At 40.1% G+C, this 140,663-nt stretch overlaps 4 protein-coding genes across 4 annotated transcripts; 2 read left to right on the top strand and 2 right to left on the bottom strand.

Annotated features, from left to right (window-relative positions):
• Positions 1-15,640: 15,640 nt before the first annotated feature.
• On the bottom strand, positions 15,641-22,119 carry PGLS (6-phosphogluconolactonase). Its single transcript, XM_063294006.1, has 5 exons — positions 21,693-22,119; positions 19,950-20,057; positions 18,935-19,036; positions 16,955-17,095; positions 15,641-16,172 (listed from the first exon to the last, which is right to left on the bottom strand). Exons 1-5 carry the CDS (start codon positions 21,993-21,995, stop codon positions 16,035-16,037), a joined length of 792 nt encoding a protein of 263 aa, XP_063150076.1. The 5' UTR covers positions 21,996-22,119; the 3' UTR covers positions 15,641-16,034.
• Positions 22,120-25,504: 3,385 nt separating this feature from the next.
• Positions 25,505-56,429, bottom strand: SLC27A1 (solute carrier family 27 member 1). Its single transcript, XM_063294005.1, has 13 exons — positions 56,306-56,429; positions 49,299-49,466; positions 42,966-43,360; positions 39,589-39,750; positions 39,118-39,187; positions 36,167-36,258; positions 35,925-36,034; positions 33,234-33,443; positions 31,971-32,097; positions 30,152-30,289; positions 29,322-29,486; positions 27,565-27,711; positions 25,505-26,314 (listed from the first exon to the last, which is right to left on the bottom strand). Exons 2-13 carry the CDS (start codon positions 49,463-49,465, stop codon positions 26,157-26,159), a joined length of 1,941 nt encoding a protein of 646 aa, XP_063150075.1. The 5' UTR covers position 49,466; positions 56,306-56,429; the 3' UTR covers positions 25,505-26,156.
• A 5,932-nt stretch (positions 56,430-62,361) lies between these two features.
• On the top strand, positions 62,362-68,447 carry NXNL1 (nucleoredoxin like 1). Its single transcript, XM_063296608.1, has 2 exons — positions 62,362-62,762; positions 68,119-68,447. Exons 1-2 carry the CDS (start codon positions 62,437-62,439, stop codon positions 68,411-68,413), a joined length of 621 nt encoding a protein of 206 aa, XP_063152678.1. The 5' UTR covers positions 62,362-62,436; the 3' UTR covers positions 68,414-68,447.
• A 4,136-nt stretch (positions 68,448-72,583) lies between these two features.
• On the top strand, positions 72,584-132,201 carry GMIP (GEM interacting protein). The gene is made up of 22 exons (XM_063292971.1): positions 72,584-72,821; positions 75,519-75,656; positions 94,890-94,983; positions 97,584-97,659; positions 103,372-103,435; positions 104,797-104,922; positions 105,253-105,317; positions 107,410-107,520; positions 107,817-107,897; positions 110,454-110,630; positions 113,029-113,166; positions 113,487-113,677; positions 116,428-116,552; positions 117,343-117,429; positions 119,368-119,460; positions 120,789-120,949; positions 122,766-122,954; positions 123,876-124,013; positions 125,552-125,742; positions 128,919-129,180; positions 129,869-129,992; positions 131,134-132,201. The coding sequence occupies exons 1-22, from the start codon at positions 72,584-72,586 to the stop codon at positions 131,523-131,525; spliced, it is 3,261 nt and encodes a 1,086-aa protein (XP_063149041.1). The 3' UTR covers positions 131,526-132,201.
• The last annotated feature ends 8,462 nt before the right edge of the window (positions 132,202-140,663 follow it).

The raw sequence follows: 140,663 nt of genomic DNA, 5'->3' as shown, positions 1-140,663 counted from the left end.
CCCCAACCCAGAAATAACGTTCATGGCTTATCTGCAGGAGGATGGCCCACTAATAGTGCCTCAAGGATGGGAAGGCACAGTGTTGTCCTCAACTCACCCCAGCTCATCATGATGCATTGATTTCGTTGTTTATTAGATCCTTTTAGTCTGGGCTGTCTGTCTGATTTAACGTTTTTAGCTGTTTTAAAGTTTTTTACCCCATCCAGAGTCCATTGGAGTCAGGCGGCCAATACTGTAAAGATTATGATGATGGTGGTGGTGATGATCATGGCAACCTCGGCCTGTTTTGTCTTGTTCCGCACTGACAGCTGCCTTTTCAAACGTCTGCCAGTACAATGGTGCAATGCAGTCTACCTGCTGCGTTTCACTTCCTTGCAGGGCTATGGCATGCTAGGGTGCCCCCTCCCCTCTGGCCACCGCCCTCCACAGCCATTTCATCCTGGGCTTCTGGACCAGTGAAATGAAGGCGTTTTCTTTTTAACAAGCCTGCAGTGGAACCTGAAAGACTGAGCCTTTTGAAAAAAGGTTCACTGAGGGAACAGTGAAAGGATGGGGCTTTCTTCCTTTCCCTCCCCTTAAAAAAAAACAGTTGAAATGGACAAGAGTTCTGCCAATTTCCCATCCGAACCCAAGCAACAAGTAATGTTAAAACTGTGGTGCCTGCCTGCCTTCTCTTTTTACTGGTCCAGACAAGTGCCAGGTATGAGGGGGACTTCAAAGGCCTATCAGCACCATGTTCCTCAAAGATCTGCGTCTAGAAAGAAAAGAGACGGGGGCTTGCTTTCCCAGCACAAATGGGTGGGGTAGAGAGATGCAGGGGAATCCATCTATCAGTCAGAGGCTAATTCAACATCTCTCAGTCAGCTTCACTGGATGGCTACGGCCCTAGTGTTTTGAGAAATGGAGAGAAACTTCTGTCCATTTCCTCACTGTCCACACTTTTTTCTCCCTCCCTGTTCATTTTCTCCATGTCATGCAGAGTTTTGCGCACTTGATCACAGTTACTTGTTTTCTAAGAAAGAACCCCTGGTTTAGGCCTAATGATGAATCCTGACATTGTGTGCAAAACAGGTCTCTAGAAGTTCTACAAGCCATTACTGAAATAAATCATGGTTTAGAGCATCTTGTAAAGCCTTTCTTTAGGTCCTTCTCAATCCAGAACATTTAACTAGCTTCATAAAAATTCAAAGCGGAAGTTGGTCTGTTTCAGAGAAGCGCCACTTCAGTTTGGATATCTCTTCAAATCAGCCTGATTTGGTTCGGCATTAGGCTGAATCTGATTTATACACTTGTTGTTCTACCTGGTCCAATACTGTCTTCTCTGATTAATGAAAGCTGTCCACATTTCAGGAAGAAAATGGTCTTTTTTTTTCCTCAACTGATCCCTTTGCCTGGAAATGTCAAGGATAAATCTGGGATCCATTGCATATAAAGAGAGGCTGCATCACTGTGATGATGCATTAATTCACAGTTAATATATCTTTGTTCATGTTGGACTGGTTAAGATAGGATACTTAACTACTCTACAGATGATCCCCGTGTCCAAGAATTGTTTGAATTCTGCAAACACGCTAATAGGTTTTGCCTCCAAGTCTGGAATCTGGAGAAGTATTCCACTGCTTTAAAACCTGGATGTCAGCAGCCTTGCAAAAGTAACTGAAGATATACAGGATGAATTATTTGAAACTGACGGTCTGCAAGTGTGGGACCTGAGTTTTGGAGAGTTTAAGATTTCTTCTTGGTTGTAAAATCTTTTAATTAAACTTTTTTCAATTTCCTGCAACATCTGTCTTGTTAGGAACTGTCAACTGGACATTTACACCCCCTTGATTCATTTCTTGGAATTATTTGATGGCAGAAAGTACAGCTGCAACCAACATCCCATAATAAACCCCACCCCAGTTAACCAGGTAGGTAGCAAAGCCATTGAATAAGATGTTATGAGCCAAACAAAATCACAGTCGACCCATTTGAACATCTGGAGTTGCATCAGAACAAATTTGAGCTCCAAGCACACTTTCTTCCAGTACATTCATAACAATTTTCTTATTCAGTACCTAGAACAATTTCCTAGTTACACAAATCAAAATGCTGTCCAGTCCAGTGCCTGTTTTTTTAAAGTTTAAAAACTCGAAAGTACTTTGACATATAGCCAACAATTTGTCTTCAGTTATCTTATATATGTGAAAAGCTTGCTCAGAGGGAAACTATACTCTTAATACTTTGTCCTTTCCATGTTTAATTAAAAATAAATGCCACACAATTTAAAGTTGCTCTTAAGTGCTACAGTCTTTACTCAGTAGTACACCCAATGCATTTACTAGGAATTATTGGGAAGTAAATATTAATCATATTACCACCAAAAGTGTTGCTGTCACAGCAATATTAGTATTTTAATCATGATTGCAGTTGATGCTTTCATGTATGGTTTATATGAACTGATTTTAATTGGCAACTGTACTTTGCCCTTAGGATAACTCAGAGGGACTTTCTCCTAGTCCTCTTCATAGAACAGACGGTCTACTCAGAAGTCCCATTGAATTTAGTAAGGCTTACACCCAAGTAACTGTGTATAGCGCAGCCAACGCAGAGCAAACCTATCCAAATGTATTCAAAAGTGCATTCCACACAGTTCAGTGAAATTTCATCCTCAGTAATTATGTTTAGGGTTGCAATCTTATTTCCAACTATATAATGATTTGAAAGCATATCCACATTTTAGCATAATTAGTTACAGAGAACAACGCACAACTGGAGTTGAATTTGGGATTGGGAAGAACACAGGCATTTAGCGGGTGAAAATTCCTGTCTGTTTTTTAACATGAATAAAAGGTGGTGGGGAGAACTCACAGTTGCTATGGCCTGTAGGCTCATCCCATCATCATTCAGTCCCACCAGAAAAAAAGAATACTCATACTCTTTAATTTTAATAACTGGGGAAAATATCAGGATAGACATAATAGATGCATCTTGCAGAAACATGGGGCATTACCTTAGCCATCCTTGAGGAATCAAAGCTGGTTCCTTCCCCAGTTGTTGGGAGAGATTTCAGCCTCCCAAACAATGTGATGTAAAAGAGTGGACAATCAACTGCTTTCTCCTGTTCCAGATACGTTGATTACAACTTACAGAATTGGCATCACTTGAGTCAGAATGCCATACAGATGAATAAACTTACACACAGTGTGCCATTGTATGATGATGCAAATTATGTAATTTCTGACATTTTATTTATTTTTATTTATTATTCGAATTTAATGACTGCCCATCTCCCCCAAAAGAGGGACTCTGGGTGGTGATTATGCAAACGATGTAAGTTGCAGTGGAAATGCTGTCCCTTGTATGTAAAGTCTGTGGCGCTGAGATTCAGTAAGTCATGCTTTCAATTAAAGAGTGTTTAACGTAGCTTGAATGTATATTGCAAAGGCAATGGTGTTAAGTTGCACAATGCATTTCCTAAGAGTTAAAAACTGATGCATCACTCCTGCATTAAAAGGCAGAAGAGAAAAGCAGCACAAGAAGGAGAGGGAAGAAGGAATAAACTTCCAGGCCACCCTACCATTAGGCAGAGTGAGGCAACTGACTTACTGTAGGTGGCAGATGCTGGAAGTGGTAGACATCTCCCCTCATTCTCCCTGAATATGGTAGGTCACCCGGCTTGGTGCCTCCAATCAACTATGTAGTCCTAGGACTAATGTTGGAATGAAATATAACTGACCGTGTGGTTCAGATACATTTATGTATATGAAATTATGAGGAGGGTATTATCTGCCTCTTTGCTTTGAACAGCAAAATGTCTTGGGTTTAGCTCTGTGAAAACTCCTTGTTTTGATGAAAAAAGATTGTTTGATGGGGGGGAGCTTCATGTATTTAATGTATAATCTGTTCTGAGGCACTGTGCTGTATATAGTCAGACAATTCAATTTGACAAAATGTATTTTGAAAAGTTGATACCATCTTACAGAATAACTATGATTTTATGTTCAACCAAAAGAACCAGTGGTTTCTATTTTTGAATTGGCATGAGGCTATTGCAAGCAGAGAAGAAGCTTTAGCAATGTTTATGGGCGGGAAAGGCAGCATAAGTTCAGATAAGGCCAGTAATCCTTGGTGAGAGACAAAAGGTAAGAACACAGTAAGGTTCCTGTTTCCATCTGCAAAATGTTGGACCATCTTTGCTCATGCACTTTGCACTTCCAATTAGAAATCAAGCTTCTTCCAAAGGCATCTTTTCCAGGAAGATTTTGGCTCAGTAGCTCTCGTGCTTTTTCTAACCAGTTAAGTCCTAGCTGAATTCATTCTTGGCATAATATTATGGTTGAACAAAAATATGTTGAGGTCAGTTCCCATATATAACAAATTAGTAAATCTGTAGGCTGGACTTCAGACAATTCTGACTTGCCCATTTAGCAATATTTTTATGCTGATTTTTAACCATAATGATTCTTGCACTGTAATCAAATCAGATTTATAGACAGATAATATTGGCATGCTAATTATGGATGGCTTAGTTTTTTGGCATAGAGAAGCCTTCTCCAGCTTGAGGCCCTTCAGATACATTAGAGAAGAACACGCCTTGGCACTGGAGAAGTCATTTCCTTAACATCTTCCTGCTCAAGGAAAAACAGCCCTGAAGCAAAATAAATGAATCTCTTTCTTAAGTCATCTGTTTGGGGAACAGGTATCAAATAAACTTTTGCTGATGCACAACTACTGTGGATCCTACAGCTGCTCTTCCTCCACCAAAGGAACAAAGAAGGTCCTTGATATCCTTCAGAATGCTGTTTCCAATAATTTTGAACACTCTGGGCAAATGGTATCACTGTTATCTCATTCCCATTACTACCATCTAACTTGGCACCCTCCAGATGGGTTCAGCTGGGAACTGGTTGGATCTCTGGGACTTTGGACTCCAGAGTGGAGCAGGTTGGAGAAGGCTGATACAGGTAGTTCCTGAGGGAGAAGAACCAAGGAGCAACTACCCTCAGCCAAACCAACTGAAGGAAGCTTACCTTTTTCTGACGCAGTCAAATGTTGATGGATGTTAAGAGAGATCAGTACCATCACAATGGAGAGGACTGCTCACAGCTCAGGGGAAAAGCATGCATTGCATGGACACATTGCTGAGGTGAGTTTCAGTCTCCTTTGAGATTGGGACTTTGGAGAGATGCCAGGCTGGTCCAGTAGTTTGAACATACTGAGAGCCTCATATTTTCCTACTCAACAGAGGCTCACATACTTGAATCCTGCACCTTATAAAAATAAATATCCCTAACTAGATATCAGGTGAAGGGAATCTAGTGCTCTCCTGTACATAAACATTTTCTTTATTTAAATGTCCCCCTCACTATCATCAGAGAGCATTTTATTCCAAGAGCTCCCAGCTATAATTTCAGAAGGCAGCTAATCCACATGCCCGTTTGCCACCTTCTTGGCCATTTGTGAGGAGCGGGCTTTAGTTGGACTCCAATTATTCCAGACTGGCCTTTTACAATTAGAAATGTCATCCTTCCAAATTGATACATGATGCCATGAGGTACAAACATGTTTTTACAATGGTGTGACACGAATCAAAATTCCCGGAAGACAGCTGGCTGGCTTTCCTGCAAAAGAAAACCTTTTACACACTAACCATTAAAAAGAATATAATTTTGTGGGCTTCACAGAAGTAAACCCTAAACATGCATATTTATAATTTTTCAGCTTTTATGAATGTGCCAAAACTATTGGTACCTGATAATTCATAAGATAAGAGATTATTATTTTCTATAAGTGCCTGAGGCCAAGGTCCAACTTCTGTCAGCTAACAGTCATACTTTCCTTTATTATATCCGTTTCTATGCCTAGGGTAACTTCAGCAACTCAACCTCCACATTCCTTAATATTATTACTATGATTAAGAAATTATATCCCATTTTTAAAAACAGTACCCAAGAGCCCAACACAACAAATAAATAATGAAAAGCAATTTACCAACAACCAAACAACAACAGGTGAGAAGCAATAACTTACTCATTATAATAATTTGTATTAATTATTAGTACTTCATAAGGACTAGAAACATATAGTCTACATCAAACCAAAACAGGTGCCAAACTGTAGAGTGTGCTTGAGAATATGAACAAGCTTGCCGCTTTAATGACATTCTGAGGTGTTTTGGAGATGTGCATTTTGCTGCATATTTTCAAACGACAAGTTCCAAAACAGAAAATCTTTTCAGACATTTTTTTTAAGTGGGGTTTGGATTAGCTGTAAGGGAATATTTGCCAAGATCCTGGAATGATGCTACAGCTGTTTTTTGTCACTTACACCAAATCCAATTAGCATTAAATGGAATTTATTAATAATTCAATTAATAAATTAGCAACAAATGGAATTGAATGAATTAGGTATGATTTAAAAGGGGGATGGGTAAAGATAAAAAGGGATCTATAATCCAAAGTGTTTAGCAAATATGGATCTACTAATGGAAAAAAATTAAACTAAATAAAAATCAACAAAGGCTGCTGGTGCCAAATCACAGCAAAGTGTACAGCAAGATGATGTAGGGTAACTCAACAGGGTCACCTGGTGGCCACTGGTGGAAACAAACAATTAGAAACTATTAGATTAGAGGGGACAACCTGTAATATGTTTTAAGGAAAACAGCTTTTTGATAAAATGGTCCAGCTTTTAATAAAGGCATTTTTTTGATAAAGTAATTAGACAGTTTTACCTAGCAAAAAATCAAGGGGAGTCTGGTAGCACATTTTCTGACTTAACATGTTCTTAAAAAGCCTAAGATTTTGGGAGCTGCAGCTCACTTCACCAGATGCATAAGTGGCTAGAATGATGTAGGGCTTAAACTGAGGTGGGGACAAAAGGGGGAGAAGGAAGGGGAAGGTATGTTGCTTATGTGGTATGTTGCTTATGTGGATATAGGTTACCTGTGAGATGTATTACAAGTACCGTATCAGTGAAAAATTGTAACATGTCAAAAACCTGTTGTGTTTCTTGAGATCTTCTAAGATTGCCTGACATCTTTTGATGTATTAGTGAAGTCAACAATTCCTCATTCAATGATGCTAATAAGTCCTATTTTTCCAAAACAGCCATTCTGAGATCTGTTGTAGAGTGTCCTGGGAGGTTGAAATGCTCCGATAATATTTTGTCCTTGTTTTGAGTCCTGATCTCAAACGTGTTCATTAATCCTTTTGTGCAAAGGTTGTCCTCTTTGTCCCACACAGAATCCAGGGGGGCATTGCTGGGAGATTGTCATGAGTAATGATGGCGAGCAGGAAGGGGCTCCCATCCAGGCTGTAAAGCGCATGCGTAGTACTGAGGAATTAAGCAGCCATTCAAAGAGACACAGATCAGGCCCGCCTTAGCTTTTGGGGTTTATATGTCTGGGTTTTTCCCACGCTTATTCAGTTTGTTAGGATTCTGTTTATGTAGCAGTAATAAACACTAGAGAACTACTCCTCGTCTCAGTGTGATACTCACTGTTAGGACAGAGATGATGGCATATATCATATTAGAGAACGAGCAGGTGTGAAGGCACCTCTAGTCTTGTGTGTGTACTCAATGGGGCCTGTGATGATGCTGTTGATATAGATTGTGGGGGGGGGCAAAGTAGAAATGTGGGTTTGTTGCTGGGTCTGGTTCCCATGTTGCCATTATTGTCCTGTTGTTGCTTGTGAGAATCTGCTTCAGATTGGGTGGTTGTCTGCATACTAGCAGGGGGCTGTCATCTAGTGCCTGAGAAAGTGCAGCATCATTGTCCAGTATGGGATTGTAGCTTATTAATCGTGTTTGATTTGAGCTGTGAGCTGTAGGTGACAACCAGTGGTGTTCTGTTCTTGTGTTTCTGTGGTCTCTCTCTTAATAGGGCCTCCCTGGGAATTGATTTGATTTGTCAATTGATCTTGACAGGTGAGTAGTGTTGGGATTTCTTTGTTTTTGCCCAGACAAGCCATTAGTTACCATGGTAATTGAGTACTTCCTTAAGTATCGGCAGGGTGAAGAGGTCAAATTTAATTGTCCTCAGTTTGGGTGTTAAAAGCTGCATTGCCTGGGGGAGGAACCTTGCCTGGACTTGTTTAGTTTCAGTTTCCTTCTTTCTACACAGCCTCCTCCTGTCCTCTCTGAGCGTGTGTGTGAATGCACAGCTTGTAAAATATGTTTTTGTGCTTTCTGTAAATACATTTATTTTTATAGAAATGCCTGGCGTGTGATTTTTCTGATCTCTTGGGCCAAACGCTTTCCAGCATTCTGCCACAAGTAGTTCAGTCTCCAGAATGCCTGGCTTAATTCTATCAGTTGAGCATCTTTGAAGTGGATCAGAACAAATGCAGTTGTAGTATAGATGATAGATTTGGTGGTGGGTTTTCGGTGGAAGTGGGAAGCATGTAAATATGCATGGCAATCTATAGGTTTCCTGTATACTGTGGCATTATGTGTCCATGGTGTAGTTTTACAGTGACATCAAGGAAGTGGACTTTTTCTGTAGATAGGTCTACTCTGAGGCTGATGGTGGAGTAGAAGTTTTTGAAGTCATGATGGAATTATTAATTAATTATTAAGATAAATTAAAATTAATCTTATGAGAGATTAATTTATACGGGTCCAAATGATGAAAATGTTGTTTACCTGGGTGTTGTAATGGTATGTGGGAATAACCATGGGAGACAGGAGGAAGAGCGGCAGACTAGAAAACCATAATGCAAAAGGGGTGTGGGAAGCATCTCAGAAGGGCCCCTCCCTAGTTTCCTGGAAAGTAAAAGTAAAGGAAGGAAGAAATGCCTTCAGGCCTGCTGTCATGTTCACCGTTTCAATGTGCATTGTACATCGTAACGTTTCGCATGTCAAGTTAAGTTGCTGATGCGTGTTCTGTCTGGGAGGGGTCTGTGAACTCCTTCTGCTGGGTTTGTTATCTGTCTTCAGGGGAATGGAATGTGTTTGGGTTATCTACTGTGTTCAAGGTTTTCTTCCCAGGAGATCAGCAGAACTCGTTACCAGCACCTGGGGTGGGGAATTTGAAACGGTTGGGCAGGGGAGGGATTACGTTTGTACCGAGGGTTTTTAGTTTGTATTTGGCGTGCTTTTGCTCATTCTCAGCTTTCTCTGTATTTGCATACTATTCTTTAATAAACTAGATATTCTTAAGCTCTTGCTTGTGAGTCTGAGTCTGTTAGGATAGGCAATCATAAATTCTGTTATTGTAACCTTACAATAAAGGTAGTGTTAGTACTCATGGTTTGTGCTTCTTGTCTGGACTACCTCAAAGGGCTGACATCTAATTAATAAAGATACATGACCACTGAAGACAACATATACTGCTACTTTCAACATCTATTTGCTGTATTTTTAGATTTAGCATAATATTTCAATGTATGGAAAAACTGCCTATACTGTACTTTGATATATGGTGAATGCCTCATTGCTCAATAAATGTATATATTTTGGAAAGTTAGATGTATTGTTACTTTAAGGAGACCTACTTATATTTTACTCTTCACAACGTATCATTTTGCATTTTGAGTAAAGAGTATTAGTTTACCTTCTTTCTTTCTGGTGTTTTAGCACTCTAGGGAAGATTTGGTAAAAATACAGCACTGGTTTGAATTCAGGTAAAGGGTTTACATGAAATAAAAGCTAACCATTTTACAAACACAAAACAAGAGGAACAAAGTCCATTGCCCTGAATGATGTGAACGTTCAAGATTCTTTCTCAAGCAGCATGTGTCCCCCCCCCCCTTGAAATATCTTGCCCAGCAAGCCTTGGGACTGATCGATACACCTGCTGATAGCACTGCCAAACCAGGATGGATTAATCCCATAAATGATGGCAGGAAATGATCAACAGACCTCACTCCTTCCACTGTTGGGCTCTGCTTTGAAAATTAAATTGAGGGAACAGATATCTTAGTGGGCTCCCCCTTTCTCCGTGGAAGTTTTCCTTGAGCTTGTGTTTTACAGAATGGCATACTAGTTCTTAATACAGAAGTTCTCACTAGCCAAGTTAGACAGCAAGAGTTTCTGGCAATACAATGGCATCCAATTCTCGGATCAGAATCAAGGGACTTGGCAATTCCAATCACCAAGGTGTGTTGAGGAAAACCTGGAAAAAAGTGGTTAATTCAGCTGTTTTGGGGAGAGTTGGTGGACTGGGTTATTTTGAGGATGGAATTTTAGATTGTACGCCACACAGAGTCATTTTGAGATGGCAGAAATTTTGTAACACAAAATCAATAATAATTTAGAAGAACTAAGAAGTAGTCATCTTTTTTTAATAATGTCCCATCCCTGAACATTTAGTAATATTATGGGCCTCTGTAACATGACAATCTAACTTATAAAGAGCAGGATGCTGTTACAGACACGGGACAAAGTGAGTCTCTTGAGTTTTTTGTTTTGTTTTGCTTTCTGGCCGTTTGGTACTTCTAGAGTAGTCAAATTTTTTGAAAATCAGGTTGTCTTCCTAGAATAACCCCAACTGTGTCAAATAATGGCCATGATTGGTTATTCTGTGGGGAAAGGCATTCTCATTTGTCTCATATCTTTCAATAAAATCACTCACAAGGAAAATAGGTTCTGGTGCTGAACCTTAATTCAATATATCCCTTCTTATCAAGAAAGAAGTGTGGAGTGTGGATGTTCCTAAAAGCCAGTGTTAAGGTGTACTGAGGAAATTTTGGCCCTGCTCTCAAGCACCGTGATGGGATTCACACACCATACAAAGCCAATTTTCTTTTAATTATTGATCAGCCATAGTGGCCTGGTTTGGACAAAACACTAAACCATCATAGTCATGCATGACACTAATCCAAAAATAAACCACAATATGGTTTAGCACATGGGGTGAGCCAGGTGAGCGACCATCACATTGCCTCGATTGCACTTTTCACTTGATCTTTAAAGATTGGCATCTGCACACTTCTCCCCAGTGTTCTAGCTCACAGAAATAAGAATGCACATCCAGCTCACCCTATTTTTCTTATGGTTTTTCAGCTTTTTTTCCTCCTGCCCCATCATGTTTCTGGACCTTCCCTTCCTGTTACATTGCTTTTGAAATTATGTATCTGGGCTGCTAAAATGCCAGTGACCATGAGGTGGCAGCAGTGGATTAGGATTTTCTGTGTCTCTGCTGCTGGCCCAGATATGGTAGCCCTGAGAAGACTTGGCTTTTGTAAACTTCATCTCCCATTCTGCTGTTGGTCCTTTGTGGGATTACAAAGGAAGCTGAGGAGGCTACCATGCAAATTTACCCCGAGCAATATGATGTAAAAGATAGATCCTTGGGAATACATGGATGTCAACAATTGGCTATTGTAAATATTTACATGAGGTCATATATTAAGATCTAAGATTTTTTTCATTTTCCAGTCTAGTATTTTCTGGGGTCTCCTGTTCAAGCACTAACCAGGCGCACCTTTCCTGGTTTTTTGAGATCAGTGGAGGTATGCTAGATGTTGCCGTGGAATATATAATTATCATGTTCTTTATATTTTAGCCTAGTATGTTCTGCAGCTCAGGGCCACAACTAGGGTCTGTGTCACCTGGGGTAAACATGGATTCCATGCCCTTTCTGCCCCCACAGTGCTTATTTTGGTGCCCCCCACAGCGCGGCACCCAGAGCACATGCCCTGCTTGCCCCCCCCCCCCCCCCCCGCCCTCCCAGTTGTGGCCCTGGTGCAGTTCCACCATGGACTATATAGCCTCTCTATCTGATGGGGATTATAGACTAAAATATGCTTGGTAAGCTCGTGACTGCCTGGACTTGTTATATGCACCCTATGTGGCTTATTTCACTTGGCTATGAGAATCCAGGAAGTTGGATTAACTCAGTAAACCATGCTCGTAGTTCTGCTTACAGTTTGTAAGACCTAGATTTAAACAAATAGCTCTGTTAATCCACTGGCTCAGAAGCACTTTCCTGACAGAAGTGGAAAGCTGAGGTTGTCTCTATCAGGGTTTATCAAACTTTTTCAGGCAGAAGAACCTGTTTGGTTTGTTTTTTTAAAAATCTCAGAACACCTGATCTAGAGATAGAAAATTGGCTGCATTTGAATGACCTTTTTTTTTTTGGCCCTTAGTCTCTCTAATGGAATCCCATCAAGTTCCTGTAGAACTCTGGGGTCCTGTGGAACATTGTCTGAAAAACCCTGCTCTAGATGTTAGACAAAGCCTCCATCATCCTTGGCCATTTGCTCAGCTGCTTCAGGTGGAAGTTGGAATCCAGTATTATGTAAAGGGCTGTAGATATCTGACCACTAGGAGGAAGTGGATAATGTTATAATATAGTTTAATCATTGGGTGGCACTGGACAAAATTGTCTCTGGGTTTGAGTCAGGCTCTTCTGTTCTGGTTTTAGACAGGCAAAAAATTTCCTGTATTGCTTTCTGTCTCAAGTTATCTTTTAGGTCTTCCTGGACAGTGTAGACACCATCTGGCCTTTCTGGTGAGATTGCTGTGAGGAGCAGTTCGGCAAAATCTGAAAGCCACAGATATATATCTTCCTTTATACCTGCAGAGTATTGAATATTTTGCTCTATACACAAAAGTAAACATAGCTATTTTAAATCTGAAACTCTAGACTACTCTGCACCATAAAAAAAGTATGAATCTGTATAAACCAAGGGGGGAAAAGACCAATTGTATCCTGGTTCTTCTTCATCAGCCAAACAGTTTGTTCTGCAAACTTGTCTAGGAGATCTAATAAGCTTTTAAGTACCAGAGAGGGAATGGCTTCTGAAAATTGGACTGAAAGCACCAGCCAATTTGGCTAAAAAAAGACTAAGGCAGGCTTGTGCTAACAATTTGGAAAGACTGAACAAGATTTGATGTGGTTTCTCCCAGGAGAATTTAGGCTGCCTGTCTCAGAGTAGCAAGTAAAAGCTTCATCCAAGGCTGAAGAACACAGAATACAAATTGGGTGCTGCTTTATTTCTGCCTAGTGATTTTTTTCCTGTATCTTTTCCCCTTAATAGGCAACATTTCCTATTATGTTATTTTAATGATACAAAATCCTCCTTTTCATAGGAAAAATTAGAATAGCCACAATAAGCACAGAGCAAAAATACAGTAATGCAAGCTCTTAACAGAATTACTCACCTACAAAGGAAGGTGTTAGTTGCATCTCTGTATGAGTTAATCTTCTCATCATGCTTCTAGCATCTCAAATAGCACACCCAGATAAAGGATGTTTGCTTTTCAAAAGAAATTCATTGTTTATTTAATTTACTCAAAGCATCTGAATCTCATTCTTCATCCAAAAAAAAACAACGTCTTGGACAAGTCTGTTAGTTACACAGACAAAACATACCTTTGACCAAGTCTTCATATCCAAAATGTGTTTGAAATAATCAAAGCTAGGATCTAATTGTGCATAGATTACATTTGTTTTCTGTGGCACTTTAACTTTTACTTTTGTGGGGGGGGGGGATTAGCTCCTGCTAGAACTGTATCACTCTTTACATCAAGGATAGGATAACTGTGGTCCTCCAGAGGCTGTTGAACCACAAATCCCAGCAGCCCCTGCTAGCATAACCACTGGTGAAAGATACTGGGAATTTGTTCAGTAACATTTGCAGGGTCTTAAATTTTCACCCCTGCTTTGTGTTCCCCTGTGAAATATTCATCACTTTCATATTCCAACCTTATGCAGCTTATGGCCTCGTTGTCCTTTCTCCTCACCACAATCCAATGAGGTAGATTTGACTGAGGGATTGGCCCAAGACAACCAGTTTCATGTTGACTGGGGTTTTGAACCTAAGTCTCTAGGTATAATAGAACATTTAACTTCTATCTTTTAATGCCTGGATGAGGTATACGCTGCTCCATTTTACCTGACATTTGTTGGGCCTGTGTGACCTTCTGTGCCATGAAGCAAACACATCGCCATTTCATTTCCCCATTACTGTGTCGTGTAAACAAGCAGCCATTTGGGTCTTACACAAATCAGAGGTTCTAACCTACAAGTCTGGGAAAGATTGACAGTGCATTTCTGCAGCCTTCCAGAGTCCCTAGAATATGCAAGCTTTCCATCACAACGAAAGACATTTCACCAGCAACAAATAGTTGGACTGTGCTTTTTGTGTAAACCCCCTGCATGTATAAAAATGCAGGCACTGAACTAGATGGTACTTATTAATTTTCCATTACTCAACTGCTACTGAAGTACAAATACATTCAATTCCATAGACCAATTAAAACAATATTCCCAGAAGCTGCTCGCTGTCTTCATGCATTCTTCCTAGACTAATTAATTCCTCTTGTTCACTAGGCAGCTAATAAAAAACACTGGTTTCCATGCTTTCTAAAGCCAGCCATCAACGAAGAGCAACCAAGCAAAGCTCCTCAGAAACATTTTAGGAAGCACTACAACAGGGACTTACAATGGGCCAAATCTAGGACAGCTTTTAGTGGACCAGCCTTCCCTATTCAAGTATCTTCCAAATATGCTGGACCTGATCTTTCCTAGTTAACAGCCTGGGAATTGTGGGATTTGGCCCAACAAATTTAAGGGTGCTAGGTGTGAGTCCTAGTGGTCTTTCTTCACCCCCTTTATCCACTGCCTGCCACCCTGTGCCCATGATTCCCTGGGATCTTTGTGTGTCAGGGACAGTGTCTCAAAGATTGGGCCACCGTGTAACATCTGGACAACCACCAGGTACCAAAAAAGATGTTGCAGCCTACAAAATATGGTATGGTAGCTACATGGATGTGTCCATAAAATAATCAGGACCTGAGCTCAGTCTGAGGGAATCTTTACCTTTACTTTAAACAGGACTTGGCTGAAGCACAGCTGATATAAAGAGCACCTGGGAAGCATATGGAAGACTTAGGTGTGACTGACAGTGTTCAGTAGAAGGAAACAGGCAAGCTTACACGTATGCTGAAGTTATTAGACACAGGACAGTATGACACAGGGCAGTTTATTCCAAATCTCAGCTTTTTAAAAAATCAAATTACTCCTTATATAATTTGGAGTAGAATATAACTGAAAGTGCACAAGCAACCTAGAGAAGCATCTGAGCAGGACTTCTGGAATGTAGAAGCAGGATGTCCATGTCCTTCATTGTATCTTCAAGCAATCAAAGCAAATGAAGCAAAAAAGCCGAAACACATTGGCTTAAGCAAATTTAAGCAAAATTGAATACATTTGCAAAGGTCTAAGACATCAATTGTGTTGACCTTTCCAACATATTCTTGAGATCCAAAGGCCTATTACCCTTGTCACTTAGAAGAATGCAGAACAAAAGTTAAATTCAGCTTTACACACCCTGCCCACATCCTTATCATTTCTTTCTCCAAGCCCTTTCCAGCCAAAATCAATCCCACTTGCCCGCAAAATAGGCAATGGCTGAGAACCATGTGATTTCCATCAGCATGGCTTTCCCAAACTGGCACCCCCCTGATATGTTAAAGTACAATTGTCATGATTCTCAATCATCATTCAGATTACATGGAAATGGAAGCGGTGGTCTAACGCATGAGGACATGGGTCAGGGAATATGCTAATATGCTGAGTGTTAAACCTCTACTGACTCAACATCATAAAGTTAATCTGCCATGGCAGATACACCCAGAAAATAGAATAGGCCTCACTGCTCCCAATACTTAATAGTTAAAAAAAAATCACACAGAGAAGAGGAAGACATTGTGCCAGCACTGAGTGAATTTAATTTACACCTTTAATTGTGCATTCATTGTACACCACATTAGACCATTCACATGATAAAGACTGTAACCAACTCTCTTGATACCTAGTAGCTGGACCCAAGCATTTCCCATGTCACACTTTGTCCTAGTTAAGCAATAATCATATTTGTTACACCGTGCTCCACAAACTTACACTTCTTAAAATGTAAAAAAATTCAGGGGAGGGAAAGGAGGAGAAAAAGAAAAGAAAGACAGTGTTAGTTCAGTGCTGCTCCTGAGCGCTACGACCAGACGTGGAGACCGTGACCTGGAATGTTAATGGGTCGGGCTCTACCCACACCCCGTACTTGCTGGACTTCTCCCAACCTGGAAGGTTGCAAGACATGAAGCTCCTACAAGATGGAATGCTTCTCAAAGGGAATTGTCAACTCCTTTGCAGCTGGCTCATCCAGGAACCAGTAAAGCTTCCCAGTATGTGGCTGGACAAGGGCAGCCGGCAGTGGGTTTTCCTCGTTGCCTTCCAAAATACGCTGTGGTGGGAACCAAGAATGTCAGGCTGTCATACTTTCAAAGTCTACACTTTGCACGTGGTATTCAAAATGCTGATATAGGCATCACATTTTAAATTGTGAGCCACCCAGGGTCATTTTGGAGTCAAGCAGTGTCTAAATCTAACAAAACAGATACATAAATAAAACTTTTCCTACCCCCCACCCCATTCCTTGCTAGGAGACACAGAGCACAGTCACAGGTGAGCTACTGCCAAGGGAAGAACTTTACTCTTCCTTGGAAAATCCTAAAGTAGAAGGAAGGAGATTCCCAGCCATCATTAAAAAGCTAATGTGTGCACTGGACAAAGCCACAACTGGATTCTGAAGTAAATCAGTTGGATTTCTCAGTGTCTTAGCCCAGTATAACTAATCACTCTCCAGCTCAGCCAGCCAGGGAGGAAAGAACAAAACCTTTCCAAGAAACTTTTCTGAACAGAGCTGAAAAACAGGAGCAGCAGTCTCTGGCCCATAAGCTATATGTACTACCAGCATCTTCTCTGCAACCCCTAGAATTCCCTTACTTTGTACCACCAAAATTTGGGGGCAAAATTTGGAAATTTGATGGCATGACTTCGTTGTTGTTTAAGGAGGGGGATGTCTGAAATAATAAAGGAAAAGTACATGAAGGTTTAAGGGGCTTACAAATTTTACTCCCTTGCAAAAAACACTCTTCCAAAAGGCTGAATATTTTGCCTCACCCCTCTGATGACATCACGGCCATATCCCCCACAGCACTCAAAAGCCCTTCCAAAGGAAAGTACCTTTATCACTGCAGCCTTGTTGTCCCCAGTGGCAACAAACACCACACTCCTCGCTGCATTCAGCACAGGCAAAGTCAGTGTGATCCGCTCTGAGGGGGGCTTTGGGGAATCGCTAATGGCAGCCACAATCTTCTCCCGCTCCTGTCACAGGAAAGTAAATACGGACCATAATGAAAGAAGGGAAAGATAGATCTTGGAAGTAACATGGCCCAGAGCTATGTTTATTCCGTCTTTATCCATTGGTGCTCTCTTGATGTATTGGCACTACAACTCCCAGAACCTGCAGGCCAATGCATGAGGACAGCATTAGGTTAGTGACAGCTAAACCCAAAGAACCAAACAGCGAACTGACAAGAAACTTGTCAATTCACATCTTCTGTTTGGGCAAATGCAAACAGAGCACAGCATTCCCCAAGTCTTAAAAAGAAGAGAGCAAACTATCTTACAGGGTGCAGAGTGTTCAGACTTAATCACCTCTTGGAATGTTTCTGTCCCAAATGGAGTCCTCAGCAGAGAACAAGCTCTGTTTGCCTAATAGGTCTTCCCATCCTTTGAGGAGATTTTCCCACACAATACATGTATATATTAACAAACACTAACAAGGTTTAAGGAATTGAATTGTTTAACCAATTAATGCTTTAACTGTTAGGGGTCAGTCTCAACTGTAGCTGGTATACTGGTTACCTGCACCCTCATATACTATTGGAAGCTATTTCACTTTTACTGTGTTACCATAATATATATGGATGGATGGATGGATGGATGGATGGATGGAGTTCCCCCTTCTAAAAATCATACAGTCTCCTTTGTTAATTTGCCAGATCACCACTTTCTTCATAGGCACTTAAATTGAAGCTGATATAAGGTAGTTAATGTAATCTAATTTATAAATCACTCAGAGGATTGAACGTTAAGGGGTCCATCTCTAAATGGGTCAACACCACATATTCTCAAGTTTCCACCTCAGTAGAGTCTAAAGAGTTGCTCAGATCAGCTGAAGAAAGGGTCAGAGGAAGCTTCAAAAGTTATAGGAACAGATGATACATGATCAGGAGGAAAGGAAGTTTTTATTAATACCCACAAGAGAAGCCTATCCATGTCTGTTTCAAAAATCTGGATGGCTTCCCCAGTGGCTGGAGATTCTACTTGTCACCAGACCAAAGGGGTTACTTCCACCTTTGAACCATCTGTGAAAGAAATCAATTGTGCTTATTTTCACAAGGTTTTACATTTTGCCATTTATTATTTTCTTGGTGGTTCCAGTTAGTAATAGGCCTCACTATGCTGTGGACAGGCAACTCTTTGGGTCTAGCGGGCACACCTAGAATTTGAACACTAAGTTGTAGGACCTCCCTCAAAATAGTCATCATGGCAGGAGGCCTTGCCTAGTCACAAACTAGCTGCTCTGGGAGATGTGGCCAGTGGCATAGCACCTGTTTAATAGAAAGGAAATTGAGGAAGGTGCTCTCTTCTACCCTGGCCTTCCAGGATGTTCTCTGGCATTTTTGTCCTACTGTTGCTGTTATGGGGATGGGAATTTGACTAAGGCTGGCAGAGACAAAGTTGACTCCCCTATCTCCCCCAGGCAGATCAATCATACTGACAGCCAGGCTGATATTTCACAGTAGCCGCTGGGGATTAGCTCTGGCTCTAGACTTCTTTAGAATGCAGGAGTCGCAGAATTAAGGATAGCTCTTGTTCTCAACATACATTTGCCCAATTAATTATTTCCTGCTGCTGCCCAAGGAAAATCTATTTCAATACCCTGGTTAACACATCACTTTTTAAAAGGATAATCTGTCACAAGTAAATGATAGTAGACCTTAATCTGATTACTCTGAGCTTCCTCAGAATAGCCAGCAGGATTCTGCTCCTTCAACCCCCAACAGCCATGACTCCATCTAACAGGATTACACACATGTTTTCTACTCAAGCAGCAGCAGAAAAAAAATTCACCTACAGCTCCTCTCTTTGGCTCACCTGTAGTAGGGGATGATCTGGAAAAAGAGAGCAGGTATGTCCATCTGGTCCTACTCCTAAAATCAAGAGGTCAAACACGGGCATATCTTCACCCTGGAAGGCCTGCGGGACAGAAACACAACTGAGGATTGAAATACCACGTTCACTTCCCTACTTATTCAACTTTTATAGTGCCACTTGGTGTACACTTATTAAAGGAGTTTTCAAAGAAAAATATATTAGCAAGAACATAAACATGGGGATAACTGCCCCCAAAAAGCACAATTATAATCTAGAAAAATAACAATGTCTTTGCCTGGTATCGCAAAGCACTAATATATGAATCAGGTGGTATTTTTGTGTTAAAAGTTTCCATGATCTAGTTATTGTGAATTTTAATCCTTTAGAAGAATACATTTTCCCACAATCAGTTTTGGTACTGTAGTTATCCTGAACTTGATCTGCGATTTCAAGCATTTAGAGGAAGTATTCCTATTTGCATTGGTTAACTAGTCCAAGGGGTCTTTATCTGATTGAAGAAGACGGGTTAGCTTTCTATATCACATCATCATAGATGTTGCAGGATTACAGTTTTAGGAATTCAGAGCTAAAAAGCTAACCAGAGCACAGTAGAAGTGTTGTAATAACTTCATGCAGCATACTTCCACTTTAATCTACTTTGTTCAACTTGCCACTATAACTGTTTAGCCTGCCCAAGGCCTCTAAAAGGACATCAGCTAGAAACTTACAATGAGCAGGCCTTTTACAGGTCTGGGCTAAACACTGTGTCACGAACCTAAATTCAAAGTTAGTAGCTCATCAACTTTTCGTCAAACATCCAGGAACTTTTATCAGTACTGAATGGCAAAACAGCAGATCAGATCAAGAGGAGCTACTAAGAACAGGGAGTTCTTGGGAAGAATTCTCAGTGAGGATTTAATTTCACTTCCAAACACTGTGCCTTACTTTCAAGTTACTAACACCTTACAAGAAAATCTGTCTCTGGCAAATAAAAATACACCAACTCCCAGCATACCTTTTTCAGTTTTTCAGCATAATCTGCTGCTGCCTCTTCTACTGGTAGTGAAGGGTTGATAACAACTATTTGGTCATCAGGTATAGCAATTTTAGAAAGGAGGTATGTCTGAAATAAACAAAACACAAATCATATTACAGAATAACAAAAATAACTGATCAGGCTTACTTATGATATTTTCGCTGTCCTTTCACACAAAAAACAGGTTGGACCTAATATAAGTCTCTCACAGAAAGGAGAGGCTGCTGTCTCAAGAGGGGAATTCCACTGGTACAAATGGGGGGAATAGAAGGCAATCTATTCCATTCTGCTGCTACCCCTCAAGAACCTCCCTAGTGGACAGAAGAGCCCTTTAAGAATGGGAAAAGAATGTTGCTGGGGAAGGATGGAATAGGTAGGGGCTACATCTCCATCCACTGCTGGGAGCACTCAGTGCAATCTTACTCAGAGACTGTTTCCTCTGGCAAAATAAAAGCAGGATCAAACCCTATGAAATCATCATCTGACATGTACCTCTTCCTATTTCATTTCCTTTTTTTTCAGTATAATTGTCAGCCTCATGAAACCTGAGTCTGATTTCTTTTTTCCTCCAGCCTGTAAGTGCCATGTTTCTCACGGGTGTGATATAAATAAGAAAATAAATTAAACACCCCACAAATGACCCTTCCCCCACTACTCTATCTCCATGCTAGCATGTCTTTCCTTGTGTAACTGTCATCTTCCATGTGGCAATTAAAGATGTACGACTCCTACCAAGGAAAAAAAACATGTAACTTTGTAATGGTCATCTACTCCTACACAGAGCTCAGGGAACCATCATTTACACCTGGAGTACTGGACAAGGCAAATCTTCCAGAATCTGGGAGTTTCTCTGTCTGCAAATGATTTAGACCAACAGTCAGATTAATACAGAATGGAACTGATTTCATACTTTTCCACAAAAGTAGGCAGAAGGTAGCCTAGCACACCAGCAGTCCATTGACCAATATTTTTGGCAGTCAATTGAATCTCCACTGACTATCTCACAAAAGACTCTATGCTAGTTAGATTGGAGCCAGACTCTGGATGTGCATATTTTTAACATGAGCATCCATACACCAAACTGCTATAGCTTAAATAGGTATTTCTGCTATGCAAATTTAAAACCCGTCAGCAAACCATAGAGATCCTAGTTACAAAGGAGAAGTTGCCCAGGCAGACAGACGGAAATCAGCCCATCCAAAAATATTAAGCAACAAGCTGCAGACACTTGTTTTCTAATACAGATTCACAGGCAGCAGATTACAGCTCCATGCATGGCTTGCGTATTAGGGTTTGTATCGACAGGGACTGATATTGCATCAATCTCCTCGAGATTTTTGTACTGAAAGGCAGGAAATACATTTACAGTAAGGATGGTTGGGGGGGGCGGAGGTCGCATATAGGATGCTGAACAAAGGAGATCTCAGCCTGGTTCTGCAAGGCGTTTGCAGTACCAAGGGAAAATAGTTATTTTTTATTGGTAAAGCACCGTGGACAGGTATTCCTGTTAAATCGCGGTCCGCAGGGACTGTGGGTGAAAAAAGAACGATAACGCTTAAAGCAGCAGCCCATCCCTGCAGCCTCAGGTTTACCGACATCAACCGAGGGAGTCCACGCCCAACCTTCCTGCTTGGCGAAAGTCGCCAAGGAAACACGCCCCCAGGGATCAGACCCACCACCCACCCCGCATTTAGGCCCCACTCGCCCCTCCTCGAGAGACACCTTGTAGGCGCCGTAGTTGCTCTCCGGGTCGTTCAGCGGGACCCGCCGCTCGTCCACGAAAGCCAGGAGCCACCGGGCAGGGCAGGCAGCGGCCGCGGGTAGCTCCTGGGCCAAGATCCGCACTAGGCTTCCACCTGACAGGCCCAGGGAGAAGCGCCCACCCGGCCCGGACTGAGCTTCCCGCTGGGCCACCAGCTGGGCCAGCGCCGAGCCCAGCTCCTGCGGAGAAGGGAAGACCGAGATTTGGTGGGGGGGCGACGCTGCAGCGGCCGGGCCGCGCCGTGGCACCGAAGAGCCGGGCATGGCGAGTGAGGTGAGGAAGCAGCTGAGAGGAGGAACGAAAAAACCCGGCAGCGAAGCCGAGAGGGACCCATGGTGAGAAGGTGAGCAAGCCCGGGCGGAAGCGACAGCAGTCGTCAACGGCACCCGGGCGGAAGAAAAGGAAGCTCTCTTCGTAGGGAGAGGAGTTAAAGGGCACAAGCGGCGGAAACATATGCAAGAAGCCACCGGAAGACGGTGAAGCCAGCTTCCCCCCTGTATTTATTGGTATGCGGAATTTTGTACTGCGAAGGGAACACGAAAATAGAACTTACTGTGGATTAAAAGTACATCCTTTCTCATGGATGTATTAGGAAATGAAAAAGTGGACTAAGGTTGGGGCCATACTGGAATTTCTTTGATTTTGTCTCCATTAGAGGTCTAATATGGAATGAGATGAAAGGCAAAGACTGACATTTATTTCTTACATTTATATACGCCTTGTTTCCAGGAGCACAAGGTGGCATAGTTAAGACTCCCTCCCTCTGCTTTCCTTTTTTTAAAATAGCAATTGTATTAAAAATTACAACTACAACGATAAAAAACTAATACAAACTAAAAGAAAAAAAAGAAAAAATAGGTGCAGAAAAGAAAAAGTAAATAAAAATGGCCTTTAACTCAGAGACTGCCTGAATTAGGTATTAGAAGCTCTTCATTAGGAACAATTTATCATGACAAGAAACATTAGAGTATGATTTTAAGGCTCTGGTAGAATTTTCTGTATCTTCTGAAATTTATCACATTTAGTGTGTTGTTAAAGCTTAGCTTCTGTCATCTGTTTATGGTTCAGGATATTGGTGAAATCCAGAAAATTGGGTTGGGTATGGTTAAACGCATGGGTAAAAGGGCAGTGTATAGAGCCTGTGTTTGAAGCAGCAGCTCCACAATAACAGCCTCATCAGGCAGTACAGCAAATCCAGGCTGACTGATCAGAAGCTCACATGTTAAGTGAAGGAAAGCATTCACTTCTGAACAAGCAAGCTCAGCTTACTGCAAACCCGCTCATACTGAGGTGAAATGCAGACCACCTGTACTATTTTCTGGTACTTTTTGTTTAGTTTAATACCTTCCCACCCAGTTAACAAACTCCAGAGACTTGATATTGCTGTGCTACTCAGATTGAATAGGGAACATGTAAATACCCTGAAGAAAAGCAAGTTGTCCCTAAGCAAGGCAGATACATTTTGGAGAAACACTATGCTGAGAAGCATGGGAGAGAAGAAGAGTTTTAAAATTATACAGTTCTACAAAGGTTTTGTAAGTTTCAAGTTACAGAGAATCCTGTATATAAGCATAACACTGGGGTGGGCAACTAGCAACTCCTCTGTTCTTGTGGCCCTCAGAACCCCCTCTGGCCAGGATTGCTGAAAACTGTTAAGTGTGGTTCTGGCCGCCTACTTTGGTATATTCAACAAGCTTTTTCGTTTTTTTTTCACCCACACAGATTCACCTCATTACCAATTTCAGTCATCTCCCCCAACTGAGTTTATATTGCCACCTCTTTGCTCTTAAGACAAGCACCTTTTGGGGGGAGGGATTTATGGTCTCTAAGGCATTGTAAATTAATTGTGCTCCGTTAGAACCAGACTGACAAACTAATTGAGATTAATGAGACTGAGCTGCTCAGAAAAATGCAACATCATTTCAATAAAATCAGTCTCTTGAGGGAAGACTAGAAGAGACATGCTTACTGGGCAAAAAGACTACAGAAAATCCAGTTTGACTGGAGAGTGGCATGTTTTGCAAAAGTACGGTTTGCATTACAGTCATGTCTATTTTAATTTGGAAGCAAGGCTTGTTGATTCCAAGGAAGTTTACTTCCAAGAACTGGAAGCTATTTAGCTGCCAGTCAAAAGCTTCTGAAGTAGATGTGAAGTCTAACCTCGAAGTTGCGATGTTTGCTTTGTGTCAATCCATTATAGGAGTTCTATTTCTTACAACAAAAGGTTAAGTCAGAGCTGGACATTTGGCCCTTGGAATTGCAACTCCCAGCATCCCTCACCATGGATTGTGCTGGCTAGAAAACAGGAGAAGTTGAGGGTGCAACAATATCTGGAGGGCTACATATTGCCCATCCCTGTATTAATGAGCTATGGTACAGGCTGAGGTAAATCCTTCAGCAAATTATATTTTTATGCAGACTAGGGAGATACAAGAACTATGTAGAGTGGTGACTTTTAGAAAATGAAGTGATAAACACACTGAACATTTTCATTAAGAGAGTAACCAAGTATGCATGTAACTCAAAAAGAAACTAAGACGTTCTTAGATTCTTTATTCTTTATTCTTACAGGTTTTTTCTCAAATCAATATTATTTTGACAATTGTGACTCCAATAAAAAAGGTAGCATTGCTTCAAAAAAATTAAGTTAGACAATGCATGATTTTCTTCAAGGAGCGAAATTAGTTTTGTTTTTTAAACAAACCTTTTCCTCCAGATGAAATTCAGTTAGCTGTAGGTATGTTTGTTTATCCAAGAACTAATATATCTTATGTTTATAACAAAATGGTTAACTTGTGTCAACTTGTCTCTGAAGAGAAGTTAGAAAAGGCACGTTCTGGGTCTAATAATTAAAAAAGGGAAACAGATCACTCCCCTTAATTAACAATTTCTGAACTGTTAACTAACATTTGCCTGGCTAGTAAAATACTTTGTGTACTCAGCAGTACAAAATAACATTGTTCTGTACATGTCTTTGTAAAATACTCTTAGATCAAATTCAATTCCTGCCAAAAAAAAGAGAAAAAAATCCTCAAGGAAAATTATTTTGATCTTAAGCAATTCAGGGTACCTGAAACATTTCATTCACAAGAATATCTTAGGCTAGAAGTATGTACATTGGCAGCAGTATATTTCCATCCGTATCACTGTGATCCCAAGATTTACAGCATCTTTGAACAGACAGGCAGTCAATATTCACAGCAGTCCATTTGTATCGTCTTTGTATAATTTTTTACTGCCATCTACCAAAATGGCACTAATGAAAAGAAGCGAAGTCAGGAATGTCCAAATCAGATATTGCTGGAAGATCACTATGAGAAATGTGTTGCAAGGCGTCTTTGATGAGCTGACATGCTTCCTATGTTGATCACAAGAAATAAGCAAGACCAAAGACTGAACAGCATCACAGATCCACTTGTTTCAGGGTTTAACAGAACCATTTTTCAAGATTCTGGATCAGCCAAAAAATTGTTTACAAGATCCCATCTGTGGCCTAAAAACTGCCATGTGTGTCATGATGTTTTAAAGTAGATTAACAGAATAAAGATCAATTATTTTTCCAGATGGGTGTAGTATGTAACAGCCAATTGGGATCCTATAAGTAAGTGGAATTTGAAGTACCACAATAGCCTTCTTTAAAAAGAGAGTTAAAAGAACATTTCAAGAAGAGTTTCCTAACCAACTTATTTACATTATTTATTTTTATTTATATATATATATATATATATATATATATATATATATATATATATATAATAATAAAAGGGTGTGTGTGTGTGTACATACATACACACACCTTTTTAAATAATAACACTGTTATTTCATCTTATTAGTCCTGTTTCTGTTTTTCCATTCAAGGCCAAGTTTCTACAGATAAACTTTGTTGCATTTTGACAGACAGTTCCTTAAAGCTACAAATAAAGCTACAAAGGGACAATGGAAGGAACTCTAAATTTGTGAGTTAGGAACCTGTAAAGTCTAAAGCAATTGAAGGCTTTATCCCAAACAATTATTCTCTGCTTTAACACACTGAAACATAACCAAGTAATACAGAAGAAAGTAATTTGATCAGCACTGCTGTTAACAGGTTTAGTTACCCCTGATATACTGAGGGCTTTGAAAATGTAATAATGCAGATCAGAAACCCTTCCAGTTTTCATATGGAATTCCCTAACACAATGGTTATAAGGAAGAAAGGGCCTTTCTAAAAATCGAACAATATAAAAAGAGCTATTCTCTTTGCTCTGGAAATGGTTAATGTGCTTTTTTTTTAAAAAGGGGGGGGAACCATCTTGTTCTCACACCATAGAGGGGTTTTTCTCTGTGCATATTAAAACCTTGCTTTGCTTATTTATTCAAGTCTATTTCTCTACCAAAACAAGACCTTTCAACATCAGGCTCTTTGAGTGGTCTCATCGATGAAATCAAAGAGACATTTTTCCAGCTTGGATCCTCTCAAAAACACACTCATCTACTGGTAGGTACTTGCCAAGTTTTATATCCAAAAAGTATAACTGATCTGACGTCTGGTGTGGGTTGTAGCCTTCTCTTTGTAAACGGGTCTTCTGAATTTTGAAAGTGCCTATTGGAAAAAGCAAGAAAATGGAAATAGATCGCAGGCAATTGCAAGCAAAAGGCAAGGCAAGGAATAGCACTTAGGAGTTCAAAGAATGATCAGATTGGAGGTGTTTTACTTTGAAAAACAGGGCAATATGTTATCAAAACTCATCACTGTAAATTCTAATCACAATCACTGCAACTGAAAAACACTGGTTTGGATTATGGAACAGGCACATAACCAGACTTGCAAAGAAGCTGGTGTATACTTGGTTGGGAAACTTGATCTCATACATACAAATATTTCACTTCTTTAATGCTTATCTTAAAAAAAAAACCTGTCTGCTTATAGAAAGTTACCTTAGCAAAGAAAGGAAGGGAACACCTCCTGTCATACTTGTTTAGGCTGCACAAAGTATTTGTGAGAAACTGGGAGGATAACTTAAATCTCACTGATGGACCTCCTCTTCCAAGGGATCCCCAATAAAAGAGAACTATGATATGCTGCCGTCAGAGTCTGCCTAGCTGAGGAGTTCTTTGCTTTCCTCCCTTCATCCCAGCTCTCTCACAACAGAAAGGAAAGTGCTTTGGATCTTCTTGGCGAAAGCCCAGAACAACAAACCTTGTGCCAGTTCACAATCACAAGAGGTAACTCTGTAGTTGCATGATCTGCCATGTGGAGAAGATTTTACAATTCCTTGAAAAAACAAGCTAAATCTCTGAGTTTACTAGGAAAAGGGGAATACAGGAAAATGACATTCACATAGGGAGAGAATAGCTACATCTATTCTTGAATGTCAGTGCATGTTCAGTATTCACTGCAGATCAGACAATTGCAGAGGGATCATCTGGACCTCCTGCCTGAATGTTGTTAGGCTGACCCTCCTTTTTTCCTCCACCACTCTAGAGCACCACCTTCAGTTTCAAAGACTGTAGAAGGTAATTAAAAGGCAGCCTCATTCTGGGGCCTATTGCTTTGTCCAATCAAGGAAAATGCTCCATCTCTGATGTCACCGGACTAGCTAGCAAAGCAGGAAATCGTCTAGCTTTGAACCCATGTTTTCAACTTCCTTCAAAGTTTATTTCAAAGATGAGTATAGAGCAAACGAATTAACAAACTGTTTAGAAGTAGAAGTAGAAGATCAGACATAAAACACATGCTAAAAGCTAATAACAGTGGTAATAATATTCCATATTATCCTTTTAGTGTGTGTTTTATATCCAAACCTGCTCCTTTACTTCTAAACTTAGGCACCTTTTATCTGTTTGTGTTACCTGTGGTGTCGACCTGTGGAAGAAATCGGAGGAAGATAGGCCGTGCATATGGAGGTAGTACTTTCTGCATCTCCAAAAACAGAGAGTTAGGATTCAGTTTTGCCTTTGGGTCAGCAATAGCTGCCATTCCAGCCTTGCCTTCCACTCCTGAAATTTAAAAAGGAAGCAAGCAAAATTATATCAAATCAAATCTTTATTACGGTCATAGGCCAGCATAAAGCAAAATTATAAAGAAAGTCCATTCTAATATGTACATTTTAACAAAGAAGCCATTGGCAGCTAGCTAATCCACAGCTGGAGATCCAGTCCTGATGTGCTCCCCATCTCCACAGCAAAAGAGGGGCAAAAGAGCCTAGATGCAGAGAATAAGCACTGGAGGAACCTTGTTTTCCTTGTCTCAGTAACTCTCCTCCAGTTGTCAGTGGACATGTGATTGCAACAGGAAGACTCCTTTGGCTAACAGCATCCAGCCATTGCAGCAACCACATACCAGATGGCCTCAACAAGCTACAAATACTTATTGCAACTTGTTTCTTCACCCTCCTTTTCCTACCTCCCTTCCCTTTTGTGTTTTCTAACCTAGGTTCTTAACTGGTAAAGATCTGGGTTTTCCTTCCATTTGTGCATGGTACTTGCACCCCATTAGCACTGTGCACTAACATTTAATTAACATAAGTGAGACTTAGTGGCTAGAAAGTGGGATAAATCTATTATAAACTATAGGTATATAAAATGTAGAGGATCAGGCAACAGCTGATTAACATTTGGAACTCATTTTCTAACTGAAAGCAAAATTAATAGCCTGCTTGTAAGTAAGCAACCACACCCAACTACATCAAATAACTCACCTTAGCTGTCCCCTGTCATACATTCTCCATGTGGAAGACTGAAGCAGCTATAACAAAACAAAACCCCTGTGCTGCTTTTTGCTCTAAGACCAAAAGCTATTCGTTCAAACAGGTGAGCTAAGACAGAGAAGGCTCCCAAAGGAGCAACAGGTGCTGGTGACACAGCAAAATAAAGCACCTTGCTATTAAAAAGAAGAGGTTCAATTTCTCATTCTGCTAATGGTCATTTTTGCCTGTTTTACATCTGCTCAGACAGCTGCTTCTGCTCCAGTTTCAGAATGAACACCACTGAAGAATAACTGGACTTCCTGTAATACATCTGTCATCATGACAGTTTGTACCATGTTCATATGTGTATAAAAATCTTGTCTCTCTACTATTCTACTGCAACTACTCTACTGCTCAAGAGAAGATTTTACTCAGCCTTAGGTTTCCCTTGACGTAAAGTCCAGTCGTGTCCGACTCTAGGGGGCGGTGCTCATCTCCGTTTCTAAGCCTTAGAGCCGGCGTCCGTAGACGTTTTCCGGGTCACGTGGCCAGCATGACGACACGGAACGCCGTTACCTTCCCGCCGAAGCGGTACCTATTGATCTACTCACATTTGCATGCTTTCGAACTGCTAGGTGAGCAGGAGCTGGGACTAGCAACGGGAGCTCACCCCGCCGCGCGGTTTTGAACCGCCGACCTTCCGATCGGCAGCTCAGCGGTTTAACCCTCAGTGCCACCACGTCCCATTACTCAGCCTTAACATCCATGTAAATTAATGGCTTTTAGGTGTATCTTTTGAGTTGCCCTTCTATTGTGTCACCATGTTATACCTCCAATCCCAACAGCATCAACTGATTTTGAACTTGACAGACCTGCTTGCTGATTCAGGTTGCACTCCCGTGCTTTTAAATTCTAAATTACCTGGTACTTCCACCCCATAAACTGCCACGTCTGTCTTGCTGAGAATATGGCTGAGGATTCCCTCAACCTCTGTGGTGGAGACGTTCTCCCCACGCCAACGGAATGTATCCCCACTGCGGTCTTTGAAGTACATATAGCCAAGCTCATCCATCACAAGGACATCTCCTGCAGAACAGGATTTCAGGACGTTATCAAAAAGCCTTCACCTCCACCAAACTGTATCTTCTGGTTGGGAGTTCAGCAAATGAGGACTATAAGCATATTGTTTCCCAAGTACCAATAGAACAGATGGATCAAGAACAAACATGCAAAACATAAGGAGAGAAAGATCATCCATCCCATGCATAAACTCTCAAGAATCATGGACAGACCTAAACCCAGAGACTCCTTGTAGAAGGACAACAACTATCCACACTGGAAACTAATTCTATTCAGCCCAAAACAGAGCAAAAGCAATAATGTTGATAATTAAGCTTAGGCAATAAATGTGTGTTTTATTTGCACTGCATTGTGCTTTTAAGCCATTGTCAACTCTGGTTGATAAAAAAAATCAAGTTTTAAGTAAAATTAAGTAAAGAAACAATGTTGGGAGGATATCTGTGCTTACAAAGTACTGCTTCCTAAGGGCTTTTTATTCAAGAAATCCAGGTTCAGACACTACTTCTTGCTAAATTCTACCACACGGCTATGCTCAAGGAAGAATTTCAAATATTTGAACCTGTCTTTAGTTTCTAAGGAACCTAGAGCAGGATTATCCATTTACTACAGTCAAAATCACAAAATTATCCTTCTAGGACACAAATGGACCAAGACAACTGCATGAAGAATACCTGAGAGATAAGCCTGATCTCCTTTCTGGAAGACATTATACGCTATTTTCTTGTTAGTTGCATTCTCATTGACGTAGCCATCAAATCTCCGCAAGGGGTCTTCCTGATTTATCCTGCCCACAAGAAGTCCAGGTTCTCCTAAATGAAGGCAGAAAAATTCCACAAGGAAAAACAATTAACATCTTCTGTGTTACAGCAGTTGTGGATCCTGGATGGATTTGGTATGTGTACTATCATCTCGGCATGACATTTCAACAAAAGATTGAGACACAAATATTACTATTTACTACCTTTCATCCAGCAGTTCTGTAAGTGACCTGGTCAAGATTCCTATCGAATATTCATTCCATTTAAATTTTGTCTCTTACTATCCTAACACATCTTTTAAGAGTTTTCCAGAGCAATACTCTCGCTAAAAATTGCAGGTTTTAAATCAATGCTGAATTTTTAAAAGTGCATTCTCCATATAAAATGTTATTTGATTCCATTGTAAAATAGGAAAATCAGAAAGGATTATGTATTTGTATTTTCAAACCCATTCTCTCTTAAATATATATTTCAAAATGTGTCTTACCTAAAAATACATTCTTTTATAATGGTTGCCTTTTGAGCTGGCAAAAAACCAAAACAAAACCTAAAAAGAAAATTATATTCTGAACCTCAATCAGTCATGGAGATTCAGATCAGGATCATCTGCTACAAAATTCTTGAATATCTGTAACCTGAAAACCAAGGTACAAATGGCAATTTATATAATATGTCATTAGCTAGTTGTCTGCTACAGCTGAATAGCTGGCAATGTGTCATAACCTTTCGTTTAGTATTTTTCTTAATTCAGTTGCTGTGCATCACTTTTCCACATGATACAGTATTCTATCCATTTAGCCTTTCTTTTTTAGGCCACTCTTAAAGATTTCCTTTTTGGTTTTTCTTTTCTTTCAAATATCAGTGATCAACTTTGTTCTTTCACAAGGTTCCATGTCACCTGCTCTATTTCATTTATGTATTTGTTCACCTACTTATATGCCATCTTCCTATTGTTAGGTTGTGGGGGTAGTTTTAAAACATGCTTAAACCATGTTCATGGTGAATGGGCAAGGCTTGTACTTTAGAATAATGCTTCAGCATCTCCCCTCTTAAAAAGGGAGGGGAGATGCTGTAGATGCCATTCTACAGATAGTCCTCGCTTAACAAACACTTGTTCAGGAACCATTCAATGTTACGATAGTGCTGAATAAGTGGCACTTATGACTGGTGCTCATAGTTGTGACAGTTGCAGAGTCCCCGCAGTCATGATCTGGGTGCTTGGCGACTGGCTTGCAATTACAATGTCGCAACGTCCCACAATCACCTGATCGCCATTTGTGACCTTCACTGCTAGCTTCCGACAAGCAAAGTCAGTGGGGAAGCTGGCAGGAGGTCGCAAATGGTGACCATGTGACAGCGCACTTAACAAGGGTACGGGATTTGCTTAACAAGTGCAAACAGAAATGCAGGAGCTGCCTCATTAAGCAGCATGGTCACATGATGTCACGCTTTACGACCACATTGCTTAGTGCCTGAAATTCCAATGTCAATTACCGTTGATAACCAAGGACTACTTGTATTTGCATTCTAGCCTAAGAAGTAGATCAATGAGTAGCCTTTCCAATCCTGGAAGTTCTCCTGCCCTTGATTAATTTGGGCAACAGACCCAAAAACTAACAATATATCCAGGTCAGATATACTCCTGCAGCACAATGAAGAGAATTGGCATTATATAGGAAACTCTGTTCTCCAAATTACAATTAAGGCATAAAGCATTCTCAGACTTATTTACCTGGTTGGCAGGAGATACAGAGCCCATTTGTGCCACGTATCAGCTCCATGGTATCCTCATTAACTTTCACCAAGCGGATAGGATACACATTTGGCAAAATCCGGCTATTGAAGCCACAAGCCCCTACCTGCCAAGAGTCAAAACAAAACTTAAAAGGAAAGGAGGCCCTCAAAGTGTTGCATAAATTTATCTACATAGGTTATTAACTGCTAGGAAAATACCCTGTGAATTTCCAAGCTCTACAGAATGGTGAGGTGTCACTTGAGGGAAACAAGCAAACTAAAAGGAAAGTGAAGAACAAGGAAAAGAAGTTAGCCTGCTCAGGCTCCTGGCAATTTGTATTTAGAATCCAGGAAGGGGATGCAAATTTGAGGACAGCAGAACAACACAAAATTCAAAACAGCAAATCTTGTCCTCCTTGTGTTATACAGGGATGTTTGGGAAAGGGAAAAAAGGATACTTTGTTTTCCATTTTCTATGTACCAATAACACACACAGGCTAAACTATCTAGTGCTACATAGTACAGCAGAGGAAAGCCTTGAGGCCTGGCATGAGAAAAAAAATGGTCTCCATGGTTCCTGGGCTCCTAATCAGGAACATTCCTCTTCGGCAGTGTTTCTCAGCCTTGGCAACTTTCAAATGTGTGGAGTTCAATTCCCAGAATTCCCCAGGGAATTATGGAACTTGAAGTCCACACATCTGAAAGTTGCCAAGGTTGAGAAACACTGCTCTTAAGGGATGGAATATATTGCAATATGTGACTGCAGCCCCAGTTTTTGCAGTCTGCAAATTAAACATAAACACTGATAAAAGCCTGCAGTACTTCAATCAGCATTAAAAAGAGAGAGAGAGAGAGAGAGAGAGAGAATGCTATTAGCCCTGAACTGGCAACAAGCAGTACAGGGTAGTAATAGGTAAACCTGTCAAGAGTCGACAAATTGTTGTCATATCTACAGCAATAGTGACCTTCTCTGTGAAGGGATTTTCCTACTAATCCAATCACTTCTTCAGTGACTTAATAAATCCAGTTGTCCCTTCATATAGTCACAGCGCTGTAGTGCCTGACATCCAGCCAAGAACTCTAAAAGGGCAGGCTCTCTAGTTGCAGATAGGTAGCTATGCAAAAAATGGTACATTCCCAGGCTGCAAAAGTCAACCTGAGGAAGCCCATATGCTACAGATTCTCTGAATCTTACATGAAGATAAGAGTTTGGTCAAAAAATGAATTATCCAAATTATAGAAAGACAGACTCTCCATTTACCTTTCCATCTAGATTAGCAATGCTACAGTTACACTCGGTAGCCCCGTAGAACTCCCCAATCTGTTTAATCTGGAACCGCTGCGTGAAGTCTTCCCAAATGGTGGGCCTCAAGCCATTTCCAATAGCCAGCCGCACCTGGTGCTGCATTTCTGCCTCCCGCACTGGTTGGTTCAGCAGATACCTACAAATCTCCCCAATGTATTGGATGATCTTTGGAAAGCAAGAAAAATACAATTTGAAAGAGTAACCTGGCAAAGCCCTGAGGAAATTGGATAATAATGCAACATATTCAAGGTACATTGCATCTTGATCCAATTTGCTTAAGGCAACATTTTCCTGGCTTAAAATGAAAAAGTAATTGAGTTTGCAAAATGCAATCTGACAGCCTTATTCTGCTTAATAGAGCTGAAGTATATAATTAGAGTATTTAGAAAAATATAAAATGTGATTAATCAGAAACAGCAATCTGTTTAGAAAAGTGTTAATGAAGTATTTGCAACCCATAGACTGAAACCACTGTCTTAGAAACAGGAGAGAAACCTTTTTCTGAGACAGAATTTGTTGATACGTCAGTGCATCATTTAAACAAATATTTTCTTTTTCCAAATTAAAGTTCTGTTCATACAGTACATAGATAACTAATGAAAAATAACATGGTTAATCATGGAATCATAAAAAAATTAGTACTATACTGCTAAACATTCACTTGAATACATCAAGGTTTGCGTTCTCCATCTGAAACCCACAACAATATAATCACAAGCTGATTGGGGTGCTGGGAAGACTTTTTAAAAAATGCTTTTTACTGTTTTTACTGTTTTATTACAGTCTGTGGGCTGCCCAGGGTTATGCTGCATAAGATGGGCAGCTATACAACTCTTTTAAATAAATAAATAAACATACACAAGTTAGCTGAACTATAAAAAGTATTACTAGCCCTGTCTTCCTACAACTGGCAATACAGTGTGGGACCCCAGCAGATGGCAGACTCCCAACTCTCCCAAATGGCAAGAAATGCTTCCGGCCTCTTACTTAAAGGCAATCTTTAACACCACATCAGACAAAGGAAACTGCTCATGAACTCTTTAATATAAGCCTCCTTTATTTACTGGACTATTGGCAAAAAAGCATGCATGGTATTGTAGCCTTAATTTTGGCAATTCACAGAGAGAGTAAAGGCCCAGTGCTAAAGTACTAGAGTTACCATTAGTTCTTGTTTCAAGCCTCAAAGCGCAGGAAAGGAGAAGTCCGTCTGGCGCCCTGAAGAGTGGCATGCAAGATACTGAGAGGGAGCAGATTGACTTTATCTCTGTACTACTAAAACTCTCCTGTCTGTTTGTCTGCAATCTTTAACTGGGCAAAACTGTGTGTCACAGGCCAACAATTTTTGAACCAAGGTACCTCAAACAGGCTAACTTACAGAATGCATCCAAAATCTGGAACCCATGGTTCCCGTGGAATTGAAATTTGGCAAATTTTATAAAACATTTTATGACATAAAAATTATCATAAAACATTTTTAATACAAAATGTCATAAAACATTTCCTGTGGTCAACTCCTGATGCTTGACTGTGCTATACAGTTCAATATGAATGACATGGGCTATTTGCAAGGCAGATACATCTCTAAATATCTCCCTGAATTTTTAAGAACATTTCCACTGAAGACAGTACATTAGAAGCTCTGCCACTGTTGAAGGCACTGAGGAATCTGGTAGGGAAATATCTCTGAAATGATGACCTAGTGGGTCACAGGTTGTCTAGTCACTTCTTAAGCCCGTGTTATCTAAAATGGCCACACTTGCACAAGGAGGGTTCAGAAAATCAAGGGATTCCATATTGGAATCTTCCTTTGCAAAGAAGATTGTAAGCTCCCAGCAAGTCTGCAGATTGAAGTGCACTACCAAAACAACAAAAAAGCTTAATGGCATCGAGCCAGGAAAGGTAGGTAAAACTCAGTTCATCTCCACTCCAGAAAGTGAAGAGGCGATCTGAGCTCTGTGAGGTCAGTGGCAGTCTGAGATGCCGGTTGATCTGATCTAACTCTGCCATTGAGACATCCTGGACTGGCCATTAACTTGCTTTTGCAGCAGCTGCTTTTAATATATAGATTTAACAGCATTTAAATGATTCCTGGTTATGCCTCAATTCCAATTTATGCAGATATCTGTGCAAGAAAACTGACAGCAACAATCCATGTGATTTAATGGTTCAATAGTGATTGCCTTCCGTGACTGCTATTGCTTCTAGTCTTTCTAAATCTGGTTGAGACACCAGTTGGCAAGAAGCTGGGAAAATGTTGCTTTTTGGGGTATCCCTACTAAAGTGTTTTGTTGAATCGAAAGCTAAATATGAAGCAGCGATGAGCTTTCAAGCTGAATGGCCATGGTCTAGTTTTCTTTTGCCCTGACATTTCACCAGCACCTCTGGCTGGTCAGGGCTAAAGAAAACTAAACCACAGCCCTTCAGCCTGAAAGCTCATCGCTGCTTTATTGATGCCAGCGGTGAAAGTCTACACCAGTATATTGTAAGCAAGGTAATTTCTCGATTTGCCCTCATCCCATTACCACTGCCTCTTTATTTTTCTTTTTAATGCATAGCTGTCTTGCCAAGTAGCCTTCCCCAAGTTGCACTGGCTCCCCCCTACTACTAATTGTGGGGCCTACAAGCAGAGTTCAGGACTCTCCTTACTGTACACTTGTATTTCACACAGTCATCCCAGAAGCGACTGGCAGAAAATTTCTTCCTAATCACTACCGTCAGACCATGAATCACACACTGGCCAACACCCATGATATTCCCTAAGAGACAGAAAGAGAAAGACAGTCAGCAGGGTAGGCTTGCCAGGAATCCTGGGGAACAATAGCAGAGTGCCCCTGGTAATGCCTGAGCCAACCTCCATCCTAAAACATGCGGCCACAATGCCAGCCTACCTGCTGAGTGGTACAGTGGTAGACAGTTATAGATTATGTCATGAGGGGTCATTCTGTAGGCATAATAACCAAAAGCAGCAATTCGGTAATATCTGCAGTGAAAGGAAAAACAGGTATCAATGTAAGCCATAGAGTTCCACCTAATTGCTACGATAACACAAAGATTTGTGAAAATATTTCTAGGATCAAAGGACAGTTTCAGTTTGGAGAAAACCAATGATACAAGTGCTGGCATGCAATACAACTGTACACAGAATGGTCCATTGGCACCTAGATTGCATGGACCCAGATTGCCTGAGGAACCATCTTGTCCCAATCACATCAACCCATCCCACCCGGTCCAGCAGGAAGGGCATATTACGGACCCCGTCAGCTACAGAATTTTGATTGGTGGGGTCAAGGAGAGCCTTTTCTGACATTGCCCCCACCCTGTGGAGCATCTTGCCCCCTGAGGTGAGGATGGCCCCCACTCTTCTGGTCTTCCAGAAGAGCATCAAGACCTGGCTCTGCCAACTAGCCTGGGGATCCAAGAGTCATGGGCAGCCCTGGGGTGATTGGTGGTTTGAAAATGCTCTCTCTGCCATTTAGTTTTCCTCTTTTATCTTCTATCTTCTGTATTTTTTGTATTTTTACAATGATTTTTATGACTTTTTATCTGTAAGCTGCCCAGAGTCTCTTTCATAGTGAGATGGGAGGTATACAAATTTAATAACTAAATAAATGCCTGAATTGTGAGCACGTGACTGCAGGGGTGCTGGGATGGCCGCAACTTTGAGGACCGGGCATAAGTACCACTCGTTCAGCACCATCGTAACTTTGAATGGTTGCTGAATGAGTGGTCGTTAACTGAGGGCTACCTGTACACTCAATGACTTTACATGGAGACCATGGGAAGATTATTTTAGGCCTCCTGGTCCAAACTGATTGTGGGAGGTAGAGGGAAAAAGTTTTTTTTAAGTACCCTTTTTGAATAGGTAAAATTCTCAAATTATTATTTAGTTAAGTCTTCTAGGTCTTTGTCACTTTAATTCTTCATCTACTTATTTGCTACTATTGTTCAATTAGTCCTTTAGAGCTTATCTGTTTCTCTCTGGGTAAAGAAATACAGACCACAGCCAGATCTTGTGAACAGAACAAGGTCTCTATTAAGCTTCTTTCCCAATGCCTACAGTGCAACCACGGCTCTTCCCTGCATCCTCCAGTGTCCCCCACCATGAGTGAAGTATTACATTTATATTTTGCTTTCCTTCAGGAGCTCATAGCTGCATATTAGGGCTATGCATGCTTCAAAAATGATTAGGAAAATTAGATCTTGTATGAACATGGCATCTCTACTATCCATTAAAGGTCTTCCTCCTTTTTTAGGCTTTTGCAGTTGATTCAAGGAGTCTGTTCATTATTATGACTCTCAATGCAGCCACACCAATTTTTTAAGTCTGTGCAGAAGCCCAGGGAAGAAAAAAGGGGAGGGGCTGCAGCATTAATGAATAGCAGAGAGGTGATGTGCTCATGCTTATGTGAGGTTTAAAATATTCCTTTAAAATCATTTTTGAAGTATGCACTGACCTGCTGAATTTATGATCCTTGTCATTTGTTTTATCCTCTTAAAAACCTGTGAAGTAGATTAGACTAAGAAACAGCAATTCTCCCAATGAGTTCATAATTAAGTGGGGATTTGAATCTGGGTCCCCTAGAAGTAATCTAATGCTCTAACCGCTACACTGATTACTTTTGAGGTCAGAGTCCTGATGAACAGTATCTGCTGCAAAGAGGTTATTTAGAGGGGAACTATCAGCCCCATTAGGTAGGCCAGGGCAGGAAGTGAATTTCACAGGAAAGCTAAAACCATCTTTACTGAGATAGGCTATAACAACAGACTCTTGCAAGTCTGATTGTGCTGTACCTCCTCCCTCTTCTTATATTCCAGTGAATCAGGGAGCATCTGCCTGAGCCACTTCCAAATATTAACTTGCTTCAAACGCTGTTGCTTAGATAACAGTTCTTGCATGTTTCCATCAAGGCCACCTTCCTTACTCTTGACAGAAACAAAATCGTAGTACCAGGGGTGTCTTTAAGTGTGTGTGTGTGTGTGTTTGTGTCTGCATGCAAAAGGGCAAGATGGCAGGTATGGCCATGCAATCAAAGCTCTTCCCCTTTGTACATATGTACAACGTCAGTGCATGTACAAAGGGGCAAGGCTTCAATCACAGGGTTCTGTCCATCATCTTGATCTTTTGCCTCTCCCCTTCCCTGCAGTGCCCTTGCTTGGTGCTGAACTTCCTACGTTCTTTGTATGATAAAATGCAGTGGGAGAGAGTTTACTGAAGATCTCTATACGATTAGCCATAGTGTGCAATCTCATATAAAGAGGAAGGGAGGAGATGCTGCAAATACAGCAAGTCCCCGGTTTAAGAATGTCCCGGTTTACGGATGACTCCTAATTAAGAACGGACTGCCATAAAGACAATTATATTAAAACTTTGAGTTAAGTACAATGTTTTGGGTTAAATACACAATACTACTTTGTGTATTATCATGTTTAAGATGTTTTAGTGTATTTGGAAGGGTTTCTTAAGTGTTTTATGTGCATAGAAAGGTAAAATATATACTATATACTAAGACAAACATTTGACTAACTGATGCTAAATAATTGTTCTGACTTACATACAAATTCGACTTAGGAATGGAACTTGTTCTTAAACCAGGGACCTGCTGTACTTCCAATTATCTTTTTACACATCCTTGGGGGAACAGACCAAACATAAGTTGGGCAGTGAATCCCTCTCTCTCTTGCAAGAAACAAAAGAGGAGATAGCATGTCTTCCTCCTATAGGACAAGTGCCCACACTCCAGTGCCTCCTTCATTTGTGCACATAATATAAATCTCCAGAAATAAAAATATTAAATATTGACAGGTAACAATCAAGGCCAGGTACACTGATGTTCCTCACCTACTGTGCACCACAATGGCAGCTTTTGGCATTCCAGTTGTTCCAGAGGTGTAGATGTAGAACAGCCGATCTAGGAAGACAGCACAGCAGTGAGGCATGAGTTTGAGCTCAGCTTCTCTTTGTTATTTCTACTTGGCAAGCTACCCATCTCAGGGAGACAGCTGCTTCAAATGCAGACCACAGACCCAAAAGCAAAGAGGTTAGCAAATCCCCACCGCAATAGCTCACAGCCCAGGTTTTCAGAGCCTGTTTGAACCAAGTACACAGCCCTAAGGGTGCAAATTTTTTACCTCCACTTCTCTATGGAACTAGGCCAGGACAATCAGTAACATGAATCCAGAGGAAAGGTCACATAAAAACCTCTCCCTGCAGCACACCTCACCACAAGGAGTGGGGAAAGGAACTGCCAACATCCTTCTAGGCCCGTTCTCTTTTCACCAGAGAAAGGCATGTGTTTGCAAGGAAACATACCATCTAATCCCTTGGTTGAAACATGAGTCGGAGGAGATTTCGATGTCTGAGCCAGCAGAGGATCCAAGTGTTTAGTATCTGGAGGGCTGGATTCAGGTCTAAAATCTCCAGAACAGAACCTGGCCATATTTTTTCCCAGGATGCCATTCACTTCAGAGATTGCTGCAACACAAAATCAGCCCTTATTATCAATACTTTAAAAGAGCCAGTACCCACTTCTAGAAATGAAAAAAAATAACAATATTCAATAAAACAATTATTTTAAATCAGATGGTTCATATTTTAAGGCTAATGTGTATATCTTTACAGAATTATATCTTGTACTGGTCAGTGACTGTAATAAAATTGAACTGAACTAATAACAATATTCAAATTATGCTAACTATGCTTGCAAATTACATCCTCTCCTACAATACCTTGCCAACATACCAAACACTGCCATATCCTGAAGAATTTTGTCTTTTTAAAAATGGAGTATTCTTGCTACTCTTTTCCAGTATGGATGCAAACTGTCTGTTTTTGAAAAACAGAAATTACAACTACTTCTATTTTTCCACATGCAGATTAATGTAGCAGTTCTCTATATGGCTAATATTATATAAGAGTATTAAATTTAATAGTTCTGTTTTAGCTACTATTTCTATTGTAAACTTATTTATATTAAGCATCACTTTTTAAATATAAACTTCTTAACATAATATAACATAATAGGGACGCGGTGGCGCTGCGGGTTAAACCGCTGAGCTGTCGATCGGAAGGTCGGCGGTTCGAAACCGCGCGGCGGGGTGAGCTCCCGTTGCTCGTCCCAGCTTCTGCACACCAAGCAGTTCGAAAACATGCAAATGTGAGTAGATTAATTGGTACCGCTTCGGCGGGAAGGTAACGGCGTTCCGTGAGTCATGCTGGCCACATGACCCGGAAGTGTCCTATGGACAACGCCGGCTCCAAGGCTTTGAAACAGAGATGAGCACCGCCCCCTAGAGTCGGACACGACTGGACTTTACGTCAAGGGAAACCTTTACCTTTACCTTTAACATAATATGGTATCAACAATAAAACCTGAAACAATGCTGTATAAAAGGACTTTATCTTATTGATGTGCCACACTACAGGCTACATATTTACCTGTTTTTTAACTAGCATAAAGGAAACCTTTGGAAAAGGACAGCCAACCCTACTTCATAGAAGCAGGCCATAGATTCGGAAAGTCATATGCCTAAATGGAATGTTAATAATTGCTACTAATCACAAAAGTAGTAAGAGTTATCTACTTCTCAAATATATAACAAAGGGCATCTGGCAACTTTTCCCTATCTTGAAGGATTAGAGGTACAGGTCCCATTTATCACAATGACATCAGATTTCTCATACTGAAAATCTTACAAGCAAATAAATATATTAATAATATAGGGTGTTTATGTGTGCTGGGAGAGGCAGCTTAGTGTATTGGTTAAGGCATCGGGCTAGAAACCAGGGGGCTGTGAGTTCTAGTCCTGCCTTAGGTACAAAGCCAGCTTGGGCCAGTTACTCTCTCTCTCAGCCCTGGACAGGAGGCAAGGGCAAATCACTTCTGAAATAATGCCAAAAAAAAAAACCCTGAAGGGACTTATCCAGGCAGTTGCTAGGAGTCAAGACTGACTTGAAGGAACAGGCTTCCGGTGGGGAATGGTGGACTCAACAGCTGTGTCCACTGGCTAAGCAAATGGAGCTGACAACACAGCAACTTTTTTCGGGCTCAGGCAGGTTTTCCTGAAGCCCAGAAACGTTCTCCAGATAAAGGAGAACGCCTGAAATCATCCCATTTGTCCTCCTGACGGCTGCTTGTAGCCAGAAGATCGCCAACAGCATTTTGTGTTTGACTGGTAAGAGCTTTTAGCTGGGAGGTGGGGCCATCAACATTTTCTAAGCTACGCTGTAGCTCTAACGGGACACAAAGACCAGCCACCCCATTTCTAAACCGCCAATTTATATATCTATATATATTTTAAGTATGCATTCCCTAAGAGAGGCTTTCTACAGCAAGGAGAAGCGGGTTCTCTTGGTGCTTATCGTTACTTTTGGGATTACTTTTTAAAAATTCTTTTTTCAGTTTTGGACTTTGTTTTCCTTCCAAATGTAAAGGAGGATTGAGAGTAACAATTGTTTTCCTGTTATTTTTGTATTAAATTTGAAGATATTTTCCTACACGTCGGCTAATTTGAACCTTCAGCTTTCTCTTTCTACTTTCCCTTGGGAACTGTCCGCTTATCTCACTTTCGCTTGTGTAAATACATTTCAGAACTTTTTCATATCTTTGACTTTCGCTGGTTAAGCTCCTAGAGGGTCCAGTAATCTACTGCATGAGACATGGAAGATTTTAAACAGATTTTTTCTGACTTCCACCCAGATTTTAAACAGATATCTTCTGACTTCTACCAAGCTTTTATGCAAGATATTTAGGACATCGTGGAAAATATCTAAAATGTGCCATCAGGGTGGGGATGTGGTGGATGAAATCGAGGAATTCAACAGTGATAGAAATGTTTCTTCTAAGAGTGAGATTGGGATTTCTATTGAGATGCTGGATGAAGATTGGATAGTAGAGTTGGAGAAATTTAAGGGAGAGATCTGCAAACAAGTGAAATTGAGTTCCTGGTGGAATGCCATGAAAAAGAAGGGGTCATTATGTATGGGAGATTTTTTGAGAAGCAGCTGGAATTTTTGAGGGGTCCAGTTGGACTGTTTGATTTTTCCAAGAGAAAAGCTCTGTGCATGTTGTGGGGATATGTAAATGCTCTGGTTTATTTTGGGTTAAGGGTTAAATAATGTTTATCTGGTTTGCTTTAAGGGTTTGATTGATGTTAACTATTAAGTATAATGGCAGACAATTTATGTGTTTTTCAATTTGATTTTTATTATAGACAGAAATGTATAGAATAGTAGTAGGAAGGAAATAATTAAATATGTATTATCTTTTGGGGGGGAAGTTGTTTAGGAGGTCTATATGATTTTTTTTTAATATAAGGGGGAGGAGTAACTGTACTTAGTGATTTTTATTTTGTGCTAAAGTGGAAAGTGGAAAATATATAAAAATAATGTGGTTTTGGTGACCTGGCTCCCAATTGCTTCATTTTGGGCATCATTCACACAGAGTAATGGAGAATTTCTCCCCTTTCTTGTGCTATATCCATGAGCATGTCAGCATTGCTTGAAATGAATATTTCATGATTAATTCCCCAATTCAATCTTATGACAAATACAAAGAGGTAGTTCAGTTTGGCAAACAGGCATTTCCTCTGAAGAAATTAATTTTGTTCTCCTCACAACACTAAAGTTTCAACACAAGGATGAAAGTAGTGGTGGTTAGTAGGTCAAACCCAAATCTATACATATCATACCTGCTGATAGCTCCCCACCAAAGATGATGGCTTTTGCCCCTGAGGTTTTCACACAGTAAGTCAGTGAGTCAAGACGCAAGTTGAAGTTGATGAGAGCTGCCTCAATACCCACTTTGGCCATCCCTAACCAGAAGCCCACAAACTCTGGTCGGCTCTCCATAAAGATAGCTATTACATCACCCGCACGAAAGCCCTGCTGGTAAAAGAAATTGGCCACAGAGTTGGAATATTCATCCAATCGCCGGAATGTCCATTTGTCATCAGTAGCTTCATAAATCAAGGCCACTTTGTCTGGATGTTTGCAGACCACCTTCTGGAATATCTTGGGGACATTACTTTTGGCTTTTCTGTGACGATACAGTTCATATTTGACCTGTATAAGCACCGACAGTCCCCTGAAAAAGGGATAAGGAAGTCTTAATTATTATAGCACAGAACTTAGTATTTTCATTCTGACGAATGGATGCAATGCATGAGACATCTGCTTGGTCAGATCCTCATCCATCCTGACAAAGAATTCGATTTTATATAATTATGTCAACACGTCTTGTACTATACCTGGTCTACAATCACATTCATGCCAAAGGAATTACAATGATGTATCTAGGCAATCCCCAAAAAGAACTGTCTATGAATTTTAGGTAAAGATGCACAATTCTTGTTTTACCCAATTTATTCTAGTTTTATTTTACTTCACCAACTTTGAAAGGGGAAAAGGAGCTCCACAGCCTATCCAAACACTGATTTAGTCATCTATTATTACACATTCAAACATATTATGGCAATCAAAAGGACTCAAAACTAGCTTTTAAGAAGGGAAATCAAGATGTTCAGGACGTGACACCAAATTCACATTCCTCAAATCAAATCAAGCTCATTTCTGAATGAATGGATAGATTAATCACTGTGTTTTGAAGATATTTCCTGATGAAGTCAGGGGTTTAAAACAAAAGAATGCTAATTGCTTGCTGTCTGGGAAGACCTTTCCTGTGATGAAACAGAATGCCTGTCACAATTAGAAAGGTAGCACCCTACAAATAGGTGGACAGGAGGGAGCAGAAGCAGGTTTGTTAATTAATTAATTTATTTCAATTTATATAGCCCCCCATCTCACATTTGTGACTCTGGGCAGCTTCCAAGTAAAACATAAACAATGCCAAAAAACAAACAAAAAATAAAACAAGCATACAAACTGAACAAAACATTAAAACAATTAAAAACCATACAATACAATCACCAGGAGGGCACAGTAATTCAGGAACCAGACAACCACTTTATGGGCTCCACACCACTCTCTGATCCCCAGGCCAGATAGAAAAGCCATGACTTCAGGCCCTTCCGGAAGGCCATCAAGATCGGGCCAGCCTGACCTCAGGGGGAATGATATTCCATAGGGCAGGTACCATGGCAGAAGAGGCCCTGGGTCACATCAGATTACACTCTCTAGTGGACTGAACCTGCAACAAGCCTCTTCTGCTGGACCTGATGGGGCAGGTAGATGTCACTGGGGAGAGGCAAACAACCCAGCCAAAGGCCATGTAGGGCTGAAGGTTGAAACCACTTTAATTTTTGAATCTGAGAAAGAAATATAGGGAGAATCTTGTTTTAGCAGATGAAACTGAGTTAGCTGAAATAGTTATTATTTTGGTGGGGGGCAAAGCACAGACAGCAGCTATACTATCTGTTTAGAGGAGCACATCTGCTTTCACTATATTCTATTTATATACTTGTAAACAAAACACATAAGGACAACATAAAGTCTCTGAAGTTCTCTCGTCTAACGGAATTTAAATTCCAAACACTGCCACTGGAACCACTCTCAAAATACATGACATAAATAGACAGTCAAACATGTATGAGTAGCCAGATTTATCTCTGTTTATATACAGTAGCTCTGTACAGAACTAAGGATAGGGATAAAATAGTTCTTACATTAAGAACTCACTCCACAGCCTGTCTATCTCTTTCCTTCTCATAAGTACAACTCAGAGCTGTTTACATATAAAACCAAGGAGTGAAAAAAAGAAGAATCCAACACATTTCATTTGCATACTTCAGTCTGAATTCATGGTTTTAAGCATTGCATTCAAGACTATTTTCAACAATGAATAGCTCAGTGATACAAAGAAAACATAACTAAAAAAGGAGACTTAGGCTGTTTGTGAGAATAAGAAATGTGACAAAAGGGTATTAAGTGAAATGAATTGCACAGAGCAAGCATCTGGGCTTGTTTTCTTATTTTTAAAAAAAATCCACCTGCAACAATGAACTTGGATTTTTAGAAAATGTTTTCACCAGAGTGTGTATAAACTCAGGATATGAGAATTAGTTAGCCATTTAAACCTGTGTGTACATCAACTTTGTGCCTGCAACCAGCCAATTATTGGGGTTGCCAGGTAAACTATGAGCTCAGCATGCCATTACAAGCCACCAATGCTACACGTAGAAAAATCAGTAACTGGCAGATATTATTAGCCCCACTCTTTCTACTTGTTCCAGCCAACCTCATTTAGCTCTGTTCCCTCTCACTTGTACCTACGACTCTATTTACTAATCAAACAAAAGATATGAAATACAACAGAGGAAATTAATTCAGAGTACCCTTCACCCCAAATTGAGTAAGATCTCAGATTCAAACCCTTGTAAACATGGCTGGTAAAGCTTGTTGCCTGGAAGCTGTGGAGTTGTCACTTGTCAAAGAAGACAATTCTTTATCATATGGACCATGACCTCATTTGGTATAAGGCCATTTCAGATGTTCCTATAGGACTGAAACATATACATGGTATAACTTTGAACAAATGGAAGTAAATCATATTATAACCAACACAACATCCACTTCTAAACATCAAGCAGTCTGCGCACACCCCTTGACTGTATTTCAAGTATCTATAAATACCTTATGGTGATACTCCTTTATCAGATCTATTGCACTGCACAAAAAGATTCATATGTAATCCTCAGTTGACAGATCACAGAAAATCTTATTTGCCTGTTTACATTTTGTATTTATTTTGATGGATGTGAAAGACCAATCAGAATGAGAACATGGTGCAATTCAAATGCTATATTTTCAGTGTTGACAGAATTTGGAAATTTTACCTATTCACAGAAAGATCCAGGAGCTAGTCCTTGAGCTTTCAGGGTTAAATGAAACTGTAATTTTATACACTGTTCTGTCAGCTTCATGGACAGTGTTAGGGTAAGCAGACATGACTTGGTGCAAATCAGTATAATTTCAACAGCAATCAGGAAAGCCGTAAGTATGTAGCCTCCAGGAAAAGCAAACAGCCCACTCCTAGCGATCTGATCTCAGGAAAATTGCTCACACAGCTCAATCAATCCTACTTCCAAGTAAATGTGCCTAAGTCTGCAGCCAAAAGTGTGATGTGCAGTGTAATCCTATCCTTATTTAAAGCCTCCCGAGAGTCAAACCTGACCCCTGCTGACCTCATGGACAAAACCATGTCATTTTCCTGATAGTAATTTGGAAATGCTTTGCCACTGACTTCTTCCAGAGTAGTTTTTCAACTTTCTACCCTAGTCCTGGAATTCCCTGATAGTCTCCCATCCAAGCATTCGCCGGGGTCAGTCCTGCTAAGCTTCCAAGCCCAGATAAAGTCAGCTCAGTGCTTCTGCCTGTTGAGATAGTCATCAACAGACACATAGAGGTAAACAACATTTACATACCATTCAAAAGAGACAATAGAAAAGCCAAAAGACCAGTACACTCCCTTGCCAGCAATCAACATGTAGATATGCAAAAATCAACACTAGGATTAACACCAGATGAACCATCAAACAGCACAATACATCCTAATCAAGGAACTATTAACTCAGTCAATCAACCCAGCAGCAAACAACAGCCCAACCAAAGAACTCCCAAGGAGAGAACAACACCCCCACCAACACAGGCAGGGCAAACCACGGTGTATAAACTGAGAGCAAGGCCCTCTCCCTGTTTGCACTGAAGATGTTGCCTAGTCTGGCAATGAAACGTCTGCAGGAAAACAACAAGGCTCAGAGAGCACCAAGGACTCCATAGTCATGCTTACTGGGCTTACTGCTTTGGAAACATACTTCGGGCTAAATATTTATCTAGATCCCAACTGCTGATTTTAAAGAGAACTTAATCTCCTATAACTTGGCATCCAGGAAATGTTGAATAGTTCCCCCATAACTTGATTAGGAAAAGCTGGGAAATCGTTTAGCTAAATTGTCAAGCAAAGGGAATTCATTTTTCTGCTTTTTAAATAGCAATTTCTCTTGAAATCAAACAGCATGATTCATTTTAACGAATTTTAAATTTAAATTTAATTTAATTTAAATTTTAAAACCCATTTGAGAACAATATCATGAAAACTGTCACAAGGTCAAGACGATGACCAGCTGTACTGCACTTAACACATTTCTTTTCCTCAAATGCAGGGTAATAATGGAAACAGTCCTTTTCTTATTGATTGAAGAAGAGCATGGAAGATTCGACCAGTAGAGATAAATGACCTCTTTAAAAAATTATACATTCCTCCTGACTCTGAATGTCCTAATCAGGAGCTTAGGCAGATGAGGAAAGAGAGACTGGTTTAGTAATAGGCTCTCTCGGCATTCTGCCCAGCAAGGCTGGCCTATCATAGTGGCCCCAAGCTCTGCCAGGAAGGAAACAGAGGAGCCTTTTCAGGAATGAATTGCCCTTTCCACATTCTTAAGAGGCGCTTTATTCTCTGCTGTTATTTCTCCCTTGCCATGCAACTAGAAGGAAGTAAAGATCCAGAGGGCACTGACAGTCACTATAACAAGCGAAGCAGCCTTTATGAGTGCAGCAGCCCTAAATCCTTTTAACAAGAAAGGGACCCTGAGGGGACAGGCAAAAATTAGATGCCGAATTCAGTTACAGAGCAAGTGGAAAGCGAAGTGTTACAGATAGGAAAGATGTGGCGAAGCCCCAATTCAAAAAAGCCATCTGTGTAGAAATAGTGAGAAACCAATTAAGTAACATATAGAGTTTAGACACATAGATTTCATGTCCTAGGCATAAACTATTGCCAAATAGTAAAATCCGCTCCCATCCTGACACAGGCATACATTTTCTGCAACATATAAATGAGGATTTATATAGCTTTATTAGATTTATATATAGCTGTAGCATTATTTATATATAGCTGTAGTATTGTTTCCTTCAATTTTCTTTCTTTCTTTCTTGATTGTATAGTTTTAGTAAATAACATTATTACTTCACTATTGTTTATTTTTGGTGTTATGTAAATATATTGAGAGCTCTTGCACCGAAGTCAACTTCCTTGTATGTCTAATCGTACTTGGCCAATGAAGCGTTCTGTCTTCTATCTATTCTCTGTCACTGGCTCAGCATGAACTCCACCTTATGAATGGTTACATGCTTCTTCCACTGTACACAAACAGAAAAACCAAAGGAAGAAGCAGCTGGGGGGGGGGGTTGTCTGCTTATCCTTTTCTTTATGTTTTTCCCTTCCAGAAAGAAAGCAGCTTGAGAACGGTGAATTTAAACAAGACCTCGCTCACATATCACACTAAGCTGTAATGCAGTTTACTTGATTCATGTTAGTATATTGCATCAACCCAGCATACATAATTTATTCAATAAACCATGACTATGCAAACCATGGCTTAATACAATGTGTGAATCCCATCCTAAACATGCCTCCTGCCCTTCAACCTTCAGTGGGTGCTTTTCCTTTGAAAAAAAATGAAAGACAATTAATCATAATAGGTATGGTCTGGGGATTGGCATATTATTAATACTATTTATATTCCTTAAATGTGTGTTTCGACACCAGCCATCCTGAGTTCTCAAGAAGAGCATTTCTCTTTAAGATGTACAGTATAGAAACATTACAGTATTTGGCTTCCGGAACAGGCTAGCAAATCCTTCACAGGCTGTTTTCTTACCCATTTATATACATATGAGATTTAATAAACAGAAAAAATGACTTGGAATACTAGCATTCCCAGCCTTCTTCTACTTAACATTAGCAACAAAGTCTATTTACTATAAGCATCCATTTCTATGGATGGAGTTAAGAAATTCCACATTTGGGAGGGCAGTTGGGAAGAGAAGGCCAAATGTGTGTAGTGTAGTATTTCTAAAGCGTAGTTATCAGGGCTCTTGGTCAGGGGAGAATTCACATCCTCTTCCCATGAAAGGACTGAGGCTTATACAGATTTATTATCTGGGGCAACAAACATACTTCTCAGTCACTTGCTGAGATGGGCGGCTGTAGAAATCAAATAAATAAATAAATATTTTGATGAAAACAACAATCATGATATTACAGCACAAGAAGAAATTGTACTTACAGTAGATCTCTCAAGGCTGTCTTAAAGATGATGCGGAGAAAGGTCCACCCACCACTGCCAATATAAATGCCCAAAGCAGCTGCAATACTCCATGTCCAGGACACACCAAAGAACCGCATGAGGCCAAATGAGCCAAGGGAAGCAGTACAAACCCCAATTGTGCGCATTCTGGAGAAAGAGATAAGCTTCATGTAAGCTGCTAGGGTAATTTAATTGTAAAAACATTTAAAATAAACAGAAGATGATCCCAGGGAGATAGGGGAACTGGCATGTAATATAGATGGGACAAAGGTGAAAGGAGCAAATGATAGTGGCAGGCTAAGCTACTGATTCATTTGTTTGTTTTATATTCCACTTCCCTCTAGGATCTCAGAGCAGCAGGTCTCTAATACTCTTTCCTCCAATTTTATCGTAACAATGATCCTATCAGAGGAGTTGGGCTGAGAGATAATAACCAGCTCAAAGTCACCCACTGAACTTCCATGGCTGAGTGGAGACCTGAATCTGGCCTTAGTCCAGCATCCTCATCATATACCACATGGTTTCTTTATCAGAGAGAACAAAAACTACACTAATACCAAAATAAATTCAGACAGACTTTTCCAGGGAAAGTCACACTACTGTAATGTACTAAGATTGTAGTTCCCATTCAGGATTGTCCAGAACGCTTAAATGACGCTGTCCATTGTACTTTTTCAAAAATTGAATCATAGTTATTTAATGCTCCAGTGTCTTGAGGCAGGCACTGTGCATGATCTTCTATGTGCCTGCCACAACTTCGGGAAATATCTCTTCCTCCCCACCTTTAGTGTAATACTGTTACGTATTTCATGTTTATGTAACTGTGTAAAGAAAGGTTTGTGGTAACAAAACATGAGTTTTCAAGGAGATAGGAATAGAAAACAGTAATGTTGTCTACAGTAATATCGCTCGGGGTGGGAGAGGTAATAACTCGTCTTGGGGGTGGCTAGCGCCATAGATCTTTCCCACCGAATAAGAACGTTGCCCCTTGGGTTTGGTATTTATTTTATTTTTATTTATTGGTGTATTTATTGTAATCTATATTTTATGATTTTAATCTTGGTTTTATTGTAAACTGCCCAGAGTCCCCCTTTCTTGGGGGAGATGGGCAGTAATAGAAATTTGAAGAATGAACAAATAAATAAGAATAAATACGGTACGGAAATAGGAACAATGTGAGAAAAGGTTATAAGGACACAGGCAACAGGATGGAAGAAGGTGGAAGTAGTCCAATCTTTTCCTGAAATCAGTATTCTCCTACTCTTTCCTACTTTTCTTAACTGAAGTCAGAGGCCAAATGTCTCATGTATTTTCAAACACTTTTCCGATCACATAGGGAAGCACTCATCTTTCCTTTGCTGCAGGGTTGGCTAGTGTAAGGCTTGCAAGGTCTATTTCATTGTTTTCCAATTGCAGATATATGCAAAATAATGCTCAGTTTGTCATATATATGCTGAAGGTTAAGGAACAAATACAACTGAGTACATGCTCAGCACAGAAATTTATGATCTACCCACAAATGCTTTCAAGCAGAAGTCCACTCCTATTTTTTCCAAGCACTGTTTTTCAGCAATCTAGTCTGGATGGAAAACACTTTTTAGTGGCAACGGTCACTAAGAGTTCAGCTCTACTCAAAAAAGTAATTACTTTTTTCATCATTAAACAACTCAGAAATACTAGCCACTCAACTGCAAATTATCCAGAAACCAATCAGTATAACTTCTTGACCATCCTTAAATTTTAATAACTAAATCTTTACAATGTCTCTGAAGTCACACAGTCTGACTTTGATTATACTCCCTAGTTTCAGAGTAATATGCAACAGAGGGGCTAGACAAGCAGCAATAGAACTGAGATGATTATCTGCCTCACAGAAAATCTCAAAACCAAATAGTCTAACAAATGTGATCAAAATGCTGGTTTTAACATTCAAACCCTAAAAGAAAGTAGAGCCTATTTTATTTAAAGGAATGCTGAGATCATCAAGGGAGTTATTCTTCCACACAGGCTCCCATTTTGTGATCAGACAGATAACTGGATAAACAACAGTCTTTACAGCCATGACTTTCTGTGAAATCCCTGTTGAGACAAGTCTTTTGACGAATAATTTACAGTATGATCCTATTTGTTCTATGCAAAAGGAAGTTCCACTGAAATAAGTATTTACTCCCAGGTAACTGAGTAAAGAATTAGAGCCAGACACTTCTATTTAGACAAGTTGGCTACTGTTGTTTAATGCAAAACCCCTTGTTAAACTGCTAGGAAGGAAATGCATTTTTAAATAAAAGAAAATACATCCTGTAAGCCAAATCAGCAGAACTACATTAGATAATTACAGTTGTATCACACAGTAAATACTAAGAAATGATATCAAAACTAGCAAGAGTAGATTATCTGGTGCCTCCCAGTTACAAATACAGTAAAACTGATCCAGCATGGCCAATCAGCATGGATGTGGGGACTGGGATGGCACCCATTTGGCCTACTAATGAGAAGTATATTATTCTGCTGAGATGTTTCCTGCTGCTTCCAAAACATTTAACTAGGCAAAAAGAGACACTGGCAAAACTTGGGCCAATAAACCAGGTGAGTACAAATCTTATTAACCTGTATCCTTGAATGAATGTTGAGATTGTGGCATATTTTGCCACAGTAGCCAAAGAAATTACCTGGGGGCAAATACAGTAAAGATCAAAGTAAGTCAGAAAGTTAACTTAGAATTTTTAAAGCAACATGTAAATATAGTTTAATACAATTCTTTATTAGATTTTTGTTATAGAAAAAAAATATAAAGTTTATCAATTTTATAAATATATAGAGTTTATTAATATTTATTTAATTACAAGTTTTGTAAAGCATCCCAATTGGAAGACACTGGGCAATATACACGTAGTCCTTGTTTAGCAACCACAATTGGGACAGGCAATTCCGCTGTTAAGCAAAGCGATCACTAAGTGAAACCGTGACCGTGCTTAGGATCTCACTTCAGCTTTCCTTTGCTTTCCAGACCTCCAAAGGTCGTAAATGTGAGGATTGGCTGCAAAGTTACTTTTTCCTCACCGTTGTAACTGCGAATGGTTGCTGTATAAGGCAGTCTCTAAACAAGGACTACTTGTATAACAAAGCAGCCACATAAAAAGCAGCACCATAAAAGTACTCAACCCTCCAACATGAATGTCCATCAACATGTAATTAGGGTTAAAAGAATAATGGAACAAATTTGTTTTAACTATTTATGAAATGCCAAGAAGGAAGATGCTGCAAAGACCTCTGAGGGAAATGAAAGCAAAACAATGGGGGCCACAATGGAAAATTCCTGCCATCTATTTCTCACACAGGTGGGGACTCTCAGTAGGCTTTCTCAAAATGTTTGAACCAGCTGTGCAAATTCAATCCTGGTAAGGTGGTCCATGACATATCCAGGTACTATGCTATCCAAGACCTTGTAGGTGATACTCAGGACTTCTGAGCTGGACCTGGAAGCCTACTGGTAATCAGTGCAGGAATGTCAAGGTAGGTGTTGCCAGCAGTTGATTTGCCAGTTCTGGTCCAGTTGTAGCTTCTGGGTCATCCCCAAAACTGCCCCATGTGGAGCACACTATGGTAATCCAACTGTGATCAAGATCTGTGTTACTGTTCCTAGAACATCCTGGTCCACATTGGGCCATAAGTGGTGCACCAGACAAAGTTGGGCAAAGGCTCTCCTGGCCACAACATCCACCAGCTATTTGTGAGGCTGTGAGTCTAGAAGTCCCCCTAGAAGTCCCCCTATCATCTCCTCTAGGAGAACACAACCCCATCAAGAGTAATTACTGCTGTTATCAGATTGCACAGATGTTTACTGACATATAGCAACTCAATTCTTATAGGGTTTACTCTGAGCTTATTTCACCATATCCAATGTGTGCTGTGGTTAAAAAAAATCCAAAATTTCAGCTTCCTTTTTATAATCTTAACTATGAACCTTCAACTTCTCAGAAGGATGACAGCAGAATGGAATAATGTTTCAAATATTCAGATATGAGGTCTTGGAAAGGTGTTAAATAAATTTTCAAAGAACAAGAAATAGTGCAAGTGACCTATACAACTCCCCATAACTTACCATTATTCCACGACTTCCCCTGAAGTCCATTCTTAAATTCAGTTTCTTTGCCACTCTAATTCTTACCATATAAAACATCAATCTTGAAAGAAAAAAAACTATAAACAAATGTGTACGTTTTATGAAATGTATTCTGCAAATATCAAGTGGAACCCTAATGGAAGTCTAAAAGACTTGTACAATTTGCATAAAGCTATATCTGCTTTCTTATCCTCCATTCCTTCTGAGATATTGCTATATTTTGAGAAATTAGCCCACCTTAGCTGATCTCAAAAAAGCTGGAGATCAAGCAGCAATAAAGAGTGTTCATCAATGGCTCCTCACTAATCTGAAAAGAAGTAACAAATGGAATAACACAATGTCCTGCCCTAGGCCCAGTACTGACCTTTATAGATAATCTGAACAAAGGAGGAAAATGGATGTTCATTAATTCTGCAAAACAACTCAAAGTAGGTAGGGGAGTTCTGTATTTAGTCAGAGTCAGTTGTGCAGATACATGATTGCTGACATCTTCCATGACAGCAGAAGCTGTGAAAAAGATCTGGGCCATTTAGTAGAACACAACTAAACAGTAGCACCTATAAAGTACAGTGATTAAAATGCTACTTTGATCCTGGATTACTTAGAGTAAGTATGCATTAAAATTGCAGTAAAGGGTTCCATTCAATTCTGCTTTGGTTAAACTTTACCTGGGGTACTGCGTGTAGTTGCGGAGGCTCTAATTTTAAGGCGAATACTGACAAATTGGAACATGTCTAGTGCAAAATAACAAAAATTGTTTGAGTTCTTTGAGGAAAGGTTAAAGGAGACTGTTCTATGAGGAAAGTACATGTAACTGCAAAAAAAAAATAAATAGGAGACATGATATTTATCTCTAAATCAGCCTTTCTCAACCTTCTGACCCTGGAGGAACCCTTGAAATATTTTTCAGGCCTTGGGGAACCCCTGCACGTTCAGGCTCAAATATAGGCCAGAAGTTACAAAATTATTATATTCGTTTCACGGGTAGGCCTATATATATGCATTAACAGTGTTCTTAAACTGGAAATAAAGAATTAAACTTACCTCTTTAATGTGAAGTTGCCTGAATTTGAAATAATTTTTTAAATAAATCGTGATCTCCCAGGGAACTCCTAGTGACCTCTTGCAGAACCCTAGGGTGCCATGGAACCCTGGCTGAGAAACCCCGTTCTAAATACTGGTTTCCAATGACAAGGAAAAGTACAGTATTTAGATTTTCTGCTCAAACAAGCTTTCAGATCATGGAGCAAGCTGCATTATGGGAGGTGAACCCCTTGGTTGAAAATTTAAAGAAGAAGCTGGAGAAACATGTAACAAATTGCATCTACTGCATCAGATGATAAGATATGACATTTGGCGATGGAAATATAGAGCTTCCATATTCAGACGCAGCATTCCTATAAATAACAGATGACTGAGCCAAAGACAACTGTTATCTTAGTACACTGCTCATAACATCTCAGAAGAATTTGTCCAAACAGAATGCTAGATCAGATTGGACTTCAGTTCAGTACAATGATTTTCTACTATTTGTAAGAAAACATTAAAGTCACTTCTACATTCATCTAGGATCTTGCTAGCTCTGGCAATAAAAAACAAGGATCAGGTTCATGCCTCTATTTCCCAAATAGGCAAATTTCTGCCAGTAAAGTTTACAGCAAACCGTATTGCAATTCTGATATATTATACTAGGAAACAAACCAAGTTGAAACAGGGACATTTTCTACTAAATACCTTTGAAACAGCCAAGCAATGTACTATGTTACTTGGGGCAGAATCAAACAAGCACAGATATATATAATCTATTGAAAGAGATGTACATCTACCTGAAAAAAAACTAGTCCTGCCAAGATGGTGAACAGCTCTAAAAAAATATCAACAGCTAGATTTCTAATCCAAATATTAGACAAAAATATTACCTCAGATTTAAACTGGCCCCTTTGAATTACAACACAAAGAGCAGGCAGAGTCTCCAAAAGCTTGTTATATATGTCACCATTTTAGTCTGTTAAACTAATGAGTTTAACATCTCGTGGTTCAGTATCATCGGCATAGCAAGACCCTCCCCTTATTTTGCTCATTTAATGTAAAAAATCTCAGGACATTATTTTTCTGCCCTATGGGCCAAGGTGATTGCCGCTCATCAATACCTTTCCCTGAGGCAATATTCTCAAGGCTGTACCCATCTTAAATTCAGTAGCTGCAGAACACTGTTCTTTTCAAGCAATTTAGTATTTTTATTTAGTATGCATTTACATCTAAATACAGGACAAAACCTATTTTCCTGCCACAACAGCCCAGTGAGGTCGACTAGGCTGAAAGCGATTGGCCCCAATGCCCACCCCACCCCCAGTGAGCTTCCATAGTTGAGGGAGGACTAGAATCTTGGTCTCCTTGCTCCTAATCAAGACTTTTACCCCCCAACCACCAGACCCTCAAGGGGAAGGTGAATAAACATCAATGGTTTCCTAAGTTATCCAATTAACCAGGGAAAAAGCACCCCTCAGCCTGGTCTACTTCTATCACTAAATACGACCACAAGAATGTTATTGTGTGTTGATCCTTTCTTTCTGACAATGAAGACGGCTAGCCGACTGACACACAACTAGGATCGTTCCGGTATCTTTGCCAGCAGCCCCCTCGTCTTTGGCGCCAAACTGGGCACAAGTTTCCATCACCACCCCATGCCCCCGGTTCCGTTGCCAGGGTAACGTTCCAATTCCCCGCTCCCCTCTCGTCGCCAAGGTATTGCGACGCTTCTTCTTCTCCATCTCGCGGCCAGCCACTCGTTCTCAGGTGGCACCGCCTACTCCCGTCAATTTTCCTCCATCCCCGTCGCCAGGGCAATCCCCTCATTCCATACCTCGCGCCTACAGCCTTCACCCTTGAGCTTCCTACACCTTCCTTCACCTTCACCAGACTGCCTCTCCTATCACTGTTGCCACAAGTGCCTCCTTCGAGGCGCTGGGGGAGGAGCCCGCAAGGAAAACCCCGCCTCCCATCATAGAGTTGCAACACGGTTGTCGCAAGAACTGTCTACAATAGAGAGGACGAAGGGCAGAAGACAGAGCCGAAAGAGCACTGAAGCTTTATGGGAAAGCCCGTGCTTGCAAGGCCCAGTGACCATGGCAACAAAGCTCACCCCCCATCGCAACGGAGTCAGGCGTTGATATTCAGTCACCTACGTCTTCTTTTATGACATCAGAAAGGGAAGGGTTGTTCCGTATCATCTTTCCAAGATTTCAAACCCCCGTATTCTCCGATCGCGCACTTTTCGCGGATCAGCTTCTCATGTCATTTTTTTTTTTTAGGTACAGTACTGAATTCAAAAGGAGCCTGGTAGCGGCTTTTCACACTAACAAATTTTATTGCAGCTCACTTCATCAGGTGCAATGGAGCGGGTAGACTGATATGGATTTGGGGTGAGGCGGAGCGGGGAGAGAGAAAAGAGGTGAATTCAGTTATCCGGATGCAGGTTACATGAGATGCAGTTACTAGTACCTTATCTACAGTATTAACAACTGTAATGTGTTAAAGACCCATTGGGCTTGCTGAGATCTGAGATTGCCTGAAACCTTTTGATATACGTGACTTCGGCAACCTCTTGGTGTTAGTCCCGTTTTTCCAAAACAGTTACTTTGAGGTCCGCTGTACTTTAGATGCAGTGACCATACATCCTTTATTATAAAGGACAGTCCTTCATTTCCAAAAACTCATTTTTGTCCTTTATTTTGGTCATTTAACTTTTACCATAAAAATGGTACCATTTAATGCACAGTCTTTCAGTTCATGTCAAAAATACGGAAATTGAATTGTCTTTTTAACATAAATTTACATATACTGATTGGTTTTAGATATTTTTATTAGAATATGCATTTTTGTAAAAATTTTCTTCTGCTTTGAATTTCCCTTTGTAAAGCAAAGTTATAAACATAAACAATTTTTTTATCCTTATGAACCCCTTTCAGATTTCCCCCTTTTTCAGATTTGTCCTTTATTTTTTCCCCAAAACTATGGTCACTGTAACTGTAGAGTACCCTGGGATACTAGTTTGACTTTGTTTTGAGTCCTGATGTCAAATTTGTATCCATTAATTCTTTTGTGCAAACTTGATCCTGTTCTACAGTACATAGAATCCAGAAGGTTATTGCTGACAGATAATGGCATATATCACATTAGAGGAAGAACATGTGAAAGTGCCTCTATTCTTGTGCATGTACTTGTATCTTTAATACTGCTGATGTTGTGATAGACAGAAAGGGTGCTACCAGACCCCTCCTGTTTTTTTGCCACTAACACTTTTCTCCTCAAATCATAGTTTAAGGTAAATTGACTAGCTATCTATAAGTAGGAACCAAATGCACTATTACTGCTAGAAGTTCTAATTAGAACTGGAAATACTGTAGCTAAAACTCCAGGCTTCCTGCCCAACTTCATCTACATCTGCTGAGTTAGGTAGGGTTGTACTCAGCTTAAGTCAAGGGTCCATAGGACTGCAAGTAATATCTTGAGATTTTGTTTGTTTATTGATCTGTTTTTTGCAGTAATTATTTTGTGATTAGAAAAGACAGATGTCTGATGCAAGTTTTTGCCATTACTACCTCTCTCTCTCTCTCTCTCTCTCCTTTTTTTTGTCATTTGTTACACTAGAATTCAAGAGATTGCCCATTTTTATCCTCAATGCAACATTATGAGGTAGATATGGTTGAGTGATACAGATTTCTTCACTGATTAAGCAAAGCCTTGATTATGTAATTACCATCAGTGTAGCACTAAAGATGCTTGATTATTCATATCTAGGATTGTCAAATCTCTCTAACATTTCAAAATCAAGAAATGACATAGCCTTCTGCTATGACATAGGTACACAAACATTTTGGGCCAAGTAGAATCTGTCAAACCAGATCAAAGTGAAAAATAGTAAACTTTCCATACTTACCTTAAGCCCCACCGATTTTTTTTCTAAGTTGATTCACCTTCGGTTCATCATTTTTCAATTTACCTAATTTGAAAATGATTAACTTTAATGTTAATGTGTTTATCAAAAATTGGCAATAGCTGAGAAGGGTCTGGGGAACATAAAAGAATTAGGGACAGATTACTATAGGCCAGTTTTGTGTCTGTTGAATGGATGTTCCTCAGCTGTCATATTGCATAAGCATATAACTCTGGCTATAGTACATTGTATTTTGAAAGACTTGTGATGGTTTGCAATATGAGCAAGTCCTCTAAATAAAGAGTATTTTGGAGAGGCATTTATTTTCACGAGAATGTGCATATTTCTTTGAGAGTATATTTACTTTACAGCAATGTTTTCTTCAGAACAGCTGCAAATCCTTGAAAGAACACAATGTTCAGGTTATCTTTGTTTTCTAGCTAGAATACAAAGAATTTGTGACATTCCAGTGACCTTTACTCTACTTCCATTTCAGAAGTACTCCTGATTCCTATTAGTGTTTCTCAGACTCTATCGTTATAGGATTCATTAACTGTTAAGGAGAGATTTTTCCCAGTCTTACATTATTAAATGAACAAAGAGCTACACTATCCTCTTTGTAGTTCAGGACTGTAAAAAAAAACAACTCCTAGCTGTAATTTACTGATTATGATAACCCCCACTGTTAAATGCAACCAAGGAGCTTAAAAATAAATTCATTCATTTTTATGTCATGCCCCCACGTACAGGGTTTTACATGACTTCCACTATCACCTTCTTGGGGCAGGGGGGATTTTCTATTTTTACACAATGTATATTCTGTGTGGTATTTTCAGTTACATTGATCTCCAGGAGGCACCACATGACCAGTGTCATCCTGTTGGGACATGTCAGACACGGGTAATAATAACAGTAACAATATATTAAACTTGAACGCTGCCTGACTCTCAATGAGTCTGGGCAGCTCACAACAGTCAGACAAGGAAAGTATAGTAAAATCAATAAAAGATAAAAGATAAAACATGGCAAGCTCGATGAAGTGAGGGGTCTCACTCGCCCTCACCAAAGGCCTAGGTGAACAGCCAGGTTTTCACAGCTCTTCTAAACAACAGCAGAGTAGAGGCCATCCGGATCTCAGGGGGAACGTCAGAGGAATCTCAGAGGGCAGGCGCTGCTACAAAGAAGGCAAGGTTTGAGGTCCCAATACATGACATTGTTTAATCAAAGGAACCCAGAGTGTGCCAACCCTGCAGGATCGAATGAGCTGGGAAGATGCTATGGGAGACAGGTAGCCCCTCAAGTAACCAGGCCCTATGCCATGTAGGGCTTTATAGGTAACAATCAGCACCTTTTTGGGAGAATGTTTTAATTGTTGGTTTTATTGTACGCCGTCCAGAGTCACTTTGTGAGAGATGGGGGGCCATATAAATTTGATAAATAAAAAAATAACCATCATTTATTAAATTAACAGAATAAAGTTTCAACAAGATGTTGAACAAACTATAATAGCTAGATTCACATCACATGCTAAGCCAAAACCACAATATGGCACAGCACGATATTTAAACTCTGTCTTTGCCTCATTGTATGTTAGAACAACATATGAACAACAATGTCTGCAGCAGGGGTCAAAATCTGCTAGATGGCAGGCATAGCATCCCAATCCGAGCCCCACCATTTTTATACATGGGTCATTGACCACCCATGCAAAGGGGCAAGGATTGGAACCTGATGCTGCGCCCCTCATTCTCCACCCCCCCTCCCGCGCCATGAACACTCCTGAACAGCAAACACATATTGTATTTGTCTGGTATTTCATAATCCTGTGTCTGATATTACATCCATGAAGGCCAATCCTGCAAAATTATGTTGTTAAAATGCAACGTCACAGTAGTGGTCAGCTTAAAGGCCCAAATCCCTGGTGAGCTTGGAACCTAGATTCCTATTTTCTTGCTTATGAGCCTATCTATTAAAATAATAATTGGAGGCTATTTTAGGTACCTCACGTGTAAATGGAAATTTATTAGAGAATTGTTTATTTGTTTGTTCATTTTAATCAACTTATCTACTACCTCAGTCACAACTGCAATTCTAGGCAGCTTACATAATACAGATAATTAGAATTAAAACAAAAAAGGAAAACAAATCAAATAATAAAATTGCTAAAACCTACCTCAGAGAAATAACAAGGCCTGTTACACGCCATAAAACTCATAATTTATTTTTTAAAAGTAGGGTCACAAACCACCCTACCCCAGATTCTTCTCTTTGGTTATTCTGCCTAGTGGGATAGGAGCATTTCCTTTTCTCTTTGATGTTCTTCTGGATCAGTTTTCTAACCTTTGTAAAAGCTAATTTTCTTATTATTATCAGGGACTACAAATATAAGCTGTGTATGTGAATCTGACACAGCTTGTATTTTTACTCCCTGATTGTGTAGTTTTATATGCTGTTTCATCTCTTACCCTGTTTTTATATTGCTATCATTTTGAAAAACAACACTCAATGAATGCTTGTTGCTTTTTATATAAAGGAAAGAAGAAATATTTTCAATTGATAAATTGACTCAATTGTGCAGCAGGTTGCCAGTGTTAAGAATAAAAGTGCTAAAGGAGAGTACAATGGTATGAATCATTGTCCCATAATCTGTTAGCATGATAAAGAGATTTACAACAAGCAAAATGCACTGGTCATATTCTTTCCACATGGCTACTGTAAGAAGATTAAAGTACTGGCTATTTCTTCTATTAATAGGTAGGGAGGTAGATCCAGTAAGAAAGGTTATTAGCATCAGCCATGAATTAAAGTCTAGGAACAAAGTACTGCCTTTTAGACTGTGAAGGATCTTCCAAGTGATCTGAAGACCTGACAACAGCGTGCTACCTTCTCAACAGTGAAGTGACTTTGAGGTGAGAGATAATCAAACTAAATTAAAGCAGGAATGCCTTGTTAATTTTTGCAGAGGAATTTCATTCTTCCTGGCAAGTTTAAGAAACATTTAGAGCCAGTTTGGTCTAGTGGTTAAGGTGCTGGGCTAGAAACCAGGAGGGTGTGAGTTCTAGTCCCGCCTTAGGCCTGAAAGCCGGCTGGGTGACCTTGGGCCAGTCCCTCCCTCTCAGCCCAACTCACCTCACAGGGTTGTTGTGGGGAAAAGAGGAGAAGGAAGAAGTACTAGCTATGTTTGCCACCTTGAGTTATTTATAAAAAAAATAAAGGCAGGATAAAAATTAAATGAATAAATGAATAAATTTAAGATCCATTTAAAGGTGTAGATATTTGTTTCTCCTATTAGCCAGATGTGATGATTTTCAGTGACCTGCCTGTATAGTACTAGCCAAGCCACCCCCTCTTTGGCTACTACCACATAATGGCTTCTGATAGGGACATTTATAATAATTTACTATTCTTGGCCCAACCATCCTAGTTACTGTAAGAGGTAGGCTGTGGCAACAAGAAAAAGAGAGTGGTGCTGAGATTTGAATCTGGGTTTCTCTTCAGTGCCCTTTTCATTGTGCTTCCTTTCGGGGTTAGACTCTGGGGAAATGTACCTGTTCTATCCATTTAGCTGAATCAGGCAGCAGATTTCCAAGGGGATAGAACAAACTACAGTACCCCTTTTCTTTTTAACCGCTGAGCAGGTAAAAGATTAGCAGAGCAGGAAATAGGTTGGGCTGTTTTTTTCTCCTATGATGCCTTTTTTTTTTTTAAACGACCAGATAATTTTTTAACGCAAGGCACCATTTAAAAAGCAAGGCTGCCTCTTTGTGCAGTGGGGCAGTCTGCTGTTTTGTGCCCCCCCTCCCCATATAGACAAGGGTAAAGCCTGTAGATAGCGAAAAGGCTTGTGGTTGATTAATATACAGTATGTGTTTTCAGATTTGTCATTCTGCTTTCTGAGCCTTTAGTGCGGGAGATGGGATATAAGCTAGTAAATAAACGATGGGGAAAATAATGGAATAATATTGCCTTTCTTTTTCCTTTTCAGTGCTAATCTGGGGCAGAGCCCCTTATTCACTACCTGAAAATGGTTCTTTACACACAGTAGCCCTCTTGTGGCCATGGCTGCCCTCTTCATCCACAAGAGCCTTGTTGTGAACAACAAGGACAACGATGAGCTGGAGCTGGAGCGTGAGCTCACCCGAACATTAGAGAACAAAGTAATGCTCCTCTATTTTGGCTCTGGTGAATGTCCTCGATGCCAAGAGTTTGCGCCCATCCTGAAAGAATTTTTTGTGAAACTCACGGACGAGTTTTACGTGGAGCGAGCATCTCAGCTAGTCCTCATTTATGTGTCACTGGACAAAACAGAGGAAAAGCAGGACAAGTTTCTGAAGACCATGCCAAAGAGATGGCTGTTTTTACCTTTCCAAGATGAGTTCAAGAAGTAAGGATCGGAGAGTTTAGCTAGGACAATGCCAGTATTCAGGCTGGGCTCACAAGCTTATTAAGCCACAATGTGGTTTGTTTGGCTTTGGTTCAGCCACTGTGGTCTATAATCTGCAGTTTATAACTAGCATGATTTTATTTATTTATTTTATTTGTCACATTTTTATCACTGCCCATCTCCCCCACGCAGGGGACCCTGGGCGGTTCAGTTGTTTGTCAGTCAACAATTGTGGTGTGAACCCAGCTCTAGAAGAATTAAGCATATTTAATGGGCATAGTTCATTGACAACTACTCAATCGCTGTAGATATGCCAGCAACTTCTGGGGATATTTGCATGTAATGATATTTATCTTCTTGCTTAAAAATCCTGCTCTGTGTGTGTTTTAAGAAAAAGTTAAAGACCCAAGAGTTAGACTCATCAGGATTAATTTAACTGTGGTTTGTCAAATGTCATAATGCCTGGGTTCAAACATTAACCTTAGCCAAAATGGCAGTTCAGCTTAGCAATATATACACCTAGCCAAGAAAGGATGTTGGAGATTATCTAGCCCAGCTTCTGGCTTAGTATGCAACTACATAGTATTAGACAAGTGACTACAGTGTTCAGCCTCTGCTGAAGTTCCTCCAGCAAAAAGAACTGACAAGAGCAGGCCAAGTCTCTACCTTACCCACCAATTTCTGGAAAGAGTTACTAATGTTTTTTAAAAGACAGGTGGTACATTGGTAGGATTAAATTAAATTGGATTTAAATTCAACGGGCTGTTTTAACAAAATGGGAGGGGGGAGAGTAATAATTCTTGCTCTTCACTGTTGTTGCGAACTAAACCATGAAAGCGATATTTAGCATCATCAAACATACAGTATATGAGCTAGGAGCATGTATGATTAAATGGCTTTTTAAAAATATTAATTAAGGAAGGCTAAATGGATACAGAAGTAGATAACATGGTGCTCTCCAGATCTTTTGGACTACAGTTTGTTTGTTTGTTTATTTGTTGTTTACTTATTTAGCACATTTATGTAGCTGCCCATCTCACAAAGACGTGACTCTGGGTGGTGTACAAACATAGCAACAGTTAAAAATTACATAACAATTTAAAAACAGCCAAACATAAATAAACGTTTAAAAAACCCAAGATTGCAGGAGAACAACAGCCATGGGACCAAATAAAACCACCTTGCAGGCTCCCCAAGGCTGATGGGAAAACTTGGTTTTAAGGGCCTTCCGGAAGGTTAACAGAGATGGAGCTAACCTCATTTTGTCAATGCAGCTTTACAATAAAGTAGAATTAGCTCATCTTGTGATTCCTATCTGGTTTACCCCACAAGGCCGACATCAATCTTGCAAGTCTGTCCCACCCACTATCCAGTTGCGGGCTATGCTGTCTCTTACCTGACTGTTCCCTTGGCAGCATCTCTTTGCCCAGTCTCCCAAGGTCTTTCCCACATACCATTACAGGGAGGTTGCTATGCAGCAGGGAGACTGGTACAGAAGCAACAGTCCCAACTGATCCCTAGAGCCCAACTTAAGGAATAGGGTCTCACATCCAGCAACTTGTGGAGCAGTGCCCCTGAGAGCCATAAGAGACTCCCAGATGACAACCACCCCCACCCCTGCCATGGAGTTTCAGCTGATGCCACACCTGAAACCCGGCTGGGCACATTTCCAAGAACCCCCCCTCTGGACTCAGCCAGATCTTGGTAATGCACACCAGGTCAATCCGCTCATCTGTTTCCCCAGACCCTTGCCATTGACCATGCCCACTCAGATTGACAGCAGTTGAAGTCCAGACCTTGGTAGAACCTCTACCTTCTGGATCAGAGATTTCAAAAGTAGGAATAAAACTGCTGAAGAAACCAGAAAGCTGCAGAGCATTTGTTAGATTTCCCCCATTTGATTAAATTGTTCCTTTTTTGTGTGTGCAATGAACTATTTGGGCATCAGCATGTAATTCTGTATTGGGCTGCAGCCTGAAAAGTAATTATTTTTTTCCTTAATATACTCATTTACCACAAGGAGATTACCTATCATAGTGATAACTAAGAGCAATGATTTCTATCAACATGAGTTTGTCTGCACTTGCTTCATCTACGCTGATTAAAGAAGAGAGAACACCTAATTCCATTTTGTTTTTCATGGAAACAAATATTGGTAAATGGAAGCAGACAATTCATTTCCTAAAACTGCAGTACTATACTTGTGTTTATATACAAGTACTTCTTTGACCTTATTGGGATTTCTCCTCCATAGACAGCTTTGTAAGAGAGCTGAAGATTGTATGGCGAACACATACTTATCTATCATACACATTATAATTTCTTTGCCTCCAGAATTGCTTTTGGTACACTGAGTGCTCTTCAATATACGTCATCAGTCTCAGAGGTGATGAAGAAGCCCTATTCAGTGAAGTACCCTGACCGATTCCAGATTTTGAAACCCTAAGAATAAAAAGGCAGTACGTCTAGAAGCCGAGATTCACTTGGAACTGACTTCCAGCTGTGCTGGTCTTATGGAGATGATTGGTGCTCAGTCTTGTCCAGTTATCAGGCTACGTTTGATCCAGTGACTCCCAAGGAAATGGTCAGGGCCCTGGGACTGTGAGCTCTGTTACCTTAGATCCATGTCCTTCCTGACTGGTCAAGACCTCCCAAGAGGTCACATGCAGCTGGGTCCAAGCAGTGGTGAATGCTTCCTTGTGGGAGAGGGAGATCCCACCTGTCTTCGGTGGTTCTCCTTCCTCTGAGGATGGTTCCAGGTGGGGGTGGGGGTGGGAGGTTCCAGACCTAGCCTTTGCTTCATAGTGTGCAACGGAGCTCAACTCTTTCCTGCTCCTATTTAACATGAAACTGCATTAGGTCATCTGTCAGCACAGGGTTAAGAGAGTTAAGAGATTTATCTCTGCCTTGGGCCGTCCAAGTGATGCTGTCAAGGTGCTATCTCAGTGCTTGGAGGCTGTGTGGGTCTGGATTAGGAAGAACCAGCTTCAGTTGAACCCTGACAAGACTCAGTGGCTGTGGGTTTTAGGGTCCCCCATATCTAACTATTTTGATTATTAACTCTGGATAGGGTAACATTCCCTCTGGCAGAGTTGGTACTCAATCTGTGAGTTGTCCTGGACTCACAACTTCTGCTTGAGGAGCATGTGGCAGCCATATCCAGGAGGCCTTTCCACAGTTCCATCTTGTGAGTCATTTGTGTCCATTCCTAGATAGGGAGCCACTGCTTGTGGTAACTCATGCTTTAGTTACCTCCCAGTTGAATTATTGCAATGTGCTCCATATAGGGCTACAGTTGAAGAGCATTTGCAAAATTCAGCTGGCCCAAAATGCAGTGCTACATGCAGTATTGGGCACACCGTGATGGGCACATGTAACACTGCTGCTACAGGAGCTGCACTGGCTTCCACTGGGCTTCTGGGGGCAATTCAAGGTGATGGTTGTCACCTTTAAGCCCTACTTGGTTTGGGACCAGGTTACTTGTGGGACCATCTATCTCTTACGGTTTCTGACCATCCCACTAGATCAAGCAGACTGGCGTGCTCTGGATCCCATCAGTGAAGCATTGTCACCTGGTGTGCCCCAAGAAACGTGCCATCTCTGTCATGGTGCCTATCTTGTGGAACAGTCTCCCCCCTGAAATACAGATAGCCCCAACTGCTGGCCTTCAAGAAGCTGTGTAGAACTGGCTCTTCCCCCAGGCATAGGGGCCAGGATGTTTGTGGAGTTCTGGTATGGATGTCATTTATCTGAAGAACTGGTAATGTGATTTTTAGGGGCCCCAACCCAGTTTCTTTTAATGGATCTGAATGGTTGGTTTTTATTTCTGTTTGCCACCCAGAGTTCCTTAGGTGGGTGGACAGCTATCTACACTTAATTACCAGACAAGCTCAGAGCTGTTGGTATAGAAGCACATTAGGCAACCTTGAGAAGGAACCATATTCTGGATTGTGGCTATAATGACACACCAGGAAGGGGTGTCAGCAGTCTCTAGCTGACACTCCTTTGTTATACAACATTGCTCAGCTGGAGCCTAGCTGTTGCTGAATCAAGACCTTCATGCTGGATCTTTCCAACTGCTAATCTGAATGTTTTACCTTCACCCTCTTGGTAAAGCAGGATTTAATCTACATGGCAGGGTTAGTAGGAACAGGACAGCATAATGCTGAAAACAGCATCTCTGTGCTAAGTTTTCTGGGCCATAATATAATAATAGCATATTTTGCATTTCCCTGTCTCTGCTCTACATTGTTGCTGGAAGCAGGAAAATTAATTATATGATGATGTCACAGTGCTAAGTAAAGAGACCTAACCTGTTATTGGAGAAAGGGAAAGAAATTTACACAGAAATGCTTTAGGGAAGGATCCAAGGGTGAGCTGGGCCCTAATACTTACTAAATTTGGGGAGATTATCAGAGTTAATCTCTGTTAAAGATATTGTTTGATAAAGTTTAATGTTGAGACCTTGGAAGAGGGCAAGGGAAATGCAAAGAGGAGACCCAAAGACCCAAAGGGTCTACTCACAGCAGCCTGGAGGCATTAATCATTTTTCTCTCTCTAAACCCATTTATTTTCAGCAGAGCAAGAAAAAAAAGATGAAAGAACCAGGATGTCTGTTGAAAAAAAAAGGTGAAAGGTCCCCTGTGCAAGCACCAAATCATGTCTGACCCTTTGGGGGGACGCTGCTTTCGCGATGTTTTCTTGGCAGACTGTAGCGGGGTGGTTTGCCATTGCCTTCCCCAGTGGTCACCTTCCCCAGCAAGCAAGCCTATACACGAACCTCATGTGGCGCAGAGTGGTAGGCGGCAGCATTGCAACTGAAACTCTCCCCACGACCCAAGTTCGATCCCAGCAGAAGCTGGATTCTCAGGTAGCCGGCTCAGGTCGACTCAGCCTTCCATCCTTCTGAGGTTGGTAAAATGAGCACCCAGCTTGCTTGCTGGGGAAAGTGACCACTGGGGAAGGCAATGGCAAACCACCCTGCTATAGTCTGCCAAGAAAACATCGGGAAAGAGGCGTCCCCCCAAAGGGTCAGACGTGACTCGGTGCTTGCACAGGAGACCTTTCACCTTTCATGTCTTTGTTAGACTACCAATAGAGACTTTTCTTACCCTTCCCTCAAGTGCAAGTGGAAAACCCCTTAATAAATCAGCAGCACAGCTTTGGGGCTTCCGTATGTTGGTGATAAGATCCAATTATTTTATCTGAGTATAACTAAAAAAAAATGAGTAATTGTGAAACATCAAAATAGTTTTAGATCTGTGATACCTCCTCCTATGAAGGTCCCAGTCTGTTCTCATCACCCTCCAGTTCAGAACTTTTGGACCTCACTCTTTCTTTCTGCAACATTTCCTAGGGAGCTGGCATTAAGATTTTCAGTGACACGTCCCCCTGTGGTGGTAGTTTTGAAGCCGAATGGTGAAGTCGTTGCCCCCAATGCTGTGGAAGAAATCAAGCAGCAGGGCACAGCTTGCTTCAAGAACTGGCAGGAGGCAGCTGATTTGGTGGACAGGAACTTCCTCCTGGCTCAGGACTTTGAGGATTTGACCCTGAGAAGTATCACTGATCCCTTTCGGCGGTTCAAGTACAAACTGGCAAAGAACAAAAGGAAATTGAGAAGCAAAGATGGTGATGAGGATGGAATCTCCTGATGGGACATTTCTTCCTTTTGGAACTTGGGGTTGGTGAACTTGAGTCTTCCCAAGCCATCGCCTATGAAGAGGCATATGTGTCCCCTAGTCATCTACAACCACGCCACCCAAATTATTAATTGCACATATATTTTGAATTTTGAAAATCCAAAATCTTTTTTTCTAAAACAAACATCTAGAACCTGTAGCTATGAAATTATTAAGTATATATGTCGCATTTATTGTAATTGGAACCCGGGGCAAATGTATGTCATAATGCACGCAATGTGTATGATAGGGCTGTGCACACTTTGAAAATAATTCAGAAGTGCTTCAGATCTCACATGCACACAATACTTCCTGGCTACTCATTAAAGCAACCCCTCTTTCTTCAGGCTTTATCATGAGCTGGGAAAAAAAGACTGTCTATTTGAAAGGGTGAAATTATTAAAGCTAATGTGACCTTTAAAGAAACCACAACTTTTTTTTTCATGCTTTAGGCAGAAGCCTGAAGAAGAGGAGATGTTTTCATGAATAGCAGAGGGGCTATGTTCATGCTTGCCTCAGATCCAAATCACTTCTTCCAAATACAGTAATTTTAGAAGCATGCATAGCTCCTAGGAGACCATCAGGGCTGCGTTGAGCTCTTTTCCTGGAATAACAACAGAAACATGCAAGATAAAAGTGAAAATGGCTTTGCTTGAACCCCTACCATAACACTTTCCATGCAGATCTGCCTTCTTGTAGAATCCACCAACGTTTTATTGTCTGCAATATCTTATTTAATTATAGTTGGGGAGAAACGCTTTCTCTACATCTCTCAGCATTTCTTTGGGCTTTCTGGCACACATCGTCTACCTCCTTGCCGAGGGCCAATGAAGAGTTCCTTAGGTGATTCTTCCAGGTAAGCAATTCTTCTTGGCCAGGCTGCCACCAATTCTTTTAGTAGGAGAGGATGTTTTTCTCCCTGGCCGAACCAGGAAGTCTCTGTGTGTTTTAACTCTCAGGTTTGAAGTGACTATCTAAAATCTGATAGCTTGCCTTGCCAGGGGGTGCCACTTAAGGGACTAGCCCTGCAATGGCCAATACAGTCAAGCATACAAAGGTGTTTTAATAGAATAAACCCAAATACACAAAGCCTAATGTGATGACCTACTACCATCCTTTCTCTACAGTCATCTCTCTTACCTTTCTTTCACAGGAACTCTTGATTAAAGGAGAAACTTCCCACTTTTTCTTTTAGTCACCAGCAGCCACTCCCAACTTCCAAATAACTCTTTCTCCTAAATGCCAACATCCTTTCCTAGGGACCTGATGAAGGCAGGGAATTTTAACTCTATAGTACAGCCAGCCCATACAACGATGCTACTAAATTTTTGATCACTGAAAATCCAACAGCTGTAGGGAGAGACTGATTGTACATTTTACTTTATCTGAAACTAGAAACCATCCCAAGCAGGGGTAGACAGAATTTGGATTGGAGAAGTAAAAATAGAACAGTATTGTTTGTTAATAAGCAGAAACTTTAAAAAATAACTTACATAATAAAATTAGTTATGTGACCTTTGGAATAATTAGTGGGTATTGCTTTTTTAAAGAAGTTTAATGAGTGGCAGTTGAGACAACATATGCCACACATTTTTATCAGACTCTTTAGAGAACATATAACCAGGATTAGTTACAATTTCCCTGTTCTAGGAGATGAAATTCAGGGGTTGAAACATTAACTCATATGGTTTGGGTTTGTCCTGTTATTGCTAAATTTTGATCTGAAACTCATAGTACTGTCAAACTAAGTCTAAGTCAAGAATTTATGCTTTTTTTCCCTAGCTATATTCCTAATAACTGAGATTTATTGAGGCATCAAGAATTATTGGTAATACATCATCATTATGAAAACCTACAAGTATTATTTTGTCTAACTTGCTACATTGGATTATATGTTTCTAATTAGTATGGGTCCTGTTGTTTTCCCCAGTGTGGGTGTCCAGTAATCCTGTTGTTTGATTAAATTAAAAAATAGAATTAAGAAAAATAATGTTGCTTAATTTCTTGTAGTTCTTTCTATGGTGATATATTTTCATGCAATAGTTAAAACTTTTTTCTTTTTTTAGATCTAATATTACATTATGTGTTTGTAGATATTATCTTCCTAACTTAAATCACGTCGCACTGAATTATCTGAAATCTGTTGAAATTGATACTAGGTTCTTTTTTTCTTTTAAATTTAATTAAAAAAGGAAGAAAGGGAAAAAAACTTTACCTGCTGGTTTTTGCATATTGGACTTCTGTCCCAAGAACAAGAACAAACTGGACTTTTACTTTTGTTTTCATCTTTTCCCAGGCTAGTTAAGAAGCATTTTGTTTTCTTTTCTGATATAAATCTTTTCCTTCCTTGTTAGATTATTTACAAATAAAAGGCCTCTGTTCCTGACTTTTGAATAGCAGCTTAATCTTGCAAATTAGACACATATAGCACAGTATTTAGGAGGTTGAATGCTGTATTAGAAATCTGCTTATTTGGATTTAAATTCAAACAATGAATTCACCATGTGGCCTTAGCCCAGCTCCCATTCTAAGGAGTCTCAACCCCAACCAGCATATGGCATCCTGGGTCTACTTTACAGGGCCGGTATTTGGATTACAGCAACATAATTAAATATGCAGCACTTTGGACATCCAAAGACAGTTGTCCTCTTAGTTGAAAGAGCTGCTCCACCTCAGTATATATTGCCTTAGTCTTACAAGAGCCCTGCAAGGCAGGGACAGGCAATCTTGTTAGCTTTGAGGGCCATGGCAGCTGTCAGATCAGGGGCCACAGAATGTGTGCACTTTCAGACAATACGCATGCACGAACATTCATTGCATGTAGAAACACACATCGGGGTTACCCATCTCTACCTTGCAATAAGTCAGTATTATCTCCATTTTGAGGAAGTGGGGAGAGTCCTAAGATAAGTTTGCTTAGTGCCACCTTCCTGATCATGGCACCTTCCAGCTGTTTGGGGCTTCAATTCTCACCATCCTTGAAGGTATCCTGTTAGAAAAAGCTCTCATTATTCATGGTCCTGGAAAGATATGAATGGAGACTTCCCCTGTTCATATTTTAGTTTTTTAACCATTTCCCTTTTTTTCCCCTCCCACATTAAATTTCTGCAGTTTAGCCTGCAGGCTCAAGAACATTTTAAAAAACGCAGACAGGGTCTTTTCCCATTCAACTGTGACTCCCATTTGGGAAAGTTCTTCTTCCACCTGTGGCCTTTGAACCACACCCTGAAAACTTTTCCTAGGGATTCAGGTAGGAAGTGGTTAATAAGAGAGAGTAAAGTAGGAGGGTGATTTCCTTTTACACAGGACAGAGAAACTGTGGGAAGAAGCCTCTGATTTCATCACTCCCGCAAAAGGAATGTGGAAAATCCGCACTGCCTGTCATTCTTGTGTGTGTAACCCAAATGGCTCATCCATTCCCCACTGATAGGGGATGTGTCCTGGCACTTCCGCATCTAGTTCTCCGGTAAGATTGAGACTAAGATTGGCAGGCTGCAGCTGGACATGTTCTGATCTCTTAAGGCATAGTGTTTCAAAGAGAAAGTGAGCAGGAGATTCAGTTTTTAGGGAAGATGAGGCATCCTTCTCCAGACTTAATGTCACAAGCCAGGGAATATTTTAGTTCAATAACTGTTGTGGGAACTGTGTGAAGAAGTTTCCTCTCTTTTCGAGGAACCATATTGTTCTCTCTACAGAAAATGCAAGGCTTGCTTTGGAGCTGGGATGGTATTTCACAGAACGGTCAAGCTGGACATTTCATTGGAAGCCATCTTGTTCATCTTCTTATAGTGGTGAGAGATTGAGGATATCCATTCCTCGACCCATCTAGATCGCCGCCTTCCTAAACGTCACTTGAATTATGAAGGTGCTTCAGCTGCCCTTGGTGGACTCTGACTTATCGGAGGAATTGTTAGGTTTTTGTAAAACTACAGAAACCTCTCTCTCTGGAAACTGAGGATAATGTGCCAAGGAAAAGTAGGCTGAAAACCTGGAGGCTTGGGAAGTGATTGGGTTCATGTGCTGCATGAGGTTCTGGAGCTGGTAGGATACTCCAGTAAAGAACAGAATAGAGAATTTGCTAGCATTGAGGAACAGCAGTGGTGAATATAATCTCTGACCACAGTCTGAGGACTGAATGCGAGTATGGATAACAATGACCTCAGCTGCCTTTGCAAAGGCATGCCATCAGCATTGGACGTTCAGTCCTTAGCCAATAATCCAGAGCTCCTGAGTGCTATTTGGGCTTCTGTACAGATATCTGCCACTGCAAAAGGCCTTGGTGGTAGTAAACTCTGCTCTAACAGGCTGCTTCAAGTCACCAAGTACCTAAGAGACCTAGATGAAAAATTCCAGTGTTTCCGGGAACTTTTACAGCAAGATGGTAAGTACCGGAAGCATTTTATTTATTGGTGTGCGTTTTGTGGATTTCATTTTGCACATCCCCTGGGAGCTCAGAGAAAACTATTACCCCATAAGAACCCCATGATGAAGGCCGCCAGTTTAATCGCTTATTTCAGATTTTGCATTTGTTTACACCACAGTTCTCTTCAGTTTCCAGAAGTTCATTTTTTCCCAAAAGATATATTTAAATATTTTTCTCTCTCTCAAATATATATTTGAATGCAAATTGCAAATACTTTTCAGCTTGCAACGTTTGGAGAGGTGGTGGATAGCCTGACTCTCATTGCCTGAGCAGATTATTTACATAAAATTCCAAAGAAGCTTGTTTATTATTCCCAAAATCTAGCACTGTAGCCACTGCCCTCGTATGAAAGTTGTGTTTCGGTATAACATAATTCCAAATCAGAAGCCTTATATGTTTATGAAAACACAGGAAAGATGTAAGACGTAGGAATTACTTGTCTGTAATTACATGTAATTAATTGTTTTATGTGTATAGCTGTCTTGTTTCTGAGTTAAATAAAGACTCTTAAGTTATCCCATTAAAACAGAATGAGGTTAAGAGCTAAACACTTAATGACCACAAGCCTAGTGAAACCAATGGTCTTAAATGCGCTTAATTTTGTATTGGACATAGCCAATACTCTCTGAATTGCTGGCCTATAATACAATAATCCCCTTTCATATTTTTTACAGATTTTCATATTTCAGATATTCTTGTTTCTCTGTAATAAACAAAAAGACTGTGGAGAAGATTTTTCTGACCTCGCTTTTTTGTGTGTCAATTATAGTGCTGATTTTTCTAAGGCATTTGGGAGGGATTCTTGGCTAACAAGTGGAGTAAAGGTGGATTGATGCAGAATTCTGCATCTCCTCTCTGAAAATTTAAAGTTGATGTGAGGACAGTGTGGAGCTCTAGGGCTGAAGAGTTTACTGCATCATGAATGAGGCATGTTATTTGCACAAATGTAAAGCACATGAGAAAAGATCACCAGATGGCGCCCAGCAACCAAAAACTGCTCCTGACCATTTTTCAGTGCCTCCCCTGTCCAGTTCTACTTCTTAACCTCTAAGTGATCCAGCATCTAATCCATCCCTTTTTGGTTGGTAAGGTAAACACTAGTAGTATTTTAAATAACAGCCAAAATGAACTTTCATAGTATATTGATTTCACTGAAGGTTTTGTTTTAATCCTGGCAAAGGTCAAGTAGAAGCTATGTTAAAGAATCAAGGGGGAAAAAAAGAATTTCTTTGATGGTTCTGTCAAAAACTTTCAGTGATAATGCAAAAATGGATCAAGTGAAAAGTAAATTATGTGAAATGGATTATCATCAATTTCAAGTATTTATTTATTTATTTATTTTCTATCCCGCCTTTATTATTTTTATAAATAACTCAAGACGGTGAACATACCTAATACTCCTTCCTCCTCCTATTTTCCCCACAACAACAACCCTGTGAGGTGGGTTGGGCTGAGAGAGAGGGACTGGCCCAAGGTCACCCAGCCGGCTTTCATGCCTCAGGCAGGACTAGAACTCTCAGTCTCCTGGTTTCTAGCCTGTTGCCTTTACCACTAGACCAATCATATATATGTCCAATACAGATTATATGTAAAACACAGATACAGACAATACAGAATATCATTGATCCTTTGTTACAAAATAAGGTGATATCTTAAATCAGAAAGAGGTTAAACTAGTGCCCTCCAGAAGCTTTGGACTAAAACCACCAACCCCTTGTCAGGCAGAAGCTGATGGGTACTGAAGTCCAAGAATCCAGAAGTCACCAAGTTATCAATCCCTGCCTTAAATAGCATAAAGTTCAGATTCAATATCTTGATATCATTTCATTGAGGGCAAAGCAATTTATTTTGGAAAAAAAATGAAGTGCACAATTCCACATTTTTAAGCTATACTTTGGCACTTAATTGTAATACAGAATTGGTAGATGGCAGAGGGGTGCTGAACTCTTCACCGGGCCTATTATTCTCCCTCAGAAATAACCTGAGACCATTTTTGTTCAGTGTATCTCCCAACAAGGCTTCAAAAATCAGAACTGAGCCTGACTTGGCAGGAGGTAAGAGGGACTTAGCCAGAGGATGCACAAGTAAATATCTGTAGGTTTTGAATCAGTGGAGGTTCCAGTCTTCCAACGTGATGATTCCCTTCTGCAAATATATCCTTCATTGCTTCCTCATGTTATCTTGGCAAACTCACATTAGAAATGGGTGTTTGCTAAGATAATGTGTCATTTTAGACATATACATAGGATCTGAGGCATAGAACACAATATCCTGCCTACTCTCATCCCAAAAGACAGTGGCTTGAGAATTGCAAGCAATAATGCATACATACTGTTACTCTGCCAAATGTTCTGTATTGTTATTGTTACCATTGACAGCCAGTTTGGTCTAGTGGTTAAAGCACCAGGGTAGAAGCCAGGAGACCGTGAGTTCTAGTTCTGCCTTAGGTATGAATTCAACTGGGTGGCCTTGGGCCAGTCTCTCTCTCTCAGCCCTAGGAAGAAGAAGGCAAGGGCAAACCACTTCTGAAAATGTTGCCAAGGAAAATGCAGGGACCAGTCCAAGCAGTTGCAGGAGTCAACACTGATTCGAAGGCACAAAATAAAAGTTATGATGATAATGATTTAATTATTATTATTATGGTTATTATTACAGGAGGCATACTTTCAGGCCCTGCTGAAAATAAACTGGCTGAATTGCTCCAGTCTGTCTCCTGCTTTCTCAGCAAGTATCCAGTTTTGAATACTCACACCAGCCAGCCAGCCATAGCCTCTCTTATCACATGTGTAAATGGTAAATTTCTAAGTTTAAATTCTCTCAAGGCTTCATTAACAACAATGGCAACCAAAGTTAAGATAATCCTTCCTTGAATCAGGTTCTCTCTGGACTTATTAGACCACCACCCACATCAGTCTGTATCAGGATGTCTAACATGCTGGGGAGCATATATACATGCCATCATGCTTTCCCCTTTGGAGATAGGCAAAGATAGCCAACTGCAGAAAAGGAGTTGGGAAAAGTAAGCAAAATACACATCAGAAGAAAAAAAGGAAAAGGAAATACCACTGGATGGGTCCTTAGATATTGAACTCTGCCACCCATCATGGCTTGGGTCAATCAGTGCTTTCATATAATGCTATTTTTTTAGTAAGATAGTGAAGGAATAGACTAGGCTGCCAGCTTTAGCCACACCTGTGCTACATGCAGCATTTCCTGCTGACTGTAAGGGCACATTACTGGTCACTTGGGATACATTTTGGCCAACCACAGGCCAGTTTTACCTCCAACATACTTACACTATTCTATGCAAGCTAGGATTTCTAATCAACCAGCCACCTTGTAAGCCAGGATACTGTTGCGTGCATTCCACCAACTAGGAAGTACATGCAACATTAGGATAGGAAATCTTGTTTCAGAAGATACTATAATGGTGCTAGAACATTGTGCCCAGTACTTTGAATCAGCATATAAAAGGGGGAATTTTAGTGTGCAGCCTATTATGAGAGGTGACATTTGCCATAGGTCCCTGCTCAGATATTTCATTTTATTATATTTATATCCAACCCTTTGTGCAAGAAGCATGAAGTGGCAGAGGTAATTTCACAGCCTCATTTCCCTCTCAGATAAAGTAGGCTGAGAAGAGGGTGACTGGTTCACGACCACTTCACGTGAGCTTGGTGCCTGAGGGCCTTTCCCCATTTGCATCTAAGCGGCCTCTTTTTTCTGCCATGTCTTCACGGCATTGCATTTACCTCATCTCCAGACCATTCCTAAGGTCCATAAGGGTTCAGGGGTTACCAGAAGCAGGCAACAAGTGCAGTATCATTGCTGTGGATACAGTTTGATGTATTTCACCAACCACTCTACTAGTGGCTCTGTCAAGCGACTCAGTCTGGCACCTATTGGCTTCTTTAGATTGGTGTGGACCTCCCCATTCACTGGGCACTGCCCTCAGGGGCCTTCTGTTATGGGAATGGGACAAACTGGGCTCTCTCCAAGCTAATTCTGGTTTGGAGACCTGGATCAGCCCAAGTAGTAGCTGACCAACCATGGCTGCAGAAAGTCTGTGCAGTGAAGGAGGAGGGAGAGACTGCCATTTTCTTTGGCACTTCATGTCACACAATCCTTTCATCTCACACCATGCAACTGCTGTCCTGGCTGCTTTTGAACATAGGTTTAACACTCTTTCTGTGTTCAAAAGCGGCCCAAAGAAGGAGAGGCCCGGGTTGGGGGTGATGTGAGCCAGAAGGAGTCTTCCATTGCACTTTGCATCCCCTGTGGGCTTACTAGCAGCTGATAGTAGCACAGGGGTTGCACGGGGCAGCAGGATTCTTGCTATATTGTACAACCTTCCTGCATGCCTGTCAGGCTATTTTTAAACACAAGTAAAATTAGCCATACTAATTTGACGATGGGGTATTGCATGGCACAATAGGAGAGCTCCCTCCTGCTTCATCACACTCCTCTTCCCCCTCCCCCCTTACGAGTCCTTTCCCTGTTGGTTGGACAAAACCTGGATAGCAAAACTCACCTTCTCCTGGGTCCCAGCAATATCCCACATTAAGGAGAGTGACTGCTGTATGTTTTCCCACTTGCTGATTGTGTTTGGTGGGAGACGTGGAAAACAACTTTGAGGGTACCCACCCATCTCTTTCCTTAACATGCTCTGTATTTAATGGCAGTATGCCTATGGCAAGATAGAAATTGGCATTGGGGGCAAGGCATTTTATGCCAGCATAGTTTTCTAATCGTTCAAGGATGAGTTGGTAAATGAGCTGTAAAGGAACATCCCTGTGCAGGGATTCACAACCCGTCCTTTTTCTAAACAAATGGAGACCTGGCTTGCTTTACATATGATCACAACTCCAGTGAAACATGAATGATGTAAACCAATAGGATTTCATATTTGCCAACCAATGCACCTGAAAAGAGGCTGTCAGAACAAACACAAACACAAACACGCAGCTTTTTTTATTTAATAAGCACAGTTGAAAGCACTGTCATGTAGTAAATGTATGTAGTAAACAGAAGAGGATTCATTTCACATACCTTTGTTTCTTTGGAAAATGAATTGCCAAGACCTCATGGAAGAAAACCCACTGAGCAAAGAGAGTCCCAGAGACATATGAGAGGCAATACAGAGGCAATCAATGCCTTATCAGTCTGTAGCCAAAGTTCAACTAAGAGATTCCAAGAAGGACTAGAACTTTTAAACCAGCCAGGACTGAGGCAGCCAACCTAGAATCCTGGAGGAGTGACATTATTGTGATGTCACTCTAGACTTTTCTTTCCACAATGAGCATCAGTTTTCAGGAGAGGGTTCTGGAACCTATGGGCCAAGCACTGGTATTCATAGAATCTGATGCTAACACATCCCTTTGGCCAATAAACTGTTCTTTATGTCACTGATCTCAAGGCCTTTCTGCCTGCCAAAAAAAGATGCTGGCTTAGCTAAGTGTGAGCAAAAGGAAGGCCACATCCCAGGGGTGGGACCTGTTGTCCCTTTTATGACTGCATAGGGGCTTTTTGAGAGAGGGTAGGCAACATTCTCTTCTCTAAGGAAGCTCTTGCTCCTCCTTTATTCTCAGGGACCCCAGACCATTTTCAGCATTGTTTTCATAGTGTGGTTACCATGGAAGAGTATTTTGTTGTTTGTCTGTTTTTACAACTGATATTCTGCTTTTCTGTTTATAGGGTATTCAAGGCAACTAGCAATAAAACAAAATAGATCTCAATAAAAGCACATAGATTAAAACCCAGGCTAGCTTCTTCTTGAACTTAATGCATATAGCCACTTGACATGTATGAGAAACAGCTATAGCTTGGAGATCATTGTTTTCCATTCTAAGCATTTAAAAACAGGGACAATTTTTCATAATGCTTCAATATCTTTTATTTTATAATGTAAGCTGCCCAGAATCATCTGGAGTCAGGCAGCCTCTAAATGTAAGAAAATGAATGAATAATAGCACATGAGGAGGTGATAGTAACAGGCTTTCATCACCATCCTGATTAACGTAGTTATCAATGAAAGCAGGTCAGGAATAGATCTTGATTAGGCCTTCAGAGACCTATTCTGCCTGTGTCAGCTTACGTGCTTTTTAAACATAGGTAAGGGCTTTGTTATCTTTACTGAACTCTTCCATGGAAGATGACTTGAGTAATAATAATTGTCATAATCGACAAATCAAGGTTTTCCCCAATGTGGTTGTCTATAATAGTTTTCCTGTTATTCTTCTCCCTTGTATGTCTTATTAAGATACAGAACTGTAGAAAGGCACAAAGGTTAAGTGCTGGTGAACAGGTGGCAACCAATAAACTAGACTGAAGGAAGGAACAGGAAGGAGTAATACTTATGTTAATGAAGGCTAATAGAAGGCAAGGATGCTGCACTGGTGTAGAAACAGGAAAGAAAAAGAGCCATATTTTGGATCTGGGTACGTGCCCTGGTAGTAAGTAACACAGGAAGGGGAAAAAAGGCTATTATTCATGAAGAATACATGAGATGGTAATAATAATAATAATAATAATGATGATGATGATGATGATGATGATGATGATGACATTTACCAAGGCATGGTACAAAACAAAAACAAACTAATTACAAATCAATCCAGTACCATTAGCTTAGGATCCAGTAAAATATTAACACTGAAACAGCCACACAGCAACAACAGATTTAAAACAAAGGAACAGCATGAAGTATATAAACAACGGTAATAAATTAAAACAGGTGTTAAGCTAGATCTGCCAGCTAAATAAGTGCAAGATGGAACAACCAGGCCATACATTAACTCATCATATAAAAAGTTTTAACACCCACCTCAACTTTCTTTTTTAATCCGTTCAATCATGTCCAATTCTCGGACGCTGCCTGGACAAGTCCCTGCAGCTTTCTTGGCAAGGTTTTTCAGAAGTGGTTTGCCATTGCCTTCTTCCCAGGGCTGAGAGAGAGTGACTGGCCCAAGGTCCCCCAGCTGGCTTTGTGCCTAAGGCAGGCCTAGAAGTCATGGTCTCCCAGTTTCTAGCTTGGTGCCTTAACAACTACACCAAGCTGGCTCTAAACCTCTTTTAAAACCCATCACATTCCCACGAAGACAAAGGGAATTGATTCCAGAGGCACGGGGCCAGGTCCCTAAAGGCCAGGATCTTGGAGACCACAATCTTGGAGTAAGCAACCCAAAGAAGGCCCTACACAAAGAAATGTAAAGAATGAACAGGACTGTAGAAAGAAATAGTAGCAAAGAGATAATGGGGAGTTTGTTTCCAGAGGGGTCCTGTCATGAGTAAGGATGGCGAGCAGGGGGCTCCCATCCAGACTGTTAAGCGCATGCGTAGCACTGAGGAATTGGTCAGCCATTCAAAGAGACACAGATCGGGACCGCCTTAACCTTTGGGGTTGTTATGGCTGGGTTTTTCCCACGCTTCTTCAGTTTGTTAGGATTCCTGTTATGTACTAGCAATAAACATTAGAGACCAGTTCTTTGTCTCAGCGTGGTTCCTGGCTGTTAGGACAGGTCCTAACACAAACACTGGTAATGGGCTCCGGCTAGTATAGGGAGCCAGTGAAGAGTCCTTAATTTCCCAGACAGTGCTGTACTATGTCTGCCAAGTGGTGGGATTCTGTGGCAAAATAGTACCCCAGGGCAATAAGACTGTAATTCTTCCTAAAGATACTAAGGTTACATCCAATGTATGTAGTAGCACTATATTATTGTTACTGCTGTTTTTGGTGTTCCTTGATTTTGTTAATTTTTTTCATTCCTTTTCAACAAATGGAACTCAAGCGAAATATAAGTCAGCTCCTGGAGTCCAGGCAAGCTCATCTGAGAAAACGTAGCCTTGTTCATGGGCTTTCTTTAGAGCTTTTGGTTTTCTATCGGTAGAATTGTTTAATAACAAGAATTCAGTCAATACCACTAATCCTTTCCCTAGTGGAACACTTCTGCTGTTTATGCAGTCTGAGCTGGAGAGCCTATTAAACAAAAGGGGGAGTGGACAGGTCCATATCTATTTTGGGGTCTAGCTTAGGAGTGACCCTCCCCCCCTTTTTTCCTTTCTTTTTCTTTTTCTTTTTCTTTTTCTTTTTCTTTTTCTTTTTCTTTTTCTTTTCTTTTTGTGGTGGGCAGGATTCCTTCTGGATAATCTGTTGGGATTTGCATGCTGGCAGTGCATGGAACCAAAGCCTGCAGTGAGATTTTTTAGACATTTTAGATACCATCTCTTTCTCCACACCATTTCCTCCTCCCTGTACCGCTGGCCCTTCTTTTATGTCATGCTAGCTGGTGGCCAGAAAGGGTCAGATAGCTCCTGTCAGAAAAAAAAAATCACTTTTAACTGACTGCTTGTAGAGAGCTTTTGAAATTAGGCAGAGGTTTGCCCACCATGCTAACTTTGGGATAAAAGAGTTTGAAATATCATTGGCAGATAAGACTTGGAAAGATGGTTCCTGAGATATCTTTTGTGGCTTCAAGAATGCAGAAGTAGAAGCTCAAGACTTTATTTCCTCTTTCTGACTCACTTGTAATTCAGTTAACAGTTCTTCAAATCCTTTCAGAAAGTTAATGTTTGTGTCCAGTTAATATCAATACACACAAACACAGACACACACACATGTGCCCTCTCAACCATGTGGCTCAGGTGGCTAAGAAAAATTAAAAACAGGAAATAGACCAAAAAGTTAAAACACATTGCACTGAAGACAGTTCTAATTCAAACAGAATAGACTCACGTATCTCTTGACCCAAAGCTTGAAGGAAGAGCCAGGACTTCAGAGTGTAACATATAATAGCTTGTGGTGGGAGATTCTAAACTGAAACTCCTTCAGTGTTATCCTAGAGGGTAGTTCTGTTATAACACAGAATATTTTGGGGACATTTGTGAAGTCTGTAAAATAACATATTACAGCAGCTGTCATGACTTCAACAAATGTTGAAAGTTCCGAACAAATTCTGCAGTTGCACCACAGAGGCACAAGACTTGGCATTAAATTAGATTCAACTCTTTTAAAAAAGAAGAAGAAATATGCTTTTACGTGCATGGGTGTGAATGCTTGTATTTTCCAAGTGTTCTTACTTACCAGGGACAGCCCCTAATTTAGGGAAATAAGTTGCTGGTAAATCACTGTTCTTATTTTGGCTTTCACAGAGACCAGGGGTGAGGGGCTGCCTTCTTAAAATAAGTCCAGGATATAACCCCCTCCTGGAGATAAGTTGCAAAGTCAGATTGTTGGGGTTTTTTTAAGTGTGCTTGAAGGAGATCTAAAGGTTGGATTGATGATGTTATGTGTTTGTGCATTTCGATTTGACTCTGGCAAACAACACTTGAAGGTCTGATTCTATTTAAGCCCTTAAAAACCTGTCTGAGCAGAAGTTATTACAGCACAAAAAGCAACGGTGCATAAATGGTAGACTGCACTCCACCTCATTATGCTTGCTATTCTTTATGATTTTTGTAAAGAACACTAGATGAAATAAGCTATTATTTCATCCTTTTGTATTCTTAAGAAAGATCAATACTTAGAACAATGGCAGCTTTAGTGGTAAAAGATCCTGTGTTCCTATTGTTACTTTGCAAACTGAAATCATCTAAATTCACTTTGCAGATTCAGTGACTGGATTCACACATTGTGCTAAGCCATAATTTTTAAATCATGGTTTGCTGAATAAAAAATAATAATAGTATTAAATCACAGGGGCTGGGTCCACAAAATTTGCTTGTAAGCCGCCCAGAGTCATTGCAATATGAGATGGGCGGCGAAGAAATACGATAAGTAAATAAATGAATAAATAAATAATGTACCAAATCAAAATCAAACGAACAGCATCCTGGTTGCTCTCTAATGCCTTCCAATAAGATCACCTTGAACTGAAATAGTCATTTATAGGCCCATCATCATCATCATCTTTGTATTTGCACATTGGCCTTGAATTTTTATTTTTACCTTGTATTGTATTACCCTACTATCCATCATGTTGGAACTCCGAAGAGAAGAGGTGGGGACTCTTTGGTAATTAAGAACTAGACGTCCCATTTTTGGGACAGCAACAACTGCATTTGACTGGGCCATGTAACTTGCAAGGACAGGGCCAATTGATCTATATTTTCTGGCTTTTGAGCACGGGGTACGGTTTTATTTATTTATTTATTTATTTTCCTTTGCTTTTCAGTGTGGTTAATGTGGCCCCTCTATCTGAACCATTTTTAGCCAAAATCTTTGCAGGTTTACTGAAGACGTGGTACAGCAGATGATGGACAGCTGTAGACTATTTTAGAACAAAAGAAATAAGTACCTGCCTGAATAAAATGATCTTCAGAAACTATTTCAAAGCAGATAAAGAAAGTATTATTAGAACCTCCCATGTAAAACAGATCCACAGTTTTGATATCACACCTGAAAGAAGGTCTTGTCTCTGCCCGGGCTCTAATACCATAAAAGAAGGAATAAAATACAGAACACTATTTTCAGGTGTTTTTTTTTCCCTAGTAGAAAGTAAGGTTCAGAAATCTGGCGTAGGCTAAAGGCAGACCTTATGCAGTAGGTTTACCACCAAAGATTGGGTGCTCTTACTTGTAAACTGAAAAGTATGTAAATTAGAAAGGACAAGCAAGTTTCTTTATACGGAAATGTAGTCAGCAGGAAGCAGTGAAGTTTCAGTGGCTGAGCTCAGAGACTCTGCAAAGTATGCAGTGTCCATGGGGCTGCCTACCAGAGTTGGCAGCTCCTGAGGTATCCAAGGATTTGTGCTGGGATCCATCTTTGGGGGTCCTGCTGAGAGCTTCACCATGGCAGAGCCTAAATCTTCTGGTAGGTGAAGCAGCCTTCTGATATTTTTATGCAAGGACTTTGATGCCCCTGTTTAGCATACAGCATGTCACTGCATCAGGTTAGCCTTGAAGTTTTAAGGTTAGGGTGTCGGGGGGTGGGGTCTGATCCCTGAAAGTAAAGCTTGATTCAGTGAGACTGCCACATTAAGCAAAGCCAGAGAGGGCTGTAATTTTTTTTTCAGAGTTGACATTGGTACAAAAGAGATGTTTTTGTTGTGTACGGTATGCATATATTCTCAGGATAAATAGGCTTTTTCATATTTTGGATCTCGAATCTTTAAAATGTATTTGACTAGAGATAGATGTGGGCCAAAAGTTATGACTGTGTGACAACAGCTGTATCATATCAAAGAGCGCCAAGTCCATCTTTAACCAAAATCCGTTTATGTTCCTTAACTAAAGAATAAAGTTATCTCTGGGTTCTTTTCAGCTGAACTTAGAAATGTGTATCAATCACTTCAGAAACCACTGTTGTATCTTAATAGTATGTTCTGAGTTAAGGTGATGGCTCAAAATGTACTTAACATTGAAAAATAGGAGCATTTTATCTTTAGGATCAATAACTCCTTTTGAAAAGCGGACAGTTAAGTCCTCTCACACACTTTTGATTGACTGATAGATATGTACACTAGTTGGAATCTATGTTAACATTTAACACTCTATTTTTATACATTTTCTGTTACAAATCCAATAGTTACAATGTGGCATGGAGATTTTTGAACCCTTGTTTGAATTATCTAGAAAATCTTTACAAATTTGGTTCACCTAGCACACTAGATATTTTAGGAGAAAGCATCCAAACAGCCCATGAAGTGTTATAGGGTGGTCAGTCTCTGTGAGCCATGTTCAGAATTGTAATTTGTGGAAATACTCATTTCCTGGCTATTTTTTTGCCTGACTACGTGATATAGCACACACGCCTGCATAATGAATGAACATTATCATTGAAAAGAAAAGAAATACTGTGTTGTACAGCTGCATGACATAGACGGGGATCTTCCATACCCAAGACCATGCTTACACTACAAATATTGTTCCATATGATAATCCTGCCACTCTACTGAGTGCCACCAGCAAATGTGCCTCATGAAGAGGAGCTTGTAAGAAGCTTGAAACAACTTAGGAGGAAAGAAATCATACTCCGTTCCTTGCCAAAGATTGCTACCCTCCATCTGATTTTGGGGGAAATTATTTCAAACTTCTCTTCTGAGATCCTGAAAGGTGGCCCTCTGCCATGTACATGAGGAATAAGATAACTTCCAAAATACTAGAAGCAAAAGAAAACAATGTCATCACAACTGATCTAAGTTTAATATTTAAACTCTTAATTAACAAGTTACAAAGAGATCGGCTGTGATGACATCATTTTCTGCAAAAGCCCTTTCCCTGCAACTCTCATAAATGAATGAGAAAGAAATGGTTGTCCATTGTCGGATGGAGCACAAAGTTTTAACAATTAAAAATGGACGATGATTGGGGAGATGCTGTATGTGCACAAGAAGAAATCAAGAGATACTTCCACATAGTCACCATTGCCACTCCTCAAGCCTCATTAACTAGTTTCCCAACAGGCCATAATTGTCTTCACCACAGCTATTGGGAACTTAAAATAAGCCAAACAGCACTTCCCAGCTAATCAGTGGGAGAGTGGAAGTATAGACATCCAGCTAGCAGCATACCTTTTTCTTTGCTTTTCTGTATTATCACCAAAAAAAAAAAAAAAAAGGGAAGAATAAGAAGCGAAGCAGTTGGTTGAGGGGGATTGTAAAGCTGCTCCTTTGCTCTATTTAGGAAGCTCAGTATGAGAATTCCATGGCAATATGGCAAGTTACCAGTTTTGGGGCAGTGGAGTGTGTAAGACAGCTGAGGAACTAGGAAGTGGGCTAAAGCAGGAGTTTCCCCAGTGAGAAACCACTTATTGCCACGCTCTAGAAGCAGTGTTTCTCAAATTTGGCAACTAAGATGCGTGGACTTCAACTCCCAGAATTCCCCAGCCAGCCATGAAGTTGAAGTCCACACATCTTAAAGCCAGGTTTGAGAAACACTGCTCTGGAGATCTCCAGCATTCTCAGTTCTGTAGCTGAAGCTTTGCCATTCTTCCTGAGCTATACCTGAGCCAGAAGGAAATATGCTCTGAAAACATGGCAGAAAAGGACAGAGGGCTGGTTCTAAGCTGTGACTGATACCAAAGCCCCAAAGGCTTTACTTTTAAAATGGGACGGTTATCTTACATTCACTGAGAATATGATACTGGCAGACAAGGGTTTTTTTGGAGGGGGGTAGAGATTGTTTTAATTTCAAAATAATCTTTCAGATAAATACATTAAGTACTTGGTACTTAAAGATTAGAATGATATAAGAGCAGGTGCAGAAAAGTAGCCTTTGAATGTAAGCCAATGCACTTTGCTTCTGTGTCAGCCTTCCCAGGTGGATCAGACAGGAAATATGACCAGATGTGCTAATTCTACTTTATTGTAAGGCTACCTTAGCAGAATCTTGCAAGTCTGAAAGTACAAATCCCTCGCCATTTCCTTTATAGACTGCGAAGTTAGGGATGGTCTCTTCTAGGCTTCTTTCTCTGCCCATTATGCAGCTGTGGGCTATGCCTTCTCTTATCTGTCCATTCCCTACGCCCCATCTCTCAAGGTCTTTCTCACATACCATTACATTCTGTTTGGGTGTTACTGTTTTATACTTTGTTAAATTCAAGACATTTCATGTTTGGCATATCAAGTATTTGACATATCAAGATGCCCAAATACTATATCAGGAACAGTTGATTTCTGTTTTCTAATAAGTAGCGCAAATCAAGACTAATTTGAAATTTCTTGATGTCAAGCTATTTGAGGCAAAATATTAGCCTCAAATGGCCCATCTTCAAAATGTACTTCCTTTTTTATTTATTTGAAATATAACAGTATGTTTTCATAACCCATCATCTCCCTATTATTCCAATAGACAGATGGGGGAACTGAGCTTTGGATTCAATCTCAGTTGTTTATTTGTAAAATACAGATGCTACATTGAAACAAACATGTTGTGGAACTGAATGTAAAAATTATAAGAAGAAAAAGGAGGTGCTTTCCTTTCTGTGTTAGATGGACTGAGTCTTCAGATCATTCTTACATAAGCATATTTATAACTCCTGCTGGCTTGATTTCCAGAAGACAATAATCCAAGACCAAAGGTGCCATATTGTGGCTTAGCACTGAATCATTGTAATTGGTAAATTACAGATTATGGAGTGGTTGTTGTACAATGCCAAACTAATTTAATCATAGACATCATGGTTATACAAACCATAGCTTAGCAAAATGTGTCAACCAGATTGTAGATACACTCACACAATGTTCAACCAATATACTATATAATTCTTGATCTTAGTTCAGACCAGCATTGGACTACATAAGAATATAGGCCTGAGTAAAACAGACCACAGCTTTTTCCGAATGGATGTTTTTACAGTTAATTTGTGCTCGGCAAGAAGGCAGAAGTTCAACTTCCTCTTCTACTCCCTCTTACCTCATTTCACAGAAAATATCAGAGAGTTCTAAAAAAAAAACCCAGCATCTTTCCACCATTAGAACATTACTTCCAGTTCAGACCTGACACATTCAGAATAATGTTGACACTGGCAAACAAATGAATTCTCAGAGAATAGCACAGAAGGTTGATTCCCCTATTTATATAATTCTTATAAGGGTGAAAATCCTTCCATGTGCAAATGAATGTAGATTCCATATATGGGTCCTGGTATAAGAAAATTGAATAACCATCAGACATTACCATCAAGAAGTTTAGGTGTTCATTTCTATGCAGACATTAGGGATATTCTTTAAAAATAAGGCAATTTCTGACAATTCACTAGTAGATAATTTGCCCAAGAATAAGATGGAAAGCACCAACAAATAAAAAGTCAAATTAAGCTATTTCATGATATTCTCTCAAGATTCTTTGCGGTCCTTGTTTTAACTTCAAAAATGGTGCTTAATGTGGGGATTTGGCAACAGTGAATCTTGGAAATCAGTAGGTACATGATCATGTCTAAGGAAGATTAAGATGGAAATATGAAAACTGAGCCAGGTTAAAAATATGTACCACTGTATGGACAGAGTAGAAGGAATGAGAGACTGTGGAGATACTATGGTTTGAGTTGCTTGAAATTGCATATAGCAGGTACAGATGAGAGTAAGTCCTTTGTGTGTGTGAGAAAGAGAGATTTACAAGAATAAGGAATAATTTCAGAATGCCAGCCCTTCCTTTCAAGGTACAGGCAAGGAGTATATTGAAATACAAAAAGGAAACATTGAATTAAACATTTAAGAACTCAACTCTTCTTGGTACAAGAACCTACCTTTCTCTGGCAATAAAATACTATCCATGTTATAAACTACCTTCCTTGCTTATGTAATTTATATTTTTGCAACTATACTTTCCAAGTACAGAACTTGATACAAAGAACAGCATTTTGCATCTTAGTATTTCAGCTTCCTTTCCTTCCATTTAATATGTCTCTGGTCCTCATATTTACAAATAGCAGTGGAAGCTTGAGGATGCAATTTGGGAAAATCTGAAACAAACAAACAAACAAACAAACGTGTATACTGCCTGACTCTCAATGACTCTGGGTGACTCACAGCAACCCAACAACTTTCTAATAGCAAGATCTGTAGGAATTTCAGTACCTGCAAAACTATTTATTTCCAGGAAAAAAGAAAAAGAAAGATGCTTGAAATCAGTTTGGTCAACCATGCAAGGTCACAAGGAAGGGCAAACTATCTTTCAAAGCTGCCCTCCAAGATTTGGCATTTCTTTATCGTAAGAAGCAATTTTGTGAAGACAAAATTAAACATAAGCCCCATTGTTCTTCCAGTTAACATTCATTCTGACAATTTGCATAGTTCTACAGGAAGGCAAGGAAGAGGTAACATCCAGCTGGACCAGAAGGTCTTAGAGAAGTGCTGGCTTTTCTTCAGTCCGATGAATAAGCTTCCCACTGCTGCTTGATGAAGCAACACTCTTAAGACAACCACATCCTGTTTCTGGGGGAGAGGAAAGGAAAACATGAAGATTCTGCTCTGTTAATATCATAAGCTCATGACTGGTAGCGTTTTCTAAATTCTACCAGTACAGGCTCCCACTTCTGTCTGCTGCGTGAGCAATCAGGTCAGCCAGAGTCACAGATCATTCTAGTTGGTTTGATTTTGGGTTTATGGTTTAGCATGATGTGTGAACTATGTGATGATGGATTGATCAACAAACTACAGTTAAAATAAAACATGGCTGTAAACTTTCGTCAACAAATGATAGTGCATAATTATGCAACCATCATCCTCTTTATTTTCGTCATAGACCAGTATGTGTGTATGTGTATGTATGTATGTATGTATGTATGTATCTACCTACCTACCTACCTACCATTCCAGGAATAAGAATCTAAGTTATAGAATAGCAAATTAATAACAAAGTTATAACGATTATTAACACAAAGTGGTAAAACTTAATAACACTAACTATAAGAATCCTACCCGTTGTTGATATTAGAACTATGAAGACTAAGACAAATGCACGTGCTGTCTTCCGGTGCATTTAAATTCTGATCTTCTGTCATGGGACACAATTTAGGATTTGCAGGCCTTCTCCAGGTCAAGTGCTGCAGTTCATGCAGGTGACAAGGAAGTAGATCCTGGCTATTAGATGAGATTGCAGTTGGCTGCATACACATGATTGCCTCTTTCCCTCAAGTTTTATTTTAATTACTTACACTACAAATGTTAAAGAAAGTGTACGAAGCAGTATATGGAAATTGCAGAAGCAATGACAGAAAGATTTATAATGTTATTGGTGTAAATTAGCTTTAACTAGGTTGTTCCTCCTCCTCCTCCTCCCTCTAATTCCATTCATTTAGTATTTCTTACTCCTTTTCTGTGTTGCTTACGTCAAAAGGAAATACATAGGGATCTATGTATGATTGTACATAAATTCTATGTGATAGCAGAGTCAGCTTCAAGCGTTGGGAGAATTGGGGCTGGAAATGGTGCCATGTAGAAATGTTCTAAGATGAAAAGGAAAATTCATCAGAGGAACAAGCTATGAATAGAAACAAAAGAAGCATGGCCCAAGAATAAGTGAGCGGATTTGATAAAACAGATCTTTTCTCGTTAATCTAATCTATTGAATTATGGAAAAAAAATCCGAAACTATGTTTTCGGTCTTTGTGAAAGTACTTCATGTCCTAAATTGGAGCTTTTCTCTCAGCCTGCCCCTTTTTCCTTATTTTTGTTTAACGGAACACGCAGCCAGAAGAGCGCTGGCCTTATGAAGTTGCCATTGTAGTACATTTTACTGGGTTCCAGGAATGGTATTACTATGTTAAGTTTTCAGTTTTGTAAAAATCTCAGTGGACCAACAAGATAGAAAACCTGTCAAAAATATAACATTCCATTTTAAGTGTTTGCTACATTGCTTTGTTTGTGCTGTCCTTTACATTGCAAAATATTTCATAGACAAAATAGCCAGGTGGCTCAATCGTTGTTGCCACACAGAATGTTTGCAATTTAATAGAGTGCTAGTTTGTGGAAACTTCTTTCAGCTTCTGCCACTTTCATTGGGGGTGTGCAAAAGCAGCTCTATGGACATTTTGCTGAAAATGAGTAAGCACATGAGATGTTTACCCACTATATTGGTCCTATAAATTACATCAGCAGCACTACTTCCCTGCTTTGTTCCTCCCCATCTATCTTCTGTGGAACTCTTTGGGCCTTTCCTCATTTGCATCTAGCCATCCTGTACTATAGTAGAAACACAGCCTGATAATTTCTTTATTGTGTTGTGTCCCAATAACAAGGAGGCCAAATCTTGTCTTTGGCTTAGGAGGGAGACTGGCTTAAGTTGTCCTCAGCCATTCAGGTTTTATAGTGTTTCTCCCCTTAAGTGCCTACAGGTAGTCCTCGACTTATGACCACAATTGGGTCTGGAACTTCCATCGCTAAGTGAGGCAGTTGTGAAGTGAGTCATGCCCAATTTTACCACCTTTTTTATCATTAAGTAAATCATGTGGTCATTAAGCAAATCCAGCTTCCCCCATTGACTTTGCTTGTTGGAAGTCATCTGGGAAGGTCGCTAATGGCAATCCCATGACCCCGGAACACGGCAACCGTCGTATATACATGCTGGTTGCCAAGTGCCTGAATTTTGATCATGTGACTGCAGGGACACTGCGATGTTTGTAAGTGCGACGAATAGTCATAAGTCACTTTTTTTAGTGCCCTCATAACTTCAAACGGTCACTAAACGATGGTCATAAGTTGAGGACTACCTGTACAGTATTGGCAACTTAAGCTACTACAGCCACACCATCTGCCCTGGGGTCCTGGGAACTCTCTTCTGCCACCATTCTTTCATTTTTTTTTTTCCTCCGGAGGAAAGAGCAGGACACACTATTAGCTGTCCCTGTAGCAGGAATTCCTTGCCACTTGCTGAACAGCCTGTTGGCAGCAGGTAAAGCAGGAAACAGCATTCTCAAAGCAGGGGATTTGAACTCTCCCACTCTTGTATTATGAAACTTCATCCAGCTGATCAGGTGTTTGGTAGACTTCTTTTGACTAGAGATGTAGGGTCCTGCAGTTTTGAAAGAGCACTAAACCTACTGTCAAAATTAGCCTCTTCTTGTTTTCAGCTCTTCCTGCTTTACCAGGCAGCTTATTCAACCCATGATCAAAGGCAATACAGGCCGGATAGAGATAAGGAGTGGAGGTGACAAATGTTATGTTGGTACAGGTGTATCTTATTTCCATTGAGCTATTAGTTTGGTCGTTCTGGAAGATATCTGGGCCTGCCCACACCATCACTGCTTCCAATAACATTCAAACTCCGAAGCAGTTCGAAACCCACCTGCTACCAACAGAGGAGAAAAGAGGAGAGACTCAACCAGGTCTGGAAAGGGTATGAGAGCTACTTAAAAATACTTCTTTAGGGAGGAACATCAGATCTGATTGAATATCGATGTCCGTAAGGCATTACTTGATACTGCTCACTCATGCCCTGGCATGTGAACATGAAGTAAAGCCCTCATATAGCCTGTAAGATTCTGGCATGTGGCACTTTTATACAAGGATTCTATGACAGTTTGAAAGCAGCTCCAGGTCTTTGTGATGTCACAATATTAGCTATGTTCCAAAGCCAAGATTATTTTTGTTTCAGCTGCAGTGTATTTGAAACTGTAGCAGAATTGTGTGTGGGCTCGCTCTCTCCCTCTCCACCCTCATCATGGCTTTGTGGAGTCTGTTTTCCCATTTGCAGGAACTCTTACCTCACCAGTCTTCCTGGGCTTCAAAGGGATAGATGGCTTGATACTTTTTCAGGTCCACCTCACAGAAATCACAGGTATCCTTTGGTAGGCAACCAGACAGATGCGTGCAATGTGAAGGAAGGATGTGAATGGTGTGAGTGTGGGTGTGGGTGCGTTTATGTTTGCATATACAAAATGTACTTTTCTTTCTCTTTTCTATGGAGTTGCAGATGAGGAGGTTTTTGTTACTCCTGCATTCTGGACTAGTTGGGTGGTCCAAGGACAGTCCCAAATAGAGTGCATTTCAGTAATCAAATTGAGGGCATGAGTGACTGTCTGAAGGGCCTCCCAACCTAGGAAAGGGTGCAGCTGGTGTACCAAATGAAGCTATGCAAAAGTCCTCCTGGCCACAACTGCAACCTGCATATCAAGCAGGAGCTGTGAGTCCAGGAAGACCCCAGATTGCACACCATTCTTGAATGGGGAAGTGCTACCTCATCCAAGGTCAAAGATGGAATATCCCCAGACCTAGGTGGCCCTAACATCCACAGCCACTCATGCTTTGTAGGACTGAGCCAGAGATGGTTCCTCCCCATCCACAGTACTATTACTGTGTATTAGTAGTACCAGTATTACTACTATGGAACATAGTTACTCTGGAATACAGGTAATCCTCACTTAACTACCCTAAGTGGGACCGGCAACTCTGTTACTAAGCTTAGCGACAACAATTCCAGCAATCCCAGTTGTTATCGTTGTGCGAATCCCACATGGTCATTAGGTGAGGACCCATCTGGATCCAAGCCATTCTTGGAAGAAGGTAAGGGACTGACTCCACTTCAACTGTCCCCATCCACCTCTCTCCCCCTCCCATCTTGGCTGCCTGCCTACCCGCCACCAGCTGCCCCCACCACCCAGCCTTGCCCACCATACCATCCACTGCATCACACGCCACTACCAGCCTTCTTTCGCACTGCCTTCTTTCATGCCGGCCTTCTTTTGTGCGCTGGCCAGAGCCTCCTTTTGCGCACCAGCCAGGGCCTCCTTTCATGAAAGAAGGACTCAGCTGGCACACAAAAGGAGGCCCTGGCTGGTGCATGAAAGGACCCCCAGCTGCCATGCAAAAGAAGGACCAAGCTAGTAGTGGTGCACAGAGCACCATGCAGCAGACACTCGCTTGTCATTGGATAAACTGACTTCTTTGATTAGAGAAAGGACAATATCTACATTTATTGGTGACTGGAAACCCCTTATGGACTTTTTGCATAAAAATGAACTTGTGATTTATGGTTTTGATGATTAGACAGGATGGATTATAAAAAGAAGAGAGTCATGATGTATCTTTAGAAAGAGAGGTTAAAATATAATTGTACTTATAACTGTCGTGAAGAATATCGGAAGCCGCCTCTTTATATCTTTATATTTTTCTCTTTGTTTCTACTTTCTTCTACCTTTTTTATTGTACTTTTAGTTTTTTTCTTTTATTTCTCTTTCCTTTTCCTTTTCCCTGTTCTATTTTAATTTGTATTCTTATTATTGCTGTTAAAACTTTCAGTTAAAAAAAATATAAAATAATTTTAAAAAGTAAATGTGGGCAGACCTAATTTGTTCACATGACTGCGGGGTGCTGCAGTGGCCAGAGTTTTGAGGACCAGTTGTAAGTCCTTTCATTCAGTACCATCGTAACTTTGAATGGTCGCTGAATGAATGGACCTTAAGCGAAGACTATCTGTGGTGCTCTTCTAGAAGAGCACTAAAACCATGCTCAAAAGCAGCCTGAACTGCTGGTAGGGGTGGGTGAGTGATGCTGTGAAACACTAAAGAGAAAGCCATCTCTCTCTCACTTCACTGTGCAGCCCCCTCCCCGCATTGGTCAGCTGCTATTCAATCTGACTGAAGTTTTTTTGCTGGGATTTAGCTTAGAGACCTGGCAATTATAGGGGGAGAAGATGGTTTGAAAGCACTGGACTCTTCCACTGCCCAAAGCAGAATGGCCCTGGAATGCCTAGGGGAAGAGGGGAGGGGAAGTCCATGCATCATTCGAAGTGGCCAAAAGGAGCTGATCTGATCTGATCTCCTAAGGGTCACCTGATTATGACACTGACTGAATGGTCAGTGAAGCACATTAGATTGCACCCATGAAAAACTATGATCAGTTATTGCCAGTTTAATAGGAAAACACTACAAGAGCTAAGGACAAGTTTAAGCTACTTTAGGTATGGGTTGGGGATGAAATAAAGGCGTATGAGGATATGACAGAAAAAAGGAATTGCCAGTGCATGTTCATGCAGTGGCTTGGTGCAAGTGGGGAAAGACCTTAGGTATATGCCAGGCAATTGGCATTGTGTATGGTCAGCCTTTCTTGCAAACTTCCACAACTATTTTTTCCTAATCAATAAATGATATATTTATTCTGAACAGAGTTCCAAAGTAGCTGTATAAATATGGTTTCCATCTATTTCCAACTGGACTTTTCCCTAAGCCACAGTAGGGTTTGGAGGACAACCAGCATGAAGGATTGAAATAGATTTCAACAACTTTTGGTCTGAAAGGAAAGTGAGGCCCTTGTGCAATTTTTCACGGCAACAGTGACCTTGATGTTTTATGTATGATTAAGTTCGGTACTTCACCAGGGTATCTTCTTTCATCCATCCCTAGTGGAATAACATTTGCCAGTAGATCGAATTTCCTCTCCTTCCCAAATCTGCGTGCCACATTCTCCACAAATCAGTTCTGGAGCTTGTGGGTGACATTCTGAAATTAGTTTAGGGTGTATGGAGGAATGCAGCAGGAAAGAGAGCTAAGCAACAGGAAGTTCCATTGCATCAGTGGAAATCCATATAATGTGGTACGTAACCTATTGCTTGAACTTGCTGAAATTTCTCTTTAATTTCTTATTTCTTGTTCAGATCTCGACAGCGAAGCAAAAGGAACTGAAAACAAGAAACGCTATAGTGAGATTTTCCGAAGTTTGGATGCCCTCGAAATTTCACTTGGAAATGCGTGCGTATCTTATTTCATTGTGGTCCTCAGCGTGCACTAAAGATATTTCTTAATGCTGTTGTGAATGTGGTACATGATGGTGGGGAGGTAAGTTCTTGTAACCTGAATGGTACAGGCCATGAGGCAATACCCAGCCCTGTGGGTAGTGGCTCCTAGAAAATCAAGCAGCTACAGACTGGAAATATGCTTTAGAACTGACACCACCATAATTTTACTGAAATTACATATACAGAATATTATATTTTTGAAAGATACAAAACCAGAAGATGTTGGAATTGGAGGTGATGATAGAGATAATTGGTGCTATGTTGTACTGTACAGTACAGATGCATGTACAATGTTTAAGGAGTAAAATATTTTATACTAGTCGCTGCTCTGCTGCCATCCTTTTGACATAGGCCAACTAAATGTATATAAAGAGCAAACTGTTAAGCATAATTTAAATGTCCTGCAGTTCAGGATTTAGTGGAGGTGAGCAGCAGTGTGTAATAGTGATTTACTACCAGGGCTGACTTCTGCAAGGAAGTGATATTCTCTCCTTGACCTTGAGAAGTGTTTCAGTCAGAAGGATGCATCAAGACTCACACACATTCTGAATGACAGGACATGATTCTCTGCAGAGGAGCATGCTGTACCCTTCAGTTGAAAGAAGCCTGCTAGTGGATCCTGAACATGATTTCAATTATACATGTGCATTAAAGTCATTTGAGTACATGACGTACTAGTTGTTGTTGTTGTTGTTGTTATATACTTCTTTGGGGCATGCATACACTTGCCCAGCATTTTCAATTCCTCTATCTTTTGCTTTGGGCAGAGGAACCAACAAACCTGCCTAGAAGCTGCTACTTATCACAGGAATGCAAGGCTGTATGCTAGATCATGGTCCTTTTCAGCCCCATCTGCTCTCCACTGGGGTAGAGTTTGTGGTGGCTCACAAATATAAGAGTTATTTATCGTCTTGGCTTATTGGATCATGTGGTCTGCTATTCTAGAGATGTCTCCAAGCCTGATACATCCTTCCCTAACCTACGCTGTCTAGATATTTGGACTACAGTTGCCATTATTATCACCCAGCCTGGATAAAGACCTAGTTGGAGAAGATTGATTTAGCATTTTGGAGGCACCAATGAGTGACAATTTCTCATTTCCAGTCACATATTAAGACAGTGTACAACAAAAGCATAGTCCTGTAACTGCAGGAACTAGGAATTTGAAAGTGTTTGCCATGTATATTTATAGTTAGAGAAAATGTAATAAACCACTGTCATACAGTTTCATTTGGAAAGGTAGATGGTCATGCAAGACCTTTTTAGTTTCATTCTTTTTAAAGTAAATGAATGCATATTTGCCCAATTGTGCAGGTTTGAAATAAATTGTATGGTTATTTACAGCTGTGCAGGTGCACATTAGGTGCATAGTAAAAATTAGGTCACTCCCCTCCAGAAATGCTGACCCACCACTTTTGTCATTAAAGGAATGAAGGACTATCATATAAGTTTCCCATCCTCAGATGCCTTTGCTTGCCTCCGATCAAAGGGAGGGGAGGGAGAAAGTGCTATAAACCTGTGTGTACAGCTTTGAGCTTATTGCATTCTTAAGATTTGTTATACAACATACAAAATTTAGAAGCACATGGAACCGTCATTCAGCCAAATGAAGTCATTGAAAACTGCATTTGAGGGGAAATTAGTATCAGGGTGGATTGACCTCTGGTTAAAATATAACAGCTTGGTTAATACTTCTCTACCCAGACCAGTATCCCATTTTCTCCAAGTGTTAAGACTGAAGCCCATGAGACTTAAAATATGGGGAGATCCTTACATAAATGTCAGAATAATGACATTAGGAGAAAGTATTCTATATGGGCAAACAGAAGGAAAGTAATCACAGATGTTTCTAAAGTAATAAAATCAGCTATACGTGTTCTGTGAAAGGATGCAAAAGCAATTCGGTATAGTAGAGCTTGATTAGATTTGCCTGGAGTTGGCAAAAATACATCTAGGGAATAATAAGGAGGTAATTAAGGCTCCTTGATTCACATACAAATTTTGTCTTTATCATAGCAGCTTCTTTAGTCAACTATTCCGGATAGTTTTAACTTTAATGACAAAAGTAATTGTCTATTAAGTTAAGGGTTAACTACTGAAGTTAACTTTAGTGAATGATTATTCTTGTCTACATTCTTCAAGGCAGGCCTTTAAACTTAAGAATGAAGCACAGCTGGGGATGACTTCATATTAGGGGCTGGCAAATATGTTTTTGCCATTGTATGCAATTATAGCAAAGCATCGCCTCAACTCCTGCTGAGACTCCTTGTGCATTATACTTAATCAAAACATGCAGCTGTCAGATACACCTTGTACTCTTTTGGTAGTGAGTTAGAATGGTTCAAAACTTTTTGGCTGTTGAGGTGAAAAGAATCCTAGATGATAATATTGTAAGTATAATAATAAGTATAGAAAGAGTATATTAGGGCTCAATTCTACTTTCCAACTTTGCATGATGGTAGGGGCTACCCAATGGTGTTTTGTCTTAATGACGAATAATTCATTTTGCCTTTTAAGTAATTTCTCCTACTGATTTTTTTTTCTAATTTTTAGGGCAATTGAAATGTTTAGTGATGATGCTGATGACAACAGTAATGGATCTTCAAACCCACAGCCCGAAAAAGTACAGGTAGAATTAAAAGTGATCTTGAGTAATAATAATAATAATAATAATAGCAGCAGCAGCAGCAGCAGCAATGTTTGCTGCTTAGGTTTGTGCCATCTGAGAAAGAATAAATATATATTCTTCCTTTGCATGATAAATACTCTTACAAGATCTAACCCATTTGGGTTTGGCAGGGACATAGTTTTCTTTAGGGAAATATGCATGCCATATCTGGCTGGTGACATAACTTTTAAAAAGGGACATTTTTTTTCCAGTTATATCTATTATCACATAAGTATCTGCAAATAGAACTGTGTCACATGCATTTATTTATTGAGGTGGTAAAATCTCCAGAATTATTCAGCTGGTCTTGGGAGTCCTTGGTTGACAAAAGATGGAGAAATTGGGCACTGCATAGTATTTTTGCATGTCTGTCTGTCTATCTATCATTTATCTCTATCTATCTATCTATCTATCTATCTATCTATCTATCTATCTATCTCTCTATCTCTATCTATCTATCTATCTATCTATCTATCTATCTATCTATCTATCTATCTACTCTTCCATTTGGGGAAGGCAATAGACTTAAATTGTTTTCCTTTCAGGTAAATACAGTACAAAACAAAAAGGTTAATTTTATTTTATGCTTATTTGAATGCAGGGTTTGGGCACAAAATTATATAATGGAATAATAATTATTTATAAAACTAATTGCTTGCAAAATAAATTAACACTGTTTATGAAAATAACAGATCCTCTATCTGCATTTATCAACCATTTTCTTTCATGCAAAAACTCACAAGTAAACAACACACACACACACACACACACACATTCTCTTTCTACTGTCTAGCAAAAACAGGGAGAAAAAGTCATTTACGTTAGAATAATTTCTTGACCTGGGCAAGTGTTTAAATGGCTATTTTGCAGGTGATGCTTAAAACACTCGTGGCTGGAATTGATCTCTAGTGCAAATTTAAAATCTACGATGGTTATAAAATTCAGTCAGCTTCCTTTCATTCTGTGTTTTGGTTGAGACTGAGTGATTGTCTGTGTCAACTCTTAGCAACCACATACGTAGATATTTTTTCCAGAAGGATCTGTTCCCACCCTGGTCCTTCAGGTCTTCCAATGGTGCACCCATCGGTGCTGTAATTGAGCTGATCCACCTTGCTGCTGGTCATCCTCTTCTTCTCTTCCCTTCCACCTTTCCCAACATTACAGACTTCTCCAGAGAATTAGGTCTTTGCATAATTTATCTGAAATATGAAAAGTTGAGACTGGTCATTTGTGCCTTGAGTGAAAACTCTGGGTTGATTTATTTGATATTTGATGGTTTATTTTCTTGACTATTCACAGTATTCTCAGCAGTCTTCTCCAACACCAACATTCAGCAGTCTTCTCCAACATCAACATTCAAAAGCATCAATACTCTTTTTATCTTGCTTCTTTAGTGTCCAATTCTTGCTTCTATAAAGTGTCACAGGGAAAATCATTTTCTGCAATATTCTGGTTTTTGTAGGTATAGACACATCCTGGCATCTGAATATCTTTTATAAGGCCTTCACTGCTATCCGAATAAGTGCTGGTCTGCAGTATATTTCATGACTGCTGGTACCTATACTGTTGATAGTTGGTCTTAAAAGGCAGACACTATCCACCATTTCAATAACGTTATTGTCAGTTCTAAGGTTGGTTTCTGTACCTCTTGTCTTTCATTTGGTCTTCTTTACATTTAATCTTAGTTCCATTTTTTTCACTGTGCTCCTTGACTTTCATTATTAGAGTTTGTAGATCATTTGCATTTTCAGCTATCAGAGTAGTGTCATCAACATAGCACAGGTTATTTATGTTTCTTCCTCCAATTTTAAAACCATTGCCATCTTCTTCCAATCCAGCTTTCTTCAATATATATTCTACATATTGGTTGAATCAGTAAGGAAAGGGTATTCTGCCTTACTTCATTCCTTTGCCAACCTGGAACCAGTCTGTTTTGCCATGTTCTGTCTGTACTGTGATTTCCTGACTTGTGTATAGATTTCTCAAGAGGACATTGAGATGTTCTGGGATTCCCATTTTTCTAAGCACATTCCACAGCTTGACATTATTGACACAGTTAAAGGGCTTTCTATAATCAGTGAATATTTTGGTATTTTTTCACTTTCTCAATTATCCAACCTATATCAGCAATAATGTGTTATTTGGCCTTTTCTAAAGCTACCTTGAACATCTGGCATCTCTTTTCACATATAGGGCTCTAATCTGTGTTGTATGATCCTAAGCATTATTTTGCTAGCATGTGAAATTATTGTACAATAGTTTGCACACTCTGTTAAATCTCCTTTCTTTGGTGTCAGTTGGTATGTAGATTGACCTCTTCTCTATAACAAGATTACTGAAAGGTATATGCACATTTAAATCATAAAATGTGCTACTTTGATGGTATTATTTTGCTAGCAATCAGAAAAGATTCAGGCCCTTAGGTATGAATGATCATATGTCCTTTTTTTTTCCTGCCAGTACCTAGGAGGATGCAATCTCACTAGCTTTTTTATTTTCAGAATTAGGAATGGTCAGATACACATTCTTTGTCTTAGAAATACTACGGGTAATCTGATATCACAATATATACTAATGATTAATGCAGTGATTCTCAGCCATACTTAAAAGCTGTCCCCTGCATCGGGTAAAGTTTTCTGCCAGATAAGCCAGAGTAGGGATAGTTATCCTCTAGATAATAATTGAAAGTGTGTCATTTGATTGACCAAGGAGGGTTAGCAAAAGTCCTTCCACTGAACCCAAGAGGAGACATCTGGAAATGCACACCATGACCTGCCCTAAAAAATCAGAATGGATAAGTATGTCAGTGAGGAGTAAAAATATGAAGATGATAGTGATGAGGACACAGCATCAGATAAGAGTGGAAATCTGTGTGAAAAAGAAAAAAATCGACAAAATGCAAGACAAAGCTGACTACAAAAACTAAGAAATATTGTTTCTTTTCAGATAGCAATGAGATTAGTGTAGTGTAGTGATGAATTTAATCCTACTCCAGAATGTGTCTTTTGTGGTGATAAATTGGCCAGTAAAGCAGTTGGTCGTAGCACTGAAGAGACATTTCTTGATCAAGCATAGTCCTCTTGCTGACAAACCTCAATTCTACCTTGAGAGAGTTTTACATCCTAGAAAACAACAGAGCTTGAAATTTGCTAAAACTCTCAGTGTCAAATAAACCAGCTTTTTAGGAGCAGAATTGATAGCTAAGATTTTGAAACCTCATCCAACCCCAGAGATGCTCATACTTCCTGTTTGCAATGTGGTATTAAAGGCAATATTTGGGAAGGAAGTGTAGAACAAGGAATAATCAAATCCTCTTTCCAATAATACCATCAGCAGATGGATTCAAATATGTCAGGTGATACCTGATGGGGGGGGAGGGAGGGATACAGTCCGAGTAGATGAATCAGATATTGAAGGAAAAGCTCAATTACTGATATTAATTTGCCATTCTGATGATGGTAAGACAGTAGAATACAAGTAGTCCTCGTTTAGAGAGTGCCTCATACAGTGACCATTTGCAGTTACAACAGTGATGAAAAAGTAACTTTATGACCAATCCTCACATTTATGACCTTTGCAGGTCTGTAAAGCAAAGGAAAGCTGAAGATCATAACACAGCTGCAGTTTCACTTAGCAACCACTTTGCTTAACAATTGAGTTGCGGGCCCCAGTTGTGGTGCTAAATGAGCACTACCTGTAGTTTTTCTGTTGTAAAGAACTTGAGGGAACAGTAACAGGTTAAGATGTTACTACCTTGACTAACTGCTTGGAATATATTGACTTGCTCTGGAAATTCTGTGCTGGAATATTTACATATGTAAATATATGTTGTTCCTTCCATGGTTGGGTCAATAAAAGTATTTAAGTTGTTGGTGAAAAATATATTATTATAATCTCATATTGACCATGAGTTGAAAACTATGCTAAACAAAGTTGTGAAAATGGTGAAATTTTTTTACATTAAAAGTCAGTCATTTAAGTTACACCTCTTTACCAGAGTTTGTGAAGAAACTGGAACAAAATACATGAATTTTGTTGGCTAAACACAGAAGTCAGGTTGTTACAGTTGACACATGCCTCGATCAAGGGCATAATGCTGTCTTCGAACACTGATGTGAGACAGATTTCCAGAAGTTCTGATTCTTTGGCACTCTTGGAAAAGCCCCCCCCCCCCGCTTTTTTTAAAATTGCTTCTGAATTAGTTGACTTTCTCAGTCTGATGAGTTCATTCCTGTGCTTGTGAGTATCAATTTTTTTATTAGAAGGGTTACCTGCCATACCTCTGGTCTCCTAGATTCTCGATAGCACTTTAACTTTTGAGGCTTGTGCCAAAAAAATGATGCATATTTATTTATTTATTTATTTGATTGATTGATTGATTGATTTCTATAGCTGCCCATCTCAGCGAGTGACTCTGGGCGGCTTACAACAATAACACCATAAAACAATTAAAGCAATTACAATTAAAACAGTTAAAATATAAAATATATACAAAATAAATATACATGGCTGCCAAGTGAGCAATGCATGGATATTAATACAGCCAAGAAACAGGACCATCCACACGCTCGAGGCCCCAGGCCTGGGCACAAAGCCAGGTCTTTACAGCCTTATGAAAGGCCAACAGGGTCGGGGACATCCAACCCTATACTGTACATGCGGCCCAATACAAAGATAATGGAAAGGAAACCAAAAAACAGGAATGTATTTGTAAATACATATAAATGTATTCTTTTTTCATGGAAGAAGGAGGAAGGGCTGTTGTTAATTCACAGAACACGGGAAGCTAGGAGGTGTACACTCAGCCAGATTAAAACAAAAACTGCTCCCATTGGCCACCATTCTCTGCTCAGCCATCAGCTAGCTCAGACTGAGCAGTGGTTGGCTGCATGCAGTCTGTGCATCTGTGGACTAACAAGCGTATGGACCAAGCAAATATGTTAACCGTATATTTAGACAGTGGAGAAATGCATAGAAGGACTGTCAGATGGGCAGAATGGTAACACGGGAGACTTCAGAATGTATCATCCTCATCGGGGGCTGGTACGTGTAGATTCATTTTATTTAAAATACTTTGCTTTTTTACTTAAAGCCCGTAAAATGCTTTTGGACTATTAAATAACCAAAGTCACGTATGTTTCACCCTCCACCTAAGATACAAGCGTCTTCCCTGGAATTCTGTCAATGGCTGAATCAAGGTTGGGTCAGATATTTTAAAAACATCACCCAGGTGGGGGGGAAGCAGAATAATGTATAAATTGCACATTTGGGATTTTTCTTATCTCACTTTAATATATTTTATTTGTGTATGTTTTGATATCAATATACTGAGTATGTCTTTGATCTGTAATAACGCGATTCATTCATATCTACAAACTTTGGGAATATGATTAATTAAGTAGGAAAAACTAGTTATTATCCAGAATTGCGTAAAATGTTTAAAATATAAAATGGGATATATGACCAGAGTGATGTGATTGGGATTGGGTTGGAAAAATATCATTTTATTTATTTATGTAATTAATACATACTCAATCATGTCAGCTTAGATGTCTAAGTTTTGTAAGCCTATGTATCTGGAGGATACCAGTTTGGGGAAGTCTGTTTCATTTAGGACCTTTTCCCACTAAAATAGTATTTTTTTTTATTTTTCCACATATTTTTGTTTTGCAGACTGATGAATCTTTCTGTAAAGATGAAAGGAATTTGGAGGCAGCAGATCCAGCAAATATGTCAGGTATCTACTGGAGACTTTAATTGAAATGTTTGGCATGAATTTTGATTTCTGTGACTATTTCATATTGGCTTTGGCTTTTACTTTGCAAAGAAGGTGGTGAACTAAATGAATGAGAGACAGACCATTGCCCTGAAATCCTACTTTTGGCTTCCAGGTCACATGTGACTGGCCATTATGGAAAGCTGTATGCTGGACTAGTTGAAGTTTTAGCCTGATCAGCAGCAGAGTTCAGATGTTCATAGTTTGATGAATAAAGATGTTGTCAACCCAATTATAAAGTACTTTGGTTATAATTTTTAAAAAAATAAAACCATGTCATATTTTCACCAATAGCCCACCACCACCTAAACAAAATGGCAACCTGCAGGTACAGTGTACCAATGCCCAGAGTCATTAGGAGTTGGGCGGCTTTTGTAAATGTGGTTTATAAATAAATAATTTACATTATGCTAATTCTGTTATATCTGTGATTACTGAAAGTGTGGTCTAATACATCCCCAAAAAAGCACCATGTTGGGGACCAAATTAGAACTTCTGATCAGGGCCAGGGAGATTTAAAGAGTTTCCAGATGAGGCTTTTATTATGAACTCTCTGTGCTTCATTCACATAATGAGTCCAGACAATATTTTTCAGTTAGAAAGCTAGACTGAAGGGCAGGAAGAGAGTTTGGAGGTGTGAATTGAGGGCAGTTTCAAATAATTTATATGGATCAGGAGGCCTATGCAGAAGGTAATAAGACTTCTAGACATGGGAGGAAAGCAGGATCAAGTAGTGGAAAAGCATGAAGGTGTATTGTCACACTGACAGTTTAAGGTAGAAGAAACTACAAAGACTGAAAGGGGAAGTAATCAGTCTCGGAGGGAGATGCGGGCAGAGAAAGGTTGCTACAGGTATTTGGCCCCAGAAGGCTTACAGTTTTCCATAAAGATATTGTCTGGGTTCACACATTATACTAAGACATTGTTTATGATCATGGTTTACAAACCATAATGAATGGGTTCACAGATGCCAAATCATGTAAACCATATTATGGCTTACTTCAGTGTGTGAACCCAGTCAAAGTGGTTCAGTATGCAAGGCTGAGATTCAAATCTGCCTATCCTGAATGTCCCTGACGCAAGAGACTTACTCAGATTGTGGGACCTTTAGCCTTCCAGGAACTTCTGAATTGCAACAGCCAACAGCCTCAGCCCATACAGGCAATGGTGAGAGATGTTACAAATCATAGTTCAGCTAGAGAGGCACAAGTTTCCCATCTGGACAATAAGAAATTCTTTACTGCTGATAGGCCAGTCCTTAGTTAATGACAATACTGATTTCATTGGCTGTGTTCTGAAATCAGCCTGTTGAATTTTTGCAGTTGAAGAAGCTGATGAGATGCTGATCAAATGTGAAGGTGGTGTAGAAGCAGCCCTAAGGTATGCCAAAATGTGGTGCAAATACGTCAAGGAGCTGTTGAATTGGATAGACAAACGCATTACTTATGGTGAGTTTTTATTTGTCAACATCCATGCTTTATGGAAGCCCACTAGATGACTTCGGTCCAGTCATTCTTCCCGTCATAGGCTACCTGTGCAGATAATATGCATCCACATTTCTTCAGCAATAGGACTGTCCTGTAGGCCATCTTGGGGTTAAGGAAGCAGAAGTTTGCATTAGAGGGGTACACAACTCTTCTTACAAACTTTGCCACAAGGTGGGAAAGACAGATTTCCAAAATCTTGAGGTTTTATCCAGCTCAGCAGAAATAAGCTCCCTGCTCTTGCCATGGATTTCTGATGGAGATTCAACCCATTCATGTGTTGGTTATTTGCAGAAATTGAATTTGCGAAGAACATCCTGAAGATAGCTGAAGCTGGAAGAAATATGATTTTTTCCCAGGTAATGGTTCCAGGTTTTTCCTTCTGTGTGTTCGTTTTGCAGTCCACATCAAATTACTCTGGTGCAAGTTCTTTTCTATTGCGCTGTGCCTAATCTATAGAATCTCTATTAGTCTGAATAAATACAGGCACACACAAACATAAGCACTTCCTTTTTAAAGCACCCTTTATATTTGTGAGCATGAATGTAAACACCTCATTTTCAGGCCCCATTTTTATAACAATCTGTAATAATGAATTCACCCCTAACCAGAGAAGCAAAGGCAGCAGTTATTTGTGTGGAAATAGCACACATTAAAAATGTCCCATTGTAGTTGTCAAGGTAAAATGGACTTTACCCTCATAAAAAGATAACGTGTGACCAAAACAGTAGATGAAATGTTTTAAATAAATGTTTGTGCTCCTGATAAATTGAAAGCCTGACACCAATGATGTTTTAAGTATTATTTTCATTTAACAGCAAGAGTTTAACTTATGTATGTATCTAAGAAAACTAAGTAACATTCAGCCATGCTGTATGGCAGGGTTCCCCAAAGTGGTCAATACTGACCCCCAAGGGCCGATGGGACTATCCAAGGGCTTGTTTTTATTATTATTAGTAGTAGTATTTATTAAATTATTTTCATATAATAAATGTTTGGGGTCGATGAACAATCTGAAATTTCATAAAGGGATCAATGAGCTGAAGAGTTTGGGGACCCCTGCTCTATAGGGTGGTTCAGCTAGGTGTTAAAGCCACAAAGAGTAAGATGCTGATGAGCAAGAGAGAGGTTCCTTTGATATTTCCCCCTTTTCATTGACCAGTGGTTGACTCTGTTGACTTTGCAAGCTGCATGGCTGTCAATTAAAACTTCAGAAACACCCTCAGTTTTTTTTCCCCATGTATGTGTATAACATTATTGGAGAAGTAGTTGTATGTTAAATCCTCACAATGGGTAGTTGTTGTAAGGCACTAAATGTGATGACTTAGAATAAGCAAGTCAGAGTTTTATTTTTCAATTCAATCAAGAAATGTACATTTAAAAAAAAACTTGCCACAGAGAAAATGTATATTAAAACAAGCACTGGGGAAATGTATATTTAAAAGAGGACATTTGGGAAATTCAAGTTTAAAATAAATGATCAGTGTTACAGAATTTTTGTACAAAAGCTGCAGGTATCAAGGAATATCATGAACAAAAAAAGGGATGCATGTCTTTGCTACAGATTTTTTTTTAAATCCATGAAAAATACAGAAATAAAACTATTGCTTCACTGACAGTAACAGGGAATGGATTTAAACGTATACCCACATCCCTAGTATATAATGCCACTGTGGCAGTTTTCATCATGGGTGGGCTGGGAGTGGCTAGGATTCATAAAACGTAATACTCTCAGGTTTACTTCATATTGTGGCAGTTGCTGTCAATCACTGTTGTGTAGTTGGCAGTCTTAACAACAGAAACTGGGTCTCTTGCTCTCTTGGAAGCACCAGTGCTAGTGATACACAGAAAGTTGCTATATTACTCGGAGAATTTAGTCAAGATATCATTGTTCCACACAGTAAGATGTTTGCATAAGCTATGCCCCATGCATAAGGATGGAGGCTGGTGAGTTCCCCAGGCTAGAGATGACAGCTATGGACACATGCCACAACTGCCCAAGCCCCATGCCAAGTATCCAAAGCCTCAAGTTTAAACCGTTGAGAATGTGTACATGTTCCCCTCATCTTTGTGCTGCAGTGAGCAAGCAACTGTTACGTGTGTGGCTTCCTTCTTGTCTCCTATATAGATTCTAATCTAGCTGAGCTGTGTCTCTGAGTCTTTTGTCAAGCCAAGCTGAGAAATTGAGCTAAGGGTGAAATGTTGAGAGTTAAATGATTTATTACCAACCCCAGGTGTGAAGTCTGGTACTGTGGCAATGGCACTGGGTGCAGAATGAAAACACTATGCTATAAAATGAAAGTGGGGAGTGGGTTATTGCTTTTAATGCTGAATCTGACAGAGAGCCTGGGAATAATCTTCTCCTGTCAGCTAGAATGTGAAAGTGTTCATGTTCCACACCCAGAAGTTTAACAGCTTGAGCATGTTGGGTCAATACTTTTGTCTCCTCAGAACAGTATGCCTCTCCAGACCCTCTATACCATGGTTATGGAGCATGACATAAAGGCAGGGAACGTAGCCATCGAGACAGCTGGAATTTTGCATCTGAGAGAATATTATGAGGTATACCATTTTCTGATTTACATAAAACATCCCTATGCAAGAGCAACAATTTAAAATGCTCCATGGGTCTATGTGTTGACTAGAATCTTGGTCCTAGAGAGACTGCTGCTGAAACATCTGCATTTGAAGAAGGTGGTGTTGGGGAATAGAGAAGAAATGCTAAAACTGTGGGCATTTTTGTACAGTTTTAATCAAGCCCCCCTGTTATTTCAGACATATTATGGCTTTTCTGAATTCCTGCTTAATACCTTATCCTCTCCTGCTATGTACACCCAACAGTCCTCTTTCTATTGTAGCCTCTTTGGGCCAAAAGGAATGAAATTGAGAAATGGCGGAAGGAATTCAAAGATCAATGGCAGAAAGAGCAGAAAAGGATGGTAAGAGCAGAGCAGGAGATGAACTTGCAATCATGGTTGGTCTTTTATCAGATATGCATGGGCCAGAGGTATTAAGGTCCTATAAATGCTGCTACACATTCAAGATTTTAAGGAAATTTCTGGGCAATGGAAGTTCAGGTTGGGGGATAGACTAGAAAAACCTTCTATGCGGAGAGTGGGAGTTTTAATTCCAGAAAGTACCAGGACAGAGTGGGGTGGAAAAAGAGCCATGCCATGGGCTTCCATGCAAAACCATATTTCTTATAACCCATGTAGTCCAGATCTTCACATTGAAAGAAAATGCTCTATTATTTTTCGAAGGATTCTGTTGTCAGGAAAATTATTTCATAACCAAAAATTACTTTTCCCTCTACTTATGAAGGAATAGATGAAACTGTATAGATGGTAAGCTTCCAAATTCTACCTGTTTCACCATCCATGGCAAGTGTTTGAGTGTAAACAGCTGTTGCCAAAATGAACCTTCCAAATGTAGGTTATGTAACGATTGCCCTACTCAAATAAAAAGTTCAGACTCCAAATCTAAGTTTAAGGTCTGGTTTATTTAGAATAAGGTGCAAACAGAAAGAAAGCTGAGAATGAGAAAAGCGCGCCTAAACTCAAACTAAATAGCTCTGTTTCCAACAACGATCCCCCCCCCTGCATATAGAACAATCCCACATTCCCAGGTGCTCCTAACGAGCTCTGCTGATCAACGGGCAAAAAGACCTTGACATTTAAGAGATAACCCAAACACATTCCTTCCTGGCACAGCCCTACACATCTCTCCGTACAAGGTTTATCAGCAGCACCCTCCCAGCCAGGAACACGCATCAACACTCTGGCATGCGAACCGTTACGATGGAGCGAACATCGCAACGGTGATCATGACAGGTTAGAATATGGCTTTACATTAGTTTTTTTATCCAGGTTATGAAAGCTAATGTAAAGAAACCTGGATGATGGACAAAAGTTGTTTTAGGCATTTGTTTTTAGTTTATTTGTTTATTTCATTACTAAACTGCAGTCCCCTTATATGGGTTAACCAAGGTCTGCAATCTTATGGTTTTTAAAAATATTAAACATGATTTTAAAAATTAAAAGGATCAAGCATAGATTGACACAGTGAGGCTGAATCAGGTACGAAGCCCAAAGTGGGGAAACTCTGTGTTTTTTTCAGCACATCCATTTGTTTTTGTTGAAGTCCACTTAGAATACCTTGCAAATAAGGCCATGGTGGTTACTAGATGTCAAAATATTTGGCTGTCCTACTGTGCAAGCACATCTATCATAGTCAGCTGACAGGGCCGCAACTGGGGGGGGCAAGCGGGGCATGTGCCCCAGGCTCCGTGCTGGGGGTCACCAAAATGAGCACTAGGGGGGCGCCAAAATGGGTGTGAAATCCATGTTTGCCCCGGGTGACACAGACCCTAGTTGTGGCCCTGTCAGTTGAGACCCTGTAATGCTCTGAAGGAAAGTGCAGATATGCAAATAAACCACCCCCAACTTTGGTATTTTAGCAAAATCTTCGTTCCATCATCTAAAAGCAGTTCAGAGCTGTGACTGTTTTCAAGCTGCATTTGGAAGGTTGGGCTTCAAGAATCACACTTTAAGCCTTTAAAAAAAAAACTCAGGAGAGGGCATTTATTATTAGCATTATTACTGAGTGCTGGGAGGGACTGCACTTTATTTTCTTTCTGAGAAATTCATGCCAGCTGCAGATGGGCATGTGACATAAAACTGGATGGGACCGTGATGTAACTTTTAGCAGGACAGGAAATATTAAAATCAGAACTAAATAATAAAAATAAACAAATAAATGGAGAATAATAAAAAATAGTCAATTAAAAAAAACCCAAAACTTTAGCAAGTAAGTTGTCTGGTCAAAAACACAAGAAGTTGCTATCTAGGGATATTCTAAATACTCTGATTCCCCTTGGCATGTGAGAACCTCTAATGGAACAGCCGAACTAATTATCATATTTAGTATTGTCTTAGATATTTTTCATACTGTATTTTATATGACTGTATTCAATTAAAAAATCTGTACGATGTGTGCAGATGTACTGCATGATAGGTGATACATGAATATTTTATAATCACAATAGTAATTATGAGAGCCAGTGTGGTGTAGTGGTTAAGGCACCAAGCTAGAAGCCAGGCGACTGGGAGTTCCAGTCCCGCCTTAGGCATGAAGCCAGCTGGGTGACCTGGGGCCAGTCTCTTTCGCTCAGCCCTAGGAAGGAGGCAATGGCAAACCACCTCTGAAATCATGCCAAGAAAACTGCAGGGACTTGTCCAGACAGTCACCAGGAGAAGACAGACTCGAAGGCACCCCCCCCCAAAAGTAATTATAGTCAGTGTGGTGTGGTAACTAATGCATTGACTACTATATCTTGCAGGATTATTGTTGGCAATCATTGGAAGAGGAAGTTCCTTGAACTTCTGGGGAAAGGCAGGATCTAATAAATATTATAAATACATTTTTAAAAAGTCTTTCCAATACAAAGTCTATGGCAGAGCTACTGCACGATGACAGTTTGCCTCCTCTAATTGCAGAATGATTCCTTGTCTTCGATGCGCAAATCCCGCCTCCATTACCTCCAGCGTTGTGAGGATTTGGAAAAAGCCAAAGTGCAAAGTGCCAAAGCAGAAGAAGAGTTCCAGACTATCACAAATAGTGGAAACAAGCAGTTGGAAAAACGGCGACGTTATCGAGATGAGGCTCAGTTAAAGGTATTGGTCTTGGGACTTAAATGCTCTGCCTCTTCAATCTGGTCCCTGAAGCAGATGCTGAGTTTGAGGATTCAGGTCCTCATGACAGCAAGGAAACGTATAGAAATGTGTGGAGAGCTATCTGGAAGTCATGCATGCAGATATGGAAAAGCGATATGTGCTAAAAGTTCTTTTATCATCAAAAGTGATTTTTGAAATGAAATCAAAATGACAGCTGCTGAACAGAGAGAGTCATACCCTTAATTGCTCTGGCTCTTGACTGCTACAGATACTCTCAGGGCATTTGACCTGCTACAGTTCCCTCAGACCAGGACTTTGCCTCCTTCGTTGAAGTTTTCCCCCATTTATGAACCTATTAAAATTGATGTGAAAGAACTGGCTACTTAATCTGTAGTTGTGAATGGCCCTCTGGGAATACAAGTAGATGTTGGGCCTGCAAAGAGCCCATTCTAAGCCTTACACAGCAAACATGGAGCACCTCTCTCTTCATTCCCAGAGGTCTGTAAAGCTCCCTCCCTCTTGGTTTTTAGAAGATCTTTTACGTCAGTTTTTATTTACTAGTATTTACTATTATTTTACTTCAAACCCTAGATTAAATTTTATTGGCATACGTTTTAAGATTGCTTTATTATTATAGCTTTTGTTTTTAATAATACTGATTTTCGTTTTATTGTTGTTTTTATAATGTGGATGTGTTGTGACTTGCCCAGAGCCTTTTGAGTTGGGTGGTCTACAAAAGCGTTTAAATAAATAAATAAATAAATAAATAAATGGCAGACAAAACACTGAATTGCAAACAGCATATACTTTTAAGGAAGAGAACATGCTGCTTTAAATCCAATAGAAAAGCTAATTCTTGATTAATTCCACATTATGTGGGGTTAAGCTGGGTTTGGGTTTTTTTGTGCAGGCATTGACATATCTCTAATTTGTGGTGAATGTTTTTCTTTCTGAGGGTTTTTTCGATGCTGGGGGGATGTATGTGATCAAAGGAAAGTTGTAAGGAGCCAAGCTCTGGATTTTAGACTTTTCTGTGATGGAGAGACAATAAGCTTGTGTGGCTTAGGAACTGGAGATAGTTCCCTGAATGAGCTATAGCGTGGAGCAAACCAGGTTGTCAAGGCCACCAAGGAAACAGATCTTGGCTAGTATCCAGATCGTGAATGGTGACAAAAGGAAGTGGCTTAGGAGAAGAAAAAAAACATTAACTGTCAAGAGACTGCAAGCCTATCCTTGCCCTACTCCAGAGGCACTGTTGATTATGGCATGATGTGAAGAGATTGATCAATGAATTGTCCCAAAGCATCTGAGAAGATTAGTAACTCATAGAGAATACTTCATATAGTATGTATTAGTAGTAGAGCTGGCTCATTACATCAGACAAAATGTTTTCTTCCCCTACGATGTAAATTGTCTTTAAGAATATTGTGCACGTCCTGTATAGCACAGAATGAAGTTGGGTAGATTTCATGCAGCTGAAAAAACCTGTTGCTCTTAATTGCTTCTGTAAGTACTCTGATGAATAGTATGACCTGGAAATGGGCAAGAGAAGATTTCTCAAGGTGGGTCTTAAGCCCTAACTTAAATATTAAGTGGCTCCATTGCCACTTAATGGGACAGATCTGTATTTATATCAGAAGGAGATGATGGTTTGGCAAGAACTGCAGACAGTGGTGTTAGTTGCACAAGGGGCAACTGCCCAGCTGACCACTTGTGAGAAGGTTTGGCTCAATATATGATGGTCTTGCTGCAGTGGCATAGTCCCAGGCTGGGGAAGTATGGTGAGGAAAACAATATGGTGATTATGAAAGTGACTTTATAGCAAGTGATTCCCAAATCCAAAGTTGTTCCTAGGAGCTAAAGCTGTAGCCCATCAGGTGAGGAGCATAATGCTTGTATGAATTGAGGAAGAATGGGATCCTGCCAATCCTGGTCTTGTGATTTAGACTGAAGGAACAAGCACTATGATGATCATGAAAAAGACCATCAGGATCATATTGTGCCTCCGATAATGGAGACGCTAGAAATTAGTCCTGGAAACAACTGAGGTGAGTCATTAAGTCTTTGAAGAAAAGGAGGATGGGAGATGCTTAGTACCAGAGTGGATTAATCCTGCTGTAGTGTTTTCAACTCAGAAATAAGCCACAAGGTGTCCAAAGGAAAGAGAACTGCCACAAATACAGCAAGTTTTGTTTTATGTCAGAATGAATTGAACTGCACAAATTTCAGTTTCGCCCTTAAGAAATTATACAACATAGATGTTTGTTTATTTTGGGGGCAGAACTGGCACTCACACCAGTTCTTCTTACTGACATCCCCACAGTTAAGTACTTCATCCGTTGGGATATCCAAGTTGGCTTTTCTGTACCTTTCATCAGTTTTTATTTCATGCACGCAGGTTCAGGAAGCAGAAGTCACATATAGAAGCTGTGTTTCCGAAACCAACAATCGCCGTCTGGAACTGAAAAAAGTCCGAGAGAGAATTGTCTCTCACGTTCGCAAGCTAATGTATCAAGGAGATGAAATGCTGATGAGGGTAAGTTGTGATTCATGATTAGATGTTTCTCTTGACTTTCTCCTCCACTTTCCAACTTCATTTTCCAAAGACAGGGTGAGAAGTGGGAGGATATGTGCTCACTTCTCTCATTTCAGCAGTTATTAAATAGGGGTGAACAGAATAGCCCATTTAAGTCAATTTAATGCGCTCATAACTGAGACTGATGAATTTTCCAACTCTTACTACTGAAAGGTAAGTAGGAAAACATTGTAGTAGATTCTGCAAATTTCAAAAATAATCCCAAATTCTATAAATTAAGGAAATGCATTTATCTTCTATATGTTTCTTGGTTTCTTCAGGTCTCCTTAAGGATGTTCAAGCTACAGCATGCCCAAGCAGAACAAATCCCTGTAGGGTACCAGAACCTGACTGAATTCTGCAAGCCCTACAAAATTGGTGAAAAATATCTGGAATTTATTCAAAAGCTGCCAAAAAAAGAGCTTCCCATTGAGGTGTACAGATTTGAAGAATTTGCAACATCAGGGCAGAGGTAAGACATCCTTTTTCTTTTGTCCTCTGACCCATCCATCCATGCACATTCCCATCTTCTTATACTCAGCAGTCCTGATCAAAATTTCTTATTACTTGGCCCTGAAGATTTATGGCAATGGGAAAACGTGTATCTCTCCAGATGTTGATGAATTATACTGTAGCTCTCAGCAGTCCTAACCACCATAGCCAGTCGTGAGGAATGCTGGAAATAGCAAGTTCAACAACATCTGACAGCTACAGGCTCCCCATTCCTAGTGCCAACAGTTTTGGCATGTGAAACATGCATATTGCAGGAATCCCGTGAGGGTAAAGGTCTATCAGTGATTCAGATACTGAAAGCATGTAGACTAAGTGTTTTCAGTAGACAGGAGACAAAAAGATGGAAATGCCATGCTTGTTTTAAAGATAGATGGGTAGGGTGGTAGGTAGATGGGTGGGTAGATAGGTGGGTGGGTGGATGGATGGATGGATGGATGATATTTTGCATAGCTGGGCTCTGAAAAATGAGATAAATAGTCCCAGCTGAAATTATGGAATCTGGGTGCAACTGCAGGGGAAAAAAAGTCATTGGGAAGAACTACCCACCCGCCTGGTTCTACCAGCCACAGCAACCACCAACTGAAGAATTGTATTTGGGCCTTTCCTTGCCAGCATTTCTTGCTTTGGCAAGAGAAAATGTGGCTGGAATAATGATTAATTGCCCTGACTCTCTTCACTGTCCTCTGTGTTTTACAGTAGCAAAATCAGCAGGATAAAGTTATATAAATCACCCCCTGGGATGAGAGGAGGCCACATTGTGGGGAAAGGGGATGACATTGGAGCTGCCAGGTTATTCACAGGGCTCTGTAAATAACTCTCAAGGAAAGTTCTTAATTAGTGCCAGCCTCAGAAAGAGACAGGAAGGCCATTCCCTAAGAAAATCTCTCCCAGCAATAAACCTTGAAGCAAAACACAGCCTGCTTTCCAGATTATCTACCTCTGAAGCCATTATGATCCAAATACAATACTTTGAAGGATCAAAACCATGTAATACTGAAAAATGGCTATGAATTACTAACACAGACACATGCATTATACCAGGGATTCTCTAGTTTTGGGATGCCATGACCCCTTCAAATGATACAATGAATTTGTGTAACCTCTGTAGATAAAGCAAATTATCTGAGGCAAAAATAAATACGCCACTTACTTTGAATCATTACATTTTAAACTACATATCAAATGAAGTAGTGACAGACCTTTAAAACTATTTCATTGGAAACAAACAAACAAACACTCCCCCCACATCCCTCAATAAAATTTAAAACTATCCTTTTAATGGAAAGGATGTGCTTGTTTACTTTTGCATAATTCCTGACATCTGGGTTTCATTTTAAAGATAGGCTCGTTCATTTCACCACAGTCAGAGAAAGGAAGGAAGGATGAAAGGACAGAAGGAAGGATTTTTTAATCCCTCCTTTATTATTTTTATAAACAAGTCAAGGCGGGGAACATTCCTATTACTCCTTCCTCCTCCTATTTTCCCCACAACAACCACCCTGTGAGGTGAGTTGGGCTGAGAGAGTGACTGGCCCAAGGTCACCTAGCCGGCTTTCATGCCTCAGGCGGGACTAGAACTCACGGTCTCCTGGTTTCTAGTTTGATGCCTTAACCACTAGACCCAACTGGCTCTATTTTATTTTATTTTATTTTTATAATATTTATATTATATTAATATAAAACATTTATAAATAAAAAAACCTTTTTGCCTTAAATCAACTTCTCTTGAAATGCTGCAGTGTGCAAAATACTGGTAGGCTGTAAGTTACTTTTAGTGCTCTGTCTTCCAGTGCAGCCCCACTGAGATAACAGTCACAGGACCCATCTTCTTTTTCATCCTGCCATTCCCTTCCCCTCCATATAATTCCCTCTGCAGAGTGAGCATTAAGTCAGACAGTCAGAGCTGTGCATAGAAGCCCCATGCGCTCTGGGTTTGATTGCTCTTCCTTTGAAAGGCAAATATATTGGGTTTAAAAAAAAACAAACACAAAAGAATAATCTGGCTTCATCTAGGGCTCTGGATGCCATTCTGCATCAAATTGGTAAGGTTGCTGAGAAAGGAGACGGAGGACACTTCCCTCCATCCTTGAATGTTGCATTATAGTCACGATTGATTGATTGATTGATTGACTGATTGTGAGCCATCAGGACACTGTTGACTGCTAGCAATCACATAGACCTACTCCAGGATGAATAGTCACCAATAGAAATAGGCAAAACAATTGACTTTGATGAATGGAAATACCAGTTTTTACTGTATCTAACTGTTCTGTGTTATGTAAAGATTATGATTCTGTTGAATGTTACTCCAAACAAAATGGTTAGTGATTATGTAACACTATGTACTGAAGTATGGGACAGAAAAATATTCTTTTTTAAAGCAAAGATTGGCGTGCCTAAAGAAAATAACGTATGAGGTAAATAATGGGTCCAAACTAGGAGTTTCATGTAGAATTTCTGTATCTTGTTCACTCCATTTAGAATATTGCCATGTGTTTTTAATCGTATCGCAAAACTGAAATCCAGGGCTAGTGTTAACCTATTACTGTTAACACAAATGTACATTACTAGGGTGCAGGAATGACCTTTAAGACAGCATTCATTTGTGAAATTTTTTTTGGAACCAAATGTCTGTTAATAAGCAATTACCTGTAACTGTTCACTTTCTGGGGAAAACTATAGTAGGTGATGGGCATGTTGCTTTTTCAGGTCACCCTCTTCTGGTAGAAGAAAAAATATTGCACCTTGTACTCGTGTTTATTCATCAGCTGTTGACCTCAGCAGCTCATCAGAAGAAACTTCTGGGAAGCCATCTTCCTCTAGCAGTGAGCAAAGTACAGTCAATCCCATTACAATATACTTCTGCCTTTTTCTTTGGGGTTAGGATTAGGTTATAATCCTTGCCATGGCCTGGCTAGATCAGGGTATGGTGTCCAGATCTGGCTACAAAAAATCCACATCACCACTTAAATGATTATGTGCCATCGAGTTGTTAACTCCTAGCGACCATATAGATAGATTTTATCCATGACAATCTGTCCCTAACCTGGTTTATCAGGCCTTCTAATGGTACACTCATTGCCATTGTGTACTGACTCCATCCACCTTGCTGCTGGTTGTCCTCTTCTTCTCTTTCCTTCCATCCTTTGCAGCATTAGAGCCTTCTCCAGAGAGCTAGGCCTTTGCATCATGTGTCCGAAGTAGGATAATTTAAGCCGGGTCATTTGTGCCTCAAATGAGAATTCTAGTGATCACCACTAGATGGCAGCAAAGCATTAAATGTTTGGGGGCTTCTTTTTGCTGCCATCTAGTGACTGGATTTTTTGAAGCTTAGGTCTGGTAGCCTTAATGCATAATTATTGAGTGGAGAGTGGAAGGAAAAAAAGCAAGCACAGATGAGGCACCTCAACAAAACAAAACAAAACAAAACAAAACCAAAACCCACACAACTCTCTCAGTGATTAAGGCAAAAGTCACTGCTTTTGCTCAGATCAGATAACTTCTGCATTATCAAAGGCCTCTCCATTTTCTAAGAGCCAGTATATTCCCACTCAACCCACATCTCATACTTTCCTCACTAGAAAGCATCAGTTATGTACAAGACTGTCTTCCTTCCATTGCCAGGTGCGAATCAATCTTTCTACAGTGACACAGAGAGCCTGGGAGGAAGCGCTGAATGCCAGTCCTTGGATTCACCCACATCCAGCCCAGGTGAGAGGAAGTTCCCTTTTTGTAACTTGGAAAATTAAGTAAGTTCATATGGAAAAGATGGAAGAAGTCTTTATGAGAGGAATTACAGTTACACTGCACAGAGACTATGGCATTCTTTCCTAATCTATAGTCTGTTTCTCCAGATACTGCTTTTTTCATTGATTTTTTTAAAAATATCATTTCACCTTAATATAAGGCACTTTGACATTTTGATGCCTAAAACTTTTTGTCTTTTAAATGAATACATAAATCTTGGTTTTATTATTTTATGCATTTTAAACTGCAACTTGTTTCCTCTTTTAAAGCTGACAAAATCATTTTAGGCATCTAGATTCAAGTTTATTCTGCAAAAGTTTTATTTTTAATTAAAAGTTGCAATATCATTTTAAATGTCCTGAGATCATGAAATTAATAAGTAAATTTTAAATCAATTCTGTACTGGGAGCCCTGTGAATGATCTGGGAACACATGACACTCTCATTGTGGCAGCTAGGTGAATGCAGACCTTATCAGCAATCTAGAAGGGAAAAACACTGCACAGTGAAAGAGAGAAACAAAAAATGTACCTGAACTCTGATTTCACTTCAGCAATCCCAGTGGCTGGATCCATGCATTGTACCAAATTAGAGACGGGAGTTGTGAACTTTCACAGGGCTGTTTCTGCTTCAGCTTGCTGGCTGCCTCTGAGGTCACTGGAAGGATCTATGATGTCACAGAAAGTGTCAAAGCTGATTTTTTTTTCATCCTGCTTGTGAGGATTTTAAGCTGGTGGAATTGAAACCCTGCTCCAATTTACACTTTAAATGAGGGGGGACTAGTGAGACTGGAGGACTCACTAGTCCCCCCCTAGATAGTCTGAGATGTTGCTACCAAATTTTGGCAGTGTAATGTCAGAATGCTGGAGAAGGACTGCAAATGAGTTATTGGGCAGATGCATTCATTCAGCCTTAATGGGGTTTGCTTAATTTTGACTTTATGAAATTATGTATTATGTATCATTATGTTTTATTTAACCAACTATGTTTTTGGAAATCATGGCTTCAGTGGTATGTGAACCCAGCCATACCTGTATTTAATCAATCACAGCTGTGTAAGTCTTGTTATCATGTACTGAAGGAAATGGGTTGAAACAAATAAGTTACAATAATCTTGGCATTCCCAGTATGGAGCCCTCAGGTTTTAAGGTGCCTGTAGAAAGGTCCTGACTTTTTAAAAATAATGTTTTAATTTAAAAAAAGGAGAGGAAATTAGAAACTAACCAATGGCAAAACGAAGGGGCAGCCCCTGCATCATCTTTATTATCTAATTTATTTTGAGGTCCCTGATGGGCCCTGTGAGCATTTTCAAAAAATCAAATGGTCAGGTGACTACCTCCCAGTGGTTTGTTTGAAAATGTGCCTATCTGCCCAAATAAAACCATAAATATAGCTTGAGAGGTGCAGAAAATTGGGGTAGGGGAGGGAGCTTCCATACCAGTTTGCTGTCTGGTAAGTGATTTTTTTTTTAAATGGCTGCTCCAACCCACTATGATAGCCATTGTGTGACTGCAGAACACCCACTCCCATGAGAAAGCATCTACAATAAGGCTCTTAAAATTTCAGACCTGCCTATCAACCTAAAAAGGCTGGGGCCTCTGCAATAGTTGATCTGTTATTATTAAGATATTCTTTTTTCATGTTTTAAAATGGCAACCAGTTGAACATGTCTGAATTGATCTGATAATTAAAATGGCATGCCTTTCCAGTTTGGAAATTTTTGAATTGTGTTATATTGACAATGCAAACAAATCCTTCACGAATGCTAGCTTTAGAACAGTCCAGCATTTCTTCACAAAACAAATTAATTCTGCAGAATTCAGTGTGCACTCAAATTTAACTGTTTGGGGTTTTTTTAAGCAGCTTCCATTATTGTTTAAAGGATCATTTATTTCATATTCAGGCCACAAGAAGTTGCTGAAAGCTCCATCCACTGGAACTGTGTCCTCTTCAGAAGACTGTGAAGACAAAGATCTGATAAAAGTCTATGAGAATGGTGAGAAGCAAAAGGATTCTTTGGTTTAATAGAAGAAAAAGAAGAAAATCAGAATTCTTCATAGACTGGGAAAGGAAACAGAAATGACAAAGGACCTATAATTAGAGAGCTGCACAACTTAAACAGTATATGCATACCCCATATTTTCATTGTTTAAATGAAAACATGCCAAGGATTCTTCATGTTTGGGATCCCACTTTACTATTCTACCACAAGTGAATGTTTTTAACTACCGATAACACTACTTTGAGCTTTCCATTGTCCCTCCCTTAAGACTTACAGCTTTTTGAGATCAACTGTCTTCAACTTTCCCGTGAAAGTATCTCTGGAATTTTCTTCCCCCAGAAGACCTTAACTTTCTATTACCCTTCTTCCTCTGGTCAGGCTATGCTAGATGTCACTCCGTTGTCAACTCTGACCTTTCAACTTTCAGATCTTCTTCTTTTTCTTCTTCTGGGCACTGGAGCTACTTTTGACCTCAGACTATTACATATCCTACTACATTGTAAACTGGCATCAACTGTCATTCACAGTGTGGTGCTTGACCTTCAGACAGAATTTCTAATCAATCACAATATATCATCATCTAAGAACCAGTGAGGGAAGACATATGATTTCCTCCTGGACCTATCACTGCCTATCCTTTTTCTTCTTGCAGTTCCACAATCCACTATGAAAGTAATTGACATAATTGTAAATCTTCTGCTAAGCAAATTAATTACTACTGTTGCTTGACAGGTTTTCAACTGTGTGATTTTTTCACACTGCATTTGGATATTTCTTTTGTGAACTTTATAGGCTGTAACCCTTCTCTGCCATATAGTTTATTTTATCCATTGGAAGATTCAGCCATGAACAATCCCTCCCTTTGGGATGCTCTATTGAAGGAATATTTTCCCATGGATTATGCTACGTTTTTAGATCACATTTGGGCAACTTGTAATGGTCAGGGGCTGCATTTTAACATTTGGCCTAGTAAATACAAAATGGGAGGAGTCACATCACACACATGAGCAGGGACAGGATTTCCCCTTTTTGGTGGTGGAGGGTGGAGATGAGTAATTTTAATTTAGTTCAACCTGTTTTAATATTATGTTAAACCTATTTGAAATTTACCCTACAGTTTTGTGTGCTTCTTGCTTCAAAACCAATCTCATGATTTTGGAGCTCCCCTGACTCTGCATTTGGGGCATGCCTTAAATATCTCCATAGTCATTTTTCACCAGTTTTTGTATCTGTATGTTGCTCTTCAGCAAATTTTCACTGTTCTTTAGAAACTGATTGTATCTAATAGGGAATAATGGAGACACACCTCATCCTCTTTTCAGATCTAAATGATGTTGCATCTGAAAATGGCTTGTCCCATTATCAGTTTAAAAACATAATCCCGTCGAGTGCTGCTCAGACTCACCGGCTGCGGAAACTGAGGGGACCTTCAAAATGCAGAGAATGTGAGAACTTCATGGTCAGTGGTATTGAATGTGAAGAAGTAAGTGAACATAAAGGGAACCACTTTACTGTGTTTATGTTCAAACAGGCTCCCACCCTCAGTGTAACATAGGACAAGCACACTGGTAGTCAAAAAAAGGATGTGAAAATAATTATTATTTAGGCTTCAGTGGCATACTTACACATATGGAAGTAAATACAACAAAGCTAGCTTTTAAATAAATATGCATACATCTAAATCTATTAAATTAATCCAACATCCTACCCTAAGACATGATCCACTGAGCATGAAATCATATCCTCAACCCACATTAAACCCTCTAGTGGTTAAGCATCTTTCAGTGGGACTTGACTGCTGATTTGAATATGGAAGAGTTACAGGCACAGGAAAGATTCAGTATGTGTTCTGACTTGTAATGTGCCAAGTGGGTGCAGGAACAATAGATGCCAGCCCCACTCCAATTGGAATCAGGTCTCCAGCTTGCTTTGTTGTTTGTACCCAGGTTCATTTCTGGCCTTATGACAAGCATCTTTGCAGATCTAGTGTTTAATTTGTGGTCCTTTAGGATGACTTAAGGGAGGGAAAGAGAGTACTTGAAAAGGGTAGAAAGTAGTCTGGGAAAAATTTCATTCCTGTAAGGTACATTTTTTAAACAGTATACATTCATATCATGAATAGTGACAGCTGAAAGAACTTGAAGCTTTAGTTTCAGTCGGCATGTTCCTGAATGACATTATCTGAGTTAGTTTTTAGAAGCATCTCTTTGGTCCATTATGGCTAGGCTAGAATTTTGAAGCAGGTCCAACTTTTGTTCTTCCCTTCTGTGATCATTGAAACTACTAAAAACTCAGCAGACATTAAGTCTCAATATGAATTTTTGATCTAGCACTTCAAATATCTAAGATCAGTACTGGGAGGAATGGGCCTCCTTTTTCTATATCGTAAAGCAAGAAAATGTGTTATATAAGTGCACAAAATATTTCCTGCTGCACTCCCAATTCTCAATGCAGAGTTAAGTGCCATTTCACGTATTAGGGATACAGGTAATTCTGTCACAGAGTATCATCTAAGATAGATATTTATTCAGTCAATGACCAGCAAAATTTAAAAGAAAAAAAGTACAATCAAGAAATACAATAATAAACTACAAACTAACAAAATATATCACATAATGATACAGCATTCACTCTGCCATTACTGTATTAATACATTTGTTACCTTATGGGGTGAGCCTAAAACATTAGAAGTTATAGGGTAAGAAATTATAAAATGAAAGTAAAAATAGAGTATCATCTAAACAGATCTACTGCTGATCATGGCTCTGTAAGAAATGTATTCTAAATTCTAAAATTCTAAAGTTCTAAAACACATCATGTTTTAATATTTTAAAATACTTAACGTTCTCTAAATGTACACCTCAATTTGTAATGTATGCAGAGGTTTAACCGTTCTAATACAGCATTGGCAAGCATATTCCCCAGTTTAGGGGGACCAGTTGGCTTATATACTCAAAGGGGTTTTCTTCTTGTGCTGCTGGGTTCTTAAAGATAAAAATCTCATTTCAATCGAGCTCAACGCCTGGTGACTTCACAGATAACAACCATACGGTTTCCTGGAATGGATTACCATTTCCCCCTTTGGGGATCATTTTTTTCACTTTCCCAGCCTCTAGACGCAAAAGTCTCCTGTCCAAGTACTCTGCAGGTCAAACTTGGTGAAACTTCCGAACTCAGACTAGGTTGGCCAAGTGTTGCTACCCATTGAAATGGTGGCCTGTTACCAAGAGCTCAAGATACTGTGGTTTAAGAAATAACTATTTGCTCAGACTGACTCAATGCTTGGGGGTTACTCACAGTGCCTGCTGACCTGCCATAAGAAATGTCTGGAGAGCCTCCTCATCAACTGTGGTCATCGAAAACTGCCAGCCCGGGCATCACTCTTTGGAATCCACTTCACTGATGTGCCAAGGGATTTCCCAGAGGAGGTGCCATTTATTGTGATGAAATGCACATCAGAGATAGAAACTCGTGCCTTGGGAGTGCAGGTAACTCATTCTTCTGTGCATACAACAGTTGTGCCTCAAGCTGTATCCCCGCTGAAAGGTAAGAGCAGGAACAGGATGTTCATTCCCACTCCTATTACAAAAGCTGAATTAACAGTCGCCTACGGATGCTTTTTTTTTTTTTGGAGGGATGCGGTGGCACTGCGGGTTAAACCACTGAGCTGCCGAGCTTGCCGATCAGAAGGTCGGCGGTTCGAATCCGCGTGATGGGGTGAGCTCCCGTTGCTAGTCCCAGCTCCTGCCAACCTAGCAGTTCGAAAACATGCAAATGTGAGTAGATTAATAGGTACCGCTTCGGCGGGCAGGTAACGGCATTCCGTTTAGTCATGCCGGCCACATGACCATGGAAGTGTCTATGGACAAACGCTGGCTCTTCGGCTTTGAAACGGAGATGAGCACCGCCCCCTAGAGTCGGTCACGACTGGACTTAATGTCAAGAGAAACCTTTACCTTTATGGATGCTTTAGATTAGTCCATTTCTGTGCAAACATAAAACCCTCCAAAGCTGAGAGCAACTGGAAGACACCGTTCCATGGCAAGTTGTTTAACAGTTGGAACAAGCAAGTGTGCCTACCTCATACAGATCAGAACTTTGTGTATATTGTAATTTCAGGATCCGTATATGTACTATTATTGTTACATGCTGTTTTTTCATTATGCTCTTAGCTCTGAATTTCAGATCGAGCAAAATATGTCTCCAGGTTTCTGAGCTGGCAGAAGTATAGTTTTCTATACTAAATTAACTACAGTTTGGTGTCCTACCATGTTAGTTTCTCCTCCACTTGCATCTCTCTATTTCTGCATCAGACAGATGTTCCTGTTTTCATTTGGACACCTATGCATATGTGTTGTTCATCAAACTGGCTTCCCTTGACGCAGTCTCCCTTTGCATCCTCAATGCAGGGAATATACCGCATTAGTGGGGCAAAAGCACGCATGGAGAGATTGTGCCAAGCCTTTGAGAATGGCCAGAGGTTGGTGGAGCTCTCAGATCACTCACCCCATGACATCACTGGAGTCCTTAAACATTTCCTTAAGGAGGTAAGCAATAAAAATGGAGAGCACCCTTAACATCACATTTCCCTACAGTTGGAAGTGATTTTCTGAGATGTACTTCTTTAGCAGTGGGAGTTCACGAAGCTACTTTTTTCCAAAACCTTTCTAAAGCAGAAACAAACTGATATTAAAAGACAGCTCACAACTATTCCCTCCAGCTTTCACAATCTGAATGACTCATATACGCTGTTCTATGACTGTAATAAAGGTTTGATCGATTGATCGATCGATTGACTCGTAGACATCATACAAATTGCAGTTTGCTACTGTTTGCCAGATGTACTCTTATATGTTTGTATATCTATCCTTCATTGTCCTCATTTTATAAAAGCACAGTCTCTTCTGTGGTTTACATCAGAGAAGAGTCTTCATTGGCAGCCACTTTCTACTTCTGTTCCCACTTTGCAAGACCATTGGTTCTGATCTTGGCCTCTAGAGAACAAAGTCCATTCCCTGCTCTATATGATAACGCTTCAGAAATCTCCCCTCAGTGTTCTCTTCTGCAGGCTAAACATACCCAGTGCCTTTAACCATTATGCATAGGACTTGGTTTCTGTCCCCTTACCATTTTGGTAGCCATTCTCTGAACTCATTCCATTATGACCTGGCCAAGGCGGAATAAAGTGGGACAATAACCTCTTGTGATCTGGAGTCTCTGCTCCTGTTAATATATTTATCTGTTTATTGAATTTATATAGCCGCCCATCTCAATACATGACTCAGGGCAGCTCAAAAACAAACAAACCAACCCTCAAATTGCATTCACCTTTTTAGCAGCTGCATCACACTGTTGTCTCATCTTCTACTGGTGACCTGCTAGTACAGTGCTTCTCAACTTTAGCAACTTTAAGATGGCTGGGGAATTCTGGGAGTTGAAGTCCACGCATCTTAAAGTTGCCAAGGTTGAGAACCACTGTACTAGAACATTCAGTTTCTTTTGACATGAATTACTGTCAAACTAGGTCTCCCCTATTTTATGTATGTGTGTTTCATTTCTTCTCCCCAGATGCAGACTTTACATTTAACCATGTTAAATTTCATCCTATTTATTTCAGCCCACTGTTAAATTTCATCCTGTTCATTTCAGCCCAGTTATACTATAACCTGTCTAGAGGGTTTTTTTAAAAAAAATCTTTCTAAATGTTAGCTATTCCTCCCAATTTTAAACATGTGTGTAATGGGGCTCTGAGTACATAAAGGAACGGTGTAACATTCTAGAATTTTTTGAAATGCACAGGCTCAGAACTCCACTGCTGCACAGAAGATAGCAAAAGGTATAGGCAAGTCGTCCTTAATGGGGACCATTAAAGTTCAACAGCTCAGATTTCCTGACATTCTCAGAATTTGAACTGTTGTTTTCAACCATATATGTTATGGGAGAGCATTGAGAGTTAATAAAATTCAAGACAGTAAACCAGCATGAAAATCATTGATAGTACTATTGTCTAAAACTGGGGTAACATGGCAGGATCCAATAATATTTGTGATCAAACCTAAACCCATGTTTTCCATTTTTGCCACAGCTTTCCAGCCCTGTGCTTCCATATAAACTTTATGATGATTTCATGGCTCTCTCAAGGACTTTGCAGAAAACTGAAAACAGAACTGGGGATAATTCTGAGACGGATCCCATCAAGACCACCAAGGATTTGCTGAGCAAACTGCCAGCAACAAATTATAATACTTTAAGGCACCTCATTGCTCATCTGTACAGGTAATGAAAGAAATAGCATTGAATGCCCAGCTTTTGTCTCGTGGGACAAATTAACTCTGTTAAAATTATCCGATCTGGATACCATTATTATTGCCAACTGGATTGTAACTATTCTTATCATTAAATTCTAATCATATCCCTTTTAAAGTGGATGTAAGTTAAGAGGATGTGGAAGTGACTTGGAACAGAGCATTATGTTAAAGTGCCACAGGTGTGTGTGGAGTTACACTAATGCAAAGTATGAAAAAGGACATTTGGTAGAATGATGAGATGAAAGAGATTAAGGGTGAAGAATGCACACAATAGCATGATTGCTGCAAAGCATAAGAGGAAGACATTGTATAGAAAGGAAAAGAATACTGCAACTTTTTCACAAGGATGGGAATGCATGATGTCCCTCTCAACCCATCTCTAGCCCACTACGAAAGCAACCTCCACCTGTCTTTTATGGCAGTGGTATCACCTCCTCCTCTCCAGTCAGTCCCTGCACCAAGCCATTTGTCCTCAGCTGCTTGGCCATCTGCCTCCTTTTGAAGGGACTTTCCCATCATAAATGGCTGAAACACTGGGCTTTTGGGTTTTTTTAACAAATTCACCAGTGGACAAGAGTCCTGCCAGTTTCCCTTCTAGTTGGAGTAATAGGAAGAATGGTAAAAGTATGATGTTTCCTTTTCCTTTTTTTTCCCACTGGTCCACAGCTGGATCTGCTAAATAGGGAGACTCTGAGTACAAAGGGAAATCAACTAAGAGGCTAACACAAAGGTCTATCAGTGAAAATCCATATCCTCAAAGACCCACCCATAGAAAGGGCAATGATTGGTGCTTGCTTTCCTAGCATGGGTGAGAAGGGTAAAGGGGAATCTACCAGTCAGGGCTGTGGTGACCACCATCTGGACAGAACACAGCATCATTTCCAAAGTTAAAGAAATGGAAAGCAATTTCTTAAGCAAGTTTCATTTTTAGGTGGTTTCTGCACCGGAGACAAGTAGCTTAAAACAAACGAACAAGGAATGGTTAAGATTGAAAGAGGAACACAAAATGCAGTGCAATTTTGATAGAAATATCGTTATTTTGGAAGTGGGTGAAAACAGCTTAACAAGAAGCCTCTAGGATGGTGAATAGAATTAAGAATCAAAGCAATGAAATTGAAACCAGAATATTTTAGAAGTTTAATAATATATCGATGAGAAGAATTATAATGGTATGTCATCGGGTGTGACCAAAATGAATGCTATGTTAGTGTCCTGGAAAAAATTAAGAAAAGGAAGTCATAAATGTTTTGAGAATATGGAAAATATGGTAAAGCAGTGGGTTTAGACAGTGTACTTGAGAAGTATGAAAATATGGATGTAATTTGCTTAGAAAATGACTGGGCAGCGTGTATGAAGGCTGCATCTGTGCCTAACAACTGGAAGAATGCTGTTATTCCCTTGTAAAATGGGAAAATTAGCAAACAAGTGTTTATGAGCATAAATGGAATGCTTTCTTTTGGGGGGGGCAAGCCTTCAGAAATGGGAATATAGATGTCAAGGAAGAGAGTCTTCCTGGAGGTTGATATTTCCCTGTGCATGAATTTGCAACTCATAAATTTGGAGTTCACAAAGAAAGAAAAACGCTGATTTCTCAGGTATCGTACTTTAGCTGTGTATCTATATGTGTGTATGTGCTTTGGGGATTTTCTGCCTCCTGTGCCAAAATAACTTGGCTGGCACTGCAGAAGAGGAGAAGGTGGGAAGGTGAGTGTGAAATGTCATCAGTGACAATAGAGATGGCTACAAGCTTGGCTTTGGGACAGAAGGCTTTGCAACTGGGAAGCCCAACCCCTGATGGGTCCCTGGCAGTCTTTGGAAAGAAGCAATTTTCCAGAAGGTGCAGAGGCAAGAAAGCGGAGGGAAAGGTTAGAAGACACCTTCCTCTCCTGCTGCACATGCTGTTTCCCTCCAGCCAGAACAACCAATCACTGTGAGAAGGCAATGTACATTATGTTCGTGCAGGCAGCAACTTGCCAATCTCACTGCAGGGGTGCAATAAAAGGACTGCTCTGGGGTTTAGACAGTGGTCTCAGGAGTGAGAGGAAAGCACAATGATGTGTGTGCAGGAGCTTTACGTTACAGTGCCATCCACCCATCTTTGAGTCTTCAGAAAACTAAATTAGCAGGAAATTTGCTGTCCCTACTGCCAGTCCATATCCTGCCTCTCTCGCCTCTGTTTCCAATTATTGTCAGTCACCTGACTTTCCTCTAAGGTGACAAAACCTAACAGACTTTTGACATCTTGAGGCTGCCCTTGCACAGAGTTGGCATATGGGGGAAGATGTTACAGTACAGCTAAAACTGACATACTTATGCATGAACTTCGGGACAAGATGAAGACAACATCAAGGGGGCACAACAAAAATCACGTTTTTTTTGAGGATGCATTTATGGCATGGTTAGGTTCAAGTGAGGACCCAGTCTTAGTTGAAAATAAATACAATTTTCTTTTTTGTTATTTTGGATATATTACAGCCAAGGTACTGGGGATTTAGCTGCCCAATGCAGATAATGGCATGGGAACACAGAACTGAATCTGGAGCCATGCAAAGACCATTGTGGAAGTTCTCATAGTCTGGTATAAGACTCCTGGTATGAAGGAGAAGTTTGTAGAACGGAGGATGGGATTACTGAAACGCAGCAGCAAGAACCAATAGGAAGGAAGAGAATCGCAAACTGTACATTAGCACAGTTGGTTTTACACTGATCGGATTAAGTTATAGTTGTTCCTTATTTGTTATATAGGGGAAGCTTTCTTCCCTCAAGATGACATTTTGCAGAGATACTGCATTTGTTGGTGTTTATGCTGCTACATTTTATTTCTGATAATTTCTGCCACTGCACAATTATTGACGTAGGGCTGTAAAATGTCATTAGGTCATTAGGTAAGTGTGTGTGTGTGAGAGAGAGAGAGAGAGAGAGAGAAGATTAGATAGATAGATAGATAGATAGATAGATAGATAGATAGATAGAGATTATAAACTTTTGGCCAGGATCTCTCTGGTAAATGACTGGCATGGCAACCCCAATAAGTACCAGCTGGAATTACAGTTTGAAATCTACACACCATTGTGTTCTCCATTCATGAAAAACTATTGTGCACAAACTTCCTAACCCCTTGATTACTCTCTTTTTCTTTTCAAGGGTGGCTGAAAGATATGAAGAGAACAAGATGTCTCCCAACAACCTTGGCATCATCTTTGGCCCTACACTAATCCGCCCTCCCTGTAACAATGATGTGTCCATGTCATGCCTTGTGGAATCAGGATACCAGTCACAGCTGGTTGAATTTCTTATCCTCAGCTATGAAAAGATATTTGGGATGGATGACCTGCCTTCAGCTGGACTTTGTGAATGTGAAAACTCTTTGAAACCGGAAAATAGGCATTCCGGTGCATCTTTTGAGGTAGGAATAAGTGGTGGCCTATCATTAAGTGAAATGAATGAGCCACTTTGAGCAGTAGACTGACATAAGTGGCAAACTGGGTTCAAGCCACCCAACCTGCCACTTACTTCATGGTGCGTAAAGCCAGCCATTCCATGCACATCTCTCTGAAGTAGCCCTCTGTGATATATTCCCAGGAAGCTATAAGAGGCTGCACATTTTAAAACTAATAACATTGTTAATTGTTATTAGCAGTAGTCATATCATTGTTAGAGGAGCTAAAGGGAACTTACATAGGGATTGCACTTCATTTTACCCAGACAGTAATCCTGAAATCTAGGCTGGACTGAGTTTCCATGACTAAGGATGGACTACTCCCCCAGTCCCTGGTCTAACACCATAACCATTAAACCACATGCTGATTCTCAGTGTTAGCAGAACTTTGTTAAAAAGGGTGGGTATTCTGCCATTTTTGTTTTCTCAAAATACATCTTTATTCTGACATTTCAAAATAACATTAAAAGTATCAAAAACGGAAAGAAAAAATGGAAACATAATGGATGTTTCTCTTTAGAAAATTGTAATAGTTAAACATTTTGAAAAGTCAAACAGATTTTACATCTTACACACAGCTTTCTTGCTGCAATTAGATAACATTGCTGGAAGAGCTCGATACAATAGATTCACAGCCATATTTTTTTCCAAACAGAACCCTGCCTCCAAGCTATGTTTGGGTGAAGATGATTGTGGAACTGAGGATTGTTCCTCCACTGAGGACAAGCAGAAAGACAGCATGGAGCAAACTCTCAACTCCATAAGCAGAGACCCCGTAGGTAATTTTTCCCCTATTATCAAACCATTCCTTTAAAGAATAGGAAGCCTGTGCCGTTGGGATCTCTTCATTCCACCTCAAATGATTAATATCTAAAGTACCTTCTTCAGAATGAGAAACAGCAGCATAAGGCAGTTCTGAAAACCCAAGTAATTATGCTATCTAAACCGAGTTTATTAGGATGACTTTCTCTTCCCCAGTGGAAGAGATTTTTGGAAACGGAGAGCATTCTCCTAAAAGAGGCTCAGCATGAAATATCTTGATGCTGAAATTTATATAGGCTTAAACTACTGTTATATGAAAACCAAGAACAGGTACAAAATTGGAAATAATCATATATACATACCTGCCCTGCAAACCCAAGTTTATTTTTTTATTTTTATCCCGCCTTTATTATTTTTATAAATAACTCAAGGCGGTGAACGTACCTAACACTCCTTCTTCCTCCTCTTTTCCCCACAACAACAACCCTGTGAGGTGAGTTGGGCTGAGAGAGTGCGACTGGCCCAAGGTCACACGGCCGGCTTTCCTGCCTGAGGCGGGACTAGAACTCACAGTCTCCTGGTTTCTAGCCCAGCACCTTAACCACTAGACCACTTGACCAAACTGGTTTAATTAAACACAATTCTATGAAGGTGAGGCCAAGGAATTTCATGTCTCAACCAATTACAACTCCCCAGATTCTTTGTGGGAAAACCATGGCAAGTTTTCCAGAAGTGTCTGGTTAGCCATTATGCAAAAGAGGGTGTTGATGATGGAACTGTTGGGCAGGTCCAGCTAGTCTCTTATGTTTTTATGATAGTAAGTAACATTAAATGGTATGAATCTGAAATGCAGATACACCAATAAAATAAAAAGGCTATAAAATGTAGATGATTGATGCATTTGGTCCTTTTATGAACTAACAGAGTTTGTGGCATACACTAAGAATTATTGCTGCTCTGATTGGAAGGGATCTGTGTTATCTAATACCAGTCAAAATGTGTGGAGAGTGGACAGCCAAGTGCTTCCTGAAGGAATCCAGCTAATCTTTCATTGCTTTTAGAAAAGCATCACTTGCCTTTAAACACATGGTCTCCTGGGTGATACGTGGAACAGACTGCCTTTCCTCATTCTTTATCACACCTTTTCTTCTCACCTAGAGCTGAACAGCACAGATGATGCCGAACTGAAAGACTCTACGCTTGATCTAGAAGTTACGCTCAGTCCACAGTCCAGGGGACGCTTCAGCCGGATGCCAGTGAAACATCCTCGTACCATCATCCCCAGAGTTTCCAGTCTGCCCCTGCTGGCTGCTGTCCTGTCTAATTCAGAGGCAGCCAGTGGCCTGCTGGAGACAGGTCCGAGTAGCCGCAGTGCCTCACCCGATACATGTGGGAAGCGTAAGCATTTCGAGATGACACCAGAGACTGCTAGGATTGTCTCTAAGCTGCAGCCTCAGAATGGAACCCAAGATTATTGTCAAGCTCGTCTTGGGGCAGCTCTCCAGGAAAAGCCTCTGGATGCACTGGTAGAAAGTAAGACTGAATCCTGAGCTAAAAGGTTTTCTTGGGAAGTGAACTGGACAAAGGACTAGGATCCCATTTCTTGGGGTCATCCTGGAATGCGTAAATCACAAAACTTCATGGCTCCCTCTCACCTAGTGTATTTGGAGAACAAACCAGCCCTGGATAAGTCTAGGAGGAATGAGGTATTTATACCACTGTCTCCCAAGAAACTCAGCTATTGCTGAGTTGCTGGGATACTAGAAACTATAAACCCAGTGAAGCAGGCTTTCAGAACGGGACTGTTACTGCAAAGGGACTGTGGAGAAGCAAAACAGTCCTAGGGAAAGTGGCAGGAATTTTGCAGAAATGGACAGAGCCTTGGAAATAACTGGTATAGCTGCTCTCAAGGGCCATGTTTGGGCAGTATGTTAATATACGGTGTGAGTGTTCAGGATGGTTCAAGGTTATATTTGACAAAGATAACATGACTGTGTTGAAACCCCATGATGGCGGATTGGATCAGATTCCTACCAGCAAAACAACACATATCCTGGAAGTTTAAAGGTATCAGCATGATCACCAAAGGAAGATAAATTCTGTGTAAATTGTGCAATCATCCTTGGAAATCTTGTAATGCCATCTCTCTAGCTTCTGAGCCCTAGACATACCAACCCTCAACATTGGAAACATTCTTCTTTTAAAAAATGAAAATATTTTTGGGAAGCTGAGCTCTTTATTCATCATATACATCTGTGCTTTTTATCCCTATCCATTTGCACAGAATAATATTCTAAGAGTAGTACTGGCAACAGTATAGTGGTTCTTTACTGAGAGCTTGCTAATGTTAGGAGGAAATTATGAATGAGAGTACGTAAGGAAGCAGTGTTATGTTTCTCGTAGAGCATGCCTGGATGTAGAGATGGGGCAGGACAGAAGGATAGTTGATATGGTGTTGCTGGAATATTTTATTACTAGCATGCTAGCATGTATAAGATCCTTTGTGTAGAGTTGCGACCTGGACATTAGGCATGAATTTTTACAGGCATCTTCCCACTATAAATTTCTTAAGTTCCATCATCCATTTCACTTTTTGTGCAGGGTAATTGGTTGAACTCACACAGTGCATTAAACCGTGATGTGTTTTAATCTTGATTTGATTAAGAAGCTATGGTGCTTGGTTACATATAATGCTAAGCCATAAACCATGGTTTACAAACCCCAAGGTATGTTCACACAATACCTTACCATAATGTGTTTACATTATGTGAAATATTGTGAATGACAGAGCTGGTAAGAGAACAGATTGGAGAAGCCATGGTTGCCTCAGCTCCCATATACATCACAGGTGTGCACCTGGGTCATCATGTGGAATCTGCCACCAATTGAAACTCCTGATTCTATGTTTATGCACCTAATCACATGTGTGCATATGTAATTTTGCTGGCAAACTACTTTCATAGAGATGCTCAAATGCTGCATTCATAAAGTTTGTCCTGCAACAATGACGTGTTGCCATGATGAACTAATGGCTTTTGAAGCTTCTCAGTAAGCTTGTTAATAGTTCCAAGAATCAATTTTCTATTGCAACCACCCTGTAACAACCTATTATAAATAATATTTTGCAAATCACTAGACAAATGTATACAAATACAATTAACACATGTTCAGAACGTGTGTGGGTTGTAGGGAAACTGTTAGAAATGTACTGTATTTGCTTTTTTTGCAAATGAAGGGGGAACAACTAATTATCAATTCAAAGAAGACTGGAAGATCTGCAGGCAGCATCTCAGTGACTTTGAAAGAGAAAAATAAGTACTGATCAGCTGGTGTTCCCACTCTGTTATTGGCTAACCCAGTCTGAGGAATGGTTGGTTTAAGATGCTTTCCACAAGCTCCAGGCTCACAAACACGCTGAGCATGCTAAACATGCTGAAACTGTTTGAGATCTGTAGATGGTGAAGACAATCTAGAGAAGCTGTGCATTAATTTTACAGTGTATTGGGAATTCTTAACAAATAGGAATAAGTATAATACTGTACAAGTACACTATAAAAATTCTGTATGTGAACCTTTCAAAGCCTTATGGAAGGACAGCATGGGAATGTCTTGCACCAGTCATACAGATTCCAAAACATATATATTCCTTTTCCTCCCAGAGCTTCTTCATTCTCTGTCAACATGTGCCCACACTGTCAATAAGTGCACCTCTAAATGGACAAATATCTTTTCACTAATGTAGGTAGGGAGCCAGTTTGGTACAGTGATTAAGGTAGCAGGCTAGAAACCAGGAGGCCATAAGGTCTAGTCCCACCTTAGGCACAAAGCCAGCTGGGTGACCTTGGTCCAGTCACTCTCTCTCAGCCCTGGGAAGAAGGCAATGGCAAACCACCTCCAAGAATCCTTGCCAAGAAAAATGCAGGGACTTGTCCAGGCAGTCTCCAAGAATTGGACACAATTGAATGGATGAAAAAAAATGTAGGTATGCCCTTTTGTCTGCTGGAAGATACAGCAGCTAAATATATAAATCAAGAAATACCAGAACATTGAGGAAGCCCTTACCATTTGTCTGACAGTGTGGACTTCTCTCAAGTGTGAACATACCACATTGATTTGGTTCACACATTCTCTGTAAACATGATTTGTTGAAAAAGCCACAGCATCCTAGGATTTAAATCACTATGGCTAGGTTCACATAACACACTAAGCCAAAACCAAACAAACCACTGCTTAGTGATATGAGTGAAGCCAGTTACCTGTCTAGGCAGAATTGGAGGCTAGTGAATCAGTTAAATCTGGAGATGCTGCTGACTCAACAGAACTCTAAAACCTCTAAAGCCAGACGATGGGATATAGTTGGAGACTTCTGTATTTTGCCACAGAATTTCTCAAGCCAGCTGTTGTGGCCCCTGTCCGATGGAAAATGTTCTCTCCCAGAGATACCGACAGCCCCAACCCTCTTGGACTTTCAGAAAACTGAGGACCTGGCTGTTCCCCCAGGTGTTGGGGCCAAGACATTACAGGAGCCCAATGTGTGTGTTTTGTGTTGTGGGTTTGTTATACAGTACCTTGGTACTGCATTATGATTATTTTTAATTTGTATTTTTTTTTACAAGGGTTTTATTGTATATTCTTTTTCTATGAACTGGTTGTTAGCCACCCAGAGTTATTCACTTAACGTGGGCGGCCATATAAATTTTCTAAAGAAATAAATATATCACACTGGCCTGAAAATCTAGTCAGAAAAGAATGATACAACTTTTTTCTTAGCCGTTATAAATAGATGAGTATCTAGAAAGAAACAGAGAGGAAAGGTCATGTGGTTGCTCATTTTTTTCATCTCCTACCCCTCTGATAATATTCAATGCCGATCATTTGCCACCGCTTCACTCCTCTGTTTACTGTTGTGCATTTTTGAACATGTCATCATTGTCCTTGTGCACAGATCCAGTTCTCCATTCCAGGCATGTGAGCTCCCAAGTAAACTTTACTCCAAATGGCATGTGCATTTCCTTGCTCTGTTGAAAGAGAAGTGTATGATTGTGAAGCTTATGTGGGCTGTGCTGTCATTAGCATTATACAGTAAATTTAAACAGTACTAGGATTCCCCTCTGGTATGTGTGCATGTTATGCACAAATAATGCAGATTCAATCTTCACCACCATCTCAGCTAACTTCCCAGCAGGGGGAGTTTTGCTGCTGGGAATTTCAAATGCCATTGGTATTAGGTTTCTTAAGCTCCATCCTGTTTTTTGAAGAAATAGCAGAATCTCAGTTAAGTATACTAACATATTTATTATGTTGGGGTCATGAACTGCAACCCAGCTTTCCTAACTTGTATGGGATGGGGGAGAGTAGACAAGGATTTGCTTCCTCCCACTGACTATTAGGTAAAACAAAGACCTTCAGCACAAGCTAGCAGCCTGGGGTCTAATGTTGGAAAGAAACAGGCGTGGACCAGAACCCATGGAGTTCTGCAGATATATATTTCATTTCAAGCATTTAAACAAAATATATTTAGACTACTTCCAGCTGGGGCTGCAGATCCAGAGACAGAGCAAGTTCATGCCCCTTTCCCCCCGTGATCATAGGTTGCAACTGCTGGGCCCTTATTGCACATGGTCTTGGCTTTCTCCTGCTTCAGTTTTACAGTTTTTATCAAAAGGGGTATTGTTTGCAGGTAGCAAATATCACAGCAGAAGTAGCATTCAGGTGTCTCACGCTTAAGGGTGTGATCTATGTTGCCATTACATTTCAAGGGGATGCATGGCTCACATTGCCTCCAGCTCCTGCTATTGCAGTGTAGGGGGGGACTTCAAAACTGGGTAAAGGGCCAGATTAGAAAGAGGAGAGCAACAAAGATGATACAGGCGCTTAGGACATGCCCCATGAAGCAGGTTTGTTGTCACTGATCGCACCCAAGTCCTTAGCAGGTCTAGTTTTTCCAAGCCATGAATCCCCCATCTTGTATAATACATTTTTTTTCTAAATATCCTAAATGCAATACATTACATTTTTCCCTATTAAACGACATTGTGTTCCTCTCAGTCCAGTCTTCCAGTCTGTCCAGATTAGACTCAGTATTGTCTTGTTGTCCTGGGTACTGGCCAGACCTCTCAGTGTTGTTTCATCTGTATTTTATAAGCAGCCTATCATCCCCCCACCCAGGTCATTAATAGAAATGGTGACTAATGTTGGCTCCAAGACTGAGCTTCATAGAACCCCACTAGATGCTGTTCTCCAAGCTGATGTAGAAACATTAACACGGACTGTCTGAATGTGATTAACCAGCCCGTTTGTGGACCTACCTTACTGTATGCCAACTATACTTTTACAGCTTGTCAGTGAGAATGTCACGTGGAACCTTGTCAAAAGCTTTGCTGAATCAAAGTAGATTGTATCCACAGCATTCCCCTTGTACATCAGAGTAGTTACCTGTCAAAGGAGATAAAATTTGCCTTACGTGATCTATTTTTGACAGATTGGCTCTTAGCAATCACAGAATTGTCTTCGAAGGTGCTAACGAATGGCCTACTTTATTACCTGCTCTAACATCTTTCCAGGATTCTGTGTTCAGCTTAGTGACTGATAATTACTAGGACCCTCTTTTTTCTTTCCCTGAAGAGAAGGACTACATTTGTTCTTTTCTAGTCATCTGGCATCTCCCCAGTTTTCCAGGAGTTTTCAAACATAATTGATAGAGGTCCTGACAGTTCTCTGCCAGTTCCATCAGAATTCTAGGATGTATTTCATCAGGGCTTGGAGGCTTGAAGTCTTTCAAAATAGCTAGAGGTTCCTTTATTGCACCCTTACTGACTTGTACCCTCTTCTATTATATTCATTTCTATCTGTACTACTCAAATCACCCTTTCCTTTGGCGGTAAAGACAGAGGCAAAATAGAATTCTTCTGCTTTTTCTTGGTCACCTGTTAAATTTTCTTCATCCATTGTCATCTTCTTGCTAATGGAAGCTTCCTTACTATTTATCTTAGTTTATTAACATTGGTCTTCCTAAAACTCTTCCCTGAGTTCACTTGAAATATTACTGGACTTTTGCCTTCATCCAGAAGTAGTAATGAAATCACTATCTGTGCCTCAAAATTCTTCACCCTCCTCCCTAAGCCATTAAGTCATTTGTGATACACTGGAGGTCTTGCCTTATCATCTGTGTATCATTTGTGCCCACCTGGATGAGTAAGAATGGTCTCTAATCAGCAGGTCCAATGATTGGCTGATACATGGCAAGTTCTGATTGGCTGTTGGTCCTCTGTGACTCACAAAGAAGTGGTGCCTGTTCCCATAGCATCCTGTCCTGCTGAAATAGTCTGAACAGCCTTTCAACCTTGGGTGCATTTTACATGTTGAATAAGAGGAGTTGTGCTGTGGAAAGGCTGATCATCTGTAAGTGAGAACCAAAATGCTCTTGGGGGTCTCACTCCCACTGGCCACTCCCACTGTCAGTTGAACAAGTGAGTACCTGCATGTTTTTCCTCTGGTCAGTCTCTCTGAGTTGTGTTGTGTGAATTGCAGGGAAGACTGGAAGAGTTAAATTGGGCCCTCACAAAGCTAGTCAGTTTGTTGTTTGCTTGTTTGTTTTGGAAGAAGAAAGTGATGTTGGCAGATCCAGCCTTATACATCAGGCTCAGATGGGCCTAGGGGGCTTTAGTCCCAAAACTGAAAGGCAAAGGTTCTGTTTCCATTCTTTCCCCCTAGACATGACCCTGTTAAGTTTTTGTTTTGCTTTTAAAGAAAATATATATTTAAACTGTTGTTTTACGGTTGAACACCTTTCTGCGTGCTACTTTACTTTAAATTTCAAAATGTATTCTTCTCAGCACCAGCACTTTTCGCTGAAGCAAAATTAGACCAATCCCAGATGTTCACTTTAATGAGGCTGAGACTGAATGGGAGGCATGTTTGGGCAATACCAGAGATGAGAAAGTGGAAGTGCATCTGTATAGCACTATCTACCAGAAGACCTTATTGGCAGAGGATTGCTGCTTTGCAAGAATAGTTTGGTGGTACTTTTAAAACATGCTTCTATTTGTGCAACGCCTTCCCCATTTTTTTGCTTTTTAAGGGGGCAGGTTTTTACTACCCATCTCCCTGTTTAAAGGACAAAGATGTTGATTATATAGCCACAGCTCCAGCCCTGCCAGTCTTATAAATATGGAAGGAGATTCAATACCTGGATTCATAGTTTGAGCAGTCTGCCTCCTTTCAGCCTTGCTGTGTATTTTAATTTCCAATAAATATCTACTCTTGAGTTCTGTCTCAATCAAACTTAGCTGGGAGGAAAGAAAGCCTTCTAGTCTGTTCCTGTACTGCAACATTGTGCAATCTGGCAATTTCATCTATCTTTTTAAAAGGTTAGAGTCACTGTATACTTCACAGAAACTTACAGAAGCTGTCATGTCATATTAAGGGCCTTAAGCTATCCTTTCCTAATCAGTGTAACTGGACTCTGTATAATATACAATAGGTAGGTAGGCATTTAAAAAAATTGAAACAGGAGACCTGTTAGTGCATCCTTTCTCAACCTTTGACTCTGGAGGAACCCTTGAAATATTTTTCAGTCCTCAAGGAACCCCTGCACATTCAGGCTCAAATATAGGCCATAAAATAATTATATTTGTTTCATGTGTAGGCCTGAATATGTGCGTTAACAGTGTTCTTAAATTAATAATAAAGAATGAAACTTACCTCTTTCATGTGAAGTAATTTTTTTAAATAAATCGTGATCTCCCAGGGAACCCCTAGTGACCTCTCGCGGAACCTTGGTTGAGAAAGCCTGTGTTAGTATATTCTTAAAGTATAATCAGCACTTGGCTTTTCTTTCTAGGTAAGAAGCACTTTATTGCTTTTAGAAGTAATTCCTCCATTTTTGTTTTCATTTTTCAGTCTCTCTAGTGCTTACTTTCTGAAAGGCTCAAGCTCCCTTTGCAGTCATTTTCTCTGCCCTGGTAGGTCTCCCTATTATTCAGAGATTGGATACACACTGGAAAAAGTATGTTAAACATACTCCAGAGACCTCTTCTGATTGTGATTATTCATTCTCTCTGGCACTGAAACAGCCTTCCTGCGATGAGCAAAACATTAGTCTTTTCTGGCATTGAGAAAATAATACAACTTAGGGGGAAAATATGCATTTTGTTATTTCCCAACTTTCTATTAGACATTTTAATGATACAGTGTTGGAACACATTTGCTGAAGAACCGGGCATCACCAGATAGGATTTCAGATCCATATGGGAAACAAACTGAATTCTCCTCTCCCCACAAGGTGATTCCTGCCAACCAGCTGACACATCCATTTGCAGTCTTGCCATCACAACAGAAGGAAGCTGGGATCCAGTACAATTAAAAGACTCAGAACCACCGTCAACTGATTGGAAGCAGGAGCTCCATTCACTCATGGGTGGATTGGAAGCCACGCCTGGTAAAGCCCACTGTGTCTTTAGGTCAATGTTTAAAGCAACAGATGGGATTTCTTTAATTAATAAAGGGGTTGTACATAATAGGACAGCCCTCTACCTGCTTAAGGCTAACCTCCATCAATGCAGCCAACACCCTCATTGCCTGTTATATAATAACTGAGGCAGAGCTTTTAGTAAATGTGCAGAAGGCAGGATATTAGCAGGTAGACTTTTTGTCCTGTTTTGGTAAGAAAAGGTCACCAAGCTCATTTGTATATTGGGGTGGACAGAAGATACAGCATTCATTTATTATATTTCAAGAATTACTGTTGCCAGTAGCAACAGTTCCCATCATAAATAATCTGAAAGAATGTGTAATCTCTGGACATTTAAAGCCCCAAATTTAGCTGTACATGAATCCTCACAATATGGTTATACACAGAACTTTAATGTACCTGCTCAGTCATGAGCCGATAGGTTTTCCAAAATCTGAAGTTGGTCTAGTACCGTGTCACCCATTTCTAGTTTTTCCAGGGTAACTTAGAAACAGAAGTTGTACAAAGCAAGTTGGGCAATGCTTTTATTAAACCTGATCAAAATATCAGGAAAGTGTATGTGGATTTTTCAAGATGAAGTGGTACAAAAAAAGACATGGGAAAAGAAAGCAGAAAACTTTGAACTCAGTGGCTAAGTGAAGACAGGCAGAATTTGAATAACGTTGTCAGTCGTCAAAAATTGTATTCTAGGTGTGAAGGAATAGGGACCTGGCCTTGGGAATGGGGAAGAAGTTGAAGCCATTAGTGGGCAGCTAGGACCACTGAATGGAGCAGAGCTTAACACAGCGAAAGATGTGCACAGAAAAAGAGTATTATCTAAAATAGCATTAATGAGCATGTTAAAGAAATATAGGTTATTGATCTTACACACTTAGCCCACCCAAGCATAAAGAATTACACACGTAGACCAAGTAGGTTCAAAAATAAGTAAAAAGAAGTCTTACTGATTTATTTGGTCCAGTTACATCCATCTCTGAAGAAAAGTTGATTGTTCTGGTTCTTCTTTCTGTTCCCTGAACTTAATTTACCCTCAGCCCTCATTGCTGCTGAAGGCTGCATGGAGAAAGGGGCAAAATCCTGACTCTAAGCCCAAGCATGCGGCCCAGAGATGGATAGAGTTGCAGGCTGCATGCAGCTTCTCCTGTGGAGGAAGGAGGAAGAGGAAGTGAACAATGTGGGAGGGGCAACAAACAGCTTCCTCCAGAAGCACATGGAG

Source organism: Candoia aspera, chromosome 2 (genome assembly GCF_035149785.1).
Source record: "Candoia aspera isolate rCanAsp1 chromosome 2, rCanAsp1.hap2, whole genome shotgun sequence".
NCBI lineage: Eukaryota > Metazoa > Chordata > Lepidosauria > Squamata > Boidae > Candoia > Candoia aspera.
The sequence above is the reverse complement of the archived record's forward strand: the minus strand, read 5'-3'. Positions and strand labels throughout refer to the sequence as shown.

Excerpts from the sequence above, each read along its gene's own strand:
- PGLS (XM_063294006.1), bottom strand. The coding sequence starts at position 21,995 with ATGCCCGGCTCTTCGGTGCCACGGCGCGGCCCGGCCGCTGCAGCGTCG. Across the intron at positions 20,058-21,692 it reads GCAACTACGGCGCCTACAAG|ACATACCTCCTTTCTAAAAT; the intron begins GTGTCTCTCGAG and ends TGTTTATTTCAG. Across the intron at positions 19,037-19,949 it reads ATGCTGAAAAACTGAAAAAG|GCCTTCCAGGGTGAAGATAT; the intron begins GTATGCTGGGAG and ends TCTGTCCCGCAG.
- SLC27A1 (XM_063294005.1), bottom strand. The coding sequence starts at position 49,465 with ATGCGCACAATTGGGGTTTGTACTGCTTCCCTTGGCTCATTTGGCCTC. Across the intron at positions 30,290-31,970 it reads CTGTATCTCCTGCCAACCAG|GAGAACCTGGACTTCTTGTG; the intron begins GTAAATAAGTCT and ends GCCTTCATTTAG. Across the intron at positions 29,487-30,151 it reads AGATCAGGCTTATCTCTCAG|GAGATGTCCTTGTGATGGAT; the intron begins GTATTCTTCATG and ends CCTGTTCTGCAG.
- NXNL1 (XM_063296608.1), top strand. The coding sequence starts at position 62,437 with ATGGCTGCCCTCTTCATCCACAAGAGCCTTGTTGTGAACAACAAGGAC. Across the intron at positions 62,763-68,118 it reads TTCCAAGATGAGTTCAAGAA|GGAGCTGGCATTAAGATTTT; the intron begins GTAAGGATCGGA and ends AACATTTCCTAG.
- GMIP (XM_063292971.1), top strand. The coding sequence starts at position 72,584 with ATGGATAACAATGACCTCAGCTGCCTTTGCAAAGGCATGCCATCAGCA. Across the intron at positions 94,984-97,583 it reads GAAATTTCACTTGGAAATGC|GGCAATTGAAATGTTTAGTG; the intron begins GTGCGTATCTTA and ends TCTAATTTTTAG. Across the intron at positions 107,521-107,816 it reads ATCTGAGAGAATATTATGAG|CCTCTTTGGGCCAAAAGGAA; the intron begins GTATACCATTTT and ends TTTCTATTGTAG.